Here is a 144,179-nt window from a genome sequence, read left to right on the forward strand (position 1 = left end):
ATATTGTAAATGTAAATGAGAATGGGTTGGGCCAGAGGCTTTGAGGTCTCTGTGGTTGTACTTCCTTTCAATGGAGCACTTTCCAAAATTCACATTGTATTCATTAGTGTAGCAGGAAGTTTGCTAAGGCTCGTTAATCACTTTTGGTTTCAAAGGATGAAGTTGAAAATGAGAGAGAAATTGTGTACTCTGTTTTAATCACTTAAGAATATTACCCAGTTGTTAAGGAAATGAAGAAAAGAAAAGGAAGCAAAAGAAAGAAAGGGCTACACGTTTCTTGATTAGGTGTTTAACTCTAGTGATCCTGGAGAGCTGAAAATTGCTTTGACTAGAGTCACTTCAATGATATGGCCTAAAGGAAATTGTATCTACAACTTAAATCCTGCCAAGAAGTTGTTAATTGAAGAGAAACAAGAAACCTGTATTGTTTCTCTTCCTTTTTCTGGTTCCCTAAGTTTCATGAGCATTTGGTTTGTGCTTTCTAGACTTGTAGTGTTATTAAATTAATCACACCCGAGTCAGACTTTGATCTGTTAGATTGGGAGCTATTTACATGTTAAAATTTAATCCTTCCTAAACTTATGTACATCACAGCATTGACCTTAAACCAAAAGTTTTTATTGACTTTCACACCATGATGGTAACTCTGACAGTCTAACCTAATTATAAGACTTTACTAGAACTAACTCATTTGACAAAAATATGAAACTATTGTTGAAACGCAAAGAAAGTGTTAGAAGAGTACTTACATATATTTAAGGCTAAAAGTGCACTTTACCTCCCCCTTTAAAAAAAAAAAGAGCATTTAGAAGGAGCAGGAATAAAATTTCTTCCTCAACTTCATGTATACTTTTCTTTTTTTATACTTTACCTTTTCATGGCCTATTAGGATAAAAGCTCACTTTCTGAAAGGATACATATGAGAAATACTTCCTTACATGTTAATAAAAAAAAGCCCATGAATTTTCTTGCGATGAAGCATTTGAAATAATTTATTTAGCAAGCCCAAATCTATTTGTTTAATTTGGCAATAATTGTCTTTTGGCTATGTTCAAGTTTCTTTATCCAAGATTTTAGAGGACCCAACTCCATCCATTTTTTTAGATCAGAAATGTTCAATTGCTTTTTCTTTTTTTCTCTGTTTCTTTTTCATCCATATAAAAATGTTTAATGTCAGGTATGACTATGAAGAATTAACTTCTGTTTGAATTGATATTTTGCTGGTAGGATCTTTAAGTAACAGTTTAAATTTCATTGTGAGGAGTAGATAAAATATTATATCATCATCTTTTCACACCCAGGGGATTCTGAACCAGCTACATCTTTCCCAGTTCTTATTTCAATTGTCCATATAATTGAATAAAATAGCTACTCTAATATAATATTAAGGTCACAGATTTAATAATATAGAACTTGGGGAATGCAAAATTTACTTTTCACAAGGTAACATTTTTTTTCTTTGTGTTGGGCATTATGCACACTTAAGTTGTGCTCTCAGCAGTGTAACTAAGCCAGGGATTTCACATAACATAGAGTGTTGTGTTACTCTCAGAATACCAGCATCTTACATTTCATGTGTATTCCAAGAGCCTCTATTTGCAAGTGGAAAGCAAACACTGTGTGTCGGTCTGATGTATGTTACCAATGTGTATATATAATGGGGTTTCTGAAGCCAGCCTGCACTAAGGTCTTTAAAAAAAGAAAATGTGGTGCAATCTATAGTAACTGCTTTAGGGACACAAATCCATTATGCAGTGAGCTAAGTCAGTTAGTTTAAGCCTATCTGGAAAAATTAAAACATAAAATGTATAGCATTTTCTTTTTAGAGTACATGCAGATGTGTAATTATTTTATAGTTTATTACTAAATGTCTGTCTCCCCGTAATTTATAAATTACCTAGGGACAGGGATTGTGTATTAGATTATTCATTCATTGATCTATTTATTTACCCATCAAGCATTTGCTAGCCCTTGTCGGGTTCACTGTTAGTGGCATGGACAGATTAGTAAATAAATAATGTCGATTTGATTCCTATGATAGTGTTCTCAGGTACTGTTAAAGAAAGTGAGCCTGTCAGTGGGAATCAGAAGAGACCTCACAGAAGAGGTGATGTTTGGAGAGTATCTTAAGAGAAGGGTAGGAATTCATAAGACAGAAAATGGAATGGGATAGAGAAGTGGGGTAGGGAGAGGATGTCAATGGTGAAATCACTGGAGGGAGAACCTTAAAACTGTAGACAAGAAAATAATAGTTCAAGAATTAAAAGACGATGCAAATAGAGCCATCCTTCCAGACTCCTGCATCATCTGCCCAATTCAACTGAACTGTGAGTTCTCTAACCCTTGCTGTGAGGGCAGCGCACAGAAATCCACACATTTCCTCACCTTGGGCAGCAGGCAGGAAAGCCTGCATGCTACTGCAGGGCTTACCTGACTGCCAGGTTCTGTTTCCTTCCCCAGTTTTCATCCACCAGCCGTTCTTCATCTTTGTTCTGGCCAGAGTGCCTGAAAGTGCCTTTGTTCTCAAGTATGGACAGAAACTCCTCAGGCTAGATTGCTGAAAATAAATACGAGTAGAAGGGCTCTTCTCTTTGAGGTATTTGTAGTGTAGTTAGGAAGAAAGCTATGAGCCAAGTAAATAATGACTAAAACCAGTGACTTCCAGGCTATTCCTTGTTTTTACATTGGCATGGCCCTAAAAAATGTATATAAAAATGCAGCCCTCCCAAGGGATAAATTTAAATGTCCATGAACTTTTGCACTAAACTGCAGTTACCAGCTTCTCAGAGTAGTTTAAAAAAAAAATGGCCAACTCCAATGTGAGAGACAGAGGGCTGTGACTGGGGAGTTCTAGGGAAGGGAAATTGAAATTATAGTGGAGTAGTATTTCCAGGAAGCAAGCAATGGTATATAGGTATAAGAAATAAACATATAAAATTTAAAGTCTGAATGGTAAGGATGTTTTCAAATGCCGGCTGTAAGTACAAGTTAAAAAAGTATTGAGACCAAAATGGTAGCATAGGTTTATTACGTAACTGTTTATGGGCTGGGGGCTTTTCACTCTTTTGACAACTGTTTAAAGGGAGAAGATCATCATCCAACTTCACAGCCAAGAAACCCGAGGTTTACAGGGAATCAAATAACTAAGCTGAGGCTACTTGGCTGCTAATGGAAAAAATAAGGTAGCAGCCCACTAGAATATTAGCTCCCTAAAACCAGAAGAATCCCGGAAGAATCCCAGGGCCTACAACATTCCTAGCATACAATAGGTGCTCAATAAATATTTTCCTAAGCAATCCAGACGTCAAAGCTTGCATTTACAAAGCAATTGATGTCCAGTCACCAAGACTATAAACGATGGTACCTGCTCTCAGGATAGGTAGGCAAGTGAGTGGACATTCAGTTCGAATACATAACAAACAGTTAAAAATGAACACAGTAAGGAAGATGGAGTTAAGATATGGTGTTACCTAGGTCTTTACTCAAAATATTTTTTTCTTGTGCTAGTAGAGAAATGTTTTCCTTGTCATTAAAAAATAGCTAAGACAAAGTATAGAATATCTGACCCCTAATAACTTCTAAGAATTATATGTATGAGTATATGTGTGCATATGTAATCATAAACATGCAATGATGTAATAACCCATGTAATCATATACACATGCTATCGGAGGTTAAGAACCTGTGAAAATAAATTATGTTGAAAGCCATCTTTAACCCCAACTGTCACATTTGCTAGTGGAAACTGTAATGACTGTTAGGTTTTTGGTGGTGACTGTTCAAGAGTTTTTTCAAGGTTTGACAGCTGCCCTTTTGATATTTATGTGTTTCTTGTTAGGGAGCCCAAGATTCACAACTCTGGGCATGTAATGAGGAAAAGAACACAATACAAATAACATAAAAAGGACTATGAATTGGGTATCGCCAGAGAGACAAATCACATTTTCTATGCTGCTTTAATTGGAAAACAGTTCTTTTGTGGGGTTGCTTTCTCTTCAACTGAGATAATTAAGTCTGGGCTGACACTGGTGACCAGCTACTGATGATATATAGTTAGTTACTAACAATGCAGCAATCAGTAATCAAAATTTATATATCCCAGGTTACCAGGGCATGGTTAAGGAGAAAAGCAGCTTTGATAAGGCTGGGAGATGGGCTTCCTAACACAGAAGTCACGTGGCTGCCAAGCCACAGTATTGTGGGGGGGTTCATTAGGTCTGCTTTATTTCAACCCTGTCATAAAGATAGTGTACCTATTGTTTGAGTTTACATTAGAAATCCTTTGCAAGCCCTGTGCTGAAAAATAAGTTTCTGTATGACTCTAACTTTTAACAGATTAAATTTTATGTGTAAGTGGGTTGGGCACAAAATAAACTTAGAAAATTTTAAAGCTACTCCATTGCAGCTAGCATAATCATAGGTTTTTGAGTCATGATTATTCTTGGCTGTGATTGGAGGCATGGAAATGGGAGTGATTAGGAGTATAGTTTGTATACCATTTGTGTTTGTATCAGAAATTCCCAAACTGGCCCGGCAAAGTGGCAATACATCTGTAATCCCAGAATTTAGGAGCCTGAGACAGGGGTTTGCAGTTTAAGGCTGGCCTTGGCAACTTAGACCCTGTTTCAGAATAAAAAATGCAGTTGATCTGAGGCTGTCGAGTTCAATCCCTAATAGCACCAAAAAAAAAAAAAAAAAAAAAAGCTCCCCAACTCATCTCACTAGAATCACCTGGGGATCTACTAAATTTCCCCACACTCAGGCTCTACCCTCAGTCCAATTAAGTCACCACCTCTGGGTGTAGGACACAGTGTCTTTAATTTATGAAACTTTCCAGGTAGTTCTAATGGGAAGGTGAGTTTGGAAAGCATTGGTTCTTCCTTACCGTGTTTGATATCACCGTACTTGCGTATAGATAAAGCAGCATGTACCAACAAAGGAGGAAGAGGAGACCAGGCATGTTCCTGTGGGCACCAATTTACCCCGGTGTTGGAGTTGAAAATGGAATCAGAAAAGATGGTCTCCTAACCCAGTGGGAGACCTTAAATGCAAGAAGGCCATCAGACAACTCACAGGGGAGAGGGAACAAAGCAACTTCAAAGTGGTTGCAATGCCCAGGATTTGGGAAGCTGAGACAGGAAGATTATACTGGGTAACTTAGTGAGAACCTCAGAAATTTAGTGAGATCCTATTTCAAAATAAAATGGGCCAAGGGTTTAGCTCAGAGGTAGAGCGCCCCAGTACCCTTCCCACACACGACGATTGCAACAGACTGAGCTGTGAAGAGCAGGGGAACCATAGAAAGAAGGAAATAAGCCTTTGCCTCTTTCTTGGCATCTAGCTCTGTATTTCTTGAGTAAATTAGTGAAAAAAAGAAAAAAGAGACGGTCACTTACAGCTCAGTATCCAGATGGGTGCTGGGATAGGCTGAAGGGTGCTCCTAGTTGATCATACCCTACACAGTGGCCACCTCTCCACATTTGCTCTTGCCACTTTCCCTCTTATTTAGTCAGTCTCCCTGTCATTCTGGGATACTCTAAGGGGACCATCCTGGGAGAGAGCATTCATTCCACCTCCAGAACGTCAGGTGTCCTTACAATATGCTTTAAGATGTGGGTTTGATCTTCTTTTGCCATAGTAGGTGAATGGGAAGAAAGGTCAGTAAAGCCAGAGAACATGGGGGCGAGGACCAGAAATGACCATGGCGTGGGATGGTGCAGGGTGATTCTGTTTCTCCTCTGCCAATAGAGAAGAAAGCCAAGTTCCCACAGTGATGCATCTCATTTAGGAAAAATTTTTAAAAGTTTATGAAGGGCATTTGCTTTGAGCTCATCTGATTTATTGCACCTGCCTTTCTGATTTGTTACATTTTATTTGAAAGCTAATAAATTAGGCAACCATTTGCGTGGCACACAGGCAGGTTTATGGGGTTGTATAAATGAAGCTACCATATACCTATATCCATCTGTGTCACAAATAAACTAGAATTATCATTACTGACATCACAATGCTTATAAACTTCTCTCATCTCCATCCTGTATTCCAGAACACTTCCATTGGCTGAATATTCTGGGAAGGGTTGGGATCCGAGGGAAAATTGGAGGAATTGGCAAGTATAAGTGTGCTTGAGTTCCAGGATTGCCTTCAGAGACAAGGATTTAAAAAAAAAATACAGTAATAACTAGTCTTGTTTTGTTCTAAAAAAGAAACACATGCTCAAGAAAAATTTTTCAAAAATACATAAAAGTCTACAACATAAAAAGTTTAATTCCCAACAAGTGACCCCTCGTCTTCCTCCCTCAGAGACACTGTTATTAGATGCTTACATGTTGGAACTGAAATATTTACAACACTCCTAAAAAAATCAGTCAATCTTGGCATGCATTTCAATTTTCATTAACAAGAATAGCCCCTTTTACAATCACTATAGGACTCAATGCACTGAAATGTAAAAACACTCAAAGCTCCTTGAATCAAAATCGACACCTACTTACTAACAAGTACCCTCAATGTACACGATGTTGCCTAAGCAAGCCATTTCTAACGAGGATTTTATACACACATAAGCTCTCTGATGATTAACTGGCGAATCTAAATTTATGTTGCCAGAAGGGCAGTGAGTCTTTGTTTTAGTTTACTCTCTCCAAAGTGAAAATGATCTCTTTTTGCCCACCCTGTTTTTTTAATTCTCAGCCTTCCACGGGCTGTCTAGGTTGAGTTCTGTTTTAAACCCAGACATCTGAGTGGGTGGTATGTTCTGGTCAGAGTCCTGTCTCTCATACTTTCTCAAATGGATTGACTCAAGGACCTGCTATTCCCCAAAGAAATAAGATTTCCCCAATTTGCAGTTGAAGAAGAGCTGCAGCACTCTCGGTTCTAAGCATGTACATGTGTTGAGAAGCAAGAATGGCCACGACACAGGCAACATCCCCACCCACGTCTTGTCTACAGAGGGGAACTCCCACGCACTGTGGTCCTCCCGAGGACTCTGGGCTGACTGTGCAGATGAGAGCGCCTGAGCCCCTCCAACTCCAGCCAGCAGCATCTGCTTATCTTCTCTCCAGCTGGCTGCTCCAGCTGTTCTAGTGTCAGGAGAACTTTATGAGTCACTGGGAGGGGATTTGAGACAAGAGTGAAGTTAAATCATCTCTTGGGATCTCTTTGTCCTTGGTGGTTGAGTCTTTGTAACAAACCAGTAGTTGGCATTCCCAGGAAGGCCACATAACCGGAGCCTAACTTTGTGTTCTGTGCTGTGAGCCCTCCGAGCTTCATAGAGGGAGATGGTTGGGGCTGTGGATCCTGTACATCCTCACCACAAAAGACCACTGTTTATTGCCCATCTTGCCAGTCACTACCACCTCTCTCCTTGCAAAGGCTTTTTTAATCTAGACCTATGTCCTACACAGACTGGTCAAGCTAGGAAGTTGAGTGAGTGAGGCTTACAGAAAGCTTGAGAACACTGTTTGTTCTCTTGATTCCAGGCCCATTATTTTATCAAAAACAAAGCTATGTGAGAGCAGCTGCCAGTAGAGTAGGAGTCCACAGCAGGATTTCACTGGACAGTCTGAGGCTTCCCACTGTAATCATTGCCTCCCCAGTAGGTAGGAGGAAGGACTTGTCAGAGGATCCAAAAACCACGGGCAGTCAGGCTCTCTACTGGGACCCTAAATGTTTTCTGGTCTAGCTGCAAATCCTATGTCTGAGTTGCCTGGACAGTATTTCTTCCTGGACAGTATTTCTTCCGCCCAAGCACTCCTCCAGCCTCCCTGGCCCCTTAGCTAGGCGGGGCCCATGGTTGGATTCCTGGGAATGCTAGAAAAGCCCTCCTCTTTCCTAACAGAAATGATTTCCATATGGTTTCTCCACATTGCTCTTGGTTATATCTCACACTGTCCTTTAGGCTGCTCTTCAGATCTCTGAAGAGGCCTACCATTGCCCTTTGCGTCTCTTCCCCTATTTGTTTTAACACTGCTTTTGTTATTGTTATTGTTGTTGTTTCTTTCTTCAGAAATCATCTGGAGTAACATTAACTTATTATTTAATGAGTACTTGTTTGGAGTTTACTCTGCACTTGGCTTTGTTCTGGAAGGTGGGAATACAGTAATTAATAGGACAGATCCAGCCCTATGGTGCTTACATTCTAGCATAGGGGAGAGATAAATGCAAAAAGGATAAGAATGTGAAAACATGAACTAGAAACAAGTCCATTGAAGGAAGTAAAAATAAAAAGGTGGTTCCAGAAGTAGTGGCACATGTCTGTAATCCTAGTACTTCAGAGGCTGAGAGAGAAGGATCACAAGTTTAAGGCCAGCTTCAACAACTTAGTGAGAGCCTATTTCAAAATAAAAATTTAAAGGGCTGGTATAACACGCCTGGGTTCGATCCTCAATACCAAATTAATTAATTAGATGGTAAAAAGGTAGAAGAAAAAGGGGTGGTGGGCTGTTTTGGAGGCTCAAGGAAGGTCTTTTGAGGAAGCAACATTATAGTTGAATCCAGAATGACAGCGACTGCCTTTGTGAAATTATTCCAAGCAGAGGAGCAGCAAGTCCACAAGGCAGGAATGAGAGCCTGTGCCTTCTCGGAGAGCAAGGCCGAGGGGTCAGAGCAGAGCAGGGAATTGTGGGATAGGACATGACAGTCAGGGAGGTAAGTGATACTTCTGTGCCCAAGAGAGGGAGTTTTAATTTTGTTATTAGTGCAGCAAGAAGCCATTGGTAGGTTTTATGTAGGGTAGGACATGATATCTGTGTTTTTAAAAGGCCATTGGAGCTGGGTGTGGTGGCCCATGCTTGTAATTCTAGTACTTGGGAGGCTCACTAAATTTTGGAGGGCCTAAGTAGCTGTGGCTAGCCTCGAACCTGTTTCAAAATAAAGACTAAAAAGTAGGGATGGAGTTATAGCTTGGAGGTAGAATACCGTGGGCTCCATCCCCAGTACCACTAAATAAGTAGGTAACTAAATAAATAAGTCATCAGTCACTATGTGGGGGTCACTACATCAAAGGATGGGCTTATGGAAGTGGGAAGGCTAATTAGAGAGCTGATGTGGTAATCCAGATAGGTGAAGGTGGGATTGATTAAGAAGATTTAGGTAGATTGTAAGGAAGTGGAAAACTGGGGCATGTGCTTTGGAAGCAGAATCGATATTTGGATGTTATCTTCTGGGCACTCTAATACTCGGAGTATAGCTTCTTATGTACTATCTTTTGTAGTAGTTGGGAGGTGCTAAGGCAGGACCCCAGTGGAGCCCACAGTATTCCCACTGTGTCAGCAGATGCCTTGCCTGCACATATTACAAACTTGGCCGTTTCTGAAGTGCAGAAGCTAGTGAAAGGGGGCCACTAACAAAAGCAGTTCTGTGCCTTGTCAAATATTCAAAATAGTATCTTCCAGCTGCACACAAAGGCCTATAATCCAAAAACTTGGGAGACTGAGACAGGAGAATTGTAGGTTCAAGGCAGGCTTAGCAACTTAGTGAGTCCTTCAGCAGCTTAGTGAGACCCTGTTTCAAAAAAAAAAAAAAAAATTAAAAGGGCTGTGGGTATAGCTTAGAGGTAGAATGTCCCTGGGTTCAATCCCTAGTACCAAAAAAGGAGGAGGGTGATGGGGAGGAGTGGGGGAGGAGGGGGGAGAGGGGAGGAGGAATCTTTCAATGCCTCTACATAGTTGCACAGTATTTTCTCACATCTTATGTTTTTGCTGGTAATTCCCAAACCACCGAAAGAGTAATCCATAAGGTGCAAAGCAATATTCCTTTGGAATCAAACTGCTTTCAAAAAATAGACACATGACTGAGAATAACTCTCCTCAACTCTCAAATGTGCCTCTGTGTGAGGAAGGGAAGGCAGCCTTACACCCTCACTTTTCACATCAGCGGTGCCCCAGTAAAATTGTAAGAAGCTCCATGGAGCACCTCTCTCTCTCCTCATTGACGGTTCTGGAAGACTCAGCTTCCTTCCATGCCTTAGTGCCGTTGGAAAAAGCTGCTTAAATAGATATGTGAAGAACACATCTGCCTATTCTTGCATAACACTTTAGAAAGACTTATTTTTCCTCTTCACTCTTTGGAGAGATAAAGAGTACGTTAGTTGAACATCAAGAATATTGCTGTTTGAGAAGAAATTTATTCTTAGTCTTTTAGTTATTCAGAGCAAACCTGAGGAATCTCCTTTTGGAAAAGATATTCAGGCATTATTTCTCTATGTGTTGCGTAGCGGTGTCTTTCCATCTTGCTGCTTAGACCCTCAAACCTTTACCAGAGAAAGCTGGGATAATATGCAGGTGGACCTCTGCTTCCAAGTAATCAAAGCATCACCAGCTTTCAGAGCCCTTTATCCATTTCCCGAGCCTGTTTCCTCCCAGAAAAAGCTGAGTGCTGCCCGTGGGGATCCGCAGGCCACGCTGGAGTCCCTGTGCTAAGCTGGGTGATGTGCTGTGCTCCTCCAGTGGGGTTCCTCACTCTCACTTTCTCTCAGATTATCACTTCTCTTGTATCTGACCCTCAACACTTTAATTTGGTTTCTGCCCATCTCACTCAACCCTATTGAATAATTTCACTTTTTCTCCTGATTCTAGTTTCTCTGACAGAGATTGTAATTATAGTGAATGTCTGCTGTGCTACTAATTATGAGAATTGTGACTTTTTTTTAAATTTAAGGGTTAATTGGTAATAGCCATGTGCTGTCTTCCATTCTTCTAACTTGGATGCTGTAATTAATGTTGTGTTCAGACTATTTGATATTAACCATTTGCCTCCATTTTATCTTGGAGTTAAAATAGATTACCTTTGTGCCTGATCCCCAATGTCTACTTTGTAAGAAAGGACAAGTGTGAGTGGAAGAGTACCTCAGTGGGGAAGGGAAGGGAGTACCTTTCCATCCCTCCTGCTGTCTGCCCAGAATATGCTGGAAATCCAAATTTCCTTTTGTTTGTTAGTCCATAAACTTTTTTAAATGTCTTTTTTTTTTTTTTTTTTTTTTGGAGGGGGCATGCTGGGGACTGAACCCAAGGAATTCTACCTCTAAGCCACACCCTTAGCTCCTTTTTAAAATTTTTTGAAATAAAGTCTCACTAAGTTGCCTGGAACCTATGATCCTCTGTCTCTGTCTTCCAAGTACTAGGAAAACAGGTGTTTCAGATAGCTCCTAAAGTTTTCCAAAAGAAAGTTGTGGTGTTTGAAAATTAAAGGCAAAAACCCAGAACAGAGCATAGGACAGACCCTGCGGACTGAGGATGGCCCCTTAGATCCTGCCACCACCAGGTTATCCCATAGGGAAGAGGGAGATCACAGGATGCTGATGTCATGGACTTGACGTTGGAGAAGTAACCACTGATTACACGGAACAGGCTGTAAAATGCATCAGTCCATACCGAGGGAAGAGGAGTGTTGAATTACTTGTAGTTGGCTGTCAGACAGGAGTAAAAATGAGGCTAACTTGAGTAGAGGGTGGCCAATCCTGGTGAGGCCATCAATTCTGTTGCTGGATGTCATCGCTTACCACGGGAGGCTTTGAGACTTCATCAAGATCGCATCCACCTTGTGAGCAGCACTCATTTGTCGGAAGCTTTTCCTGCTGGTCCCTTGTAAGGAGAACAGGCCAGAAACTTGTCATTGTAAGCATAGAGCAGGGGAAATAGAGGAAGATCGCGGTTCAAGGACAGCCTCAGCTACTACTTAATGATGCCCTTTGTAACTCAATGAGACTTTGTTCCAAAATAAAAAATAATAAAAAAGGCTGTAGCTGTAGCTTGGATGTACCCCCCACCCCCCAAAAAAGAGTAGGTAACTCAGCAATTTCTAATTCTGAATTATTTTTGCAAAGATAACATGGCATATCTTTTAAAATAGAAAAAAATAGATTACTTAAAAAAATTATCTGAAGATTTCACAGCACATTGTGAGATAATTAGAGAGCTCTTGGACTTAGCAAAACCAGCACTGGGATTCTCATTTTTTAATCTTATTTTTACTACTTTCAGAAACAAAGACGTATAGTCTCACAGTATCCTTCTCTGGAAACCCTTGAAACAGGCATATTTCAGAATTTAAAATTTTTTAGATCTTAGAGAAGTGACAGGGGACACACCCCATTGAGGTCTGCAGGAATATTAATAATCAAACCCACTAATTTTCTTTCTTTCTTTTTTTTTTTTTTTTTTGGTGGTACTGGGATTCCTGGAAGCCCTTCTACCTCCGGACTACACTCCCAGACCTATTTTATATTTTTGAAACAGGGTCTCTTACGCCAGCATGGCTGGCTTCGAACCTGCGCGATCCTCCTGTCTCTGCCTCCCAAGCACGGGGATTACAAGCGTGCGCCTCCACGCCCGGCTCAAACCCACTAATTTTCTAGTGAAATGTGTATATATTAACTCTAGTGAGAATAGCCTTATGCCACTTTAAGTCAAGTTTTTTCTTTAAATGAGTAGGAAAAATCTTTTAATTTTCAAGTGTATTGTTTTATTTGCAATTACAAATAAGGGATTGTTAGCCTGTATTTGCCAAACCATCTTGCCTCAGCTGGATCCAAAGGAATAAGGAAAGGCAAATGTTTTTTTCCTTTAAAGTTAAGGAGTATCAAAACTGATTTAAAAACAGCTGAAATGGCTTGTCGAGATGCAGAGCACCCACGTGTGCCCTGTTGCCTTCCAGTGAACAGGCCTGTGAATCTGTTTGTGACCCTAAAGTCACCCATACAGAACAGCAAGTCGTTAAGGGGTAGAGACATTTAAACAAACCCATAGTTTCCTGGAGCATACTTTCACTGGCCTTAAGAAAGCATATTCCCGGGTGTTTGGGAATAATTATTAATTCTGAGGGTAGGATTTCACATTGAAAATAATAAATGAACATTTTAGAGTGGTATCACTAGATCTGACTCCACTTTGGGCAATGATTGAATGTTGCTCTTTCTGCCCTAATTCAAATGGATAAGTGCCTTGGAAGGCTTCTAGGTTATTTTCCTCTAAATAAATCAAGCCAACTTCATGAGTCACTTTTTACATGTAAAAAGCATGAACACAGCCAATAAAGATGCATTAATTTCAGAAAAACTTGGCAATATCTACCAAATTCAATAATAGCTTTGATTGTGTGGGTTTCCAGTTTTTACCCAGCCCATGGGGACAAAAGCAGACTTTTTTTTTTTAACATAAATAAAATAAATTTCCTAAGGAATGTAAGGCAAATTATGGAAATTCAGGAAATAATGCTTCCATCTCATTTCTACTCAATATGTGTCTAGACACACAGAGAATTCAGGTGTAGGTAGGACTTTACTGAAAATAATGCTCTGTTATGCAGTAGATCCAGAAATGGTATTATATCTTGTTTTGTACAATCAGAAGCTATTAGTCTATTTTAAACTCTATTTTTGGCTTTATGGGGCACAGGAAGAAAGCAACAGAAGTCATTCAAAGAGGTAAGAACTCAATGGAAGACAGTTTGTGAGGGAGCACAGAGCTGATCCTACTCTAATCTTGGAGCTCAGAGAAACATTTTTCCTCTCTTCCTAATCTTGAGACTGTTTTTCAAAATAAAACAAAAAAGAAATCTTACAAAGAAGAAAACAATAATCTAGTTTATAGGGCTCAATCAAAATTTAAATCACCCATGAATGGTGACATTGCTATTTGGGGGCTGTCATTCTGAGCTCAAGGAAAAAGAGACCTGCAAATTGTTTTGGTGGTGTTGTTTTGTGTGTGTGGAGGGGGGTAAAACTGAAGATTGAACCCAGGAGCATTCTACCTCCTGGGTTTTTTGTGGTTTTTGTTTTTTTTTTTTTTTATGTTCTCAGTTGCTGAGAATCACTAAGTTGCTGAGTCTGGCCTCAAACCAGCCATCCTCTTGTCATCTCAGTCTCAAGTACTGGGATTATAGGCATGTGCCACCACACCTGGCTTGCGATTTAGTTTTAGTTTTCTAGGAGTCATGTTTAAAGTTGACTTCCACTCTCAAACTGGGAAGAACACATCCCTGTGGCACTGAAGCCTGTGCAATCCCAGCGTAAGGACGGGGGAGGTCAGAGCTGCGGCTGGATGATTCTGTTTCCTTTTAACTGCACTGAGTGAACAGAGGGGAAATTATTAGGAAGAGTTGGCCTGGTAAAGGATGCTTATTACTTTATTTTGGTTTAAATCCCCCAACCCCTAGGATTTTGACAAAGGTTTATGGAAAACCCAGTCATTAAATATTTCTAAATATCTCCTTTAAAGTTGCTCTGCAGAAGGTATCTTTATATAAGCTAGAAAAAAGTGCCTTGTACTGTGTTCTTTTTGACCTCTGCTTCATTTTAATGAACTTACAAATGTACAGAAAATTCAGTTGGGTAGAGTGAAAATGGTCCACATGTTCAGCACCTCAAACAAATACATACTGACACTTTGAGTTTATACGTCAAAGCTTCCTCTGCCCCTTCTTCTGCCACATCCATACAAGAAAAAAAAAAAAGTCATCATACATGATGTTTACTCTCAGTTACATTACTTTAAACTGACCTTTGGGTGAAATGAAAGAAAAGATCCATCCATTACCTTAGACAATGTTTGAAATTCCCTAAGCACAGAGTCAGATTGTCCAGTTTGAATGTCTGGAAATCCATTTGGCATGGCGTTGTCTATTTTAACACCCTGAGGCCTGGACTTGGTCCTCAGACCCAAAACCCTTATCCTGCAGCTGCCCCTTCACAGTTAGTGGTCCAGCCTCCCAGGGAGGCCTTCCTTCCAAAGGAAGCTTTCGCTGATCTTCCCATCCTAAAGACCTCTGCAACACCTTCACCCCTGCATGTAGTATTCTCTCCAACAGAATTTTAATTTCTTCTGAAAAATTATTGCTACCTATGTGTTCTATTTGGGAACAAGAAGCAGGAGCTGTGGGGCCCCTCCACTAAACAGTGAGGTCCTAGGTGGGAGAAGAGGGGATCCCCTCTCTGTCTAAAGCAGCAAGCCTGGCTGCAGAAGAAAACGGGGAGTCTGCGAGATGGACATCAGTAAATGGAAATCATGAACTTCAGGCAGCAAGCCAGGAACTGGGTGTGTGGATGTGGGGCCCTTGGTGTAAGCATGTGACCTAGGGAAGAGTTCTCCAAGAAGTTGGCGCCCGGACTGCTCCTCAGCTCTGCCACTTTTCAGCAGCACCAAATTTGACAAGTGACCTTGCTTCTCCAGACCTCAGTTTTCTTAACAGTAAAATAGAGTATTTTTTCTGCAGCTGGAGCAGATGTTTGAGTTGGGCAATATTATAAAAAGTTTCAAAAGAAGGGGATAGCAGAAGGCTAAGGCATGCCACAGGTAAACCAGGTCTGGACTGTTTGCTGATTTCCAATCAAGATATCAAGCTATGATCATTTGCTACAGTATTTTTTCAGGCCTGCTAAGATCACAGTTGTAGCAACAGAGGCCTGATGAGTAATTAGACTGTAGCTAAGACATCCAGGAAAAGGGTATGAAATGCACTGGCTTTGGGGGCATTTGTGGTGGGAGTATAGAGAAAGGTGTCTGACCTAACAAAGAATCAGCACAACTTGCCATTTCCCCTCCAAAGGTTCCAGGCATATAACCAATCTTTACTTAAGAAAAAAAATTCTAGAAGTACTTCTGAATTCACAACAGATTTTTTTCTTCACCTTTGTGACAGTGGTTTCAGATCTAAAATGGAACATCTATTATACAAAGTCGATATTTATTATTATCCTCCATTGAATGCCATCATCATTCTCCAAAATGTGTTGAAGTTAGGTCTGTGGCATTTCCTTTCCTCTGAGATGGGTGCTTTTATGTCTCTGTTAATGGCTAAGAAGAGGAGAGAAAAACCAGATGCTTTATTAAGAGGCTAGAGCTATTTTTCTCATTTTTGTGAATCTTACATCTTACTGCAAATACCACTGAACAGGTGGCTCTTGTGGTCTCAGATGACTGCATACATTCAAGGCTTCAACCCAGATCAATGGGCCCCAAATTCATTCTAACTCCATTTAGAGAGTGTTCTTCTGTGACCCGCTTCTGCATCCTGTGGCCAGCAGCACAGGATGCTTCAGTCCTTGAGACAGGGCTGGTGAGGTCCTGAAGGACATCTGCTATTTAGACACCCATAATTCTTTACATTTTCCTCCAGTTCAAGAATAAGCAGCAGTTTTGCCAGGCGTGGTGGCACACGCTTGTAATCCTCGCGCTTGGGAGGCAGAGACAGGAGGATCACGCAGGTTCAAAGCCAGCCGCGCTGGCTTAAGAGACCCTGTTTCCAAAAATAAAAAAAAATAAGTCTGGAAGTGTAGCCTGGAGGTAGAAGGGCTTCCAGGAACCCCAGTACCACCAAAAACAAAAAATAAAAATAAGCAGCAGTTTTGATCTCGGTGAGACAGGTTTCCAGCATCCTGTGAGTTGGATTTCTGTACACACACCTGTGTCACCCCTCTTTTCTGGGCAGAGGTTCCTTCCTCTGATTTGAGAGGTTTCCAATCTGTTATCTTAACAGCCACGGAAGCAGGCAGTTTTGTTCTTACCCTTTACAACTGATACTGTTCTCCATGATGAACTGGTTGAAAACAGGACTGTGAGGACAGACTGAAAACAGGCAAGTGGCTCCACTTAGCACCATGGTGTCATAAGACAATCAATCCTTCCTCCAACTGTGGTGAAACACTTGCATCTTTCTATCACCTTAAGCCTGCAATCACAGACCCATAAAATGGAATGAGCCTTCACATGCCTACTTGTTTGGAAGCAACTGTGTGTTCCTTTTATAAATTTTTATTGCTGAAGACATTAGGAACTTTCAGCCACTCTGTTCACATAAGCATCAATGTATCAACCTATATTCAATTATTATCCTAAGTGCAGTTTCCACTTATGCCAGCATATTTCTCCCTCTCTCTCTCTCTCTCTCTCTCTCTCTCTCTCTCTCTCTCTCTCTCTCTCTCTCTCTCTCTCTCTCTCTCTCTCTCTCTCTCTCTCTCTCTCTCTCTCTCTCTCCCCTTTCTTTTTCCCTTCTTTAATGTTTTGGGAAGGACATAAACTTTAGCATTACCAGGCTGGGTTTGAGTCCTTTCTTTCCCTTTTGACTATAGTACTGCCACTTTTGACTTGTGCTCTAAGTGAGGACTATGTGCCTCCTAGACATATTACATGGCATCCCTGAGCCCCAGTTTTCTTGTGTGTACAGTGGAGATGATAAGGCCCATCTGAGTTGCTGTGATGTTTAAATAAATATCATAGCCAGGTGTAGTGGTACATGCCTGTAATCCCTATACTTGGGAGGCTAAGACAGGAAAATCACAGATTCAAGGCCAGCCTCAGCAATTTAACAAGACCCTGTTTCAAAATAAAAATAAACAAACTAAAAAAGGCCGAGGGTGTCACTCAGAGGTAGCATGACCCTGGGTTCAATCCCCACTACCTAAAATAAAATAAATAAGACACCATGCACATGTGCCACACCCACAGAAGGTTAGGTGATGGATGTGAAGTTCCACTTCAATCCCATCCCTTTTGCACATCATTATTTTCCTTTGCATCAGTGTTGAGTGGCGTGATTTATATATTTTTAAAATTACACCAATGTGAGTGGGATTTTTGAGCCAGTCTCCCTTCCCTTCCCAGGAAGCCACCTCCTGATATAGGAAGCTCAGTGACCTGGAGAACAGGAGGGAAGAGAGGGGACTTGCCCAAACAGTAAGATATGGGGAGTAATCTAGGGCCTGCCTGAGACTTGGAAGTAGAGGAAAAGCAATTTTTAGTATCTCAACTGAGAAACAAACAAATCTTTATTGAGAACTATGCACAACCAGTTTCTGAGACAGTAGAGCTGAAGAAACTGATCTAAAGATGGTGCAAATAAGGCTTAGAAAGCTCAAGAATTCTTCAAAAGGTCACAGCTGTAAGTGCGACAAAGGACTTCAAAGCCGGTTCTACTCTCTGCCCTTTCTGCTCTCCTGTATCATTAACAACAGTTTGGCTTCATGAAATTGGCTTTGTAACCAATTTCAATTCAAAATCTTAGAGATAGCCACACTAAAAGAAAAGATGATGAGTTCAAAGAGTCAGAGTAAGAAAATGAAAATACACTTAGTGTAAAACCCAACCAAACACTATGATCAAAGGGTGACAACAGGGCTCTCTCTGGTCAAAGCTGCTCCTGGGCTGGCATCTGGCCCTAAGCTGAGTCTAGGCAGGAGGATACACTGCTGTCTTTGCTCCAGAGTGAACATCTTGTCACAACTCTCCATGTTTGCCACCTGAAGCCCTACACGTGGACATGCTCACTGTTGTCTAGAAGATGACCAGGAAAGAGTGGTGAGAACAATGAGCCCTCCCTGTTCCTCTGTTTATTTTAGAAAAAGCACTTACCGGGTGCACTGAACTTTTTCTGCCTGCTAGGCTTATTCTACCTCTCCATAGTCTCAGAGTGCCTGGAAGGACAACAAAAGCCTGACTTCTCCCACCACTTTTTAGTACAAGAGGGAAGGGGTGGGGAGCTCAGAACCTCGCTTTGCCTCAGCTCCAGCTCCTGCCCCCAGCCCCCACCTCCAGATGGTGTCCCTGGTCTTGGGAGTGTGTGACGGTGGAGAGCCCAGCTCAGGGTTAGCCACTGTCCTGTCCTCCTTAGTCTCTCTCTCTCTCTCTCATATACACCCTTCTTCATTGGGGCAGAATTGCCTAGAGTAGTGCAATCTCAAAGCCCTGAAGAGTGTTACAGCCCATGACATTTCATGTCCTTTCATGTTACAGGTGAGGAAACCTGGAGTCATTCAGGCTGACCAACCTGCCTTGGGTCATACTTCTAGGATCGCTTCCTTTAATTAATGAGGGTATAAATTACAGATTACCTTTAAAGCCCTCTATGATGTCAGTAGAAACTGTACTTTTTAAAAGAATCACTGGAGCATGATAGTAAATAACTTTCTTTATGGCTAAAAATAAACTCTCCCTGTCATCATTTCCTCTTTATTCAAGGCCACATTTAGAGTTCCCAGAGATATCATTCCTCACATCATTATCACTTATTATTGCAACGTGCATTAGATGCCAACATTCTGGGAGATGCCATCAGGTGTACTGTCAGACACAAGTTGCATATGTGCAGTCAGGTCCAAGATGCAAGTGTATGCACTGTGCTATAGCTGGACATGTAGTAAATGTGTGGGAGCCCAAATGAGTCTTTAAAATAAGTGACACGTATCGATATTAGGTCCCAAGGGATTGACCCACAGCACTTGCAGATGATGGTAAGATGAGCAGAAACCTCGTGCAATGGCAGTGATGTCCTCAGCTTGGGTTGCACATATGTTGCCTTCAAAGCCATCAGGGGCCAGGCAGGAGAGGTTAAGGGTAAAGAAAGCTTCCTAGATAATGAAGTAGTAGGAATGTCTTCAACTGGGGAAGGGGAACCCCTCTGGAGTATTGCCATTTCTTTTTTATTTTCTTTTTTTGTTTGTTTGTTTTTTTGGGTTTTTTTTGTTTTCTTGTTTTAAGAGCCAGAAATCTGGGATTGTGTGTTAAAGCTCCTATTTTTTTCTTATATGTTATAATTCAGTATTTTTCTCTGTGAGCAAGCTCTGGGCCAGTAGGTAGTATTATTTTGTGAGCCCCAGTATAATTTCCCAGGGCAACATATAGGGGTATAATATATACTCAGGGCAAGCCTGAGTAGCACTGAGGTGGGGTAGGCTTGTCATGGAGGCTTTTATTAAATTAACCTGATTGATTAGAACTGAGATGTGGCTGTTATTGACCTCATTTTCTGGCTTTATAATCATTTCCAGTTCCAGTGACATCCCCTGTGCATCATACTTTGCAAACACAATGACCTCTGTATGAAGAGGGCGCAGGAAGGATGTCTGTGTGTGGGTGCCTAGCTGGATGGAAGCTCCAGTTATTAAAAATATTTCATTTTAAAGCATAATTTTCAGCATGAATTCACTTGTAGGATTCTCAGAAGACCTCCATGTAGCACCTTTTGTTGGGTCTTCAATCTAGAATACCTGAAGGCAAGTTTTCTGGGCATATTAGCATTCTGCACGGTTCATTTGGCTCATGGCAGCCAATAGTCACAACACCATTTGTGCATCACAGTTCTAATTATTCAAATGGTCTTAAAAACAGTTGGGAAAAATTCCAGTAAAAAAGAATTTTTGTCTGAGCTCAGAGTGCATAGAAAGTCAACACAAATTAATTTTAGATGAACCTAAATAGACCGAATATATTCACAAAGCAGATGCCTATTAAAATTAAGAATATTCTTAAATTTTCCCATGAATTTTGTAGGTTGAGGCAGAGCAAGATTATGATTTTGTAGTAATGGTGCATTATATAAAGGCCACTTGTTTTCAGGCCTAGAATAGTGGCAGGCAGAGACAATTAGATGAAAAATCCAAGTATAATGAACTTACTTTCAAAGTAAATGTTTTTGTTTAAAGTTCTCTTATTGGCAATCTTTTCTTATCTAATTTTTTGAATAGCTGCCTAAGTTTATGTCATAGTCTATAAGCACAAGTCACATTTAAGGAAATCAATAATTACTTGCAGGTACCTATAATTATGTCATATGTAAGTAACATTTTTTAGTCTTAAACACCTCTTCAATTACAGCAGCCCAGCTAGCTCTAAACTTGTAAACACAGTGGAAAAGCTCTTTTGTTTTTATTCTCTTAGACTGATACAAGTCTACATTGTTGTGACTTTAGTGGGGGACACCTAATCCATGGTCTGTGGGATGGGAAATGACAATGTATTTGAATTGGGACTCTTCCACAAAGTAATCATTTCAACAAAAACAAAAATATATTGTCTACATATTTGAAAAGGGTTTGGGCCTAAAGTTGAACAGAAAGGAAGAAATACATCAAAACTTCAGCTGGAGAACATTTTAAAGTGTTCATATGAAGCCGGGCGTGGTGGTGCATGCTTGTAAACCCAGTATTTGGGAGGCTGAGACAGGAGATTTGCGGTTCATGAACAGCCTCGGCTACTTAGTGAGGCCCTTTACAACTCAGTGAGACCCAGTTTCAAAATAAAGAATAAAAGAATAGGGCTGGTGGTATAGCTCGGAGGTAGAATGCCCCTGCTTTCCATCCCCAGTACCACAAAGATAAATAAATAAATAAATAAATAAATAAATAAATAAAGTGTTCGTGTGGACCAGCGAAGATCAGCCAGTTTTGCCAATACACTTTCACCTCTGTAATGTACATGTTAACTCCATGGTCATGTGCTGATAGAAAGACACATAAAACAACTATTTTTTTTTTTTTTCCTGGCAGAGAGCCCTCCTGTAAACCTGGAGATATTTAAGTGACAAATCTTGGCTGTGACCCTCCCTATATGCAAGGATTAAAAGAAGCCATTGAACTACATAATAGATTTCTTCTGCATGCACCGTTCTTCTTGCCAGCTTTGAGGCTAAGAATTTTGCATCTGATCCATGCAGTCTTGAGACAGAAAGAATTAAAATCAGGGGATATAATAGAGAAGCAGTACTTTGCCTTGTTAGCTTGTAGAACATTTGTACAAAGATGAAGTCAGTCATGGAAGGATAGAGACCCATTTGTCATGTCAAGAAAATTAATCTTTAAAAACATACATGTATTTCCTAAGATTCCTAAAGAAATGAGAATCGGGCTTTTCTGTTTCCTTTATTCTTCATCACGTACTGCAGACTTTCCGAGGCAGTATGCTTTTGGGTAATGCTGTGTAGTTCTGCTCCCGAGCCCTTGGTAAATGTTGTCGCTTCTTCCTCCATATGTTTTCTCACCTAAAATGTAACAGCCGACTGATGTCATGTTTATGTTTTACTTACTCTGTTATTGATTCCTCCCCTTTAATGTTCTACTGAACGGGAGCCAGGAGAGGCAAATGGGCCACCTTGGAAGCTCTCTCCTTGGCATTCACACTTCCAGATCAGGAAGAGCTGGCAAATGAGTGAATAGACTTGCTTTTAACCTGCCTATAAACACATGTTTATGTCTCTGGGTAATGGATGGCCCTTGTGAATCATTTAAAGTTTAATTTTAATCTGCACATCAGAGATGGAGATATGGAATTGTTTAGGCTTTTCTCTCAACTTCTCTCCCTCTTTGATTTTCAAGATAAAGCAAATTAATTAATGTGTACTTTTCAACTGAAGAAATTATTAAGACCCAGCTGTGTCTGTGAAATTATAAGTTATGAGGCAGCACTTGGGACTTATTAATTAATGCTTTTTTCGGCATGAAGAAAAGAGACATAGGTATCTATAATATTAAATGGTGTTCCAAAAGGCATGTTAGCAGTTTGTTTGCCAAATTAACTTTCAAAAACATTTAGGTTACTAAGTTTGACATTTCTACATACAAATCTTAAATGATTGATGGACTACTGTAAAATCTCTTTGTTCAAATAGATAATCTTTGGCAGGCTACCTCAAAGACTACTACTCTGGAAAGATGGAAAAACTCCTTTATAAAGAAGCTGGAAATCTATTTTATATTAATTTCCCTAATAGATCCGTGCCTAAGCACTGAAGCATGCCTAAGACTTCTGAGATATTTGTTGTATTATGAGTCTTTTAATTTTTTATTGTATCTAGTAGCTCCACATGGAATTTTTATTTCTAAGATATAGGAGAGATTTTCTATACGTAAAGAACATCTTTAAGGAAATACAGATGGGTTTACAGTATATCTGGCATTTTGTTTACTACTGTTTCGTTGCAAGGCACTATTTGAGACTAAAATATGTAGTGATAAGATTTTTTAAAATCAGCAATGCTGTTTCAGGCTGTGGTTTCAGACTCTCCTTATAGTGTTCTTCACAAAATCTGAAATGTTCTATTTATTTCTTTTTAGATATAAATCATGTGACTTTATTTATGTCTAAGGTCATTCTAGGATTCTATAAGCTAAGAATAAAAATCTCAACTACAGGAGTTAGCAGATAATGGCAATAAGCAACTGAGGGTGTGTGGTGGGGGGCAGGGAGCATGGTGTCTGGGAAATGCATCATTGAGGTTAATATGACAGATATTCTGATTTTTTTTAAGAAACTGGAAACCTAAATTATTATCAAAAATGCAGTTTTTCAATATTGGCAACTACTTCAAAATATCCTGGGCTGGAAAAACAGAACCTGTTCAGGAGATGGCAGATTCTGTAACCTGCTGAGAAAAAGGAAAGCATTTACCTTAAAAAAATAAAATAAAATAAAAAAGAGTTGGGCGTAGTAGTGCACGCTTGTAATCTCAGCCTCAGCTACTTAGTAAGGCCCTTTGCAACTCAGTGAGACCCTGTTTCAAAATAAAGACTAAAAAATAGGGCTGGGGTGTAGCCCTGAGTTCCATCCTCAGAAGAAGGAGGAGGAGGAGAACGAGGAAGACGAGGAATGCTTCTCAGTAGTCCCCGTGGTTTGGAAAGCAAGTTTCATAATTGTGAAACCACTGCCTATAATGGCCTAAAGATGGATCAGTTAAAGGAACTGAAAGGGTTGTCTTTGTCTTGTGTCAAAAGGGCTCAGATGCTGGGGAAAGGAGGCAGGGCCGGTACAGACGCTGGTTCCTTGGGTGAAACGCTGTTGTTAGGGAATCAAAGCAAAGCTTTTTCCATCTTGACTTGTCTTCACCATCATTTAATCTAATGGAATTGAATAAAGGTGACTTGCAAAGGGAAAAGAAATAATACTAATCCCTTCTTTGCTCTTTGGCAGGGTGAAGTAGAGAAATACAGTCTCCTCGCTGAACTACTATGAGGCCAGAAGCCTTGCTGCTCTATCTCACACTGCTGCACTTCACTGGGGCTGGCTTCCCAGAAGATTCTGAGCCAATCAGTATTTCGCATGGCAACTGTGAGTAATATAAGCACACTCACTTTCTCCTCTTGAAGACACCTTAGCCTGCCTTGACCTGGCAAAAAAAAAAATGGAAATTAAATAGAAAAGGGGACTTAGTCACTTTTGCCTGTGTAGATAGCCTGTGTAGATGGTAGGTAGCAGACATCTATATAAATAGGGGGGATGACTGTTACATGACTATTAGATGCTGTGGGGACACGTGTGAGCATTTGTCCCTCAATAACCTGATGAAGTCTCAACTACTGCATGGAGGTCATGCTCATGTCTTAAACCAATGGTGTGGGGAAGTCACTGTCACTACAGTACTACCTTTATTATGTATTTTCTTTTTTTCTCCTACTTTAATTGGTGCATTATGGTCTAACATTATAATGCAGTTTGTAGTGAAAATGATATATCTGTGCACAGCAATTGGTAGGCTTCATAAGTAATCAACATATAGGTGATATTATAAGATAGTGGAAAAAAGAACTGTTTTGGAGAATTTAAAGAAAAATTAACACTTTTTTAGACTTATAAAATTTCGGAGCCGGGCGTGGTGGCGCACTCTTGTAATCCCAGCATTCGGGAGGCTGAGACCTGGAGGATCCCGGTTCGCGGACAGCCTCAGCTACTTAGTGAGGCCCCCTGCAACTCAGTGAGACCCGGTTTCAAAATAAAGAATAAAAAATAGGGCAGGGGGTGTATCTCAGAGGTCAAATGCCCCTGGGTTCCATCCCCAGACCCGCAAAAAAAAAAAAAAAAAAAAAAATTCGGTTTACAGAGAACCCATTTTAACCATTTATAGTTTTCTTTTGGTATCTGCTTCATTCTCAGGGGTAGATATGTTCATCATTAGAAATTCAGTTGTCTCTTCCAAAGAGGAAATTCCAAACTGTGTGTTAAATGGAATATCCAATTTACTTATTTCCCCCTCCCCTCCAAGAGACTGATTATTTTACCAGTAAAGGTAAAAGAGCACATTTTTCTCAAGTACCTATTTTACCAGTAATTATCACAAAACAGGCACTAAGTGAACAATGCAAAGGATATGTAACATTAATATGGGATACTAATGAGATCCATGAGTACTCAGCTTTTAGCTGGACCCTTCAGGTAGAAAAAAAATTTTTTTACATGAAGACGAGGTGATAAGACCAATACATGAAATAATTACAGAATAAGAGGACATCATAGGGCATAATTAAGGCCTAGATCTCCACTCTAGAAATGGCAGAGCCCCCCACACACTTAGAGATGCCAAATAAACACTCAATTTTCTCTGTTTAAGTTTTCTTTCTTTTTTCTTTTCTTTTCTTTCTTTCTTTTTTTTTTTTTTTTTTTTTGGTGGTACTGGGGTTCCTGGAAACCCTTCTACCTATTTTAGATATTATTTGGAAACAGGGTCTCTTACGCCAGCATGGCTGGCTTCGAACCTGCGCAATTCTCCTGTCTCCGTCTCCCAAGCGCAGGGATTATAAGCATGCGCCACCACGCCCAGCTTGTTTTCTATCTTTGGCATTCCAGTATGGAAGGGACCCCAGCCCAAATGTGCTGCTGTTTTAATGGCCACTCAGATTCATGATAACAGACCTGTGAATAGTTTTTGCAAGCATCTTGGTGAAAGAATAAATGAAATTTTAGAGCAGCAGGAGGAAAAATATAGAATCGTCTTACACCAAGCCTTCTGTGAGTATAATGTGCTGAGGGCTCTCCAGTAATATGTCCACTGTGAGTAATGCCCAGATACTGCAGGAGTTTAAAGTGTAGGAGTCTAAGCAAAGATCTGTGAACGGTTTTTTAGTCCCTATTTACAACCCAAACCCCTTCCTGGAAAATACTACCTTTTAAATGTGACATCTTTCTTTCCTTTTTTTGGAGGATTGCCAGCGCTCTGGGGAGTATAGGCTTAAAGCAGAGAAGTGTTGAGATGTAGGTTTTTCTGAAGGTCGGATATGATTGCAGATTGCCTACTCTAGCCAAAGAGAACTGTAAGAAAGAACAAATGTGCTCCTTGACTCTGAGTCGGGGAAAAATTCCAGATCACCCGACTAGGTACACTCAGTTTGACCCTATCCTGTCAAAGTCCACAGTTCTGTGAGATTAGCCAATTACTTAACTTTGGAATGAACTTCCCACAGTTCCTCGAATACCAACCAATCTAGCAGCACTGCCTTCAATAGTAGATTATTCCAAGCGGACTCCTGTGGAGACTGTATTTTTCTTCTGGCTCCTGGATGAAGGCACTCACCTCCAGACCACGTTGCCTTTGTGGTGATTGATGGGAAAGCTGCTTGGAAATAGTTTTGTCCAGAAACAAGATCTTTGGCAGCTTGCCCCCTTCAGGCTTAGGCTCCACACAGATGAAAAGAAAACCGTGGAAGAAAAGAGCACCTTCATGCAAAGGGTTCCCTAGCAAGTTTAACCCCTACAAATTGTGACACTTGGAAATGTAAGTCCAGGCTGATTGTCATGTGGAAAAGGCCCGTGACTTGATCTTTTTCAAAGCATCCTCCCCTGTCAGAGTATTTCCTAAAATAACAGACATGTATGAGATGGAAAATGGCGGCCAGTCTGAATTAGATTTGGTTTTGTTTGGTGGCCGACCCTCCTCACCCTGCCTGTCCATCTTGGCTTTATCTGCCTTTCCCTCTCTTGCCCCATTTCCACTTTTCACAGATACAAAACAGTATCCGGTGTTTGTGGGCCACAAGCCAGGACGGAACAGCACACAGAGGCACAGACTGGACATCCAGATGATTATGATCATGAACAGGACTCTCTACATTGCTGCTAGGTGAGTGGGCTCTTCCTCCAGCTGCCGTCAGTGGACCTGAACAAACTTCAGAATCCTAAGTTACCAGTTAGGTGTCATTTTTTTAAGAACATGAGTTTCTCTGTGTTACCTAACTTAAAAGTTGCTTTAGTTTGTCAAGCAATCACTCATTCGAGATTTTCTGAATTTGTTGAGCTTTATGTGGATTTACATAGAAATAATTGAATATTTTAGAGCTTAGACTCAAATAATTCACTTTGTATCTTGAACATATATGTGTATAAGCATCTAAGCATCCAGAAGAGTGCTCTACTCCTTGATACTTATTTGTTAAATTAAGTTGGAATATGTAAATATGTAACATACAGTGTGTGCAGGCATGTGTATGAAACCTATTTGTGTTCTTTGCAGCAAATATATACCATTACTCTGAAAGAATAGAAATGGCACCCAAAGAAAGCATAATACCATATATATTTCAGAAGGATTTCTTATTTGGCTATAGTTAAAAAAATATTCATCCTTGGAGAAATGTAATTTACACAGACTAATGTTTTAAGGCTGAGTGGCTTGGTAATAGTCCCTAAATAGGAATCACATGATTAGGGCTTTTGTTCTAATTCTGCCCTTATTTCAGCTAGACCACAGCTTCTCTGGCTGTAAGTGGCCTCTGCCAAATAAGAGGTTAGGTTAATTTAACTTAATGAAGTCTATTGGGATTCTAACAATATATGATCCCTGGTGTTTGGGGTGTATAACTTATTCAGAATAATTCTGAACAGACAGCAGCAGGGAGCACTACCCGGTGGTGTTTCTCTGATCCTCCCTGGATTTGGACAGATGAGTTATTTCACACTGGGAAGAAGAGAGAAAGATGATATTTGAATCTGGCTGTAAGCACAGATAAAGAACAGGTAAATGACAGTGGAGCTTAGTTCTTTGAAAGCACTTAGTTATTGTAATTTGACAAGCTCTGTGACATAAAGTATAAAGCCAGTGACAAGATTAAAGCGTTCTGAGAATAACCCACATTTGGTCACAGGGAAAACACTTTTTCAAAACTTATTTCACAAATACAGCACATACTAGTGTGTTAATATAAGGTACAGATAGACTGGCAAGTTCTTTATAAATGTCAATTTGTTCAACCCTGGAAACAACCCTATGAGAAGGAGCTACTATTTCCTGCATGGCTTAGAGGAGGAATCCAGGGCCCCAGAGGTGAAGTGCGTTGGCCCAGGGATTGAGGCCAGATCTGAACCACAGTGGCCTTGCTCAGGAGACCAGGCTTCCACTCCTGTGGTATGCTGCCCACTGAGGAATAGAGGTGGAACTATTTGTCCTAGCAATTAATTTCTAATAGCTGTTGCTCAAAAGCATAGTCATTGTAGGTATTCATTACAGATTCCAGAGGGGTCTCAGCACCTGACTTTTTGTAGTGAGCCAGCTCCTTCTGAAATAGCATTTTTAATTTCCTAAGTGTAGCAAGTCTTGAAGATTATATTTATACACAATTATCTAATGGCTTATAAAAACAAATTATTAAAAAGTTGGATCTCTGGGAACTGAAATGTATAGCAGACAGCCCTTGTACCCAATTATTTAGCATAGGTGTGGGCTGCAGGCCATCACAAATGTCAGGAGCCAGGTGCCACATAGACTTAAAAGTGCCCATTATTCCAGCTCATTAAAACCCAGACAGTTTCACCTGAACTCCCCACCTCAAGGAAAGGGAAAAGGAGAAAGAAAAAAAAGGAAGAAACGTTCTTTTTAAAAACTATTTAGTAGACTCATCTTTCATTAAATGTCAGTTTGTAACACACTAACACTGGCGTGTTGGTTTTCACTCTGTATTAGCCACTTCCCACCAATGTACACAGTAAATTCCTAAAGGAGTTCTGTGGCTGCCATATTTAGGGCCTCTCCCCATTTCACATTTCCCAACTTTGCTCTGAGAGATCCAGATTCTTAGGCAGTAACATGATTTAAAATTAAATCCTTCCCCTAGGCTCAGACAATGGCAACACAATTCAGGGGTTCTCCATGGAGGGAGAAGAGGAAGTCTTAGGATCAAGTCAGTTTATATTCTAATAACTAAATTCAGGAAGAGCTGCTTAGGAAACCTGGAACGTCCATGTGGGCTGTTGGGAATGACCCTGGCTTTGGACTATGGCTCACCATGAAGTGCCATATCTCTTTGCTGAGGCTGTGTGATCTTTCTGATATTGAAGAAAGCCATTGTCCCAAAGGAGATTTCCTTCACAGAATTTTAATTTTAAAAGACTTCCCAGTTCTTCCAGACAGTTGCTGTCAACAATTGAGAGCTAAGTCCCATCCAGAACCCTAGGGACTGAGTGAGGGTTGGTGGCAAGAACCCCTTTCAGTTCTTTTTTATTATTATCTACTTTGTAAATTCGCCTTTCTTTTTAATCTCTAAACTACTAATTAACATAAACAGGCCATGCCAAAAGGGGGTAATCTGAGAGCTTTCTGAGGAGTTGCCAATGCATATTAATCAGTTGTTAATTTACAATTCATATATTCAGCCCTTGCTTAAGTTTAGAGGGGAGGCAGGGCAAGGAAAGCCTAGAGTCATTGCAAATCCGATACCAAAGTCACAGGCACATTCCAAAAATGTGCCTAACCACAGCACCCATCAAGTCAAACAAGTAATAAGCAAATCCAATAAACTGCCTTGAAATTAAAGGGCAGGGTGATTCTGGCACCCTACCAAAATTTGAAGAAGCTTCCCAGCTCAGCAGTTTACAAAACATGCTCTTCATTCTCCCTTTTAGCCTCTTCTCTTCTCTTCTCTTCTCTTCTCTTCTCTTCTCTTCTCTTCTCTTCTCTTCTCTTCTTCTCTTCTCTTCTCTTCTCTCTCTTCTCTTTACCTCTCCCTCTCCCTCTCCCCTCCCCCCTTCCCCTCCCTCTTCTCCTCTCTCTCTCTCTCTCTCTCTCTCTCTCTCTCACACACACTCACACACACACACACACACACACACAGAGTTCAGGAACAGACAAGGAATTTGTACACCAGTAGCCATGCCCCCTCCTTTTATTTTTGCATGAGAAGCTGATTTTATTTTTATTTTTCTCTAAGTGCTCTCCTTAAAAGCAGAAGCAAACAGATTTCCTAAGAACTGTATATATTCATTATGTATACATATATATATTTAGCCTCACAAATAGTTTCTATCTTTTTTCCCTCTTATCCCCTGCCCTTCCTTTTAAGTAATGAGGAGATTGAAATCTGCATGGGAGCCTTTAGGTTTTGGTTTAAAGCTGTGGATAATTTTCCAGCCCTAGGACTTCCTGCATTTCAGAAAGAGTCAATGTTATTTCAAGGGAAAATGAGCTGTTTGGCTTTCCCTCACTAGCCCCCATATCCTCCGCTGAGTGGAGTTCCTTTCTTCTCTTTCTTCTAAATTCCAGACAAAAACACCCTTGTACTCTGCTCACACAGAAGGGGAGTTTTAAATATAGCCCCACACCTGAGCTGCTGATTTCATTTCTCTCCTTCCAAGGGAAGATTGGCAGCAAACTGTAAAGACAACCATGTTCTCAGCAAAACAGGAAAGCAAGCAAAAGCAAGAAGTGTAAACTTTAACTCCAGTACATTTTAGATTTTAATTGACCATCATCTTGTGAAGAAAAGAGTGGTTTCTAGAAATAATTTTACCTTTATCATCTTTCATCTTTATGGATCAAATCATCAAAGCTACCACTGAAAATATATCTCTCATGGAGAAATGGAGAAAGAGATTAGCTTTTTGTTAGCCCCTGTGATGAGCAAACAGGGCATGTTGAATAACAAACTACTGGTGCATGGTTTTGTGGATCCTGAAAGGGCATGTGAGCTCATTTGTGTTCTACCCTGTGGGATACCCTAGTCTTTGAGTCCCATGCCTCAGGTGTACTCACGAAGATGCCTAGATCTGAAATTTGAGCAAATAGTGATTGTGGAAATTTTTCATTAGTGTTGTCCCATAGAGCTAAATGCCATGATATATTGGGAGATGCTGAATTCGATCCAGAGGTACACTTTATATTCTGTTCTTTCCTGTTTTTATCCTGCGAATGTCATGTTTTTTAAAAACATGATTATGAGTTTATCTGCCCTCAATGAGATATAATTCATTTAGCAGAAAATGAACTGTCTTGACTCTTGTTTGACACTGCATTAATTTTGCTTTGTTTGTAGGGACCATATTTATACTGTTGATATTGACACATCCCACACAGAAGAAATTTACTGTAGCAAAGTAAGTTGTTTTAAAACCATCTTTCTAAAACGGAGGACTTAGGGTAGTTTTTTAAGAGAATATGTGTTTTAAATGCATTGATCAAAATGACATGGCCAATAAAATTTGGAAATGCCAAAACACCTTTTGTGAAATCTTAATTTGGAGGCAACTTAGGCGTTAATGTGTTCAAAAACAGGTACTTCATTCTTTACTCACCATATGCATTTCCTTTTATACATTTTCGAGTTTTAGGTAACTTCTAAAATCTTTTAATAAAATATTCCCATGATTTTCCAGGAAAATATTAATTTTGAAGTAAAATTTTGTCCCACAAATGTATTCCACAAATATTCCTACGTGAATGTTTTCATCTTGTAATATTAAGTTTGATTTGAACTGGGCATGGTGGCACATGTTTGTAATTTGAGTACTTGGGAGGCTGAGACCAGAGGTGAGACCAGAGGATCACAGGTTCATGGCCAGCCTCAGCTACTTAGTGAGGCCCTCTACAACTTAGCAAGACCAACCAAATAAAACAAGGCTGGGGGTGTAGCTTGGAGGTAGAATGCCCTTGGGTTCAATCATACTCAGTACCAAAAAAGAAAAAATTGACTGCTGCAGTTCAGGAATTTGATCATTATCCATTTCAGAAAGACATAAAGTCCAACTCAAGCTTTCCTCTTCACTCCATGTGAAAATATCCCCATTGGCCCATTAACTTTTGTGAAGGGGCAGAACCTGAAGCAAGTCTTTGTCCACCTAAAGTGAATGTCCCCTTTATACTCAAGAAAATGACTTCCATATTTTAAGGAAAAAGCCATTTTTACAAAAATTGATTTATCAGCTAAAAGGGCAAGAATGTGTATTTTATCAAAATGAGCAAGTTACTTGAATATTTTTACGTGCAATTTCCACACTGTTTATTCTTTCCTTTTTCCCTTATCTGTATCTCAATGACTATTTTGTAGTTTAATGAATAGATAAAAGTTAAAAATTAAATGAATGTTCCTATCTCTAATATTTTGTTGTTATGGTGAATTAATCATGGAAAGGGGCGTGAAAGCTTTCAATAAATGTATGTTCAGCATCTAGTCTCCCCAAGGGAACTCTTACTTCTAAAATCAAATGCAACAACCTCTGGGCTTTAATTGATTTCTTTTTTGATCCCTGCAGAAACTGACATGGAAATCTAGACAGGCTGATGTAGACACATGCAGAATGAAGGGAAAACATAAGGTAGGCAATTTTCATTTCTCTTGCAGCTGCCACTCTGGGTTAAGTTTTTGATGGTTATCTCCACCGTAGACTGTGATATAGAATGCATTGTGCTTTCCCTTTTCCCCAGTAATTGCTTTTTCCATCAACTTATGGAAGGCTTTAATTTGCAAAAAAAAAAAGTTTGCTATTAATGTGATGAAACATTATGACAGCTGCTCAGATGGTCCCGTGAACTCTGTAGGCACTTAGGATTATGGACACAGAGCTTGGCTGCCAGGGCCTTCTATGCATTGTGGAACATGCACCTCACAGGCCAGGGCCCACTGGGAGTCTACAGAAGGGCTCATAAAAGGCTGCTGCGGACATGCCGGGTTTTGTGCCTTTGGTCAGATAACAACAGAAGAATACACCCAAAGTTCTGTATATCAAGGGGCCCTCAAGCATCTGGCATTACAATTAATATGATGGGAGGTTAGCCCTTCCAGCTTGCCTTTCTGTGACATAAAATAGACACACTCTCTCATTCTATGTCATGTTTTTATTTAGTGCTGAAAAAATTATTGTAGGCATCACCTTTTGCTTAACATCAGGAGCAACTGGATCCCTTGAGCCATCTTTGCTTTAGTCTTACTGTAGGCAGATCATGGCATATGGTGATAAATGGGTTTCTGTATTGAATGGACCCCACAAAAAACAGTTTGAATTATTTTTTAGGACGAGTGTCACAACTTTATTAAAGTTCTTCTGAAGAAAAGCGAGGATGCGTTGTTTGTCTGCGGAACCAATGCCTTCAACCCTTCCTGCAGAAACTATAAGGTAACAGCCAGGAGGTATTTCATAATTGACTGTGATTGTACCCACAGCAGCCTAAGAGGGTAATTCAACACCACCTGGGCTCTTCTCACTTGTTTGACTTAATGTATTGCTCCACATGAGTGATCCTGAGCAGACTTCTAAGCTTCCTGTTTGTTCAGGATTGATTGACACATCTTTAAAAAGTGTTCCCAGCAAAAGTAGTTTCTGTAAGATCCTATTCTTTATTGTTCAGAAGTCCGACATTCTTGCCACATGGCAATTCCACATGGTTTCCTCTCGCTCTCCCATTCTCTCTCTCCCTCCCACTCCATGGTCTCCCCTCATAGCACAAAAACAGACTCAATTGGAAAGGGATTCCTACTCTAAAAGGTATCTCAAAAGCATGCCATTTAAAAGTGTAAACTTTCTTCTTGGTAAGATTTTCAAGAGCACTGGAGTTTAATTCTATTTAGCCCTCATCTTACTTGACCATGATCTTACTTACTTTGGCCTTAATGCAAGGAGGAAAAAAAACACTCCAAATTCAGTAAATCCGGTTAGCACAGATGCCACTGAGGACGGCGGCTAAGGGAGAGCCAGGGCACACAGCTGCAGAAGCAGAAGTGGAAATAGTCTCACTCCACATCTGTTGGCGTCTTTGTCTCTGAGGTTGTAAAGGCAGATAGGAGGCCTCTATTTTGAGGGAAAACAGGGAAGAAGAAAGGTACAGTTTCTCAGGGTTGCTACTATGGTGACATAATGCAGGAATTAGGGACACATAAGACAAAAATTCTTATCGTTGCCTGAGATGAGGAGTTGGGGAAAGCTGCAAGAAGGAGCTAGGATGGCTCCTTTTCCTCAAAGTTTTTATCTGCCATTCCCATACCTGGAACATGATGAATACCTCCAGCCTATAAGAAGCCCAGAGGCTCTGCAAGAGCAGGAACCGTATCTGTGATAAGCGAGAACTTAACATAGTGCCTCCCAAACAGATGCTTAAATCACAAAGGAGGCAATCCCAACCTTTTTCTTAAATGGTAAGTAAAATTTAGGCAGAAGAAGGAAAAGGACATCCCAGGTAGGGGTCAGCATGAACCTAAAGGTATGGTGTAAGAAATGGGCACCTGACTTGAGGAACTTTATCTGGTTTGGGATTCTGGACTTCAGAGTGGCAAGTGATAACAGAAAATGCCTGGAGAGGTAGGTGGCCCAGAGATAAAGGGAAGAGAATAGACTCAGCAAATTCTGCTGTGACAAAATTCAGCAAGATTTGATAACTGATAAAGGAGCATGGGACAAGGAGAGAAAGAGGAGTCAAGAATGAGTGCTATTGGCTCTTGGTGAGTGGGTGGATGAGGCTGCCACCAGCTTAGGCAAAAATCACAGGAAGTACAGCAAGATGTGGGGTGGGGGGGGGCAAGAACATGGGGTTCTACTCTGCACATGTATGACTGCGCATTGCTCTGTGGAGGTGATGCCTATCCGGCAAGGATAGAGGTAGCCAATGATGGAAGCCTTGAGTGTCAGAAAGATGTGGGATAAATATGATTTGGGTCCAAGCATCATAAAGTGCATCCCTTGGGGTGTTAAGAATGAGGAAAGCAATGGTAGCTGGAACCAGAAATACAGGGCTCCCCAGAAAACAGCCTTCTGCCTCTTCTCAACATGGAGGGAGGCTCCATTTTTCCCTGTTGCTCACCTTGCATCCTGTGCTTAGAAATGGTCCTTCACCAGCAGGACCCAGATTGGTGGAGGCAACCAAGGCCCTCAGCCCAGGTACAAAATATTACAGGGCACCCCAAATGTAGTGATTAATTTAAAATTTTTTGACTTTTCATGTAATACTTTTTAGGGGTCCTGGAGATAAAACCCAGGAGCATTCTACTTCCAACCTACACCTCCAGCCCTACTTTTTATTCTTCAATTTGAAATGGTCTCACTGAGTTGTAAAAGGCCTCACTAAATAGCTGAGACTATCTGGCAACCGTGATCCTCCTGCCTCGGCCTCCCAAATGCTGAGATTACAAGCATGTGCCACTATGTCTGGCTCATGTAATACTTTTAAAACTCAAAATTAAAGCAAAAATGTGTATCATGAACAAAAGATCACATTTGAAACTAAAGACAGAATCTGTCAGTTTATAATAGGGGCAGCCTGTGCAGCCCAACATTTATTCTAACCAGTGACAACATACAGCTGCAGCATCAACTTTACTATTCAATATTCCATCCCTGTTGGTCATTGTTTAGGACTTAATTGAGATTAACGCTCCTAACACATCTCAAGGAATTCTCTAGATGGAAAGCTATCTTTTGTGACAAATTACAAGTTTTCATGGCACTATGGTACGCAAACCACAAGTGGTCCAGCTCATTCTTCCTGTCCATTTCTTTCACTTCATTTTCTTGTCCATTTCTTTCTGTTCCATTTTCCTCTGTGCCTAACCTACAGTGACTACCATCACCTCTCACTTGTTTTAGCTACACCCACGGAGACTCATGCCAGGAGCCTGACCTCTCGGAAGCCCCACATGGGAGTAGCTTATGCTCAACTCTGTCTATATGCCCAGCACTGTAGATGGTAGTAAGTGCCCTTGGTGCTGCTCAGAAGAGTGTTCTTTTAGATTCAGGGCACAGTGTGACTCTGAGTGACAAGTGGCATAACATTTGGCTGCAATGAGAATGGCTGCCTCTCTCTGAAGGTTTTTTTACCCATAGGTCAAGGCCAAAGGCTCAAAGGAAAAATAATGACTGGTCTTTGAACACTCAAGTCTTACCTAGCACAGAACCATCAATTTCATTAGAGTAACTTGTAGCAGAAGAGTGACAATTTTTCAGGCTCCATGCTGTGATTTACACAATTTTATATAAGAAAGTAAGCTAAATATGTTGGAAAGATTATAGCCTTGAATAAGACTATCTGGGGAAGAATTTCAAGGCTACCCACTGTAACTGGAAAGCCATACAGCCTCACCCCCCACATACACCATACGTTTTCATCCTAGTGCTCTTGAACTTTCTGCAAAAGTCAGGCTGGCTCTTCATATTTATCTGTACCCTATGGAGGTTTAATTTACCCAGACCCAGGGCTGCTGTTAAGCCTGGGATTCAATGACTATAATAAGGATTATTCTCAGTACAGATTTTTTTTCTTTCTGGTATTTTATAATAATTTATCTACTATGCTAATAATATTTTTTTTCATACAACTACAGATGGGGAAAATGTTAGTGAATATACAAACCATAAAATTTGTATAGCGGGACTATTACACCTGATGTTTCTGTATGGTTTATTGGCAGACTTATCAGACAAACCGATTGTTTTTTCTCCAATTTAACAAGGTCTGGATGTAAGACGTTTTCCAGTCAGAAATGACAATACAGATGAATAAATCGTACAGAATCAGGGTAGATTTACTTCTTTCACACAGTTCTTGGTAACAAAAGTGAGATTTGTTACAGGCAGAGGGACAGAAGTAACAAGTACACAATGTCAAAAGGCTCACTTTAAAATTATTATAGTTAAATGATTTTCATTTGTTTAAACAAACAAACAAAAACACCATCCCCACCTAAAATATGGGACATACTGAAAAGTCTACCAACACCCAGATAAATGACTGTATCAGGATTTCATCTGCATGTTAGTACACAGAGTTGCCCAGAACCCTAAACTAATTTGTAAGAGAAAATACTGATTATTAGTCATTCTTCATAAGTGTAGCTGTTGATGTTGTGTCCACTTGCTTACTTTTCAAATTTTATTAAAATTGTATAAAATTACATATTTTTCCCCAGGAGAGAAAAAACATCAAACAAAAAAGAAACAAATCATCCTTTCTGTTCTTTTGGTTTTTAACCACTTTTGGGTTTTCCCTTTGTAGAAACCACATAAATATTCCCTTAGAATAAAATAGTATATTTGTATTTGAAAAACAAAGGATTAGTTCTTACTTCACCATGGCATTGTTTTATCCCTGGGCCTTTCCAAAGTCACAAACCAATACATTAATTCTTCACATCTTCCTGGCTTTGACTATCTATGACCACTTTTTTAGAAGTAGATACAGTAACGGGCTAATTGAATGATGTGTGCATTTATGCCTCCACCATCTTGTACCCCTTTAAGATGTATGAATTCAATGCACCAATACAAAATTTTAAAAAATAATTTGATGCTGGGCATGGTGGCTCACGCTTGTAATACCCGTGCTTGGGAGGCAGAGACAGGAGGATTGCGCTGGTTCAAAGCCAGTCTTGCAGGCTTAAGAGACCCTGTTTCCAAATTTTAAAAAAAAATATAAAATAGGTCTGGGAGTATAGCCCGGAGATAGAATGGTATCTAGGAACCCCAGTACCACCAAAAAAAAAACGACCCTGTTTCCAAATAAAAATATAAAATAGGGCTGGGAGTGTAGCCTGGAGGTAGAAGGGCTTCCAGGAACCCCAGTACCACAATAATAATAATAATAATAATAATAATAATAATAATAATAATTGATTATTAAAAAAGAAGATACAGTAAAATAAAAAACAAAAAAACCCCCCACAATTCTCATTGCACATTGTTTCCCCATTGCTAGGATTAAAACAAGCACTGCTGGGGATAAGGCATCTCCATTGGTTCTTGTGTGCTGAGCATCTTTTCTGAACATGTGCCAGGTCCACAGACCACAGTCTGTCACTCAACAGAAAGCTCTTGTGTGATAAAATATCTGAAAAAGACTTTCATAAAGAATGTGCTAGGTCAAGGGTACACTGCTTTAAAGGCTTAACTGTCTTTTCCCCAAAACTTTATTTATTTATTTAAATATTATCTATGGTACTGGGAATTTAATTTAGGACCATTCTACCTGAGGAACACCTACAACCTTTTTAACATTTTTTATTTTGAATCAAGGTATTGTTAAGTTGCTAACAGACTCACTAAGTAGCTGAGGCTGGCCTCAAACCTGCAATTCTCCTGTCTCAACTTCCAAAGTACTAGGATCGCAGGCCTTTGCTGTCGTGCCTGCTCTAAAAACATGTTTTAGCTGAGCATGGTGGTGCATGCCTATAATCCCAGTACTTTGAAGGTTGAGACCAGAGGATCACAGGTTCAACAAGAGCCTCAGGAAGTAGTGAGACTCTCATTAACATAGTGAAATGAGACCCTGTTTCAAAAATAAAAATAGGACTGAAGGTGTAGCTTGGAGGGATAATGTCCCTGGATTCAATCCATAGTAACACACACACACACACACACACACACACACACACACACACAAATACATCTATATTTTCTGTATATATGTTAAATACATCTATTTTATATGATTCTCAACTCAGTTAAAAAACATGTGGTGGCTTCAACAAGGGCCATCTCAAAGGGGTTACTGATAAGAAAGGCTGGTCACATCCTTGACAAGAGCTTCAGAACAGAAGACACAATCAGAACACTAATGGCTGCATGAGAACCTCTCTTACTCTTCCTGCCAGTGGCCTGAAGCACCTTGCCTTGGGGCAGTGGATGCACTACAGATGGCTTTTCCATGGGCCATAGATCCTCCCTCAGTACCAAATACCAATACTCCTCTTCTTCCTTCATCCTCTTTTGTAATTCTAATGATTGAAATCAGGGTGTTCTACCTCTGAGCTACACCCCCCCAGTACTTTTTATTTTTTGTATGTATGTATGTATGTGTGTATGTAGGTAGATAGGTAGGTATATATGTATTTGTGGTGCCGAGGATTGAACCCAGGAACATTCTTCCTCCAAACTACACCCCCATCCCTATTTTATTGTTTAAGTTTGAAACAGGATCTTAGTAAGTTGCTGAGAGTCTCGCTAAATTCCCAAGGCTGGACTCAAATCTGTGATCCTCCTGTCTCAGCCTCCCAAAAAACTGGGATTATAGGCATGTACCATCATGCCCAGCTTAGGTTTGTCTTTATCTGTTTTCAAATTTGTGCTCAAACTATGCAACTCCTGGATGCTAAACAAAATGGGATTAAACTATTGAATCACAAATGGGGGTAAAAACATTAATAATATGGAGATTGTTCGATAGACTCAGAGGTGCTGAGATTGAACATGTTGATAAAGCCTTTGGTCACTGAGGGCTGATTCTGACTAGTGGGCAGGAGAGCTTTACCTCACATCACCATCCAGTGTAGGTCAGTGAGCCCGGGGGCTCCACACAGTGTTCAGGAGGTCAGGCTGCACCCTGCTCAGACTTCCTCCATATCTGGAGTGAGTAAAGAACTGGAAGGATCATGGTTGGGACTGGGAGTTGCAGGCCCAAGGCAGAGGCAAAATGCAGCCCCAGTCATGTTCAGTTGGCCAGAGTGTCAAGTAGGACTGCAAAAGAGGATGGAGAATGCACTCTAGTGTGACCTGCAGAACAGGAAATGAAATTTTGTGCATAGCTAGAGGGGCTTTGCCATACCTATAGATGCCTAAGGGTCAAGCATTTGTATTACCTGTAGAGTAATACTGGTGAGTAAAAACCACTTGGTAAAGAAGGGCCTGAATTGACATTTCAAATGAAGAAATTTAGATTTTTTATTGAAAATTTGAGATTAGCACTCAGTCTTCTCTGTCTGTCCCTTCCTCTCTTTCTCTTTCCCTCTTTCAATAATTCTTGAACTGGTCCATCATAACCCCTCCCATAAAAGAACTAGGAATGGGGCTGCTGCTCACTGCCCTGGGCCTGGTGTGCCCCTCCAGGGACATGTGGCCAGGCCAGCCACTCAGCTAAATTGCCTTTGAGCTGTCACCCGTGAGTCGGAGGCAGGGATAAGGCCACCTGTGTTTGGCCTGTATCCATTGTTTTGCTCCTTTGCTGACACCATGCTACATTGGTAGCTAACCTGAGGAAAAATTCCAGTGTCTTCTACTGGGATTTAACCCACAAAGGTAGTACTACTGGTCAGGCAAAGCAAAACCAGAAACTAAGGTCATTCTGTATAGAGTTCATGACTCAACAGGTAATTGGGCGGGTAGATTTTCCTAGGAATTGCCTCAGAAATTCCTTGGTTTAGAATGCTTACTTCTAGACCATTCCATTAAGATATGAAAACCTTAATGATATTGAGTGGCAAGCATAAATAAATCAAATAACAACAAATGCAGAGGGGCAAGCATAAATAAGTCAAATAACAAATGTTGGCAAGGATGTAGGGAAAGAGGAACTCTTCTACAATGTTGGTGGGAGTGCAAACTACTTCAGCCACTATGGAGATCAGTGTGAAGATTCCTTAGAAAACTGGGAATGGATCCACCATATGATCCGTCTATACCAGTACTGGGTATCTTTCCAAAGGGGTTGAAATCAGAGAACTACCATAGTAGCACAATTTGTAATAGCCAAAATATTGAGCCAAATGAGGTCTTCATTAACAGATGAATGGATTAAAAATTATGGAAAATACACACAATGGAATTCTACTCAGCAAAAAAGAACAAAATCATATCATTCGTAAGAAGATGGAAAGACCATGAGAACATTATGTTAAGTGAGATTAGCCAAGCACAGAAAGAGAAGGAATAGGTGTTTGCTTTGATATGCCCAAACTAAGGAGTATTAGGGATACCAAAGGGACTCCAGATAATGGAGGGGAAACCTCAGTGAAGCCAGAAAGGAAGGGTATGTGGAGAAAAAAGGCTGAGGTTTATTAATGGAAAACTACATGCATCTATGTGTATACATGTGAATCATTGTTAACCTGGACATTTAGTATCTGGACAGAGGGAAAAGGGGAAGGGGTACTGTGTGAATATATGGCATTGTCAACATGATCCTTATTATGATGTGGAGACTATAGTGCACCAATAAAAATAAAGAAATAAATTTGAATGCAATAAAAAAGGATATCAAAACCTATTTGTTATAATGGTGAAGAATGAAACAGAAATTACTGGATGTGAGGGAGGAGGAGAGGGAAGTGGGAGGTACTAGGGAGGGAAATTGACCAAATTAGTTATGTGCTTGTATAAATGTGTCAGAATGAATCCCACTATTATTCATAATTATAATATACCAATAGAACCTTGAAATAAAATTTTTTAAAATGACCAATTTTCAGACTCTCCTAGCTACATGTAGAACCTTGGTCAAATGACAAAATCTCTATAATCCTGTTTCTTCATTTGAAGCCAAAACATTTACCTCAGAGAGTATTGATAAGGAATGTCTGCAAGCATGCAGGTGAATCGCTGTACACATGAAATGCTTTATAAAGCCGGACGTGGTGGCGCACCCTTGTAATCCCAGCATTTGGGAGGCTGAGACCTGGAGGATCGCGGTTCGCGGACAGCCCCAGCTACTTAGTGAGGCCCTCTGCAACTCAATGAGACCTGGTTTCAAAATAAAGAATAAAAAATAGGACAGGGGGTGTCACTTGGAGGTCAAATGCCCCTGGGTTCCATCCCCAAACCCGCCAAAAAATTAAAAAAAAATTTTTTTTAATTTAAAAAATGCTTTATAAATATAGGTTGCTATGCCGGGTGTGGTGGCACACACTTGTAATCCCAGTGCTTGGGAGGCTGAGACAGGAGGATTGTACAGGTACGAAGCCAGCCTCAGCTACTTAGTGAGGCTCTCAGCAACTTAGTGAGACCCTGTTTTGAAATAAAGTATAAAATAGATCTGGGAGTATAGCGTAGAGGTAGAAAAAGCTCCTGGGTTCCACCTCCAGTACCACAAAAAAACAAAATAAAGAATAAATATGGGTTGCTATTACTACTGTTGGTGATAGGTGTTGGTAATTAAGTCCTATTGTTTTATTGTTTTATTTAGATCGATACTTTGGAACCTTTGGGGGATGAATTTAGCGGTATGGCCAGATGCCCTTATGATGCCAAACATGCCAACGTCGCACTGTTTGCAGGTAAATGACCTGATCTCTGCTCATTGCCTTTGCTGTGTGTGCTCCAGCCTGTCACTGAGAATCTGCTCTGGAGGGTTTCTGGAATCACAGTTGTACTTTGATTCTCTGGTGAATACTGTAATTAAGAATGCTTCGTCCATTTGAAATTAGTATGGAAACGGTACTTTTGCTTCTCAGAAGAAGTCTTTGACACACATACCCATGCTTTTGTGCCTTAAAAAAGGATAACAGCCCAGCCCTGAGCATGTGATGGCATGCTGGGCTCAAATCATCGGTGTGAGCTTAATGTTTGAGGTAGGATAGACTTTAGGGTTGGTTTGATCAAAGATAATATTAGCCAATTATTATCCTTGTCATTTCCCTGTTCTGCATCAATTCCATTATGAGACTGGCTGCCAGACCCAATTAAAACTATGTGCCTTCCAGAAGGGAGAGGAAAGAAACAAAAGGGAAATTCTCAAAGCGTACTGAGAGCAGTGAGGCCGCATACCCACAGACTCCTAGCAGATTTCTCAAATGCCATTGACCTGATGAGGCTGCGTGTCTGCCTCTGACCAGAAGGTCCAGGTAGCTGAAGAGGGGGTGCTGGTTGATGAGAGGACCCACTCTGCCCACTCCCACTACAAAGGATAAAGAAGTAGATATAACCCATCCTTTTCAGATTTGGTGGGATTTTTGTGTATGAGTGGGTTTTTTTGTTTGTTTGTTTTGTTTTGTTTTTAGGTCTAGGGATGGAACCCAGGGGCATTTGACCTTCGAGCTATACCCCCTGCTCTATTTTTAGTCTTTAATTTTGAAACAAGATCTCACTAAGTTGCGGAGGGCCTCAATGAGTGGCTCAGGCTGCCTGCGAACCACAATCCTCCCATCTCAGCTTCCCAAATGCTGGGATTACAAGCATGCGCCACCATGCCTGGCTTATTCTTTATTTTGAAACAGGGATCTCGTTGGGTTGCAGAGGGCCTCACTAAGTAGCTGAGGCTGTCTGTGAACTGCGATCTTCCTGTCTCAGCCTCCCAAATGCTGGGGTAACAAGTGTGCGCCACCACGCCTGGCAATGAGTGTGTTTTAATTAGGAGTTTATTTAAGAATTCATAGCTAGATGTGGAGGTGGGTGTAGAGAGAAGTATTGGTATAATAGTTGTTATTTTCATCACAACAGCTAAAAACTGGCACACCCTAACTAGATAAGGGACTTGAGGGCTTGGATTATGAAATTAGATTAGTTCCTGGCTCCTTAAACTTCATCTTCAGAGTCAACCATTTGTAGGCCCAAATAGACAATGACGGATTGTGGAGACAGAAAGGTTCCAGGCTTCTCCTTCTGAGTGAGGGCTCACACTGCTGGAAAGCACTACTGCACGGCCAGGAACACAGTCTTGTGGACTTATTTGCAGGCATGGACAGGAGAAGGTCAGGCACATAAGGATTTGAGCATGTTCCCAATGCATGACTCCACAGCACCTGTCTGACACTTGGAACCTGCATTCATTGGGAATATGGAGGATATGGGCTACAGGGGAGGATTTATATTCAGCTATAAACTAAAAAAAAAACTTATAGCCAGAGGCAGAAAGAATGTGCCGAGTGTTTACTAAGGCCAACAAGCTCCTGAGAGCTATCAAGATCAAGCACATGAGATAATACTGTGATTTTCCCCACCCCAAGTGGCACATTTGAGTAGTTTTTCATTGGAATTTTTGAACTCTCATAAGAAGTTCAGCCTTTATTAACACACAGTCCCTGATGCAGCTGAACAGTTCATTTTTAGCAAGAGTGACAGGATAGCATTCTGTTTGCCTGTAAAGTTCTGATGAGATACCAGTGTTGAGTGTAAAGCAGAGGCCCAGAGGATTGCTAGAAGGAATAACCATCACAGTCCACTCGATTTCCAGTGCTCCCACTGACCCTGGCTACCTAAGTATGTCAGTATGACTTGGAGCTATAAAAATATAGAATATGTATTCCATGAGAAAAGTTGTGCTTGTCAGTGGGAAGGTTTGTGGTCTGCACTTCAATCCACCAAAACAGCACTTTTTATACATAGTTATTAACAATGCAGATATCAAGATGGCCCTTGAATCTGAGCAAATTTCAGTTACTTTAACATCAAAGACCTTTGCTTAGGTATCTGTTGATAATCTTCTCATTTTAAAAGACCTACATATGGAAGAATTTATCTATTTATTTATTTATTCATTTATTTATTTATTCATTTTGGTGGTACTGGGGGTGGAACCCAGAGGCTTTCTACCTCCGGGCTATACTCCCAAACCTTTTTTATATTTTATTTGGAAACAGGGTCTCGCTAAGTTGCTAAAAGCCTCACTAGGTAACTGAGGCTGGCCTCAAACACGTGCAATCCTCCTGTCTCAGCCTCCCAAGTGTGGGGATTGCAAGCGTGCGCCACCACGCCCGGCAGGAAGAATTTAAAATGTATTATATTGTATGTTAAATCACTTTGACATATAATTAATAAAGGTTTAAAAACTATTAAAATTAATCAATGAAGTAAATTTTTATTTTGGATATAACTATTGTTTCCATTTAATGTACATACATTTTGCTACTGTAGGATATCTCAATTGGTTATTTATTTTGCATAGTATTTGCTAATCCAGGAAAGAAACCAAAAGTTTTAGGGACTAATCTTTTCCTTCTCTTTTGCCTTGGATATACCCTCAAGCATATTTTCCTCAAAGCATGAATTCTTTATTTTCAATCTTTCAAAAATATTTTACGTTAATGTATTATAATTGTGCATGATAGTGAGATTCATAGTGATGTGTTCATATATTCACATAACTTTATAAGGAACATGAATTTTTAAAGAAAACCCCATTGAACTCAGCTTTACCTCTCCCCTTTCTTCTTTGTTTTGTCATCTTGTTTATGAGAATATTTCCATTTTGTGACTTTAGAAAACTTGAAGCAAATATTTGTTAGTTGTGCTAGATTGGCAGGGCTTAATGAAGTCTCATGACCTAAGTAAGTAAAGAGATGCGGTGATTCTCAGGGTAGAAAGAATAATTTCATCAGCTGTTTTGTGCTTATAAGCCCTCTATCTTCAAACCCCCCCTCCCCTCAAGTGGAAGACTCTTATTTCTGAATGGACTTAATATTTTTAGTGATAAAATCAGCTTCTATCTTTCCTTGGGCTCCCACCTAATACAGTTCACCCCAGTGTGGTGACAGTCGCAGCATCCAAGGGCCCTTGACCTTGAGATTTCAGTCAAGGTCCATCTAATCAAGTGTAGCAAACAACATTTTTCATTTACTCTGTTCCATGAGCTGCTGATACTTAGAAAAATTGCCATGCAATTTAAAAATGAAAAATGTTTCATCTCTCATGATCCCAATTTAAAATGGTTAAGAATGTGGGCCAAGTATTTTCCTAGCGACTCTTGGATTTTTCCCAGTTGTCCTATCTCATTTTCCTGATGTAGGAAAGCAATCTGAGAGATGTCTTTTTATTATTCTGCATCCCCCCATCTTGCTTGCACCCTATTCACCTCTTTTCTTTTTCTTCTAAGATGGAAAATTATACTCGGCCACAGTGACTGACTTCCTTGCCATCGATGCAGTCATTTACCGGAGTCTTGGAGACAGCCCTACCCTAAGGACCGTCAAGCATGATTCAAAATGGTTGAAAGGTGAACAATTAAAAACAGAGAGGTGGGGGCAATACATATCTTGTGGGAGATTTAAAATCTGGTGTGTAGATTCATTTTAGTAATGGTTTCTGACAGAAAAAAACATGTAAATTGTATCTTTTGCCTCAATTGATTTATTTACCTCCCTTTTTCCCTTCCCATGAGTTTCTAGAGTATTAACAAAACTACCAGAGCTATGACAATAGAATACATTACATCCATCTTTCTCTGCCTCAAACTCTCATTTTAGAGTCCCACCTGGAGAGAACTGAACAATTCATTCATGGAAAAGAGCAGGGGATTGGAAGTGGTAGGGAACAGAAAAAAGCTGTTCACAGCCCTGCGTGAGTCAAGGTGATGAGGCAATGTGTACAAAGTCCTCTGTGATATGGGGATTCCATTGTGGAAAATAAAATTATAGAGATCTGCAAAACCCATTTATCCTGCAGTTGATTGTAAAGCTCCTGAAAGATACAATTTGTCGGCCTTGAATGCCTTCTGAAATCAGCAGCACTTGCAAATGCGAGGTCATTAGGAAAAGTCAGTGTTCACCAAATGTCTGCTAGTCCTATACCTCTAATTAATGACATGCCTTTGGTTACACTTGATTAAAATTCTGTGACATATATCCAACTAAAGTGCCCATTTGTCAACAGAACCATACTTCGTCCAAGCAGTGGATTATGGAGACTATATCTACTTCTTCTTCAGGGAAATAGCAGTGGAGTACAACACCATGGGAAAGGTAAGAGGAGACATCCCTGTATGCCCTCGTGACATTTTCAGAAACTGATCTTTGCGTAAATATCATTATAAATGACCTTGAAATGAATACTGTACGTCTAATGAAAACATCATGACTTTAAGAAGATGCAGCCAAGCATTGGCAGAGGGAAAAGCTGTGTTGTCTAGTATAGTAGTTCAGAACAGTAACGAAGTACAGGACACCTTTTAAATGTTTCCACCGAAAATCTAACCAACAAATGTTTGGAAAGCAATATCAAATCTCAAATATCCTGAGATGTGCTTTCTAAGTATAGTCTTCCTTTTTAATTGAGTTTCTCTATAGAGAGAAATTGCCCCTCACCTTTAAGCAAACTCTTGATTTTTGCCCTCATTGCAAAAAGCTGTAGAGCAGCTAGGGGACATCACATTGAGTTATTTTTACCAGAGGGCAGGTCAAGGTCAGTGAGCTGGGCGGGACAGACACAGTGCTGGGCTGGCTAGTATGGCTAGAGCAACTCAACTGCAAGGGTGAGATTCAGGCCCCAAAGGCAGCCAGGGAGGATGGCAAAGATGGTGCATACAAAGTGTGCTTTTGTTAGAGGAAATAAAAAGCTAAGCAGTCTGTATGGAAATGAGTTTATGTGGCTGGGAGCTGATCCCCTGAAGGATTTATGGCTCTGTATTAAATGCCACAGCCTTATCTTTTAAAACATGCTGTTCCAGTGCTGAATTTTCCTCCATTTATTTATTTATTTATTTATTTATTTATTTATTTATTTTTTGCTACCGATTTTAGAAATACAATATTAAGTTAAGCACCGTGTTTTTCTGTTTCTGTTGTCAAGAGAAGGCAAATTCTGTTCAGATCTTCCCCTGGGTGACTGCATTTCACTTTCCCAGTGTATCTTTCCTCTACAGGTCGTTTTCCCTAGAGTGGCTCAGGTCTGTAAGAACGACGTGGGAGGCTCGCAGAGAGTCCTGGAAAAACAGTGGACATCTTTCCTAAAGGCTCGCCTGAACTGCTCTGTTCCAGGAGACGCTCATTTTTATTTCAACATCCTCCAGGCAGTTACGGATGTGATTCGTATTAATGGTCGTGATGTTGTCCTGGCAACCTTTTCCACACCTTATAACAGGTAACCATACCCGGCTGTGTTGACCTAAGCAGTTCTTCCTGGCTCCCTTTTCCCAGGGGGAGTCTCTTCTAATACACAAGATTCCTAACTGTCAGAAAATTTCTGTTCCCTGTTTGTAGCGAAAAAGCATGTAGCACCTAGTTTTCATCAATGAATCAATCAGAATTTATAGGCACTATTTAATTAGGGTTTTAGGGGATATGAATAAAATATAACAATATCTTCTATTTATATAACTAGCATATAAACACTGTTCATGTGTTCATGTGTTATTCTTAAATCCCTCCAAATATCCTAGAAATCCAATGCCATTGTACTCTTCTTACTCTTGAGGAAATTGAGCCTAAAATATTGCATTACCAGCCAGTCATGATGTCACATGCCTGTGATCCCAGTACTTGGGAGGCTGAGACAGTAGGATCACAGGTTAAAGACAAATATCAACAATTTAGTGAGACCCTGTTTCAAAATAAAAAAAAATTAAAAAGAGTTGGAAATTTAGCTCAGAGGTAGGATGGCCCTGGGTCCAATCTCCAGTACCATGATAATGATAATGATAATAATAATAATAATAATAATTATTATTATTATTATTATTACCTGGTCCAGGTAGTCAGTAATAGAGGCAGAAGATTTGGAACTGAGGGATGTTTCTTCTATCTCTTTAGGGCAAATAGCAATTCCATTTGAATTCTAATGTTTTTTGTGACTGGATTAGTATCTACTAAAGTAAAAACACTGGAAATTTATTAGATTCAACAGTATAAAATTTAGGATTGAGATGAGTTATCAAGCATCCCACCCAGGAATCTGGTTATTATCCTATTGAGTAAGTCATCCTTGAGTGATCTCACTTAACAAATTGGTTCTTGGCCCAGATGCCAACTCCTACAATAGTGAGGAATCCTGTAATTCATTCAACACTATACCTAAAGATATTGAGTGCCCGCCTATCCACTCTTATTTTTCTGTTAGTTAAGCTAAGACGTTGAAGAATGGCACAGAATTGACCCTCAAGCAATGAAAACTGTATAAATATTACTGAATGGAAGGAAATAAGTGTCAGTATCCCTCCCAGGTACTCACCCCTCTGTTGAGCCAATGAGATTTCAGAGTCCTAGCACAACTGTGTGAAAATTGATCATAACTCTGGACATGGTCACATAATCTACATATATATTAGCAAGTTCTCATTTCTACGGTCAGTTTTGAGTATTCTATATGAAATAGCTTCCTCTAGGAATACACTGTTTTGCTTTGGAATACTAATTTGTATGAAGACTTTTAAGAACTTGGTTAGTGCCCAGATGGCAGATGCAAAAATGCTAGACTGGGAGGATAGCATCTAGAAAGAAATGTTTAGGAGCTGAGTAGAGCAGAAAACACTGTGAGAGGACGGGTGAAATTATGTTCTTCAATACATGGAGGGCAAGAGCCTAGGGTTTCCCACTGACAAGAAATGAAAATATGAGTTTATATTGCAACAAGAACCATTCTATTAGATTAAGGTAAGCTTTACCCATCTGTAGGGATTTTTAGACTTGAGGATAAAAAAGATCTAAAAAATGCAGGGTTCGATTGTTCATATATCAGAACCCATCTACATAGGATTTTGTAAAAGCATACTGTCTTAGTACAGGGGAATGCAAGGGCCAGTGGAATTTAAAGCACATTTCTAGTTTGGGGTTGTTTTGATTTTTGAAAGTGTAGGTTAATTTGTAATTAAAATACCAGAGTGGGTTCCTGTATATTATAGATGCTCCATCTAAGCTGTTTTCTCTAGTGGTCCCTAAGAAATATCCACTTAGTGTTTCTGAGATGCATATGCAATCTCAGAAGTCATATATGTTCAGTAAAATCAGAGAATGGCAATCCAACATCCCAGTTTAAAAATATACATAATCATTTTCCTCTATACATTATGGTCCTTCTCTGGCTTTGGCTCCTTCTTAATTCATCCACACATGCAGATTTGGTTGTCAGATTATTTTTAATCCCTGAGGGTCTCCCTTTGCCCTAAGAGAAAAAACAGCCCCTGGCATGGCACGCTGTCCCCTTCGTGGTCAGGCTCCCTGCCCTCATCAACTTGTTCCCTTTCACCCTCTCTACACAGGCTCTACCACGGGCCTGCCAGAGCTAGGGCTGAGTCTAGAATGTCCATGTTCTGCAAGTGGGTGGCCCTCTGCTAGGTCTGCCTGCCCAAGTGATGTCTGCCCACTGAAACTTTGTGGATGCTCCACCTCTCAGCTAAGTCACCTCCATGAAACCTTATGCATATCTTTTGTACATACTGCTCCTAACATTGCTTTGGAGTTGTTGTTGTTGTTACATTTGCTTCTGCACTGACCTGTGAGCCAACTGAAGGGAGGATTCCATTATCTATGAAGTACTTACTGCTCTAGACTAAAAATTTCATGAATATATGTTGAAACAAACAGCAGGAGATGGAAAGGAAGGAATGAAGGGAAGATGAAAGGAAGGAAAGGAAGTAGAAAGGAAAGGAGAGAGAATGAAAAAACACTTTACAAATGATTTTACCCTTGAAAAGAACATAAAACCCTATGGTAGCTCTAGGTAATATGAGGTGTGTCATAAAGTCTCTCAAGCAATATTTGTCTGATTTTTCTTGATATATAAGGTAAATATGTAAATTTGTTACAATTAGGAAGGGAAGATGTGAGGAGAATATTACAAGATTAAATAAATAGTTCTGTATTCTGAAATACCAAGGAAAACAGAGATCACTGTGTTATATTCTTAGTTCTGTGAATGATACATACACAAATATACTATAGACTTTAATACTAATCCTGTAAACAATATACACACGTATATACTGCATACTTTAAATTCTTCCTGCTGCCTTTTTTGAAAAAGCTTTTTAATCATCTCCCTATTTCTTGCTTTATTAGTAATACTTCAATAATTGTGTTATGAAATTAAGGATGGCATAAAATTCTCTTAATCACTTACTTATGAAGTGATTTCCATATCCTTTCAGCTTCTGCAAAGTTAAGACTAAATCTTTCTCCCACCCTAGATGATGCTCCCAGACTGCAAAGCACCATGTCTCTTGCCCTGGATGCTACTGCTACGTAATGGCTCACTACCTCAAAGCCTGATTAAAACTCTTGGTCAGCTGGTGCTTACAATTTATTTGGCCAAATTTAAGGAGCAACCATAGTTAAAAAAAAAAAAAACCATGAGTTCAAATTAAACAGTATACCCGGAGGAATAAATTATTCATGCCTTCCCACCATTGATGAAAAGAGAGAGAGAGAGAGAGAGAGAGAGAGAAAGCCTAAGTCCTTCCAAGAGTACCAGGCAAGGATGTAATTATAAGTTCAGACTACTGTCATTATTATTATAATATGGAACTTTATAGAGTATTTACAAAGTGCTAGTGATTTAGAGACTTAAATTGTTTAATTGTAAGCAAATAAATAGAAAATAAAAATTTAAAGAGACAGTAATGAGTACAAAATATGTTTGTCCTCACATACATGCACACACCCAATTTTTCCACTGATGTGTGTGTGTGTGTGTGTGTGTGTGTGTGTGTGTGTGTGTGTGTGTGTGTTCTCAGCCCTTGGCTTGAAGAAGCAAATTCAAACAAGGAATATATGGGTAATGGAAGAACACTTTAAAATTTTTCAGCAACATTAGAGATAAAGAATGTTCTTCAGAGACTTTTATTTTTTTATCTCTAGAAATATTTTATCACCAGTTCAATGATCTTTTCTTTTCAGAGATAATGAAAGATAAAGGGTGTTTTTTTTCTGTGTGAGTTTGTGATAACTAGCCTCTTCTTTAACACTATTGATTCAAATTTGATTGAGAGAAACATTAATATCTCGTGAGTTTGTGGTCTTCAGGGTATGAACTTTAAATTCCAACTGCCTGTAATAGGAAAATGTCTTCAAAGTATGTTTTCCATACTATATGTACAACATTTGGGAAACACTTTGTGTGGAACATCATGTTGCAGCATCCCGGGGTCTGCAGTATGTGCCTACGACATGCTTGACATTGCCAGTGTTTTTACTGGGAGATTCAAGGAACAGAAGTCTCCTGATTCCACCTGGACACCAGTTCCTGATGAACGAGTCCCTAAGCCCAGGTACATGCAAATATGTCTTTGTCTGTTTTAAACTTCTTGAATGAGGGAGCGTGCTCCTTTGACAGTGAACATCCTCTGTCCTGCATACTGTGTCTTCTGTGCTAGCAGTAAATGCAAATGCCAGAAGAAGAGAAAGGCTTTGGAAATCATCTGCCCTCATCCCCTTAGCCAAAATCCAGAGTAAGCTTTAAGTCATACCAAGCATAACTCTGTAGCTTCTATAAATGTGGATTCATGCAACACAATATTAAGGAGATGTGAACCATCTACTACAGCCAGCCCCATTGGTCTATACTTGGGGAACCTGAGACTTAAGAAGGTGAAATGTATTGTACATTTCACATACCTAGAGGAATCATATCTGCTAATCCCTTTTGCTTCCCTCAGTTTTAATCATGTCTCTAAACCCTAATAAAATGTGAAATAGAAATAGTGTTTCCTGAATTTTGTGACCAACATGAATCAGAGCTGAGTCTAGGACTCCAGGCCAAAAGGCAAAAAGAGTCTGGAGTACAGTAGACCATAAGGGTATCTCTGGTGTGCTATGTTCTGGCCTTTTGAGTTCTGATGAAGTGTAGCATCATCTATCCACAAATTATGCCCTAGGCTTGTTCAAATGAAAGCCTATGGCTTAGAAACAACCCAGAATGGTCCTATATAAGCTCCTTCAGATCCTCCCACTAACACAGCTAATTCTAACTAGAATGGGATCTCCAACCACACTCTCCATTATCCAAGTTATATGGAAACATTACCATCAAATTTGTGTGCCTCTGGAAGAAAGCGATGTCTTATATTTTGTTTTCTAAATCACTTTCTCAACACCCCCACACACACTGATACACATACATACACTCAGTACCTATAAGTGCATTTAATTAGACATTATGAACCACCATATTCTGAGAAAGTCTTGTGGACACCCATCTTCATCTTCATGAGCTAGCGTGTTCATACTCTATTGCTCAGGGAGAGCAGATTTGGTGGGAAAAGCACACTCCAGCAACCTCAGGCCGATTCTACAAGTCATTGCCTGAGACCAACTTCTTTTTGATTAAGCAGAGGGGAGCTAAGGCAGTTATGGGTTTGGAGGAGCACTCATGCAATACTCTCTCTTTATTGTGCAAAGGAGATGCATTCACTCTCAATCACCAGCACATGTACTTCAAGTGAGTCCCTACCCACAGCAGTGGGTTTCCCCACAAGCTTCTGCATGTCTGCTGTGTCCCTCTTGCAGACATCAGGATGCTTTCATGGGGCTGGCAGGGTGAGCACCAAAACAAAGGAGATAGGTGGTGGGGAGATAGAATTTGCTGATGTTGTTAGGGCCCAAACTCCTCTCCTGCACCTGAAGGAAAACCAGATATGTGGAAGCTTTAGTGCTTCCCTGATTTGACTTTGCTGGGAAGTTCCTTGACTCTTGAAACCATACAGTCTTTCAGAAGCAACTTTTTTGCTGTCATAGTTCAGTTATGAGAAAACAACATTTCAGAAAAGGATCTTTGGTATAATTGCCTTTTTGTACCTGTCCAAATCACATAAAAATAAAAGCAATGGTTAAAAGCAAAAACAAATATTATCAGTCCCAGATAATCAAAGACACTTCCATTGAGTCTTGTTTGGTACATACCCTGGTGACTTTTTGAACATCTTTCATTTGTACATTTGTGGAAAAGTCAATTTAATTCCTCCCTTGGTGGAGCAAATGCCTCAAGAACCTCCAGCAGGGTTTTTGAATAAATAGAGCCATCCCCGAGATATGTGCAAAGCACATACTTATTTCAAGCGCCATCACTACTTTATTGGGGTTTAATTTGTGTTTTTGAAAGAAAGCCACGCTTCCTCCAAGATGAAGCTGAACTGAACTGGCCAAGTCTCCTTTCTGAAATGCGGAGGCAGCCCAGAGGAATTCTCAGCATATTGTATGTGGTGGCATTCTGCAGTGTTCAACTTCCTCTCTTAGCCTGCGGTACATTCTCCCTCATGCCAGATGCTTAGAGAAGCAGCTCATTCAAAGAATTTGCCACAAGGCATGAAATAAACTCCCTCCTTCCCACACTTTGTTTCATTTTAGGCCAGGTTGCTGTGCAGGCTCATCCTCCTTACAGAAATATACAACCTCCAATGAGTTTCCTGATGACACTTTGAACTTCATTAAGACACACCCCCTCATGGATGAGGCAGTGCCTTCCATCATCAACAGACCATGGTTCCTGAGAACAATGGTCAGGTGGGTGCCAAGTAAACCATTCCTAAATGAATTTCTTTGCTTTTGTTTTGTGCTCATAGAATTTATCAGTGGATCATGCTTTGAAATGCCACAAACATCTTCTGCTATCCTGGGCATTGGTTCAGTTATGAAATGCTGGCAAGTTGGGTGGGTGCCATCCAAATCCCCACAGCCATATTTCTAGCGAGAAGAGTTCCAATATTTTAAGCTAGTTGTATATATGCCAGCAATTAAAGGAACGTATGATATTTTCTTCCGGGTTTGTTCATTAATCTAATCTGTGTAAAACTGGAAAAGTGGTGAAAGAGAACCAAAGAATGGATGTGGATACCTGTTTGGTTGGATTTAATTGCAAAACATGCTACAGATTCTGTCTGAGATGGTCCATGGATTCTTAACTGTCAAGCAGCATGGACTCCACATTTGTAAAACATGCAATCATGGAAGGTTCAACCTGGCCTAAATACATAGAGTATTCATTATCTGAAGTGGTGGCCAACAGAATCTTTGATAACATAAAATATTCTTTCCTGTGCTTATTGAGAGCTTATTTTCAAATAGTATTTCCCAAGTACCATATGATTATGGCAGTCTTCAAACAAAATGTTAATTTACTTTATAAAATTTTTATACCTTATGTTTACTGAAAGATATTAAAGTACTATGATAGCTCTTGACCATAGCATAGGAACCATGGTATATAATTGCAGGAGGGCTCATGGTTTCTGCCGTGTGCTTAGGAGGAATAGGTGTGTGTGAAAGGTTGAAGGACTGGGGGGCTTCAGAGGAAGAGGGTGCCCAGGAGGATTTATTATCTGGACACCCTCTATCTTAGGCTTTATGTGAATCTTGTTTGGCTTGCATATCCTTGTGTATATTCTTACTATGATCCCTACACCTTCTGAACTCTCTTAGCCCCTCTACATAGAATCAGAAAGCTTTTCAATCTAATATTTGGTTGACAAATGCTTGCACCTCAGAGGCGGGGTATGGAGGTTGGTAGCAATTTTTCTTTTTCAATGTTAAAAGAAATGTTTGATTATTTCACTTATTTTTTTAACCCTCTCAGCAGGCATCAGTCTTTCTTTATTGCTCATGAAAAGGATCATTGCTGAATAGTTTCAGATGGTTATGGCTCTCTATTTATTATGGAACTTGGCCTGCACACACACATACCTCTTTCCTCCCCTTTGGAGCCATACTAATGCTCTGCATATGGAAATAAAGAACCAGAACAGCTTGAGAGCATTATATATATGCATATATTTTCTCAAGATTATTACTAGAAAGCTATGTCACAATTGTTTGAAGTAGAAAAGGGGACACTTTTTGATAGACTAACCAAACGGTAAAAAATGTGATCCTATCATTTTAGATACCGTCTGACCAAAATTGCAGTGGACACCGCTGCTGGGCCATATCAGAATCACACTGTGGTTTTCCTGGGCTCAGAAAAAGGAATCATCCTGAAGTTCTTGGCCAGGATAGGAAACAGTGGTTTCCTAAATGACAGCCTTTTCCTGGAGGAGATGAGCGTTTACAACCCAGAAAAGTGAGTGGAATGTGTGGTCCTTTCTTGTAATTAGTTTTTTGTTTAGTTTTTTGTTGTTGTGGTTTTTTATTTATTTATTTTTTTGCTTTATGACCCCCTTTTATTCAGAGAAAATAATGGCAGGCGTGTGTTTTATGTATTGTTAAATGATCTTTTCATGCTATTTAAAAATCCTTTTTAGCACATAAAAAGTATTATTTTTCTTTGCCAGTATAGTGTTTATATAGATGCATGATTGTATCTGATTATATGTATCTGTGTGCATGTGTAACATGGGATCTGTTTCACCTTCAGTTAGATCAGAATAAGAGATGACCCCGTGGACTGGGGAGTGGGCTGTATGGGTGGTGCAGCACAAAGGAAACTGACCCAGAGAATCCATTAATGATATCCTGCCTCACAAAACCAGGTGCAGCTATGATGGAGTGGAAGACAAAAGGATTGTGGGCATGCAGCTGGACAGAGGAAGCAGTTCTCTTTATGTTGCCTTCTCCACCTGTGTGATAAAGGTTCCCCTTGGTCGTTGTGAACGGCATGGGAAATGTAAAAAGTATGTATTTTGCCACATAATAATGAGAAAGTCCTCTGTGGTTTGAAAAGAGTCAGGTAAATCATGGTCATCCTCTTCTGCAGAACCTGTATCGCTTCCAGAGACCCATACTGTGGGTGGGCAAAGGAAGGAGGTTCCTGTGTGCATCTGTCACCCAACAGCAGGTGAGGAGCCCAGGAGTGGGGGAGGGTAAAGCGACCTTTGGTTGTTATACATTCTGCATGTAGGATTCTCCGGGCCCACTCACACTGCCACCACTCTGCCACTGTGCACAGGCCTCAGCTGCCGCTGTTGTCCTTCCTTTTCTCATTGCATAAAATGCCTCATCATATGTGGCAGATTTCCTACTGGATAATCACCCTCAGACCAATTAAAAACACAGAGAAAGGAAAACCATGGGCTTCAAAGTATTCCCTGGAGAGAAGGGCAAGAAAGTGCCTGCGTGATCATCACAGTGTGAGGACAGCAGAGAAGGAGCAATGGGATACCAATTAGATTAGTGAGTGGTTTGTCCAGCCATAGCAGAACCAACTCTTCTAATTGACTGTACCAGGCTGAGAAGAAATTGCAGAGCATTTGTTTAGCCATACATTTATGTTGCAAGCATGGCATACACATCCAATAAAGCTTTCTCCTCTGCTGAAGAACAGTTGACCCTTTTACCTATTAGGCAGTCATTCAATTCTTGGCAGTTCTCCAGTAGGTCAGCTAGATCAAGCTGGTGTACGAAGACTGTGAATTGGGCTTTAAAATTGTTACCTTAGCTTTAAATGCCTAGATGGCATTGGCTAAGAGCTTTCTTTGTATGATTTTTCTTCTGTGGATGTGAAATACAAGATAATGTTTGGGGAAATCGTCAATGCATGTCTTTGATAGGCTACAGCAATTCAAGTAAGGTACCATATGGCTTTCCTTTAACCAAGCCATCCCTTGAGCCTCCCCAGATCCAAAGGGTGAACAGAACCATTTTCACATCACTCTGAGCCTCCTTTCTTATGTTAGAATAGCTAGACAAATAGCTAGAAGGGCATATCCAATGATGGCTACCTGCATAATTTGAGGACAAGTTGTCCCATAAACACAGCAAATGATAACTATAAATTCTGACCTAGAAACTTGACCAATTCAAAGAGTTGACACATTGCATATTATTAGAATATCTTTTCAAGTAGCAATGTTGACATACCATAGAGTGAAGATTATCTTTTCATGGTAATCCTTGGGATCAAAGAGAAAGGATCACTAAACATGAGGGAGATAGCCAAGAAATGACTTATCTTTTTTCTATGTTAAATGTGTAACCAAAGGTAACAATATTTTTATGAACTATTTTTAAATCAACACCAAAGCTCTAAAATAGTTCCTTTAAGGCTTACATACATATTTCAATGCCTGGCATTGCTTAAAGCATGTGAGACTCTGTTGACATACCATAGAGTGAAGATTATCTTTTCATGGTAATCCTTGGGATCAAAAAGAAAGGATCACTAAACATGAGGGAGATAGCCAAGAAATGACTTATCTTTTTTCTATGTTAAATGTATAACCAAAGGTAACAATATTTTTATAAACTATTTTTAAATCAACACCAAAGCTCTAAAATAGTTCCTTTAAGGCTTACATACATATTTCAATGCCTGGCATTGCTTAAAGCATGTGAGACTCTGCTTGGAGACTCGGCTGCAGGGCTTGGTGAATACTGGCTTTCATTACCACTAGAAATCTTTATCCTTTGAAGATGAATTTGATTTTTAATGCAGCAAAAGACATTGTGATGGATTATTAGATCAAGGTGTAGTTTCCAAAACAATTTTCTGAAATGGCTCACAAACTCTGAAAGCAGTAACAAAAATAGGAAATTTCAAATAAACTATGGAAATAAGCACACAATTTTCCCAAAGGACAATATTCTTTGGGGTGATTCCAGTGTGCTTTTTTAAAAAACGAATATAGGTGTTATTAAAACTGATTTTGCTAATGTTATGTAGCTTGTACAGCCCACTATTGACCTAATGGACTTGAAAGAAAAATGTGCATGGGGAAGAGTAAGTAATACTACTGGGGGTGGGACCAGGTCTGGCCGTGAGCTCTCAGAAAAACCCATCATCACTGCTTATCTCCTCACGGGCCCTGCATATCCACCTGCCATCTATATTTTCTGGACAAAGAAATAGAAGAGGTCTGAAAGGGCAAGAGAAGGAGTGAAAGACAAAGTAGAGAGGGAAAGACTTTTAATGTATAGGCCTCTCTATTGCTTGTATTAGCTTAAGCATTTAAACTTTTAAATGCTTAAAAATGCTCAGGGAATCAGTTAAAATGGATATAAATAATCCACAAACTAATTAACTCCTTGAATGAGAGCTGAATTAACTGCTTAAACCATGGACTCTCTTTGGAGACTCTCATAGGACTCATTTCTATAAACTTCAGAGATAAATTTTCAAGCTATTCTGTTTCTTTTTGCACCTGCCACTCAATTTATCAAACTGTATTACTTTCTTTAGTGAACCTTAAGACTCATTTCTGAGTAATGGCTCACATTTTTATTTGTTTCTGTCTTTCCCTGTCCTCTTGTTTTTTAAAGACTGACTTTTGAGCAGGACATAGAGCGTGGCAACACAGATGGCTTGGGAGACTGTCACAGTAAGTAGAGCTTTATATCCATGTTTGTCTTTAAGTAAAGGACAGTGCTTTTATCAACTAGCCTAGTAACATTACCCCACATGTGGAGCTGAGAATAAGTGACACTAAACTCACATAAACAGAAGTCATCTCCCAAAGAGCAAGTCAAAAAAGCGGCGTATGTGAAAGCCAGCATTGTCGATGTGGCTGCTGTCAAGGCTGCACCTCTTTCATAACTCTGATGCTGTGGAATCTGTGGGAGTGATTCACTCTAGAGGCTATTAATTATAGCAAAGCAGTAAGTTATATCAGCATTTCCATTACAAAATGATAGTTTCGTTGTTTTTAAATGTGCTTTTACACTGTAATTTTTACACAAATAATAAAAAGATTGATCATTGTGCTCTAGATTTTAATTGAGTGAGGCTGTTTTATTCTTCTTGAACATATTGACTAACAAAAGTAATTATTTTTTAAAATTGAATTTATGTATATTACTTTTTTTTTTGTGGGTCTGGGGATGGAACCCAGGGGCATTTGACCTCCAAGCTACACCTCCTGCCCTATTTTTTATTCTTTATTTTGAAACCGGGTCTCACTGAGTTGCAGAGGGCCTCACTAAGTAGCTGAGGCTGTCCTCGAACCGTGATCCTCCAGGTCTCAGCCTCCATAATGCTGGGATTACAAGCGTGCGCCACCACGCCCAGCTTGTATATTACCTTTTGTGGAAGAAAAAGTTACATAAATAACCCCAAAACACAAAGTGATTCAAAATAACCTGTTCATAGAAATTGGCCTATCATACTAATCTCAGAGTTAAAATGTTATTAAATGATAATATTTTAATTAGAACTTTTAAAGGATCCTGATAAAAATGTTGTCCCATTGTCCTAAAAATGCTTTATTAATGCTAAATTAAAGAATAATACCATGCTCTTAGAAAATATGTTTATGTTTTTTTAAATGTTAAAGATGCCAAATTTCAAAAACTTGCATTCAAAATGTAGTTTCTATGGAAATTAAACTATCACTTTTGATAATTGATTCAACAATGCAAATCATAGAAATTATTCTAAAGCCTTTTAGTCATGAGTACTAAAATTTCAGACTGAAGTAGCATCTAAGTTTCTATCTTACGTGTTTTTAGAGGTCAGATATAATCAAGTACTGGGTAGTAGGCAGCCTTATCTCCATATTCTTTGTTCTACATATTTTTCATTTACAAATATCGTATATTACAAATATAATCTTATTTATTATGTTTTCACATGAATAATTTACAAATTAAAAAATTACTACAAGAAACAGTATTATCACAAATACCTCTGTCACACACATATGAACTCCTATCTATGTCAAGAAGACAATCTGACATTTGATCATTGCCGGTAGTTGTCTTGTTGCTTTATAGCTTCATGTTGGGAGAAACAAGTTTTGGAGTGTGTGCATGTGTATTCAGAATTACTTAATTAGATCACTGTAGTAAGCCATTTTCATCATATTTTTATGATCTGGTGGTTTGAGCATCTGTAGAAAGATGGGTGTGGCTTTGGATTGAATTAGGAAATATATGAAGAATGTGAAGATGGTTATTACTTTGTCTAAGAAATGTCTACAGTATCAACAGGCTCACCCATATCTGTGTCTTCAGGCAAAAGAAACTAAGGTAGTCTAGCATAGGGGAAATCTTCAGGTCCCACTCCAGGGATTTACTCTTTCTTCCCAGCACAGTCTCAGCAGCCAGCCATGCCTCTAAACTTGCCTTGCATTTTCTAGGGTGTCGCTGCCTAACCCCATTCCTACAGATGCTCTCTGGACAGGAGAGAAGGCTGCTCCGCTGCCTCCCTGCCTTTCCTGAGGCCTCTCCTCTCCCCATTCTCCTGCTGGAGCAGGAACCTCTTCTATCAGACCTACCTATCCACACACGTATTTAGAGAGGACAGTTAATTGGCACACAATGACTCTAACAGGACTCTAAGAAGAAATGAGGAAATGATAAAGAGCCGGTGTTAGAACCTGTAATAACAGGTGGAGTGAACCAGTGACCGGGCCCAGACACACAAACACACCTACATATGTTGCCTAATAAGTGCATGGGCTTGGTTGTTTATTTTGATTTCCAAACCAAAACACCTGTTGGTTACAGAACATCATGATCCTGAACAGGGCCTTCCAGCATGAGCATGAGAATGAAAAGAGAAAGAGAATACAAAGAAAAGTTCTTTCTTTGGATGTGTGGTCTGTTACCTATTTCATTCACATGCATGGCTTAAATTCTCAGAATCACATATAATTGCAGTGATCATTTCCTCTGCTAACTCTTGGTTTTACCTCTGCCTCTTGGCAGTGATTTTGAGGAAACTCACATGAAGGAAGAGACATGGAGGTGGAAAGTTGGACAGAGTAGAGAGCATCTTAGGTTATAGGCAGGAATTTAGAAACATTTACTCCGAATTGGGGATCTTATGTTGGCATAGTTCTGATCAGCTCATCCCCACTTATGTAAGTCACACCGAGCAGAGTGGGGAACACTAAGTAACCTCCTCCTCCCTTTTGTCTTTCAGATTCCTTCGTGGCACTGAATGGTAAGAAAGATATTACTGTCATAATTTAATATCAGTAGAAATCTAGCTGAGAAATCCTATTTCACTAATCCTCTCGAGCATTTTCAAACCTTGGGTTTCTTTTTAATTAATTTTTATCCCCATTATATTTTATAGACATTTCAACTCCTCTACCAGATCATGAAATGTCTTACAGCAGAGTATATGGTCAGTTTATTGATATATTTTTTTAATTATTAAAATCACTCATCCTGTGGTAGTTTATAATTTTCATTCCTAAACATCATGAATTAGATTCTCTATTACTTCAGGACCCCAATTCACTAAAATTATTTATAGATTTTACTATGCTTCAAAAATCACTCTGCTTATATGAGACCACTTATGTGGGAGACTGAGTCCTAAATATTTAATCAATACAACATGAAATATGCCAACTTTTGGGAATTTGGTGAATATTTTAGTTAGTTCTTGAGGGAAAAGAAACTACTTTAGGACATATGTATATCCAAGATAAAAGAACAGTGCTTATAGCTGATGTAGATTGGAGCTCCTCAGCTGATACAAAGCCCCACCCCACCCAGTACTAACTCTCAGGACAGTGCCTTTTGCAGGGACAATCTCCGGAGCTCAGACACTGGGTTCTTATTAGGTAAAACTTGCTAATATAGCATGAAATTGGCCATCAAAATTTAATCTCACAAAGAACATGAATATTTAAACATTTTCAGTGAGATTTCTTCAGAATGTTTACTAAGAAGAGTGATGCAGTGGAAATGATGTGCAAATAGGATTCGCCCCATTGTTCTCAGTCCAAATCACGGCAGCACTAAAATAAGCAAAGCTACTAAATCCATAATCAGAATATTCTGAACTTTATGAAAAAAATTGAGATATAGTTGCTCCCTTATGTTTCCCAAAGTACCACCAAATACTTAGTAAGGTGAACAATCCATATGTTTTTTAAATGCAATATGAAAAAAAATCTATGTGGTGGCAACTTTAAGCTCTGACATTTTAATGTGGACTCAAGTTCAGCCATTGATAATTTGTATGTTTAAGATATGCAGCTAAGTAATAGCTATGGGACAGAATTTAAGTATGAGGGGAGGTAAAAAGTAAGGGAAAAAGAAGAGAGGGGGAAGGAGAAGCAAAGAAAGCAAGCTGAGGGGAGTCGGGGTCCATGGAGATAGTTCAGGGGATGCAGGTGTGCTCAGTGGCTCCATGATGACTCTCACTCCCTTGTGTCTGATTAACATAAATAAAAAGTCTCCTCAGAGGTTTAAAGAGCGTCTTATAAACTGGAGCTGCGTGGTATGGAAAATGGCACCTGTCCCGTTCTGCCCCAACTGTGCCTCACTGGGTCAGTGAGGTGGGCAGGGTAGATGCGCCCTTACATTCGCCAACTTCCACATTCTCTGGTCCACAATTCAGACCAAAGTATTGAACACCAAGGACTGGAAGAAAATTACTCTGGAAGCACAGCACCTAGCTTAGCCTTGGCCTTCAGAAAGAACCCACTTAGCATCTGATCTTTTCCAATATCATAATTTGCAATCATTTTCTATAATTGAATAGTCTTTATCAGATATTAAGAAATTCAGACCTGGAAACTAATTGAACCAGCAACCTCCCCAGCACTCATCAGTTGTACTAAGAACAATTTTAACTCCCAGGTAATTTCTCATTTAGATAAAATAATTAAGCCATGGGATGCTCTTCAAGAACAAAAACCACTCCCCAAGATATAGATGTCTCTCTGATGTCCTTTTCAAAGGAAAGATACTTATTAATTCTTCCATATTAACACTTTAAAAGACAATGTTCAATTGTCCTCAGCTCTCGATCCATGCTTTTTGTAATGAAACTAAAGAGGACTTGCAAGTTTCCTTCCATCCAACAGACTGTCCATTTTAGGCAGACTCTACTCAGTGCAAATATTTAGGTGATGATTGACTATCAAAATAAGTGATGGTCCAGACAGTACTTACAAAATATAAGTATGCCTCCTCCACTGCGTACTCCATTAAGATGTATGACTGCAATGCACCAATAAAAATTTTAAGGATATAAGAGACTCTTAAAACATATAAACTATTACAAGAGATACCTATTTTGAAGTCAGTAAACCTAGAGGAAATTAAAATTCTGTATTTGTAGCATCAAAGGACCAGATTGCTACTTTTATGAACAAAAAAATATAGATATAGACAATCCCAAAGTCCTAGCTGCACCTGCACTGCTATTAGCAGTATCCTTTCCTATCCTGCACTCTGTGGCTAAGTGTAGACCATAGAGCAAACCACAAACCCAGAACTGCCCATCTCAGGAAAAGGGACCATTTCAATACAACACGTTGTTGGCAAAAGCTCCATGCAGTAGTTACACATGCAAGAACCCCATTTAGTGAATTGGGCCCTGATTGCTTTCTTTCTCTCTTCTTTTCTGTATTGATTTAGTGTCTCTTTTTATGTCTAATTGGCTTCCAAAGGGTCTTTAACCTCTAGAATCACAAGGACTTGTAAATATAGAGAAACAATGGGATGCACTGAAGTTACCTTTCTTAATATATCTATTTGTTCGTATTTTTGAAGAATTATATAGCATAAATTTTATTCACTAAATTTAACCTTTCTTATTAGACTAACAAGACAAAATTACACATTGTAAATCTATTGATATACAACATAATATCTACATATGATTGCCTATTTTGTAGCAATGTTTTGGTTACAAAATCTCTTTGGCCATTTATAAAAATGCTATAGCCTCTAAATGAAATTATAAGAAGGAATGTAAGTGGTTTCCTTCTAATAATTTTTAAGCTTGGAGAAGTAACAATAATACACATTTTGACTTCAAACTAAGCACTACTGCTTAGTGTCACTTTTATGTAATGGTTCTGAAATCAGATTTGATAATCAGCTATTGCTATTTCTGATTGTTTCATTGACCACTGGCACGTGTTCTGTATCTTCAAACACGGATTTAAAAAATTACAAACCTCATGCCTCTCTCTCTCTCTCTCTCTCTCTCTCTCTCTCTCTCTCTCTCTCTCTCACTTTTCTTTTGAGTAAATCAGATGCATGGTTTCTCTAGATTTACATATAGAAAATTGAAATGTGGTGGGTATTAGACTAACACTTCAGCAATAGGAAGAAGAGGCTGATTTCTCACATTTGTGTAAAGCGTTTTCCTACCTAACAACCATCTGGTCCACATTAATTTCCTTGCGTAGCCATAGCTTTCCATTACCAATGAGTTTTCCATGTATTTGCAACATATGGTCCAGGAAATCTTTCTACAGAGAATGTGTCCCTTAGGCATATATTTCCCCTAGATTACCATATTAAGAAATGTTCTCCTTAAACCATACTTATGGCATTACTATAAAATTGCCCCTTGAACACAGTTAAATCGAAAGAGCTCAAAAGGCCTATCAATTCAGGTAAAAGAAATTTTTGCTACTTGGAGGAGAGATTTCTTCTTTCCTCCCTTTCTCTTTTTAAGTCCTTATAAAGCTATTTCTAATTGTTTGCTTATACTGGGGGCCAAATTTTCTCTTTGGCTGGTCATAGGTTTTATTAGAACAATCTTGGAACTCAGTAGTGGAAAGATAAGGTTCTATGTTCGACCCCAATGTAAGCAAAAAGGAGTAGGGGAATTCTGTACCTCCATTTCTCAGACTGATTTTCCTGCCCCTGTTCTCTTGTCAGTATTATGAGATGAGATGTGAAACTCAGAAACCCAAAAACAAAACAAAACAAATCTAGAATTAAGAATTCTTTAAGTCTTAAGTGAACATATTTTTAGCAGTGGGATATGAAGCAGACTATTTTCAACAGAGCGGATGTTTGAAGCTGTATGGGAGCCATGCAAGATCTGCATAGAAAGTGACTTTTTAAACATTACCAAAGCTCCAGAGAAATCATCTTAGCTTAGGTGAACCACTTGGCTTGCTTTTTCCTTCTAAGCAAAAATTTAAGATTAAAAAGCTATTTTTAAAATATATTGTTTGTAATTTGTAATCAATTTTCAGTAATAATTGTACAAAAAAGAGAAATATAGTGCATTTATCCATATTATCTATCTTCCTGGCAGCCAGTATTTATTAATCATGTACATGGTGATCATATCCTAAGGCTGGAATTTGGGGAGTTATTGTGAACCTGTCTTGCTTTCTACAAAAGCACCAATTACACATGCACAGTAGTTTCCTGATGTTTTTTAAAAAATTGTTCAGAAGGTTGCTATAGGTAAGATAGTTTAACAAGCCAGAGACTCCTCTTGAAAATCACAGACAGGTTATATTTTATTTCTACCAGACAAAGAGTCCGGCCTCTTTAAATCATTGTGACAGCTTATATCAAATCATCTGATATGATCTGCATTTAATCTTGCAAAATGATGATGGAAAAGCTTGCAAATGTACCTATAGGATATGTCCAGAGTATCTGCCATAACTCCCAACCTACCCATTTTTCTGGCGTTATCTATGGTAGGCTATTCTGAATCTCAAAAATAATTTTTTTCTCTAGTTTGACATGTCAGTCAATGAGATCTCAAAAACAACATATCATAAATTATGTCATAAAACTGTGAATCGAGCATTAGTATAAGAACACTCAAAAGGCACAACCGTAATAACACAATTGAGACCTCTCTTCCAGTGAAAAAGAGGTGGGAGCAGGTCTTTTTGGAAAGTAGAAATTCCTCTCAGAATGGAATGGCCTGTGAGGCTGAGACTGAAGAGTGAGCATCCTTGTAAGCCTCCATGGGAAGGGCTCAGTACAGCTGGGTTATTTTTGATGGGAGACGTTCATCCTCTACCATGAACCTGCCCCGTCAGCTATAGCGTCCCAGAGAGGACATGCTCTTTCTTTCATGCTGCATGGAACCAACAGAGAAGGACAACTAATATTTTTTAATCAGCTGCTATGGTTCAGACACTAGATACTTTCACCCTTTTGTCACTTTATCCTCCCAGCATTGGGAGGCACCATGATCTTCACTGCGTGCAGAGTAGAGCAAGGGGCTGGGATAGGATCTGGCCCCTCTACCTGTAACGATGAGGTTCATGTAATCTTCTCCTGAGTACACACCCCACGCCAACACCAGCGTGCCTGGTCATTTCTAGGACCATCTCTTCACAGTCTCACAGCCAGCATGTGTGTTCTACCTCCTGGCCACTGAGCAGAGGAAATGTGCGGGTCTCTCTGGTGATGCTTTCCCTAACTGTATTTGTGATGAAAACAGGGCACACCAGTTCCCTCTTGCCCAGCACCACCACATCAGATTCGGCGGCTCAAGAGGGGTATGAGTCTAGGGGAGGATTGCTGGACTGGACGGACCTGCTCGATTCACCGGATGGCACAGACCCTTTGGGGGCAGTGTCTTCCCATAATCACCAAGACAAGAAGGGTAAGGCCTTGGAAATGCCTCTTCCTCTGGGGGAGAGGGAGGGAGAGTGCGGAGGACTGTGTAACTGCTTCCAGCTGAACCCCCTCCTCAGCAGCAATGAGGGAACCTCCAATGCACCACCACTGAAAGCTTCTCTGAAGAGACTGCAACCCAACCCTCCTGTGAGGCTCAATCCCAAATTATTACCCAACTAAAGCGAGACCACACAAAACACATAACAAATCCTCTGAGCTTCTTCCGCATTGTCGAGGTGAGGCTTGGCTCAAGTTGATGTAGATCCTGAGATCCCTTCCCATGCCTTCTCAGGCTGGGAGTTTTTGGACTTTCTCCTCCTACTATAATGTGACGGAATGCCATGTGGGCTTTGGCAAGTGAATGCAATCCAAGTAAAAGCCCATTAATCAGTGAATTGCAAAATAGCAGGGCAAAATCTTTTCTTGCCAACAGCATCTTTCCCTCTCACGCTCTCACGTGGTGCTGAATTTGAATAGAGCCATGGTCCTCAGACTACTGTAATTGCCCTTAGAGGACAACAGCTGAAACAAAAATATGTCATTTAATTAAGCAGAATTGCTATGCATTTAAAATGGAAAGGAAGCCACACAAAATGAAAGGGGCTCTACTGTGAACTGTCCTAAATTCTCCTTTGCTTTCTTTGCTTGACTGCAGACAGGAAATGTCATCTCTTTTCTTGCCATTTGCTGCTTCTGGTAACACATCCTACTTCAGTCGCAGCTGCAACCAAAGAGGCCTTTACTTGTCCAAAAAACAGTCTTGTAAATCAGAGCCTCAAAAGCCCAGTTATGTTGCTGAGCTGTTTCCCCCCATTCAGAATTGTTTACTTCTATATGTTTTCAAGAGTTCCTTCCAAGTTGGAGTTTGCATTTCGAGGGCAGAACAGCCACAGTGACGATCAGAACAGTCTCTGTCAAGTCCTCTCCTGGAGTTTTCTGCATACATATTTCCATTCTACCTTCAATGGAAAAATTTTTGGAAAAACCCTCTCGCTCAATTTTATCCTCTCTTTTGCTTCTCTTCTCTTGAGATTGCCAGGCACTCTGCTGCCCAACTTCCCTGGCCTAAATGTAGACATTAGCCCCTTTTATCTTATTCTTGAGCATGTCCCCTTTCTCAGTTTTATTACTCTTTATGAAATTCTTTATGTAAGACTTCTATTTTTAATTTACACTTAAGGGGGTAAAAAGCAGGTTTTGTCTCATGAGCCTCTTTAAGTTGGAAGGATCTCTGTTCTTACCACCCCTTGCAAGAAAGCACCTGATGAAGGAGAAACTGCCAGACAGGCCAAAGCCCAACATGTATCATTATATGTGATGTGTGGCTCCAGTCCTCGAATATTTTGTTCTGGACTATGTTCAAGAAGAAATTATTTATTTTGAAAATCACTCTGTTTTTGGCCACTACAGTTTTCTAGGGAAAAAAGTCTTTCCAGTAAAGTCCTAACTATATCAGCCCAATAGCTAGCTGTTGGCTGGTGTCATTTTCTGTTCACTGCAGGGATGGGTAAGGTGGATTTTCTCGAGTCAACTCCCCTAAGGAAAGGAGGTTCTCAAAGAGTCCAGTTAACACTTTGACAGATTGTTTTACAATTCGGCATTGTTCATTCTCTTGGGCCTTATTATGAATATTGACAAAGCTGGAAGCAGTCTACACATCGTCAAACAATGGTGGCAGAGGTGATTGCATGGGTGTTTAACATGATCACTGTTCCTGTGCTACTAACTCCTTGCATTGCCCTGTCAAACTTGAGTTTGATTTTTGACAATCAGTTATGTGTTTAATGGGGCAATACCAATGAGTTGTTATGTAAAATTTTTAAAAAGATATAGCTTAATGTTCCTTTTGCCATGATTTTTATGATTTAATTTCCATTTTGCTCTGAATTATTTTTCTGTTTACTGTTCATGATTTATTTTAAATGTTTGTGTTGCCAAGCGCTGTATGGTATGACTTAGTGGTGGCGTGATTCTGTTGGAAAAGTCTTGTTTTTTTTTTTTTTTTTCTGATCCATTAAGATGTTCCTTAACTTGGACCAAACTGTGATGCCTTCGCTTCTTTTCATTCCCTGACACTGTGCTTTACCAATGTCACATCCCTGTGTGCAGCATCCCTGTGATGCGCGCGTCCCTAGGTTTCAGAAGGCCTCTGATGCTGCTCTTTTCACTGGGCCGATTGTCTCATGAGAATGTGACATTTTTGTGCTCCAGCTTTGGGAGCTAAATATACTCTGGAATTGCTTCTGAAATACCTCACATTTTCCTGCTAAGCAGAAAGTGTGTCCGCTGACCAGCCAGCCGAGGAGGAGTCAAGTGTCCAGTACCCTTTTTATTTTGGCCACTGCAAAAGAGCCAGTGAGCAAAAGGAGCCTAGCAGCTCTGCAGAGCTGCTGACTGCCCCGCGGCCAGTCCCATTCTTTGCCACATTTCAGGCTCCAAATGATTGTACATTTCCAGAGTATGTTTGCTTCCCTTTTCTTTCCTTTCCTTTCACATCCTTTGTCTTGATTTAATCCTGTGCATCCCTCACATTCTGTCAAAGCACCATTCTCAACTTGCAGTCTAACCCCCTTCTGCTACCATTGTTCTTAGCCTCCCCCTTTCTAAGTAATAGACCCAAGCCTCTGCCCCTCTGTGGAATGTTCCAAGGCTCTTTCCTTCTACATTGTGAATAGCATCCGGATGCTGTATGTATATATAGTTTGTACTAACAAAGTATGAGAAGAGACCTGCACAGCCTGCAGAAGCATTATCATAGGAAATGAAGCAATTTTCTCTCTCAGTAACTGGCCTTGCCCTTCATTACCCTGCTGGCCTTATCTAATGTCTCTTGCCCTCACTGCTTTTCTTTAAAATTGCCTGATATCTTTCAAGCCCTGGATTCATTAGCAAAAACACAGTCAACCTCTCTGTTTTATCTCTGGGTCTCTAGATGTCTGGAGCCTCTAGGGCCAGCCCTTTAATCACCAAGTTGATAAATTAGTTGCAGCCCTGACTACTTCTTTCTTGGCTTTGCCACATCTAAAAATGTATATTATTCATTCATCCAATAACTATAGAGATGGTAATGGGTAGTTACAAAAGGGCTCTAATTATGTATAAATAAGAAAGAAAATCCAGTTTATTTTTAGATCTGGCTTATCCCCCACTACCCTTCACCACAGCTAAAGAAATAAGAGCTTTCTTTTTTCGATTAAACAATCCTGAGAGTGAATAGCCACTCTTGTGCCTCTTGTTTCTAACCAAAAGTTACAATACCATAAAACCTGACTTCCAAGAGGCCTGTAAGACATGTGGAGGGAGTTAGCCCTGCACAAAACTGCCAGGACCACGATGTAGCATAAATATAAAATGTAAATGCTAACTGCTGCCATTAGGACACAAGTATAAATACTCAATGGAAGAAAATTCCTTATTTCACACTTTGTTATAGAGTTCTTGTGAGCTCTCAAAATAGTTGAAATATTAAATATAAAGAGATGTTCTCATTTGATGAGAAATGCCATTTTTCCAGTGTGCTTATATATTTGGGGAAATCTGTAAAGTGAGATATTATCTCATGATCATTATAGGCAAGGGAAAGATGTAGAGACAGTATTGAAATGAGCGGTTAAAAATAATTTAAATTAGTTTACAGCAAATGTTGAATATGTGTTAATTAATATACAAGCTATTTGTGTAAGGAGTTTTCAGCTGGGAAATAATATTCTAATAAGATTATCAGGGTCTATGTAGGATAATGAGTGTGTTGTCTATCTTTATAGCAATCCAGAGTGGATCACAGACTTTATCACCAATTCTCTTTTTAGCCAATTACACATTCCTTTCATGCACTGGAGCCTACCACAGTATTGACTACAAGTGGGGTGGACTCCAAGGTGGCTCAGGACATCAAGGCTTTCAGGAATATTGAATCATGTGATTGATGTGTTTGCCCTTTTTATTTCTCTTTCAGTCAAGGAATAAGTCTCAGTTTGGAATTTTGTCATTAACAACACCTTGAAATTGGTACCATTCCTGATTGAAGAAGAGAGAGCAGACTTTAGACTGGTGCTTTAAAGACCCTACAGCTGGATTCAGCTAGAATTAACATGGTTTTGCTTTCATTCAGTTGTAGTTTTTGTGGTTACCTTTTATCTATGAAAAGTGACACATTTCCATTGATAACAATGATAATGAGGTTTCCATTTGAAATATATCTTAAAGGCAAGTTAATAAAATAGTCAATAAAGAGCAGTGCAGGGACATAAAAATACTAAGTAAATATTGCTGTAGGTGAGATTCATTTGTGTGACTGAACTTGTAGTGTTGGTATTTGACCAGCTAAAGTTTGGTTAAATGCTGGTGTAGAGCATTTAAAGAAGCCCACTCAGGGTTAAAGTGCAACCAAGAACTTTGCTTCTGGCACTTGGAGAAATGCGTTTGGTTGATCCAAAGCCCTCTGTCCACAGCACTGCAAAGCAAGTGTATGCATGCCGAGTGTTGCCCTGAGGCCATCTAGTGCTCTTTGGGTTGTCTGTCCAGCTCCCAAGTATTGCATATGATGTTGTTGGTGGATTGATGAAATTAAGTCTCTCATCTCTCACAATTAGAATAATTTGGAAGTGTAGGGCAGTTGGAGAGGGAAGCAAAGTTTTCTCCTTTCACAAGCAACTTTCTTTTATTGATGGTTTTAACCAAAACATTTTTTTTTTTTTTTTTTTTTGGTGGTACTGGCATTCCTGGAAACCCTTCTACCTCCGGGCTACACTCCCAGACCTATTTTATATTTTTATTGGAAACAGGGTCTCTTTAGCCAGCAAGGCTGGCTTCGAACCTGTGTGATCCTCCTGTTTCCTCCTCCCAAGCATGGGGATTACAAGCATGTGCCACCATGCCTGGCTAACCAAAACTTTTTTTTTTTTTTTTTGGTGGTACTGGGGTTCCTGGAAGCCCTTCTACCTCCGGGCTACACTCCCAGACCTATTTTAACATTTTTATTTGGAAACAGGGTCTCCTAAGCGAGCACGCGCGGCTGGCTTCGAACCTGCCCGATCCTCCTGTCTCTGCCTCCCAAGCGCGGGGATTACAAGCGTGCGCCACCACGCCCAGCTAACCAAAACATTTTTAAAAGACGATTAATCACATGAGGCAGCAAAGTGATCATGGGATGAGTCAGAAAGAAACATCAAGGTGGCCACAGATGAATCAAGGAAGGAAAGGGTAAATAAGGCAATTGTTAAGGTCCCTTCTTATCTTCGGAGTCCTGGTTTTTTATCCCATTTGGTCCTTGTGTGGGCAGTTTGTGCCTATCCCACACACTGGACCAATGTGACCATAGAGTTGGTGACTAAGAAGGCCCCAAATACCTGAGCTTTGTGGTTGGAGGTGGGAAGCTGGGTCAAGTAGAAATTTAAAAATTGATTTAGACTAAAAAGAAATGAGCTGCTCGAGGCTTGGAGAGCACAGGGCAAGTATGTTGTTGTTGTTGTTGTCGGGCGAGTATGTTGTTGTTGTTGTTGTTGTTGTTGTTGTTGTTGTTTTTAGTTTTGTTTTTTTCCACACCAGCGTCAAGCACCTTAGTGTAGATTGCAGCTAGTTATTACCCAAATTATAGCTGAGGGAAAGCTTGCCTGCTGCTTCCCATCCACTTCGCCGGTATCCACAAGGACTCTAGCACCAGAGCAAATCCATCTTGGTGTACCCTACACTTGACCCTCCTTTGCCTTCCGCCCAGTCATTCTTTACCAATTCTGAGTCAGTCTCAAGCCATGGGAGCCAGGTTTTGTGTATGGAGAGACCATATGTAATCATAAGAGAGAACCCAGCTCTGAAAACTCCTGCATTTAACATTCTCCAGGGCTTAAAATCTAACTGAATTGGGATTTTCAATTATCTCACTTATCCCAATCAGGAAGGTACTTTCTTGCCTCCTGTTGAGTTATATGTCAGTAATTTTATGTACAGAGAAAATGATTCTGATGACAAGAACATAGAAATTAAAACCAGCTTCTCTTTTTTTTCTGATTCCTAAACTTGGGATGAATTTTTTCTGCCATTTCACCAGTAACATTCATTACTGTAAAGAGGAGTTGGGGCTACACTAGAGATAGACATAGTTCTTGTCCAAGAAGTAGCAAACTGCCAGACAGGCAGAGTGAAAGTAGACGTGAGAGCCACGCAAATGCCTATACAACCAGCATTGTCTCCATGTGCAAGGCAAAGCCACGCACAGCCAACTTCAGGAAACCTTCCTGGGCAGTGAACACAGCAAGCACATAACACTTGGAGACAGCTTCTCAACTCCTTCCCTTCGGTACCAGTGTTAGAGCAGTAATATACCACTAGGCAGGGGAGACGAGGAAACTGAGGGACATTGGGTCTAGGAATCTTACTTATTTAAAGAAAAGAACTAAGTGCATACTGATTCGCCTACCTCTTACTAGTGACAGTATCTCAGCCATTTTTAGATTTTAGGGTGGAGCAAAACAGTCTTCAGGAGACTTCAAGGAACAGGGCTCTGTCCACAGGAGTCCTGGAGTGGGGGGCAAGGTTCCCTCATTTAGACCTCACAGTGGAAACTAACTGAACCCAGGTATGGTCAGAGACCAGAACATCGAGAGGCAGGTTGAGTGTTGTTTCAAGAAGCCCTTTGAATTAGAGTTTGTTTATTCTGTTTTTGAGGATTAGAGGAAAGGTATCCTGCAAAGTTCATCAGAAACCTAGCATACAAGCTGCTATTGCTACTGTTGGTAATGAAATTTTAAAAAATTCTTAAAATTTAGTCTTTTTTTAGTTTCTTAATTTATAAAATGTGCTATATCTGTTCGCATATAGATTTTAATATCATTTTTATAACTCTGTTAAATTGTTTTAACCAACACGAGTTTCAAGTGCACACAAAGAATGTTTCTGGGAGTTATCAGAAACACCCTGTTTGAGAGTGGAAGAGTAGAGTGACTATATAAGTTGCTGAGGTTGGCCATGAACCTATGATTCTCCTGTCTCAGCCTCCCAAGTATTGGGATTACAGAAGTGCACACCACATCCAGCTAGGTTAACAATGTACAATACAATATGCCCGATAAATTTGACCTTTGAATATGAATTTGAATTCACATGCACCTGAATCCTATTTTTAAATATTTAGATAAAATTGGATAATTTTAGTATATGCACATGTCAAATATTGCATGGGGCATATTTTTCTGAAGTTTAAATTTAGACAAATATTCTACATTTTTCTCTACCTGAATCCTGTTGAGGAGGTGCTAATAACCTATTTAGACTAGACAGAATCTAGTTCTTTCTCCATTATATTTGCCCTTTAACTCTTGGAAATCTAGAATAACCCATATCAGAGAGTTTTAAATGCTTATTTTATAAAAAATATTAATGTAATTTCAAAAATGATCACTAAAATCATAAATGTGTCTGAAATGAAATAAATTTAAAAGATTATCATTGAAAGCAGGCTTTCAAATGCCACTTTTAAGTGTGAAAGGCTTAGAAAATCAATTGATCTTGAGCAGAAACACTGTTACAATTATTTGGTTTTTAATTTTTTTTCTTTACCCTTAAGTTTTTATCAACTATTGTGTTAACCATGTGTAATGTTGGTCTCATTTTCATGGCTTTGGGAAGAACTGAAATCCAAAAACACTAGACAATAATACTTTAATAATGGTGGTGATAAACCTAATTTCAAAGAAAGGCCAGACAGCAAGGTTTCCCTTGGTTTCTTTCTTTCTCTGTTCAACAAACATTCCACAGACATGGGCTATTTGTAAACTTTGTCGTGAGTATTACAGAAGATAGCAGTTTGAAGTCAACACAAGCTTATAGTTGAACAAGGAGGTTCACTGGTACTCTATCTGACTGGGGCAGCATGAATTCTGAGAGTCAAGGGAAAACAGACAGGCAGAGCACAGAGGATTAAAAGGGAGTGTAGCTGGTTCCAAGTCGGAGGCTAGGGAATGGCTGAGCAAAGCAATGAAGGAAAAGCTGGATTTGGGGGCAGAGAAGGGAAGGCCATTCCAAGCTGAATTCACTGCATGATCAAGACACAAAGCAGTTAAAGTACAGAGATGATAAAGAGGCAGGCAGTGCAGCTGACTAAAACAATCAACTCTTGGGAGGCCTGGAATGGGAATTGAGATTGGAGTCTGAAGCCCTGTCAGTCTGAGAGGTGTGGGCTGTAGCTGCAGGTAGTGGAGGAAAGCACAACAGACAGCAGGAAAATGGGATCGAAGGAGGGTGGAAGAAGAGCAAGACCAAGTAGACAGATTGAGAAATAATATAGCAAACTGATTCATCATATGAAGTTATTAATTATACAAACACACTCGCAATAGGCTTGGAAAGTAGAACTGTTTTGCATCAATTTTGAGCCTAGAGTATCTATTATCACTGATACTCTTCTGGTAGGTGGATGTTCCTAGCCAAACTAAGAAGCTTTAACCCAGGTGAAACTCCACAGTGGAGGTTCTCTGTCACTTTAGTAAAAACACTGGGGTGCGTGGCTTATGACAGATGCTTCATCCTGAATGGATTTTTAAATAAGGGGAGGTTGAGAACGGAATAACAGTGTGGTCCAGGGTGCTATGCTCTACTTTTGCTATATTATTTCTTGGTCAGTTTAAAAACAAAAAAGAATCTAATTGTGCTATCTTGTTTTTCTTTTAAGGACTGGGAAAATGGTATTGTGCAAAGACGGGTGCTGGGCATCTGAAAGCCCACATGACTGTTTGCCCGTGTGAGCCGAGTGTGCAGGGAGGGGAGAACAAGCGCTGGGGAGCATGTGTGGAAGGCTGTAATCATTCTTTCAGTAGTGCAGGCATGGATGGAGATTTGATCTAATTAATTTTGTATCCTCTTGACAACTTGCTGAATTTATCTAAGGTCTTGATGAGATTATTGTGGAAAGGGTAGGAAAAAAAAAAGTTAAATGTCAGCCATGTAGAAAGCTGTTTCATCTCCCTGCCTGCTTGAATCTGCACACCAATATTTAAATTTTTCACTAAACCTCTTTTTTTAATCCACCATCCATTTTCTAAAAAAATAAAGGACTTAAATTACAATTATGGAGACTTGAACTTTTGCTTTTAACAGCAACTTAAATCTTAGGTATTAAGAAAATAAATTCAGCTTCTTGAGGTGCTTTTTACCTTTCACCTATAGCTGCTTTTGGAAGCCATGTCATTCCTGACCTAACATTTTGCACCACCCTTTTCCTTGGTCTTTTTTCTCCACTTTTTCCCATCTTTAGTTCAAAAATGCAGAATAAAAAAGTTTTCTGATAGTTTAATGGAACTTTCAAGAAGCACAGAGACTGGGTTGGGCATAACCTTATTACGCGTCACCTAGAGTACTTCCACACTTCCCCTTCAATTGACTTGACTGCATCATGTCCGTCCAGGCAGCTTAGTCCTAACAATAAAACTAAATAGTTGATTTATAGTTTGGATGCAGGGCAACTAGAAAAATAATATTATCTTGGTTTTGAAACTTGATAATATCCTAATTTCATGAAGATTGTTTTAAGGCTTGATTAGAAGGTTTACTTTGCAAATCACCATGCTTCATAGACTAACCTACAGATGGAAAAATAGTGGAAACCAGGTAATTTCCTTTTCTTAACATTATTTATAAGCTTTTCTTAACATTATATATAAGAATGTCGTTGTACTCTGTAAGGCTTGCCCAGAATACAAAATCATGTCATCACACTAGAAAGAACTGGGATGCAAAAGCTATGTTCCCTAGAGAGATACAGGCTATGCATGTAATCTTTAAAGCAGTGCAAAGGGCCTAAAGGGCTGCTGGAGGAACTGAAAGGAGCCACATGAACCTCACTGTATAGGAATCTAAGAAGGGCCCTGAAGTAAACTAGTGTGATGTAGTTGAACATACTCAAATATTCAGGGTGCACAGTGGATGGAATTTTAATCCGTGTCCAAAAGCCAATTACAGAAAATGTGAAGGTTTGTCATCTTCAATTAATATTTCTTAAGCTCTTGTAAGTTTACAGCTTGGAAACTATCTTCGTAAAGTGATTTGTTTTTAATAGGTAATAAGAATTCTCCCTCTACAATTATTTTTAAATTTCATAGTTTTAAAAAGGAGGCTTTCCTTTTTAAATATATCTCTGTACTTACATTTTCTTCACCAAAGTCATTCATTATGAACTATGTAGAAGTAACGGAGTTCAGTGTAAACAGCCATAGGCAGTGCTTTATTAGGAGGGAAAATAGTGTTGAGAAATTTATGGGGCTGCAAACTGCATTATGCCTAACCTTTTGGACATATTAAAGGATGTCATTTTCAGTCCTGTAGCCTCTTGTTATTCATAAATAATAGATAGCACTGGACACAATCATCTGACATTTGTGAAGGTAATAAATATACCCTAAGTGCTGATGGGTCCTGCACTCTAGGATTTAAAAGCACACACCAGAAATTTTATGTAATTTAAAATGCCTTATGTAATTCTATAGATTTGCACTTTCAGTTCAACACAGCAGATCCAGAAGTGCTGGGCTCCGTGGAGCGCACCAATGTGCTAGGCGTTTATTATTGAAGCAGAACCATAACATAGGGAATGAAACATCAGCTCAGGTCCCTGCGTTCAGTCCAGGAAAATGAAGGATTTTTTTTTATTATTATTATTATTTTTTGGTGGTACTGGGGTTCCTGGAAGCCCGCCTATCTCCGGGCTACACTCCCAGACCTATTTTATTTTTGGAAACAGGGTCTCCTAAGCCAGTGCGGCTGGCTTCGAACCTGCGCGATCCTCCTGTCTCTGCCTCCCAAGCGCCGGGATTACAAGCGTGCGCCACCACGCCCAGCCTTCTTCATATTCTTTTCTCTCATCTGGTTATGCAGAGGTTGGCAAAAGAGTTTTCACATCATCTGAACCATTCTCAGTGTCACTTACTGGCTATGAGTGGAGTTAAAGGGGCTGGTTTTGAGGTGACATTCTATGTGAGACTTTAAAGAGCTATTCTACCCAATGGGCCCCATCAAGCATTCTGCCCCTTCTGCCTCTGGAACCCATGTAACTGGGCCATCTAAGCTCTGTGATTCTAACCACTGCCTGATGGCCACTGTTAACAAAGACGGGAACATCAAATGTTCCCCTTCATGTCTTCACATCAGGGCAGATAGAGACCATAAGATAAGGTATGGTAGTGTGAGCTTGTAATCCCAGCGACTCAGCAGGCCAAGGCGGGAAAATCACAAGTTCCAGGCCAACCTGGGCAACTTAGTTAGACTATGTCTCAAAATGAAAAAAATATAAACACCTGGAAATGTAGCTCAGTTGTAGCATGTAAACGCTCTGGGTTCAGTCCCCAAGTTGTAGCATGTATAAACTCTGGTTTCAATCCCTAGTACCTAGTACTATAAAAAGAAAAAGGGGGAGAGAGAGAGAGGTCCCACAGGCCTATGCCCAGAAGCCATGGTGCTGGCAAATTAGGTTGGTTTTTGCTACTATGAGAGCAATAGCATATCTTTAGACACATATAATGATTTCATCTGGTATTATGGTAGAGTGTGAGGTATTTGTCTTACCAACAAAATAACACCAAGTTTGCATTCTTTATCAGAGATTGTAACCAGAGTAAAGAAATGATACATGTAACACCCCCAAAATTTATACCTTGAGCACCAAGAAAGGTTTGGTACATTTATTTTTTTGTTTATTCTACCAACCTTTTTTTTTTTTTTTTGTGGTACTGGGGAAGGAACCCAGGGGCATTCTACCTCCGAGCTACACCCCCAGCCTTATTTTTTATTCTTTATTTTGAAACAGGGTCTTACTGAGCTGCAAAGGGCTCACTAAGTAGCTGAAGCTGTCTGCAAACAATGATCCTCCTGTCTCAGCCTCCCGAATGCTGGTGTGCCACCACGCCCGGCTTCCTAACAACCATTTTGGAAGTCTGGCTAGCCACTGCCTCACTGGTATTGAAGTTGGACTTAAGGGCTAAACACCTGGATGTATTTTCTAGAATGTTATCAATGTCATTTAGGGCAGTGATTCTCAAACTTTAGTGAACATAAGAATCATCTGGAAGCCTTGTTAAACACTGATTTCTGGACCCAGCCCAGAGATACTGAGACAGGAGGTCTGGGTACAACTCAAGTATTTGTGTTTCTATCGAGGTCCAGGTGAGGCACTGACTCAAGACATATTCCCTGTTGCTAATGCTCACAAGCCAAGATTTTGCTGTATTTTAAATCCTTATTTTTCTACTCTTGCCTAACACAATTGAGTCCTACCAAAGTGCTGCCTTAAAGTAGTCTACCTTGGACCCTATGCAAGGCAGGCAACTGATCAGAAGTTCTCTTAATGCTATTAATTGAGCATTAACATGTTTCCTGCACAATGCCAACTGCTTTGTTTTTGTTTTGTTTTTTACCCAGGTTTATCCTCCCATGAACATTATAGCCAGCATTGCTTGAGCTTAAAGATTGGGTGACATGCCTATGGTCACACAGCTAGTTATTTGTAAAATCAAAACTCAAGTCCAGGTCCTTATGACCTCGTAGATTGTATTCTTAACCAGTCATACCCAGTCTCATCTTTGACCCAGATCCCAGTATCTATGTTCGTAGTAAGTTTGAGCTGGAGTATTAAAACAGACCTGTTTCCTCATATTTGTTTTATTTTTGCTTCATAGAGGAAAAAGTGAAAGCACTGCAAATAATCCAAAGAATTATCCACATTTCCCAATTTTGTAAGAACCACTTCCACATTTTATAGCTTTGATGCCATGTGAAAGAGCATAGGAAGAAGATGGGACTAGGAAGTTAAAAAATAGAAATGCTTTGTCTGGTTTCAGAAAGCTAATGGATGTTGGGTCTCCAGACATATTTAGAAGGAAAACCTCAGAGTAGGAAAATAAACCTTGAAAATTCTGCAAAACCTTTGTCAATCGAAAATAATCATTACCCTTCCAAGGACAGGAGCAGTTTTAAAACACAGAACCACAGACCAACATTTTAGAACATAGCTTTTAAAAATGATTCTGTTAAAGCCGGGCGTGGTGGTGCATGCTTGTAATCCCCGTGCTTGGGAGGCTGAGACAGGAGGATTGTACAGGTTCAAAGCCAGCCTCAGCTACTTAGTGAGGCTCTCAGCAACTTAGTGAGACCCTGTTTCCAAATAAAGTATTTTAAAAAATAGGTCTGGGGGTATATCCCAGAGATAGAAAAGCCCCTGAGTTCTACCCTCAGTGCCACAAAAAACAAACAAACAAACAAAAAACGACTCTGTTAGACTCTCAGCCTAGCTATCAGCCCGTGATCTAGGGAGACATCCACAGCACCAGTTCTGAAGCAGTGGAGCCACGGGCTCCGTGAACTGAGCTCTGAGCAGGAATGAAGTTGTTTGTTAAAAAAATGAAGGCCAGTGAGTTTTTTCAGACTCATTTCCCTTCTCTTTCTGTGATGATGTCCCAAACCAAGTTGCACCAATTTCAGAGGTGATAGACCAGGAGTGGGTTCCTCTGCATCAACCACAGCAAACATTATTTCAACATGTGACTATTAAAATAGCTTCTGGAATAAGGATATTAAACAGGCCAAGAAGTTGCCTCCACTTGGGCACAGTCACTATCTTATCACATCTTAAAGACTAGGCCCCTTGTAATGCCTAATCTTCAGCCAGCCAGGAAATCACAAAAAGAAATAAAAAAGGAAAAGGAAAAGGAAAGTTTGAGTTATAAACTCTGAAATCTCCATGGCTGCTGGCGGTTCTGTTTATGCCTAAGCCATCTGGTTCCCATTATGCCGTAAGACAAGAAGGCTGGCCTGAAAGCTGCCTCCTACCAAGATAACCACAGAGAGCTCCCATTCGCTCCAGCGGGTCACCCTCACTGGCCGAGGTGTGGCGTGGCTTCGAGGATAACTGTCCGCAGCTGGGGATTTCCCTGATTGTTTTCTGCTCTCCTTGTGAGGGTCAACAGCAGGCTCTTTGTGGTGAGCTGGGATGCTTGGCTCATCTTTACTTCATTCATTCACATTGCCTTGCAGAACTGTGAGCTGGGCATTTTGTAGCAATAAAATTTTTAAACAAGAAAAATTGGGTTGTTGAATTCCATTCACCCCATGTTGTTATAAGGATTTCCAGGAAATTGCAGGCTGTCTTACTCTCAAGCAGAATCAAAAGTCTATTTTAGGGGATCCTACTCCAGGGCTTTTCTTGGTGTTTTGCCATCTTTCCTCTCTCTCAGACCCAACACAAACCCTCTCTGCCTTGGGATGGAGGGAACGTCCATCTTATCCTTGTTTTTGCCTTTGCATATTTCTCCAAAGGACACAGAGAGGCATTGTTGTCTTTGTGGTCACCGGGTCCACTTGACACAGATGCCTATTAATCACTTCACCATGGAGACAGACACATCCATCCTATCACAGCAGCTCAGAAACAGGCAGAGCAGTGAGCGGGAGGGACAGGGAAGTGCATGCTTCAAGTTCCTGGCTGCCTGAGTCGTATGCATTTAGAGAGGTAATTGGGATGGGGGGGGGGTAGGGCTCTTCCTTGGCATTTAGCCTATTAGGTACAATCAATTTTTTTGTATTTTTGTCTGTTTTGCTTCATATTTTGACTGGGATAAGTATACATGAAGATGGAGAGTTTTAATTTTAAAAGCAGAATAATAATGGACTAGCAGCACTCTCAATGCAAAGATATTGACTCTCTGAAACCAGTAGTTTTTTAATAAAAGATTACATGTGGAAGAGAGAAAGCTGAAAGAGCTTCCTCAGGCAAGATGACCCTGAAAATTGCATGTTAAATTAGCAAAGAACTCTCCTCCTAAAAATGATAGGTCTCTTAAACATCTTTTTTGGTCATTCAAGGCTATTCATTGCCTTCTTCCAAATGCTGTTTTTTTTACCTCTTAATATTTATTATTTTCTCTCTATAGGTGCTCATTCATTCATGCCTTTATTTACTATGGGTTTAACAGGTATTTCCTTAGTCAGTGGTGAATTCCTGTCTCTTAGAGCAGTCTAGGTGAGAGAAACAAACAGAAGGCTGATGATTCTAGAATAGAAGAGTAGAGCTCTGGAGACACTTGTAAATGAAAGAGCTCGTCTAGTCTATGGAGGCAAAGACGGCTTCTGCATTGAAGCTGAGCCACCGAAGGCTGGAGTTCCTGTGTGGGAAGGTGGGCTGGGGAGAAAGCCTGGACACAGGCAGCGCCCAGCAGGTGGCTGATGCCGGAGTGTAAGGAACCAGGAGGGGTCAGACCATTCACTCAGCACAGCTCTCCCTTGCCTTGCCTCTGCTCCTTGGCTGGTTTGGGGGTGTTTTATTTTTTATGTGGGGTACTGGGGATTGAACCTAGGAGCACTCTACCTCCAAGCTACTCCCAGCCCTTTTTATTTTATCTTTTTAAATTTTGAAATAGGATCTCTCTAAATTGCTGAGGCTGACCTTGAGCCTGCAATTCTCCTGTCTCAGCCTCCCAAATACTAGGATTACATGTGCATGTTACCATGCCTGGCTTATTCCTTAGTTTTCTGGGTCTCTCAGCTTCACTTGAAATCTTATGAGTCTATAAGGTTTGGCCTAAATACCATTTCATAGTAAAAAAAAAAAAAAAAAAAAAAAAAAAAATGGCTTTGCCCACTATGGAGGTAGACAGGCTGTATCTCAGGTCTGCTCTCTGTGTAAGGTACAGGAGTAACGACACACACATTCACAATTTGGGTGGAGCCCTGTGAAAATGCCTGCCTGCTCCTTACTTCTCATGCCCCATTCATTGTGCCCAACATTAGCACAATGCTTTAGTGTGTTTGGAAAATGTTTGCTAAAGGCAGCCACAAAAATGCTTGGAACTGAAGCCTTCTTATACCAGGAGAATAATAAAGGCACAAGGAGACTCACAATGCCATCCTGAGCTAGAAGACAGCATCATCTCCAAAGCAGATGTCTCAGGGCCCGGTGCTGCCTCCTCCACCCCTACAGACCAGGCAGTCATAGAGAACTTGGGGAACCGGGATGCCAGAAAGCCATTTCTTAAAATAATCAGGTACTGATATTTCAGAATTCATTAACAAGGTTGCCCTAGGAGAAGTCAGAACTGTATTGGGCTTCGTCTTATTTTACAGTTTCTGATTGTTCTTAATTTAGAATTACATGTTGCAGGGCCTGGTGGGCAGCATGCTTTAAAGCTTTTCATTGCTTTGGCCTCTATAAAGAGCTTTGGACAGCCTCACTGAGGCCTCCCTGTGGCATCAGAAAACTCTCGCCTCAGGGAGGGGGAAAGTGCAGATTCTATTCTTTTTCAGTTCTGCCAGTTTAAGGCATGATCTCAGAGAAATCTCTAAGCCTTTGTGTGCTTTGCTTCCTGCGATCGGAAGGCGGAAAGAATAACCATTTAGCACCCCACGACTGGTGAGAAATAGCTGGTGGTTAATGAATCAATGCAAAGGATGTTTCAAATACTGTTTTCATTACCAATGCCCCATTTTCAAGTGTTTGAAAGCAGGAAGCCCAGAGGTTGGTAGAGGAAGGCATTCCAACACTGAGGGTGGAGAGGCCTACCCTGATTGCCTCCCTATAGTGAGGGGACTCCTGGGCAGGGAGTGTGTTGCCCCACAAAGGCCCTTCCACTTCTCCAGGCTTCCAAGCAGCTGCTGAAGCTCCATGGCCCTTCGCAGAGGTGCACTTGTTTTGAATTATTTAATTCCACTGAAGCACTCAGTTGTTGCAAATAACCCCTCTATCCTCATTGGCGCTTTAGGAGTTATCCCAGAGCCAATGTCTTTTCATTTTGAAAATAGTTTCTCTTCTTATTGTTTATATAATTTCTTTCTGTGACTTCAAAAGCAAAGTTATAGTCATTCCAAGATGGCCCACCAAATTTAGAGGTGTGTTGAGTAATGTCTCTACAATGTATTGAAAACTCATGTGTTCAGCAGTCATTTTTTAGCTCTACTATGGGCTAATTGTAGGACCATTACTGGGAATCTATAATTGCTTTGCTTTGCTCTGCATTTTTTTAGTTGTGTTATTTCTGTAATTATTTTAAAATTCAGGACCTACAGATAATTCCAAAACAGAAGTGTTTCCTCCTGCTGTCTCAGTATCACCTCTTATTTGGAGAGTGAAAAGTTTGATCAGGGAAAAACATGCCTGCACCTTTCCCCTTGGAAGATCCATAACTAACGAAATCCACAGGAGCAGCTGTGATTGCCTTCCTGAAGCCCTCTACCAGCCACTAACCCACCACATGCCTTCAGTGGCTTCTTTTGGCCTTTAGATTTGTCTGGCAAACTACAACATTTAAGCTCTTTTCTATTATTTCATTTGATTTTTCTAACACTAAGGCAGTAAGATTGTGTGAATCCCCATTACAGATGAAAAAACTGAGGCAGACATGTTGTCACTTGTCAAAAAGCTGTCCAGCCTGTAGGTGGGAGCCCAGGCAAGATTTCAGGCCCTTTACATATTCTCATTTTGCTTGTATCTCCCTCACTGGGCCTCTCAAACAAACCTGCTATCTCCTACCTTCACGATGGCCAGGGTATAATTGTTTTTATCTTCCAGAGTGCTAGGAATCAAATTCAGGGCCTTGTGCACACTGGGCACTAAGTGCTCTGCTGCAGAGCCACATCCCCAGTCCACAGAGCTGATTGATCATTTTCAGGAGTCGCCTTTGTTCTTCTCATCATATAAGCAGAAAGCTCTAACTTTGGAAGGCATTTCAAAAAATACCCACTTAATTTTATCTTCTTCAACTGCATTTTCAATTTAATCTCTGATGGTTTCTACCTTGGGACACAGGGTTTCTGAATTTGCACAAGCAGATGAGGGGAGCCCTTTTCCTGCTTCAAGATCTGAAAGATGAAATGATTCCAGAAAGGTCTCTAAGGACACTATTTACATAGCAAAATGAGATGGGGAAAGAACTGTCAGGGACACCATTTTCCTCAAAGGTCAGAGCCAACTTGACTGGTTAACAACCCAAAACACCTGAACTCAAATGTCATCCACTAAAAAAGCCTTTCCTAGGGAAAGAGCCAGTGATTTCATGAGTCCAAGAGAGCCAAAGACATTCAGATGTGAAAGAATGGTACTTAAGAGCTAAAAGTAAGGTTAAAAAGCAATGGATAAACTGGGAGAGGTGGCACATGCCTATAATCCTAGAACTTGGGAGACTGAGACAGGAGAATCACAGCTTCCAGACCATGCTCAGCAACTTAGCAAGACTCTGTTTCAAAAGTGAAAATTAAAAGGCAGATGAGGGTACAGCTCAGAGGTAGAATACCCTGGGTTTAATCCCTAGTAACAAAAACAGAAAATTTGAAAATTGTGCAGTTTTCCTAGTGAAATACATCAATTGTTCTAGCCTTGTTTTGGCACACAAGTCTTGCCCTGCTCACTCACACGCCAGAAGCCAGTAGAGAGACAGGTGGTGCTAGACGGAGAACTTGATGACAGCAAGCCAGCTGATCAGAAGGTGAAGGCCTATCTTGTGGGAACAGACCATCGCCCCGGGAGGCCAAGTGAGGAGGGGTTTGTGTAGGAGATGGGTGATTACAGAGTGGTTGACGCCTTCACACAGGTGGAGGTTTGTGACCCAGTGCTGCACAGCTGGCACTAAACGCTTAGTCACAGATACTTTTCAAGATTGCACATCTCAAGAAAGATTGCTATTTTTTGGGCTATTTTTGTCACTGATTCATTTGCCCATGTGCAGTTTTCAACCTGTTACACAAGGTACAGGAAGAGGGAGCGGCTGCCCTGAGGCCTCCTTGCTGTATTTCACCTGTTTGTAGAAGACGGGTTAAGTGATGTAACCAGGGAGCCTGCCTGAGAGCGGCTCTGCGCTCAGCGCCCGCTTCGCTCTTGCCTTGTTCTTAAGCCAAGAGGGCAATTTAAAGTTTACACTGCCAAAGTCAATTTTAGATAGCTTCTTGTTATAACTCCACATTTTTGCCTACCTAAATATGATTGCCTGAAAAGGCTTCAGGAAATAAACATTTATTTTCATGAGAAATTTTTCTTACTACCTGTCATTGGTAGGGGTCTAGCCCACTGAACTCACCAAGAGCATTAAAACCATTTTATTAACAGGGTACCTTTCTGTACAATTATGTGTAGGTGGTTAAAAGCAATGTTCCATAGAGCCCTATACACAATCGGAAAATCAGTTGCTACTTTTGACTAACAAGGAAATACAAATTTTAGGAAGAAATTTTCATCAGCACACTTTCCTGGTTAACTAGGTATTAAAACATTTTTTAATTCAAGATACTCATTTTGAGGCATGCTCAATGCATAAAAAATGTGAGTTATAGTCAAATATCTCTAATCCCTGCTGGGTTTGGGTTATTTTGTTTGTTTTTATTTTGTTTATTTGTTTTGTTTCTTGATTTCTACCCCTTGAAAGTTTGTGAAGCTAAATCTGGAAATACTTGACAAGTGTCACATTTGGAAATTATTCAATATTTTATCATCTCAAACACATTTTCCTTAGGGCAACTACTCTTTATCGCAAAGGGTATTTGTATAATCACAGAATCTTTTTTCTCAAGAAATAGTTGCTGCTTCTGTTTATTCCCACCTGAAGTCACAATCCTTTGTCATAGGTAGTCATTTCCACAGCAACCAAATGCGATGTCACAAGTGAGAAGGAAAGGGCCTTTTAGAAAGGAAAGAGCGTCATCTTCAGGCTAAAGTGTCTGCATTTTAAAATCGTCATTGCAGTAGCCAAATACTTGAGCAAGAAAAAGCACCATGACCAGGAGGCTGCATTTCTTCATGGTATTGGTTATGACAAAACATTTCTTTTTAAAAAAAAAAAATTTTATTGAACATAAATGGTATACATTTAAACTATATTTGGTGCCCTCTCCCTCCCGCCCCCATTTTCCCTTCCCCCCTCCCACCAGTGGTTGTCCAGGGTAACCATGTCATATTCATAATTTTACACATATTCGGATGTAGACCCTCATTAATCAAGATCAGCCTTCCTCCTCTCCTATCTTTCCATTCAAACTTATGACAAAACATTTCAGTAGAAGTTAAGGGTTGCCTATTGTGGGCTTAGAAAGGGGTAGAGATTTTTATTTCATTTAATTCTAATTCTGTGCCACTGATAACTGCCAGTAAAATACATTAAACATATTCCAGAAAGAGTTGATTTAGTAGATGAAAAATGTATCTCTGGAGACCAGAGAAGAGACATTTTCTGTCTATGGTTTCCATAATAGGAACAATGTTTACATTTCCTCAGCCCTTGCAATGCCTCTAATGTATTCATGCTCTTTCACTCTCCAGAGGCAGGAACTGAGGTTTTTGAGATTCTATTTTTTAACTACTGCATCAAGCACTTAAGATCTGACAATTGTGACGTATATTCTCACTTGGTATTAAAAAATAAAAGCTCCGGTGTTTGCATTTGATTAGAGTCGCTCAGCTTGGTGGCTGATTAAGCAGGAACAGGGAAAGCAACTTTCTGCAGAAATCCAACATCTTGGTTAATGTAGTGTAAGATTATAGACAGGGGTAGTCACATAATTTTTATGAAAGTGAACTCTGCAGCAAAATCTCGCCGTGACAGCAAACTCTAAGCATAATAATGAGACCTGACTGCTCAGATCTACTACAGGGCCCAGCTGGCCTTTTTTCTACTCTTTCAGTTCCAGGAAGGAGAGAGCTTTCTTCAAATATTAAACAAATTTCTCTGAAATTGTGGATTTTTTAATGCAAAATAAGCTCAAACATTCTAATCAGTGATCTTTAGCTCTTTTCAATGTTCCCCTGTTGCATTAGGATAACTAAGATATTCTGAGTATGGAGGAAGAGGGAGCAATTCTGCTCATGCTAAATGAAAAGGATAAAGGCTTCCAGCTGGGGTCTTTCCTCAGGACTTCCTGTGTGCTTTTCAAGCAAGTAGAGGATAGTTGGTGTATGTCATTTCTGGCCAAAGAAAAGAGCTAAAGCTCAGCACCTTTTTTCACATGTCTGATTGGATTATTTGTTTTGGTTTTCTTTTTTTTTTTTTTTTTTTTTTAGTGTTAAGCTTTATTAGTCCTCTATCAGAGGAGTAGCTGGCAAAGATTTTCTCCCATTCTGGAGGCTCTTTCTTCAGACTCATGATTGTTTCCTTTGCTGCACAGAAGCTTTTTAAGTTGATACCATTTCGTTAATTGATTCTCAGTATTGTAGCACAATTCACCATAGCCAAATTATGGAACCAGTCTAGGTGTCTGTCAGCAGATGAATGGATAAAGGAATGTGGTACATATGCACAGTGGAATTTTACTTAGTTGTAAGAAGAACACAATATGTCATTTACAGGAAAATGCATGCAGCTACTAGAGATTCTGCTACGTGAGGTCAGCCAGGTTCAGAAAAACGTCTTCTGTCATATGTGGAAACTAGAGAGAAATAGGAAATAAAATGGATTTGAGAGAAATGAGCAGAGAGCAGTAGAATAGTGAAGTGGGAGAAGAGGTTGAAAGGGGGAAAAAAGGATCGAGGAAGGAAACATCTCACATAAAGCTCTGTCCCTACATGAAGGTGTCTCCCAGCCTGGCCTACGTGTGTGGGTGGGAGAGCGGGGTCTGAAAAGAAACACACAGCCTACATATGCTTGTGTCTGTTTACACTCACTCTGATGTAGAATTTCAATGCACCAATAACAAGAAAATAAATTAAGAGGGAAAGAGATAAATAAGTTTGAAAGCCAAAACTCGCCATATTCTATGGAATGAAGCTAACTAGGAAAAGCTTGTGCTGGAGAGAATGAAAACAAAGGAGGCAACCAATGAAGCTGCAGCCTTTACCCGCAGGGCTGGGCGGGGCGGGAGGAGTAATTGGTTAAAGTTCGGCAAGCTGCTCGCTGAAGACAAGTTTTGTGGAGGTGCTGTTGTCACTTGTTACTGTTATTAACTGACGGCGCAAATGCCATGCTTCCGAGTCTTAACGCCTGTGCGATGTTTGTTGCAGGAGTGATTCGGGAGAGCTACCTCAAAGGCCATGACCAGCTGGTTCCCATCACCCTCTTGGCCATTGCAGTCATTCTGGCCTTTGTCATGGGGGCTGTCTTCTCCGGCATCATCGTTTACTGTGTCTGCGATCACCGGCGCAAAGACGTGGCAGTGGTGCAGCGCAAAGACAAGGAGCTCAGCCACTCCCGCCGCGGGTCCATGAGCAGCGTTACCAAGCTCAGCGGCCTCTTTGGGGATAGCCAATCCAAAGACCCCAAGCCCGAGGCCATCCTCACGCCACTCATGCACAACGGCAAGCTCGCCACCCCCAGCAGCACAGCCAAGATGCTCATTAAGGCTGAGCAGCACCACCTGGACCTCACAGCCTTGCCCACCCCAGAGTCCACCCCCACTCTCCAGCAGAAGCGGAAGCCCAGCCGCGGCAGCCGTGAGTGGGAGAGGAGCCAGAACCTCATCAACGCCTGCACAAAGGACATGCCTCCCATGGGCGCCCCTGTGATTCCCACGGACCTGCCCCTGCGGGCCTCCCCAAGCCACATCCCCAGCGTGGTGGTGCTGCCCATCACACAGCAGGGCTACCAGCATGAGTACGTGGACCAGCCCAAACTGAGTGAGGTGGCCCACATGGCGCTGGAGGACCAGGCCGCCACCCTGGAGTACAAGACCATCAAGGAACATCTCAGTGGCAAGAGTCCCAGCCACGGGGTGAGCCTCGTGGAGGACCCGGATGGCCTGCCCCCCAAGGTCCCGCAGCGAGAGGCCTCCCTGGTCCCTCCAGGAGCCTCCCTATCTCAAAATAGCCTGAGCAAGCGGCTGGAAGGGCACCATTCCTCCTCCTACGGGGCTGACTATAAGAGGAGCTATCCCACGAACTCACTTACGAGAAGCCACCAGGCCACCACCCTCAAAAGAAACAATACTAACTCCTCCAACTCCTCTCACCTCTCCCGAAACCAGAGCTTTGGCCGGGGAGACAACCCGCCTCCTGCCCCACAGAGGGTGGACTCTATCCAGGTGCACAGCTCACACCCATCTGGTCAGGCTGTGACTGTGGTGAGGCAGCCCAGCTTCAACACCTACAACTCACTGACGAGGTCAGGGCTAAAGCGTACTCCTTCGTTAAAGCCAGATGTACCCCCCAAACCTTCCTTTGCTCCCCTCTCCACATCCATGAAGCCCAATGATGCATGTACATAATCCCAGGGGGGAGGCATCAGGAGTTGAACCAGCAGGCAAGGCCAGTGCCCACTCAGCTCAGCAAGGTCCTCAACCACCTGGAGCATCCACCAGACCAAGATGGCCCGTGGCAGAGCTGAGGATGCTGCGTCCTCCTCTCTGGGACACAGGGGTACTCTGGAGAATTGGGCCACGTGGTTTGGTGAAGGTTTGCAACAGTGGGACTCACCTCTATTTTCTTCCTTCACTCTTACCCACACCCTAGAGCAGGTCAGACCCACTAAAGACTTGAGTCTTCATCACAAACATGAGCCAAAAGCACATACCTACCGCATCCCTTCATGTACACATGCACATGCGCACAACACATCCATACACACACACACAAATAGCTACTGCGGCAAGAGTCCATGACTACAGGATGTTGCCAAATCAGGCTAGCGTTCCATAATACAAAACACAAACATGTTTTAAAAAAAATCATGAAAATTTTAAAAATAAAAATAAAGAATCCATTGACAATTCTAACTCAGATTTTAACAATGGCAGAAGTTTACTATGCGCAGATACTGTGAAATGCCCACCAGTGTTACAGCCTTCTGTTATAGCAGATATATGCCGTGTTGGGCAACCATGTCGTAGATTTCTGCTCCTCCTCTCTTTTAATGAAATAACATAACCATTAATGCAAGTAACTCTTTATTTATTGTTCACTCTTTTTTTCTTTTTTCTTTTTTTCTTAAGGACAGGACTCTTTCATATGTCATCTTATGAACAGCTCTTCTGAAGCCCATTGAAAGTTAAACTATTTAACGTGAAATCCATTAACTGGAATAATTGAGTTTCTTTATTTTTACAATAAATTCACTGAGTAAATAAGTTGAAGCTGAATTCTGAGCTTTGTGTTTGGACTGTCTGGTCTGTAGTTAAAGGAAAGCATTAAGAGGGGTTTATTTATTTAAATCTACCAGTTTGTTTGCTAGTCTGGCCTCTGGCCTACAACATGCAAAAAATTAGTTTAAAAGTCCTTCCAGATCCTAACTTCTAAAGCAACCAGGAGAGAAACTTCTAAAATGGCACACCGTGCCCCATTGCTACCAACAAGGCTTTGTCAGTGGTTCCCACTTTCTGAGAAGGCACCAGCTTGCGATATACCACCTCATTTCACCTTGCATGTAAGACAGCAAACAGAATTCATAAATGTGTGAACTAATTAATATGCTGGCTGCTACTTTGCATAAATTAATGGTTTGATCACACAGGTTTTTTGTGAGGTTACATCTGTGAATAGCCTGTTTTCCACATGTAAATTTGTGCCTTACACCCTGAGTTGTATACACTTGTAAACTGTCATTATGATCAATTTTTGCTTTCTTTTGAAATAAATGCAGATATTTATTTAGCTCCCCACCCACGAACATGCGCACACATACACAGACACACACACACACACACACACACAACACACACACACACCAGCCCTCTGGAAGATTGGAGTCATACAGATGAAAGAAGAATACAGTGGCAGTGGTCGTGACACCGCAGCCTGACTCACACAGCTTCACTGTGCCAACTTGAGCCACCGTTTGGCTGTGCCACCCATCATGGACCCAGTGCTGTGGGAGGCAGGGCCCCTAGAGCCCCCTGCTCCCCGCACAGTCTCAGATCATTTCAGTGTGGTGGCATCTTCATTAGCCAGCAGACAGGGATGAGCATCCCAGTCCCCATTCCCTCAGTGTCCACTGGCTGGAGAGCGCGCGTTATGTGCTGGACAGTCATCAGGAGTCCCCATGTCAAGCAGGCAGCACACACATCACGTGCTCACAAAAACACAATGCTGAACTAAATGCAGGCAGGCTGGTACCTGCTGTGACGAAGGAGTAACTTGAAGGACAAGGCGAACCAGGATGGATGCTGCAAAATCGTCAACAGGGGCAGAGGATTTTTATTTTTATTTTTTATTTCTATCTCCTTTTGTTATTGTTTGCAGAGGGTTGGAGGAGATGGTCTCTGTTTCTTTCTCCTTGGTTTTCATTTGCTCAAGCAAGCACACAGAAGGGACTTTTGTTTACTCTATCTCAAACAAAAAGTTGTCAACATACTGTAAAGTACAAGCATTGTTGAGTATGGTCAGATGTTAGTGGGGTTTTTTAAAACCGTTAAACAGTATATTTGATGGTCTCTTTGTCTTTTTTATTTCCAGTTTGATCTTCTGGGTTTAGTTTTGTATTAAAAATTTTTTTAAACTTTCAGAAAAAGACTGAGTTGGCTTGGGACAAAGTGGTACCCCGTTATCATAGTGTGCAGAGAAGGGTGCACATGGCCCTTTGCTCTAGAGGTCCGTGCAGTTTGGTTGGGTAGGCTTTTGTTATATTTTTCACCTTTTTTTTTAAGTGGAGTCATTATTCACATCCTGTGAACTCTGTACCCTAAAACCACAAAGTCTTTTCTAAAAATCAAGATACTGTTTTCTCACTTTTCTTCACAAATGCAGTCGTTAGGAAGGGGAAGGGTATCACCCCACTACCTTCTCCCCATGCTGGACCCCCAAGAGTATTGAGGGTGTAGCACTTGCCACCTGTTGACTTGAGTGCAGTCTGATGCCCCTGTGTGGGGCATCATTGCCTCTGTGTTAAGGAGAACTGTGTCAGAACTTAATGTTCCGCGTCCTTGCATCCCAAGACCCATCACCTGCGGTGTTAACCCTACGATGCCCACATGTATTGAGCTGGTCTTCTGCATTTAAGTGTTTCTCCCTCTCTGTTCCCCACTGTGTGTGGGGGGAGGGTCCATAAACCTGAGTGTGCCTTTGCTTTCCACCCTTGCTAGACACTGTAGATGCAACAAACTCAGATTTATATTTGTTGTAAAACTGTAAAAATATTGTGATGTCACCAGTTTTGCTTCCATCTCCACATCCCCTAACATCTGATTCATGACTTAATGTATGTTGTAAAAAAAAAAAGAAAAAAGAAAGAAAAGAAAAAAGGAAAAAAGCAAGAAAAAGGCTCTTTATTACTTAAAAGTAATAAAACCAGACTGTTCTACATTACCTTTTGTGTTCCAAATGCTTTTTCTTTTTTAATATCTTAATTTTTTTATTTTATTTTTTACCTCTTCTCACCACCGCCTGCCCATTTGGATATGATTCTTCTCTTTTATCCATCTCTATGTAGTTTCCAAAGCATAAAGAACTATGTAGTTAGACACATTTGTTTGTAATATCCACACCCTGCTACCCCCACCCAAATTATTGCTGTGTTTTCTATACCTGCACCCAGCCTGAAACAAGATTTTAGCAGAAGCCACCGGTAATTAAAAGGCAGAGCACGCATTTGCTCCCTCTATTCATTTTATGCATTTTCTTTTTATGGGCTTGTTCATCATCAAACATTTATGGTAGGTTTGATAGTTTAAGAGATCAAGGCTAGGATTTTTAGTATGGAGGGTCCACTAAAAATAGATCCTTGCACAGATGTGACTTCAGCCTTTTTACATATTAATAAGGTGAAGGTGCTGGATTTTACTCCTTGTTAGCATTTCTCTCTTGTAACTCAGAAGAGACATGGTTAGAGGTATATCGGGATACAGCACTTGGGTTGTATTTTGCAGAACAGCATTATGAAATGCCTGGATCAGGTTTTCCCCTTTGGGGTATTTTTTAAAGTTATTTGAGTAACTCCTCGGCTAAGGTATTTTGCTTTGACCTTCTGAAATCATTTTTAAATGTGTTAGGTCAGTTTGAGTGTGGAGAGCTTCAGCTGAGCCCCGTTGGCACCTAGAGCGATCTCTCAGCCAGGCCCAGTCATTTCTTCATAAGTCATTTCCACTTGTGTCTCTTGAATTACATCCACAGTGCCAGGTACTGTCAGGCACAGGATTGATTAGGTGTAGTTTCTGCCCCCTTCATTTACAAAGAGAGATTGACATGACCCCTGTAATTACAATCTGCATAAAGCAAAAAATGCTAAGAACACTCCCCAGAGGACAGGGTCACATGGTCACTTTGGAGCTGGTGCTTATAGGAGTCCTCTGCACAGAGTACCCAGACTCACTAGGAGAAAGCTTGTGCAAAGAGGCTAGCATGCTGCTTGGAGCTTGAGCGGGGACTGCGGGAGAGCCTGGCAGGCAAAGCTAGGGAGGGGGTGAGGGGACCGGCCTGGAGGGTTCTGCTTCCCATGGGCTGAGGTCTCAGCTGGGGGGCAGCACAGTGCCACCTGCCTGGGGTGCACGAAGGACAAGCTTCAGAAAGCTACCAGGCAGTACCATGGAAAATGGCTTGGTCCAGGGAGAGGCCTCAGGCCTCTCAGCCAGTGTGCCAGATGCCACGCCAAGTGGTCCAGAGCACCACACGTGAAAAGCACACAGCCACTCCCACGTTCTCTAGGAAACACAGAATCTGCCCTTGAGTATCCCCTCTTTGCCAGATGGAAAGCTTCCTTCTGTGTGACTGACAGATTTGGCCTGCGCAGTTATACCCACAAGTTTCATTGGAGAACTCAAAGGATGCCCAGCAGCTAGTTTTTGTTTTTTTTTTTAAAGGAAGTTGAGGCCCACTGAGCAAAGGACTTGCCTGTGATCCCAAAGCTGGTGGAGGGCTGCTGAGCAAAAGCCTGGATGCCCCCAGGCTCAGACAGCATCCCCTTCTCAGTCGTCCTTTCTCACAGACAGCCCTCCCTCCTCAGCCCACCCTTCCCCAGCTGGGCTCGCCAGGGTCCTTATCTGGGCTGAGGGGAGGGGGCAGGTGGAGGCTCAGATAACAGGGTCTGAAGCAAACAATCCCAGCATTGCAACCTAATACTGTCTGGTGGCTTTTGCTGCAGTCAGCTTTGTTCTGGTCTGGTGAAGAAGAGACAGAGGCAGAACAGGTGTAGCTAGTATTTTATTTGGGGCCCAAGGATGTTTCCATGCAGACAGGAAAGAATGCCTCAGACAACTCAGACATTCATTGCTGTGCTTGCTTGCGAATGTGGTTGTTAGCAGGGCTGGAGGCTTCTGCAGTGTGTCTTCAGGCTGTTATCCCTAAGAAGCTGCTGTGACAATAGAGCCACCAGCCCAGGTGTTTCCTTGCTCCAGAGCTGGCATCTCGGACCCGACTGCTTTGCTCAAGTGTTGTGCCACTTAAACATAAACTGGTCTCCTTGTTCAGTCTTGCAATTTGGCATAAAACAAGCCCCAGAACCACGGTGTCTAGGTTTTATTGCCTTGAACAAAAGCCCTTTCAAAAAAAAAAAAAAAGTCATTCAGCAAATGAGTGTCAGAACGGCACCTCCAAATTCAGACACTGGTACATTTCTCTTGAGGGAAAGGGGGAAGGGGAATTTAAAAGAACCCTTTAGTAACAGAATCATAAGTTTAAGAGCATAATCCTTTTCCTGGCTCAGCCCTGCGACAGCTGGGTGTTTGGAATCAGTAACCTTTAGAAACCCACATCTCATGCTTGTCTTAAGTCTAGGTGGTGACGAGTCTTTCATACAGACCTGGGACAGAGGGCTCATGTTTATTGATCAAGACTGCCAGACAGATGGGGAGCTTCAATATTCCACTTAGAATATTCTGTGTCCTTAATTCTTACCCCCTTCTCCTCTGGGATTCCAGGAGGTGGAAGTTGACCTCAACAGAGGGTTAGAGCTGAATTGATGTGCATTAAATGTGGCTGGGCAGAAAAATGTGCAGATGTCCCTGTAGTAAATGGAAATGAAATTTGAGCAAATCAAGGGAGGCAGCTGAGTGGCTAGGGCGTGGGGCATCCCTCTCTGCAAACACATGCATGCACACACTTGCACACACAAATGCTGTCACGGGACTTTCTTCTCTTGGTGCCTCATACCAGAAATGTTACAGAGGTCAGAACCCACTGATCTTAAGAGGCATTTTTCTCCCTTTTCCTGGTAAAATGTGGGCCTGACCCAAGCACTGTCTGGTCAAAAGCAAACTGTGATAAATGAAGTTTCAGAAAAGGGAGCCAAGGTATTTGCAGAGGAGCCTGGACCCTTGCAGCCCAATGAAGCTGGCTGAGGTGGCTAATGACTTTTCTATTCTTTCTAATCACCTGCAAACAGAAGACTCTCTTGAGAACCATTAGCCCCATCCCCAGAGCAAGTCATTGGCCCTGCTCACAGCTGCAACCATGGTCCAACTAAGGGAAGCTAATGAGAAGGGATAGCAGGTAACCATGACATCAGCAGGTAACCATGACATCAGAAGCATTTTTCACTGATGGGTTTCAGCAAAAAAAAAAAAAAAAGATAAAAGTGATATTGAATACAATATCAGTGTCAAGATAGCAACACAAAAGAAACTGGATCAGGATACCCAGGGTTTTCAAGAATGGGAAAATTGATGAAAACAGTCTGGGAGCCAATTAACTTTGTTTCTTGGGTATCATGACAACTGTCCTGCCCATATTAAGGAAAGGTGAAAAGGCGGATCTATCTCAGCAAATTAAGCTCTCTAATGTGGACACTGAACATTTTGCACATCAGATCCCATGTCAGGAGGCGGGCATGGTGGCTCACGCTTGTAATCCCAGCATTTAGAAGGCTGAGACAGGAGAATTGCAGTTCGCAGACAACCTCAACTACTTAGTGAGGCCCTTTGAAACTCAGGGGGACTCTGTTTCAAAATAAAGAATAATAATAATAAAATAGGGCTGTAGCTCAGAGGTAAATGCCCCTGGGTTCCATCCCCAGTAAAAGAAAAAAAAATCCCATAGCAATGCAAAAGTATGAATTTCAATAAGGGGACTGAGGTTTATTTTATAGAAGAAGAAGAAGGAAGAGGAGGAGGAGGAGGAGGAGGAGGAGGAGGAGGAGGAAGAGGAGGAAGAGGAGGAGAAGAAGGAGAAGAAGAAACAAAAAGTGGAAAGATACCACCACCCAGAGAGGGGCAGGCAGGGCTCCCAACTGTCAGTAATAGTGATGTTCAGCGACATTTGCATTTGTAGCATTTAATAGTTTACAAACCTCATCTTTTCCTTTATTCCTCTTGATCCTTAAAACCACCTTGTGGATGGGCAGCATATGCAGGATCATTCCCACTGTACAGAAATTGGAGTTCCTTGAGGAGGGGAACTTTTGGAGCACCAATCATTGTTAAAATGTAGTCACGTTTCAACAGCCTGCATGTTGACATCCTCCCCATGGCTCTCTGGGGACATTTCAGGTTACACAATTACTCTACTTCGCTGAAGGGGAAGAGCCTCCTGCAGCATTTCCCCAGGAGAGATGGTCACAACAATAAAGTCCTCAAAATAAAGGCGAGGCACACACGGTCTATTTTAAGGGCATTGTGCTCTAATATTTTTCCATCATTAAAGAAACATCGCTTCCTTCCTGTCTGCAGAGCCTGCTGCTGGCAGTGTTGTGTCAGGAGGGGCTGGAGCTGCGCTCAGTGGCCTCCCTTCTCAGGATACACCCTCCCTTTCGGGGCAGCCACATTCTACTCCCATGGAAGAAAAAGGATGCAAGCCTCAGCTCTGCTGCTTCTCCCCACCTCACGCCACACACATCACACAAGAATCGAACAGCTTACAAGATCTGGAAATGAATGGGGTGCAAAGGAGAAACACTGACCCAGAAGAGGGAGGAATTTGCCCAACCTTCCCTTCACAGAGGAGGAAAGCTGTGGGAAAGGCAGAGGCATGGACAAAATGTCCACTGTTGTCTTTTCAGGACAGCCCCACCAGCCACTCAGGCACCAGGGACACCAGTGAAGGGACCCGGCCTCACAGCAGATGTCAGTAGCTTAATGATTGGGTGGGATGCCCAGAAAGATCTTTCAGGAGACAGAGGCAAAGGTGGCCTCCGTCTACTTACAGAATCTTGTCCTCATCATTCCGCCCCTTGTCCCATTTTGCTACAGCCATAGACTCACCCTCCTCCAAATGAGGAGGCACAGATGTGGAGAGGCGTGGACCAGATGTGGAGAGACGTGGACCCTCCTGCCCCCCTGGGCAGTGTACCCTGCTAGTCACAGGCACCATAAAAGCCAGCATCTCCCATCATCCCCAAAAGGTGACCTCAAATCCCTCTCGGAGAGAGAGAGGAAAACAGCCATTCTTCATTGAATTCACTGTCCTCACCGTGCTTGGTTGGTTAATAGCTGTTTGTTAGAAAACTTGTTCCTAGTCCACAATGCCCTTTTGAAGTGCATACACAAAGGTGCTTTTTTAGTAAGTAGGGAGGCTTAGTTGTAATCAACGGTGGTGGCTCTGGTATAAAATATATATGTAATCTCAACTGCCCAGCAATGCTATTTACCTAATTATGTACTCAATAAAGGTAACAACTTTGAAACAATTAACTTTCCTTGATCTAAAGGGCCAAAGTCAATAGCCCATTAACTTTGAAAAGGAAGTTATATATTCCAAAGTATGAGTTGCAAATGCTATAGTTGTTCTGAAGACCTTTCTGGGAGGGGGGGTGGAATTTTCTGTTGAAGATTGATATAGGTGCTGACTGATTTGAATTCTTATGGTTGTTTAATTTTATTTAAGAACTAAAGATTTGTTCCCCTCTGTTTCCAGGGTGAAAAGAGGGCCTGTGATCACATTTCTTGCTTGGGGAGAAAAGATAATGTGTTAGACTTATGTGTATGAATAGAAACAGGTAAATAGTCATATTTCCTTTTGACTTTGTAATTTAAACAGTGTAAGTCAGTAGGGAAGGGCTGTAATTGGAGCTAAAGTAAGTGAGGTGAAAATTACTAGGTGTTAGAGCATCTGCATCCCATTTTAATTAGGTGACTTTAATAGCAAGCTCAAAAACTTTTCCTTATGTTGGGCTTTCTAATTGAGAAGCCAAATGGATCAGTTTTTGTCCTCAGGAAGAGTGGGCCCAAACAATCCTCTGTAATGACCTGGACAGAACAGCAGGCAGATCTGAGGCAAAGGGCAGAGCTCAGTGTGGGGGGCAGATCTTAGTGTTGGGGGGCAGATCTCAGTGTGTGGGGCAGAGCTCAGTATTTGGGGCAGAGCTTAGTGTGGTGGTCAGATCTCTTTGTGGGGGCAGATCTCAGTGTGGGGGCAGAGCTCACTATTGGGGGACAGAGCTCAGTGTCGGGGTAGAGCTCAGTGTGGGGGCAGAGCTCAGTGTTGGGGGCAAATCTCAGTGTGGGGGGTCAGATATCTGTGTGGGGATAGAGCTCAGTGTTGGGGGGTCCTGTGAAGGAAAAGGGCTCCCTCTGAGACCAGGACCCCTAAAGGCATTTAAGGGACAGAAATCTTTAATAAGGCAGCTTGGAATTTTCACCTTCTACAATCAAAAGAAGCTTGGAAGGAAATGTCCCACCTGGTTAGTGAGGGGTGGGGCTGGGATCTAGTTAGCACAGGCCCTGCTCTTTGTGGATCACCAGTTAGGACCATCATTCAAACTTGTGGTACCTTGTTTTCCCTAGGTGTAAAACAGATTTACTGATGCCTGACCTGCCTGCCTCAGATGAGGAGAATGTTTTGCTAATGCTTGTAGAACTCAAAACCCCACTGTGTCTCTCTCCTCCAACATGGCACACAAAATGTGATCCTAGCCCTCTAAGTCATCAAAGTAAAAGACCCCGAGTCCCCATCCTGCTGATAATGAAAATGTCTCTTTTTTGTCTCCCCTAACTACTCCTTATCTTTCAACAAAAGCAGCTGGTTACGCCTGGTTAAACACAGCCCTGCTTGGCCTGATAAAGAGTCCTAGCTCTCTTTCACCGGTGCCCTTCTCTAAGGCATGATGCTCACTTTGAGGCCTAGGGGCCAGAAACACTGTAACGCTGTCTTTCTGGTTCACTCCCAGATGGATGGTCTGGGGAGAACTGGTCGCTGAACTCTGCTCCCCTGCCTCCTTCTGAAGTGCTTCCTGAGTGCTTGGCCCAAACTGCTGCCTCACACCTGTTAGAGTGGCTACTAGGAAAGAGATGACAAGCCTCCATGAAAATAGAGAAAAAGGAACATTTGTATACTGATGGTAATATTGTAAATTGGAAAGCCCTCAGAGAAAACAATGTGGAGGCTCCTTGAGAAATTAAGAACTACTGAGGTAACTCATTGGCAGAATGTTTGCCTGTCATGTAGAAGGCTCTGGATTCCTAGCACCACAAAACAAATAGGTAGATAGATGATAGATAGATAGATAATAGATAGGTAATAGATAGATAAATAGGATAGATGATAAGCAAATAAATAACAGAGGCTGGATATGGTCATACATGACTGTAATCCCTGTACTTGGGGGGAGGCTGAGACAGGAGAAGCATAGGTTTGAGGCCAGCCTCGGCAACTTAGCAAGACCTTCAGCAACCTAGTAAGACCCTAGTTCAGAATAAAAAAATAATATAGGGCTGGGGCATAGCTCAGAGGTAGAATGTTCCTGAGTATAAATCCAAGACAAATGAAATCAATATGATGAAGGTAAAACTGCATCTCTGTGTTTTTTCCTAGATTTTCCACAAAGTGCCTGTCAAAGATAAAATGGAGAAAGTGTAGTTTATACACATACTATTCAGCCATAAAAAGAAGGAAATCTGACTACTTTAAACAGCATGAATAAACCTGAAGTACATTATATTAAGTGAAATACACCAGACAGAAAGACAACATGATTTCACTTGTATGTGGAGTATGAGAAAAAATGGAACTCACAGGGACAGAAAGCAGAGGGTGGTCACTGGGAGATGGGAGAGAAAAAACTCAAAGATGTTGGTTGGGGCGCAGACTTTCACAGGTAAGATAACCACATTCAGGGGGCCAAGGTGATAGATGGTGAACACATTTTGTCATGGTAATCATTAAACACTGTGTATGTATCACAAGTAATCACATTGTACACAAGAAATAATATTTAATCTTTGCTCATCAAAGAAGTTAAATGCAATTTTTTCCTTCTGAAAAATTAAGGGAGAATGTGTATTATAGGAGTCAGCAGTTTGTCACACTCTCTGCACATAAGATCATACAATTCTTTTTTTTTTTTCTTTTTTTTATGGTACTAGGGGTGGAACCCAGAGGCTTTCTACCTCCGGGCTAGACTCCCAGACCCATTTTATATTTTATTTGGAAACAGGGTCTCACTAAGTTGCTGAGAGCCTCACTAAGTAGCTGAGGCTGGCTCGAACCTACGCGATCCTCCTGTCTCAGCCTCCCAAGCGCGGGGATTACAAGCGTGCGCCACCATGCCCGGCAAGATTATACAATTCTTGCACAGTGCTATCACCCATGCCGTGGCAGTGCCCGGGTTAGACCTCCTTCCTCCACAGAGGCTCCCTTCATCCCCCGGCCCAGCTGAGTTCTTCTCTCCTCTCCCAAAGCACCCTGGGCGTAAAGGTTTCTAACACCTGCCACACAGCTTTATTCCCACAGTAAACTGTAAGCAAAGCAAAGGCAGCAACTTTATCTTTTTCACATTTATAAGTCCATAGTCTACACTGAGCCTAGTAAAAGATAGGTGCACAATAAATCATGTGCTGAGTAGAGCTAGCATTACCAGACGCCACCTGTAAGGGCTGAGTCTTCACGTACCACAGAAAGAAAATGACTGTTGAATCATATATTGCATGTTCACAACAGGCGAGGTGGCACTGGCTTGTAATCTCAGCTACTCAGGAGCTAAGGCAGGAAGATCCCAGGTTTAAGGCTAGCCTGGGCAATGTAGTGAGACTGTGTCTCAAAATAGAGTAAAAAGGGCTGGGGATGTAGTTCAGCGGTAGAGTACCCCTGGGTTCCATCCCCAGTACCACAAAAAATTAACTAATTAATAATTAATTAAATTGAAAACCATACCTTTCTCAGCTGTTAGGCACTGGGCTAGGTGTTTCCAAGACAATAGGCAATTTAATCCTCAAAAGTCCTAACAGATAGCTGAGCATGGTGGCGCACTCTTGTAATCCCTGCACTTGGGAGGCTGTGACAGGAGGATCGCACAGGTTCTAGCCAGCCTCAGCTACTTAGTGAGGCTCTCAGCAACTTAGTGAGACCCTGTTTCCAAATAAAATATAAAATAGGCCTGGGAGTATAGCCCGAAGGTAGAAAGGCCCTGGGTTCCAGCCCCAGTACCACCACCAAAAAAAAAAATCTAACATATAGATGCCCTTTGTTTACATTGGACAGATAAGCAACTGGAGTTACAGAAAATTAAACAACGTCCCCAAACTTGCCTAGCTAGTAACTGGTGGACCTAGAGCATACATTTGGTGACCCCACAGTCAGTGCTTTCAATCACCTTGTCTTAAAAGGTGAGGTGAGATGGTGACCCTTTTTTAAAGTGACCAAGAGTGCCTATCAGAAACCAAGAGATATCCAACAACACTGTAGGAATCTAGGTGATAAAGGGCATGAGGGATGGAAGTCACAGACTAATCCCTCAGCTGCATTCCTTCAACAACACGAGGTGGCAACAGGCAGCCAATCCCTAGATGCAGAGGTGCTCATCCTACCTCCCAAAGGGCTTTTACATAGCAAAGAGAGTCAATAGCTGAGATTTCAAGTATCAAACCAAAAATTTTAGCCGGGCATAGTGGTGCATGCTTGTAATCCCAGCATTTGGGAGGCTGAGACAGGAGGATTGTGGTTCGTGGACAGCCTCAGCTACTATTTAGTGAGGCCCCTTGCAACTCAGTGAGACCTTGTTTCAAAATAAAGAATAAAAAATAGTTGCAGGAGGTGTAGTTCAGAGGTAGAATGCCCCTGGGTTTCATCCCCAGTACTGCAAAAAATATATATATATATATCCAACACCTTCACCCCTTTATCCTCCCCACATCCCCAGTTCAGTGCACATTTTGGTACCTCTGTCATTCTCCAAATCACAGTAGCAACTGAGCATGCAGTGACAGCAGACTATAAGTCACAGATGACCTAAGAGAGCAGAGTGGGCATCAGGGGACTCTCACCTAAGTGGTACTGGGGACATGTACACGTACACATCAGCTCTAAGGACTCAGTACATGCGTGCATAACCTGAGAGAGGAGGAGAGAGAGGAGAGAGAGAGAAGAATTTCTCCATTAATGCACTGTTGTGTAAGTGCTGATAAGAATCTTCTAAAACTATTTTAGGAGATTTTTCAAAATGCAACTTGGATGTATTGAGGGGAAAAGACTCGTGATTTGGAAAGGAAAAAGACAACAAGATTTGATTTCACAGACGCTTCAGAAATAATGGCATAATCTTAACCATTTTCAACAAATACAATCTGAAGCACTCAACCTCAGATAAAGGTGTATCACCTTTAGTGTGGCAAACTGCAGATTAAGCTTTTTTTTAATGCTGTTCAAATTGCCTGTGAAGCAACCTTTTATGAGATATGATGGTTCAAACAATTTTGCAAAGAACAGAAGACAAAGAATACATTTTTACACTGAACTGGTTTCCTAGGAAACATTGGAAAAATGTAATATGATATATCTTAGACATAGTTCAAGGGCCAGGGCTCCTTTGTACTTATTTAATATTTTTTGGGGGGCAGTGTTTAATATCTGCCTCTTCCTCTTCCTGCAGTGGGATCCTGGGAGGGCTGAGTGAACTCTTTTGTACAGAGGAGCTTGAGTGTTCTCATGTTAATTGACTGCCTGCTCTACACAAAGGAAAAATATTGGAGCCAAGTTGAGCCTTCATTACCCTCTGGAGCAATTTGAAGTAAGAAATTAAAGAAATGGAATTTGAACCTTTTGCTCTCCCATTTTAAAAACTCCCCAAATTCCAACTTAAAGAAATTAATAAAAATAAACCAACCCACTCTTTTCCAAATCACATCTAAATTAATCTGTTCCAGGGTCTTCAAATACCATTTATTTTAGCTTTATTTTCACTTTGGCTCTTCAGCCGTCTCTGTGATGCGCAGCATATGTGGGCTGACAGAATGGGGCCCGAATTAGCAGGTTTTCCCAAGTTCCTGCATAAGCTCATCAGAGGCTGGAAGTGGCAGAGAAACTCAGAATGAGGGTTGAGAAAAATTTCCAGGGCAGGGACAGTTCAAGGAACAGGAGGTTGTTGGTAGTGACCCCCTCTACTGGCCCCAGTTTCCACCATTCGTTGTCGATGTCAAAAGGAAATCAAAATAGGAAACTCAAAGGAACATCTGGGCTGTGTGGGAAGAAGTTAAATTGGATTTTAAAATAAATAAGCCATCAAAGCTTCCAGCATCACTTATTAACAAATTGGAGATAAAAAGCAAATTTTGGCTTGGAGAAGTTTGGAACCTTTGGCTGGTAGGTGAGGGAGGGATGTTAACATAGCCTCATAGGAAGCTCCTGGTTCTGTGGTCCCATCACCCCACCTCTCCTGAGAGACCCTAAGACTGGCAGGCTGTGAGGGTGGCTGCTGACAGTGCAGGCCTCCAGTGGCCAGCTCACTGCTCCTTCCTCCCTGTCTTCACAACCATGACATCTGGGCAAACACGACATTCTGGGAAGAAAGCTCTTCCCGTGAAAATAGCACCATTGTTTCTTATTTGGGATCTTTGAGGAAGAGAGTTGACGTGAGAGTCTTTAGGGTCATCACGTACAATATATTACAGAGTATTTGGGCCATTATGTGATACACTGCCCAGAAAGGGGGAGGAACCCAGAATATTAAGCTCTTCACAAGGATTGGAATTATGAAATACTAAGCCAATAAAAGCATGCTGACATGCACAATGGTTATCCTTAAAGCTTCCTGGGATCTAGGCTTGTGCCAAATGATAGAGCAGGTACTGGAGGAACCCCCGACTCCTTCCTACACATTTTTAATGCAGGTTGACTTGGACTTGGGTAAATGTAAAGGATTTAATCTTTCCATACTTTGTGGGGTTGTTTTTTTTGGGGGGGGGTTGGGTACTGGGGATTGAACTCAGGGGCATTCTATCTCTAAACTATACCGCCAGCCTTTTTATTTTGAAACAGAGTCTTACTAAATTGCTGAGGCTGGCCTTAAACCTGAGATTCTCCTGTCTCAGTTTTATAAGTACTGAGATAAAATCCAGTTTTAAAAGCATCCTGTGGAGTCTGGAGAAGGAAGAGGCCATCCTCGGCATCCGCCTTACTATCTCAGGAGTGCCTGGGTAGTGGTAGATCCTGGGTGCCGCGCTTCCTTGCAGCTGCTTCTTCTTTAGAACATTCTATCTTCCTTCTAGAGAGTCAGTGCCCCTTTGTTATGGTCTTGATGGGACTCACCATCCTTCCAAGTTGCTTTCCCTCCCCTCACCAAGAGGTGGGCAGGTGACTGGCACCAGATCAATCCAAGTCTTTTTCTCAAAATCTTAGGAGGAGGAAATTCCAGTGGTTGGCAGCCATGCTCGATACTCACAGGTTTAGCCTGCAAAAGCCCAGGCCCAGGCTTCACAGCAAGAGGGTGTTGTGGAGATGAGGATAATAAAATACTTGTATCTAGTCCTCACTAGATACTGGGGTAAGCACTGTTTGAGGGAGAAAGCACGTACTGCTGCCTCAGGAGGTGAAACCGAAAGAAGTTATTTCATAAGCCCTCCGCTTAAAACAGGTGAGGACACAGCAGCACCTTTTTGTGTGTGTGTGGTACTGGGGTTCTTGGAAGCCCTTCTACCTCCAGGCTATGCTCCCAGACCTTTTTTTATATTTTTATTTGGAAACAGGGTCCCTTAAGCGAGCGCGACTAGCTTCGAACCTGCACAATCCTCCTGTCTCCGCCTCCCAAGCCCGGGGATTACAAATGTGCGCCACCACGCCTGGCAACAGCAGCGCCATTTAGCTGGGACATCGGGGTCCTTCTGGAAGGCAGGATGTGGTGGTCTGCACCCAGTCTAGGTGAATCACGGGACACTGGGACTTCCAGAAACAATGTGAGGACCAAACTAACATGATGTATAGTCAAGATGTGTTTGGTTACAAATTCACAAATAGTTAATTATTAAGTATGAGTAAATTATTAAATAAGAGGGAATTTATTGTCAGGATATGGGGAGATCTCTAAGAGATGATTCAAAAGTTCACCGGGCTCCATGCGCGACTGTAACCTATAACTAGAAAGTCAAGCAGCAGGGTACTGTCTGTGGCCTCCTGCAGCCATTAGAACTCTGGTGTCCTGGAGTTTAGCCCAGTGACTGCTACTCTCGGATTCTCTATATGTGGACCTAAAGTGGCCACTCTGGAAGGCACTCCAAAAAGCATCTCTCCCACTTACGCACCTGGCAGAGACTGGCCAGTGTCTCCTTGTGTCCACCGTGGGGGTGGAACTGGAGCCCAGGATATGGGCTGCAGCTACCGAGGCCTCTGTCACGAAGGCAGCCACTGCCCACGCAGACCACTGCTTACCCAGGCTCGCCGGAGCCCCTGTGTGCACACAGGCGCTGCCAGCCCTGTGCGAACTTCTCAGGTGCCATCAAAGGGCAAAGGGGGGATCTAAGTCTGACTCTGGAGCTGAATAATGACCACGTATAAGTTGGGCAGCTTGGAGAAGGTCCTTCATATTTCTCATTTGAAAAGTGGCCTTTTTTTGAAACCTCATTTAGAGAGCTTAAGGAGAGCCCTCAGAACAGGCTGGCCCTGACCCAGCACCCTCCTTGCCGCCTTGCCAGGGCGACTGGAGGACAAGTATGCTTCCTGTCCTGCCCTGCCATGAGGTCCCAAGGATTCAAGCACATTCAGGCAGTACTGGCTTTTTATTCGTTTTTCTGAAGGTTCTAGATGTAAACAAATTCACTGAGCTTGCTTTAACGTCCCGACTCGGCATATAAAACCATTAGTCTGAGTGACAGTGCAGTTAGCGGTCTCCTAGCCTAGAATGCATTTAAACAAACATGACTAACGCGACTCAATAGGAGCTCAATGTATTTTTATGTTTTAATGGTAAAATTTAAATATATTTTCCCCAGAATATCAGAGTACCAGCTGTCAGGGAGGAGGAAAACAACCTCAATATGCAAATCGTATTCACAGATAAGAGAATGTGGGACACTTGAGCGCACTGGATAGGGAACACAGATTTATTTATTTATTTATTTATTTATTTATTTTATTTGGGTACTAGGGATTGAACCCAGGTGCATTCTGCTTCAAAGTTATACCCCTACACCTTTTGTAAAATGTTTTATTTTGAAACAGGGTATTGCTAAGTTGCTGAGGCTAGCCTCTAACCTGCAATCCTCCTGTCTCAGCCTCCCAAGTACTGGGATATAGGTGTATGCTGTTAGGTTTGCACGGTAAAAAAGACAAGAGACCAGGTGTACGGAAAGAATTTTTTTTTTTTTTTGGTGGTCCTGGGGGTAGAACCCAGAGGCTTTCTACCTCTGGGCTATACTCCCAGACCTTTTTTATATTTTATTTGGAAACAGGGTCTCACTAAGTTGCTGAAAGCCTCACTAAGTAGCTGAGGCTGGCTTCAAACCTGGGCAATCCTTCTATCTCAGCCTCCCAAGCGTGGGGATTATAAGCATGCGCCACCACGCCCGGCTCCGGAAAGAATTTTAATGTGGTTCTCTCTCCCATATAGGGGTTGGACCGCCCCTGGAGACCTGTGAACCCCTCCACAGCTGGAGAGGAAATGCCTCTCTTTTTAAGGCTTTTGTCTTAAAAAAAGCAGTCTTCTCCCCCTTTTCTAGGGTTCCGCCCCTGCAGGGAGGGACCCAACTTGTCATATGCCACCTTCTTTATTTAATATTATGTAATATTAGAGTCTCCTCCCTTAGCTAAGCCTAGCTCTTATTGTTTTCAGTGCTAGATTGACCAGAATTGTGTCATAATTCTAATGGCCACAAAAAGACAAATGTATTTTCCCAAAATGTCTGTGGGAAAATCTGAAGTTGATTTGTTTATTCCGTGAACATTCTTCAAACATCATGCCTGATGTGCTCTCTGGGGGCTTGGAAATGAGCAAGTTGAAAGATAAATACCACTCAGCAGGCCATGTGGCCCTGGTGAGGCCGGACTGTGGGCGGGGCTTTGAGAAGGCTTCCTGGATGAAATGCCTCAAGTGTGTCCTAAGCCGCTAGTGGAATTAGCTAAAGGAGTGGAGCTAATGGTTGGCTTGGAGCTGGGGTGGCACAGAGGGGTCATTCCATGAGAAATCAAGAATGCACGTATGTTACCGAAGGCCCCATAAATGTGCAGGTGCTCAAAGCCTTCAAATCTAAGACGGACACATTTCTTCAGATGTTAAGGTCTCCAACGTCAGCACATAATTAACCAGTATCTACCCACGTTGTTGCTTTTTCCTGGCTGGCTTCTTCGCACACAGGGCCATAGCCACAGTGTGACCACTACTGCCAGTGCAACATGTGCCCTTGCAGACTTGGTCTTCTGCAAGCTTTTCTTCAAATAGAAGATCTATTTATATTCCTACTAGCCATTTATGGTAAATCACATCATTTCCACGAGTCATTTAGTTGTTCCCATATCAATAAGCCTATAGTACAGAAATCTGAACCGGTGTCTTTAATGTTTTGAAGGGGATTGAACCCAGGGTCATTCTACCTCTGAGCTGTACCCCTAGGTGTGTGTGTGTGTGTGTGTGTGTGTGTGTGTGTGTGTGTGTGTTTAAATAGAGTCTTGCTGAGTTACCACACACCGGCCTTGAAACTCAGATCCTCCTCTCCCAGTCTTCCAAGTACGAGATGACAGGTGTGTGGCACCATGCCTGGCTGAACCAATATCTTTAAAAACTTACATACTTATTTACTAAATTCCCATTAATTGAGTTACTGTGACAAAGGATTTATGTATTTCAATATTAATAGTTATTTCTGAAATCTGCTAAAAATGCTTATATCATTCACAGTAATATCAATAACAAATGAGATTAGTCTTCTGCTCATATCCTGATCACCATGGAGGGCCTCCACATTTTTTAAGTTTGGCCAGTCTTGTGGGTAAAAAGGCTTGTTGTTTTATACTTTCCATATCTGTCTTTTTCCATAATAAAGTTGAGCAACTTTGCATTTGTTTAAGAAAACAAAAAGAGAATGCTTCCTCTATTTTTCATGGGCTTTCTCCATTTTCTTAACTTATTTTTATATGTACACAAGACAAGCTTTAATCTTCCTGTCTTTCGAGCAGAAACAAGTTGCTTTGACCCTCTTTATTGAGTGAGGCCTGCCTCCCCAGCTCAGCTGAGCTGCCACTCTGTTCTCGAGAATTCTTTTCATGAGGAACTCTATTCCTCAGAATTCAGGTTTCAAGTTAAGGATGGTATAAGAAAAATCTGGAAGGTGGAGCTTGTAATCCCAGCCACTCCGGAATCTGACACAAGAGGATCACAAGTTCAAGGCCAACCTCAGAAATCTAGTGGGACCCTGTCTCAAAAATAAAATAAAGGTCTGGAAGTGTAGCTCAGTGTAAGAGTACTTTCCTAGCATGCTTGAGGCCCTGGGTTCAATTCCCAATACTAGAAAATTTGTTTTAAAAAGATACTGCAAGCCTTGAAGGTCACCAGGGGGGCGGGGGGGGGGGGGGACAAAGTGCTGCTGCTGGAGCTTGCTTCTCCTTTGGCTTCCCAGGATGTATATGCAACTCTGTAGCACAGTACCTCCTGCAGTTCACCCATGGGAGTGAGGTAAGAAAGGGTGAAGTCAGAAGCAGATTTCAGTTGATCCTCATGGAGTCCAGTTTGTCCTCTCTGGCTCTCCTGAGATTGCTTTTTCTTTTCCTAATCATGTTCAGCTTTCCTTCCTGACTACTGGCCAGACTGACCTATGGTCAGTCTTGCATAGGCTTTGCCATTAGTGTAAAGTCCTACAGAAAATGAGTTCTGGGCCCCACAGTAAATTCTTGACCTCAGGGCTTCTCAGCCCCAGCACTCCGACCATCTAGGATGGTTGATTCTTTGTGATGAGGGCCATCTTGTGCATTGCAAGATGTTTAACAGAATCCCTGTTTCTACACATTAGATGTTATCTGCATCTGCCCTAGCTATTGCTACCAAAAAAAAAAATATATGCCTGCATGTTTCCAGATGTCCCCTGAGGACAAAATTATACCCATCAAAAACTACTGCTCTATATTTTGACAGGGGTCTTGAACCCTGAAGGTTGCCATCACCTTTATTATATATTGTTTCCAGATTTACGTGGATACTTTTCTTTATTCTAATCTAATCAACTTGTATATTTGTACTAGTATTAGGCTTTTATAAGTTATGGTAGTTTTAAAGCAAGTAAAGCAAAACTGATATCCTGTTCTTTTGTTAAAACATTCCCTTGGTATTCATCATGCATTTGTCTGCCCACAGAACAATATTTTATTGGAGCCATTCTGTAAAGATTAGGGGCGAAGGGGGCACTGGAATCGAACCCAGGGCCAGTCTACTGCTGAGATACACCCCAGCCCTGTTTTATTTTATTTTATATTTTGAAACGGGGTCTCACTGAGTTGTAAAGGGCATTGCTAAATTGCCAAGGCTGGAAATGAGCCTATGATCCTCCTGTCTCAGTCTCCCAAGTACTGGCATAACAAGGGTGTGTCAACATGCCCGGCTAAGAATAGGTTTTAAACTGGAATCTTTGACCCCTGTGGGATTTTATGTAAAGTTATGTGTGTCTAGAGATGGTATGCGAGATATTCACTCTGAGTTTCAACATCTTTCTGAATATTTTATCTTTCAGAATGAATCTCCTTCTGTTAGTCAGCTTTCCATCACTGTGACAAAATTTCTGAGAAAATTATTCGTAAAGAAGAAGGGTTATTTCCGGTTCATGGTTGAGAAGTTTGTGGTTTTCTCTTTGGGGGCCTGTGGTGAGACAGTACATCATAGCAGGGAGTACGTGGTAGAGTGAATCTGCTCACCTCATGGTAGCTCAAGAAGCAAAAGGAGAGAGAAGGGGATAGGATACCCAAACATCCTGCAAGGCTATGCCTCCAGTGACCTCACTTCTCACCAGACCCCACCTCGACAGGTTCCACTGTCCCCCATCCCCACAGGACATGGATCAAGCCTTCAACAGATGAGCCTTTGGGGGACATTTAAGATCCAAATCATAACACCTGCCTAGGGGTCTCAGCACCTGGCAGGCAAATTAGGATGGTGATGTACCCTGTAGATGGACTTACAGCATTTACAGAACCGTTCATCGTAAAGAGCAACAGATTGTTAACTCTGGAATGTGACCCAGAGCCCAGGGTGTGTACCTGGCAATGGGACAGGAGCACAAACCCACATGCAGAGGGGAGAGTTCTTCTTCAGCAGGAAGGGAAGTGTCATAAGAGCTCATGTCATATGTTCAGCTCTCATTTATTATTCATTCCCCACCTGCCTCCAAAAGGATGTGGCACAGCTTTCATTGAAAAGCACAGATATGAAAGAACTATGCCAGCTTTGAAACTAATGTCAGAAAGCAAGAGCTGAGAAGGAAAAGAGGCAATAAAGGGAAGGAGTCTGCAGAATAAGTCTTTCACAAAGTGTTGGCTTACCTTTGAACTTCCTGTCCTTTAAGAGAAAAAGAGAGAGAGGAGAACACACAGTGGCATGTGGTTGTCTTTCGCTGGAGACCGGAAGCAGTTATCAGAAGAACCATAACAACCTCCAAGGAACTTTGGCCTCTTTGGTCAGCAGAGTCAGGCAAGGAGAGGAGATTAGATGTGAGGCCTCTCCGATATCTGACTTCTGCAGAAATCTGTTCCTATTTATTTATTTTTAATTTTTTATTGGTGCATTGTAGTCATACATCTTAATGGGATAAAATGGGAGAGACATACATGCACACATCACCCAATTAGCCCTTACCCAATTCCCACTCCATTCCTTCCCCTTCCATCTTTCCCATGCGTGGCTTAGTGACTGACTTTGACATGTTTGTTTAAGTACATCATGTGCTTTAGGGAATTTCCCTCTTCTCCCCTCTCATCCCCTCAGTTAAGTCGCCTTATTTGCTCATCTATAGAATCTCCTTCTTCATCTAGAGTTCCTCCTGTTACCCATTTCTCCCTAGCTTTTGCATATTGGGGAAAGCATTCAATTTCTTATTTTTTGTGACTGACTAATCTCACTTAGCATAATGTCCTCCAGTTCCATCCATTTCCCTGTAAATGATGTAATTGTGTTTTTCTTTATGGCTGAGTAAAATTCTATTGTGTACATATTCCAGTTTGTAATCCATTCATCTGTTGATGGACATCTTGGCTGGTTCCATAGTTTGGCAATGGTGAATTGTGCAGTTATGAACATAGATACGCATGCATTAGTTTGGTAGTTTGGTTTTCTTTCTTTTGGGTAGATACCCAGGAGTGGTATTGCTGGATCAAACGGTAAGTTCACTCCCATTCTTCTGAGGATCCTTCATAATGTTTTCCAAAGTGGCTGCACTAATTTTCAATCCCACCAACAATGTTTTAGAGTTCCCACTTCATATCCTCGCCAGCAGTTGTTATTTGTGTTTTGAATGATTGCCTTTCTAGTTGGAGTTAGGTGATATCTCAAAGTAGTTTTGATTTGCATCTCTCTGATTGCTAATGATGTTCCTATTTAAAAACTGATAATTTTCTGGTGTTCAAGGGAAAATTTCCCTTGCAGAACTGCTCATTTTATTCATCAAATATTTAGAGGGCATCAGCTTCAGCTAAACTTGGTGCTGAGGATTTAAACCTCAGAATAAGGCCAGGCATGGTAGTATATGTCTGTAATCCAAATACTTGGAAGGCTGATACAGGAGGATCACAGGTTCAAGGCCAGAATCAGCAACTTAGAGAGACTCTGAGCAATTTAGCAAGACTCTGTTCTAAAAGAAAAATAATTTTCAAAAAGGGATGGGCATACCTGGGCATGGTGGTGCACACTTGTAATCTTAGTACTTGGGAGGATGTAGGTTCATTGACAGCCTTAGCTACTTTGTAAGGCCCTCCCTGTTTCCAAATAAATAGGGCTGGGGATGTAGTGTGAAGGTAGAATGCCCCTGGATTCAATCCTCAGTAGCCCTCCCCCATAAAAAGAGAATAAAAAAATTAATATCTTCTTTCTGGGAATATAGTCAAGTGAAGAAGGAAGACATGAGCAAGTAATTAAAATTAACCTTGATAAGGTCCCAGGAGAGGTATGAACTTTGAACATTAGAGTACAGAAAGGAGCCAGCACCTTGACTTGGGAGAGACACCAGTGCATAGGAAGACAAGAGGGTGGGGTAGAAGCACTGTCCCAACCCTACTGAAGACTCCATTTGTGAAAATAAAGCAAAGGAGAACTGGTGTTTCCTTCAGCATTTTCATCACCTGCTGTGACCCAGATACCTGACATGCAAAACTTAGAGGAGGAGGAAGTTTATCTGTTTGCAGCAATGGAGGTCTCACTCCATATTTAGTTTGGCTTCCAAGCAGGAGCCTGGTTTACAGGTCCTCAGGACATTGTGAGAAAAACACTGTCTCTATCCATACCCCATGAACCCTTTCCCAAGTCCCACCTCCAACATGGCTGTCTTGTATACCACATGAGATCTTGGGGACATTTTAAATCCAAACCATGAGAACTGGGTAGCCAGTTTGTGGGGAAAGGAGCAGGTGACATGCGTGGGGTATGGAGTGCATGGTCATGGCGGAATGGGTGGATACCTCAACACTTGGCAACAGTTAAATCATGAAGGGCCTTTTATGTAAGGCTAAAGAATCTGGGCTTTGGCATGGAAGCCAATCAAGATTTCCAAGTAGGAAATGACAGAATCAGATCCTGGGTTTTGTTAATTTGTTTAAGATCTTCAAATCCATATCCATACCCAGAAGGCCTACACAAAGGCAAACCATCAACGATCCTCCCTCAGAGCGACCCAGAGCTGAAACAAGGGCATTGCATACAAGTTCAGTGTTCCTTTGCAAAAACAGAACTGTGTGTCCTTCCTCGTCTTAAACAGATAATGAGGGAGTCTGCACAGCGATCCTCCTTAGACACAGCCAAGAAGAGAAGTCAGCAGCAGGGGGCTGCTTCCAAGAATAAATCTAGGAGTTTGGGGAAGAAAAAAAAACATAAGAAAAGACACATTTGTGAGTCATCTAAAAATACATTCAGTGGTGAAGGACACACAGGTACATTCTGCTTCTCTGTGTATTTAAAAGAACAAAACTGTCCTGTTCCCATTAGTGCAAATGATGAAAGTGGGTTTCTAGAGGCATAAAAAGCCCAGGACAGCACAGATGAAGGAGGGGTAGGATCTCGCTCAGACTGTATTGGGGCCAATGACAGCAGTTCCAGTTAGGGCCCAATGTCATGGGGGATTTGGCTAAAAAAAAAAAAAAAAAAAAAAAAAAAAAAAAAAAAAATAGGCCTATTCTAAATGTAGGAGGGGATAGCACAGCTGGGAAGGGTCAGAAAGCTACAGCTCTGCTCTCCAGCTCTGCAGGAAGAAAGATAGGGCCATGTCTTTGCTCAGTCTCTGACAATAACCCAATGTCCTCCTCATGGTCCAGCCTCTGTGGGCTCTTGATCAAACCCACAGGCTTCCACTGGGCCTGCCACTAGAAAAGCTTGCTCGTTCCATGCGTTTTAAGCCTGAGGAATTCAGTAGAAAAGGAACTATTTCCATAGTTTAAGCACAAGAGTGACTTACAATGCCAGAATCCCCAAAGTAGGAGTGGGCCGGAAGCCAGCCAAGACACTTCAATTCTCTGCCGCAGCTTTACTGTGGAGAGCCTGAGCATTAAGTGTGACCTGCTGTTTAATATAGGAAGTCTTTCTACAGGGCTGCATGATGTCATCAGCTTGTTTGCATTTTTAAAAGCCAGAAGTGATTTATTTTTTCTACTTTTTATGAGAACCCATCTTTTATCGTTTCCCATGGCTTGTATGACTTCTCTACAAATATCTCTCAGGCCATTGTCACCTATGGCCAGTACCACTCAGACTCCCAGAATCCTTTGGGGAGATATTCCTTGGAGCTTTAAATTCAGCCTGTAGATCCCAAATCATTCTTTCTTTGGAGCTTGACTCCTTTACTCTTTAACCTCATTTGGACTGGCATGCCTACAGGAGTCTATTTCCATCCCTTACCTGGTCCCCTTCATGTCCTTAATGAGGCCTGTAACCATTCAATAAAGAGCCCACCTTTTTATTCTCTCTCATACTGATTAGCAGAGCAAAACCTCAAATAATGATATACTGTGGACATCCTAAGAAAACGAAGCCATAGAAGAGGCTGCTTCTGACAAGGTGGCCTGTGGGGTGGTCTAAGCATGCTCCTGGAGAAACGAAAACATGAGTAGATGCCTTGGGCAAATCCCAAGGTCTCCCTGCAGTTCAACCCACAGGCTCTGCTGAGCCTGTAACAACATGGTGCCAAGGCTAACACCCAATGCGGGAGCACCCCGCTCATTCATGGTCAGAAAGGTGTGTCCATGAGCTCTGACCACGCCCTCCCACGCCCTTCTTCATGCTGCAGAGTGGAGCTGGCCACTGCGTCCACAGGGCCACACACCTTGCCTGCACACAGCAAAACATGAACAAGAGGACCCAGGAAGAAGGCGTCTCCCTCTCCTGCTGGGGGAAGGATCTGGCTCCTGGCTATTCTTCCCCTAGACAGAAGAGAGAAACTAGCTAATATGATCAGAAGCAGTACAATGAAGGTAGTAAAGTTCACACTTCAAATCCAACACTTCCACTCCACACTACATTCGCTTCTGTACCTAATTCCATATTGCCATTTTATTTTGTTTTGGTTTTGTTTTCAATACTAAGGATTGAACCCAGGGCCATTCTAATCCAAGCTATACCCCCAGCCCTATTTTATTATTTATTTTGAAACAGATCTCAGTAAGTTGAGGAGGACCTAAGTAGCCCAGGCTGGTGGCGAACCTGTGATCCTCCTGTCTTAGCCTCCCAAGTACTGGGATGCCACCACGCCTAGCCATATTGTCATTTTATATGTTTTTCATAAAGCAGGCCCTCCAAAACCTTAGATCAAAGTCCCACAAAACCTTAGATCTATGCCAGAAGTGTAATACAGAGGAAAGAGAAATAAAACTAGGAAACTCAGAGATGGGAGTTTTCCAAACAAAATGAAAAAACTGAAAATGATTTTTACTTTCAAGTAAAAGAGATTTGTAAGTGGGGTATGCCAGGACAACCCTTCTTCTTTCTGTCCCACAGGGGCTGTCCCTCACTACCTGATGGGGGCCTGAGACAGGAAGATGCCTCGTTGTTCCTGCCTTGGGGAACTGTCCAAGGGTCTGTAATGGACTTCTCCTGGCAGCCTGACGGGAAAGGGTGCTATGACCAGGTGATCAGGAAACAGATGCTTCCTTTCTGAGAGAACCACCGCCCTGTCTGCCCCAGAAGGAGCCCACTCTGAACTCAGCAGGAAGGTGTACCTGAGGATCAAGGAGGACTATGAAGGCAGACACAGTAGATTAGCCGGAAGACTGGGCTTTACTTAAGTAACAGTGTTCCTCCACTAGTTGAGACTGGGGTGGGAGAACAAAGCCTATGGGACTGCAGGGAAAGTCCCACCTGTGCAGAGCTTTGTTCTCACTCAGAGCAGCTGCTAGTTTATGTTGCAACTGGAAGAATTAGAAAAACACAGAGACCTGCCATGGTTCCAGCTCTTCCTTTTAGCAGGCATTCACTGCCCTGCTTGAGACAGGGCCCCGAGGTCTCCTGTCCTCACACCCTCTTCCCACAACTCCCCTCTGCGCTCTGCTCTTTCCAGTTTCTTACTCACATTTGTATATTTAGATATATCCCTTTGTGGAGGGGATGAAGTGGCAGGACCAATAGGAATGGAGTCTCCTCAATGGGGGAAGATGAAGGCCCAGTCCTGTGCTTTCCTTTGCTGGCTGCAAAGTGGAAAGATGTGAGCTCTGTTTCACAATGGTGCATGCCACATGGCGGGGCCCACTTTAATTTCTCCACCACTGATGGCTCAGGCAACTATATGATTACTTAAGAGCAGCAACCTCATCCAACAACAATTCATTTTCTTTTGAAGTCCATACAATCTGATTTTGCACAAAGCATGCTTATTTTTTCTACTAACAATAGTTTGGCTCTACTCTTAGAAAAACAATAACATTGGCATTATTATCTTAAAGGAAAGAGTGTCATCTCCAAACAGTTTCATTCTGATATGAAATCCTCCTTACCCAAATAAGGATGGCATGAAAGTTTCAGTAGAAGGTGCCACAGAATGTTTTCAGGGCTCTACAGAAGAGTGACGCTCTCACCCCTTCTGTGTGGCAGCCATTTACTGCTGACCAGTGCCGGCATGTCAAGCAGAGCAGAGATGAATGCCTGCTAAATGCAGCCATCTACTGCTTCCTGAGAACAGCTACTTTTGCTACTATTTAGTACATGCAGCACTTACTATGGCGTTGCTATGGTGCGTGGAAGCTATAAGGTAGTTATCAGTTAGCTATTGCTACAGTAATGCTACATAAATTTAGACACACACAACAGCAAGCAGTTGACTTCTCTTCCTGCATCTGGGGCTCAGCTGGGCTCACCATGTTTCCATGGTGAAGAGTGGGAGCACAAGATAGTAAGCTCAACTGTAAAAATACACTCCCTGCCTCTGCTGTGTCTTTGCTAATATCCCAATGGCTGGAGTAAGCCATGTGGCCAAGCCCAAAGCAAATCAAGTCAGCAAGCCCAATATCAGTGAGACAGATAAAAATATTCCAAGTTGGGATTGGTGATTACGCATGCCTGTAATCCTAGTACAAAGGAGGCTGAGACAGGAGGATCACTAGCTCAAGGCCATCCTCGGCTACTTAGTGGGGCCCTGATTCAAAATAAAAAAGGGCTGGGGTATAGCTCACAGTTGGAATGCCCTGGATTCAATCCCCAATACAAAAAGAGAGAGAGAGAGAAATATTCCACTTCTAGTGGAACAAACTTCAAAATTACATGGCAAATGCTGTGTAGAGGAAGATAAAGAATTGAAAATAATAATGCTATCTACCATGGAAGGGAGGCAAGAGAAACCATTTTAGGTAACTGCTTCATACCAGATAATGTGCTATGTGCTTCCAGCTCAAAATTTTGCTGAAAACTCACAAGAGCCCAATATTGTAAGTAGAAAACTTACATCCAGATGAAACGCAACTAAGCCGGGATTCATACATGAGTCTTAACAGACTCCAGACTGGGCCTTTAGATTTAGAGGCTAGGAAAGCTAGCTACCTCTGGAGCTGGTCTTCGATTTCAGAGCTACAGATGGCTATTTGGACAGGAAAAAGTTAAATACACAGTATTCTTTCCAAATGCAGGCTTCTTCAAAGGACCTGAAATAGGGACATTATTCTTGAAGTAATAATTGGAGTCTAATGACCTGAGTTCTTCATCATTAGGCTGCAGATTCACTGCTTACTTATTCCCTGTGCTCTTTCAGGCATTTAAACCAGTGTTGGATGGTATGACTCATACTGTCCTAACCTAAAGTGTATGTTATAATAGAACATGGAGTCATTTTCCAGGCTTCAGGTTTGTATACTTTTTAATTGCTTTCCTGCATTTGACTTACTATGTATTAATGTAGAAAGTGAGCATGGGAAAAAGAAGATAATACTGCCAGACAGTGCAGTTGTAAATCCTGTAGCATTACGTTTAGATTGACAAGGATACTCTTAAAAAGAAGAAGATGGGACACAAATGATGGATTAGATATATAGTTGGTAAATAGATATTTGTCAAAAGCATGCATTCACCAGCAAGGATTTTTCACCTTGCTGAAAACTGGCCTCTGCACTGTACCAGGAATGTTTGAGCCTAGAGGATAACCTGGTTCTTCTAAGCCACTAATAGGCCTTCCTTCGGAGAAAAGCACAAATCTCAGGTTTATGCCAAGCTGATCTTTCTCACTTCTTTTAGACCTTCCTGTGACTCCCTTTACAACCCTTCCCTGGCATACTATTCCTGCCATTACCCCAGGGAACGGGGCAGCCCTCAGATGGTCATGTGACATTACAGCCTTGCAGGTCTCAACACCCTCCCCTACACAGCTGAAGCCTTCACACACTCACCCACCCTGTGATCCAGGCTTCACCCTAGGCCCTCACCTCAGGCCCCATCTTCAAACTGTAGGACAGATTCACCAGTGAGTTCTGGAGCTAATTTAGCCAACTGCAGTCATTTTACAACAGAAAATCAAAAGAAAATATCCCAGATCATTAGAATATTTGATGGGTATACAGAGCTGTGATGTCAAATTGCTTTTTTTCTTGAGTTATGACCAAAAAAGTTTGAAAAACTGGGCATGGTGGCACATTTCTGTAATCCCAATACTTGGCAGGCTGAGACAGCAGGATCACAGATTTGAGAACAACCTTAGCCAATAGTGAGACTCACCAACCTAGTGAGACCCTGTTTCAAAAATTAAAATTAAAATTAAATCAAGCTGGGGGGTGTAACTCAGAGGCAGAAAATAATTGAAAAATTTTCCCATGACTTTTTCTTTTGTAAAATATTCTGGGATTTTTTAAAAGCATAATTCCTCAGAGCCACCTATTTTCACATCTAGTTACTCTCTACTGTTTGTAAACACTCTCGGTGGTAACTCTTTAGGTTCCATGAGCAGGTAAAGGAACAGGGATATTGGTACATTATAGATCCCCTCCTCTATCTCAACTCCAACCCTCCCACCCGCATACACCCTGCTGTATTGCACACACACAATTTGTCTAATGTGGATGGCATGTGTGCATACACCAAGAAGAACCAATATATTCACACTTAAATGAGAATGGAGTCAGGTGAGTTTCAGGTCTGAAATGCAATGGGATAAAACAGAGACATCATGTGTGATAGAGTGCACTGATCAGATACTTAAACATAAAACTATACAAAATATTGGTCAAATGGGTATGAACTTAGAAATTTGAATTAATCTCATGAACTTAACCCAAGATGTAGGAAGATTTCCGTATTTAAAAATTTATAGCCCAGAAAGGAAAACCTAGTATTAAAAATGCAAGCCATCATCTAAACTTTATTCAGTGCAGACTCCCAGGTTCAAAATCACTCTTTGGGCATTAAGATATAGCCAGAGTTCTCACTTCTAGCCCTATTAATACTTTGAGTTGGACCATTCTTTACTGGGGTCTGTACCAAATGTTAGATGTTTGTGGCATCCTTAGCCTCTACCCAATACATGCTAGTAGCATCTCCAAACACTTGGGAAAAGCAAAACTGTCTCCAGACATTGCTGATTGTCTTCTGGGGACAAATTCAAGTCAGTTGAGAACCACTGGTATTTGCAATGATACCAAAGAAGTGTCATCAGTGTCTCATGACTGATAAGTTCCTTTCTAGGTAGGCTTTCTTTCACCCACACAGCAGCTCTGTGAGGCCCTGCGGGTGTATTCATTGCCTGGGGATATCAGTGCTTGGTAAAGAACTTGTGGCTTTATGTTGTTGACTCAATCACAAATATCCATGCTTATAGCAGCATTACTTACAATAGCTAAATATGGAATCAGTCTAAGTATCTGTCAACAGATAAATGAATTACAAAACTGTGGTATATACATACAATGGAATTTTACTCAGCCATAAAGAAGAACAAAATTATGCCATTTCCTGCAAATTATGCCATTTGCAGGAAAAGATTTGTAACTAGAGAATGTTACACTAATTGAGATTGGCCAGTTTCAGAATGTCAAGGGTTGTATGTATTCTCTCATATGTGAAAGTTGGAGAGAAATTTGGAAACAAGAGACTTCAAATGAATGAGGAGCGATACTAGCAGAATAGTGGGAGGTAAATAGGGGAGGGAAGTGGGAAGGACACTTACTGAAGAAAATAGTTCAAATAATTCTTGGTACATATACAAAGTTTTCAATCCTAATTTCAATAACATGTACAGGGAGGGGAAGGAAGTGGGGTGAGATCCAGAGTGAAACACTGTGTGCATGTGTGCATCTATCACTCTGAAGCTCATTATGATGTATAATTACAACACACCAATAAAATTATATTTTAAAAAAGAGCCACCTCTTACCTCATCCTCAGTTCTCATTAGGGAGAACTTAAAATACCAAGACACAAAATGTCAAAATGCTTTAGGAGACCAAGCTTGTACATTCCAGCCTGCATTGAATTATGAGAACACAGACTATTGACATCAATTGTCCTCCTCATTTGTAGGAAACTAAGACTCAGGAAAAAAGAAATCATGTCCTCTTCTCTACACAGCAACATCAATGCCCCCTGCTCAGTCCTCTGACTCTGTGATGGTGTTCAAGAAATATAAACTCTAGCCAATTACTGTGCTAGTCTGTTCACCAGTCAAATTCCTAGGAACTAGCACTGCTAAGCTCTCAGGATAGTAGAATTGCATAATGCCAGGGGTCACTACTGAGATGGAACATGGAAACTCCATGCATGGTGCCCAGCTCCAGAATATGAACTAGGCTCCGGGATAAAGAGCAACCCCCAGAAAAAGTGGTAATAATTGGACAGGCACTTCCACAGGTGTTTGCCGAACTGATTGCAAGCAAGCTGCTACACTTGGGAGTTTCAGACTAGCTCCATCTGGTCATTGTGAAACATGGCTGTGACATTTTAGACACTCCTCCCTTTGGAAAGCACACATTTTTGTGCCTTCCCTTTGAATCTGGGCTTGCTGGCAGCATGTCCAGTAGACTTTGGTACAAATGTTGCTACCCTGGAGTCCAGACCCAGGTCTTATTAAACTGAACATTTTTTCACTCTTTGTCTCTTGGGATGCTAATTTTACTACCAGGCTCCGAGGAAAACCAAGTTGCTCCTGGAGAAGCCCCTATATACAGCCAGCATCAACTGAACAGTCAGGTAAATGAGCCATCTTGGAAGTTTATTTCCCAGTCACATTGCTTCAGTTTGTCCTTGTGCAGCAGACAAGAGCTTTTTTCCCCACAGAGCTCCTTCCTATCGCAAACCCATGAAGTAAATAAAGGAGTGTTGGTGGTTTTAAGCACTCTGTTAGAGGGCCAGCTGTTAGGCCACAGTCACAGTATTACAGCAGTGCATAGAGCGAGGAAAAGGGAAAGCTCTTGGTATACCAAAGGGAGTCAAATCAGCTTTACTTTGTATTATTCCAAGGTAAACAGGCAGCAAAGCCATGAGTCCCAAACCAAATCAGAAGCTGGCTGGCGGCAGGTTCGGGAGACAGGCAGTGGTTGCTAAGGCAGAGATTGGAAGAGCTTGACTAGAGGAGGGGAGTGCAAAAGAGGAACTCAGGGATAAAGACTGCAGTTTGTCAAGTCTCAGGGCAAAAGGTGACCCTGTGAGGTTGTCTGAGACCCTTCTTCCAGACAGATACAAGAAGAATATTGATTTTATTTTAAAGGTCTCATAAGGAAACAAATATTAGTGTCTAGAAGTACATTCTCTGTCAAGAAATTCTAAACCGGCCATCTTCCCTTGCAGCACCAGGCTCCAGAGGGGGGTGGGACTCAGAACGGAGCTCAGAGCCACAGAGGAGATACGCTGGCCTCACGCCCAAGGACGCGGCAGCAGTGCCTTACTGCCGGCAGCAGCGGTGAATTCACTGGACAGCACCAAACCAACGCAATCAACAGCCCACCAGGCTCCAGAGAGGAGCGGCGAACAGCGAGCCAAGGTGAGCCGCTGTGGATCAGCCAGGCGGAATTCAGCAGATTTTTCAGCATAGGGAGCATCTAAAGTTCCCAGGGGCTGGGCTCAACACACCCTACAGGGACACAGAGCGGAGCGCAAAACCAGAGAAGAAATATGCCAGCCTTATGGCCGAGGGCATGGCAGTGGTACCATATTGCCACCGACGGCAGCAGCAGCGAATTCACCGAGTCCACTAGAGCTCCATCAGCGCACTCAACAACCATGAGTCAAATTGCGGCCCCTAGAGGAGAAATCCCAGTACTGCACTCCCAGGGACTTGACCCAGTGGGGGAGTGGCGGTGGCAGAGATATCACACCATAGTCACAACTTCCCGCAGGAGAACGCCCAACCTGGCACCCCCCATGGTCTAAAGCAGACTCTATCGACTCCCTGGGTCTGAGACTTTGTGATACAACCCAGTAAAGGAGTAGTGGGGACTGAGATACCACAGACTCGAGATCCAGAGCACCTTAAGTGAAGTCATAGTGACCCAGAGAAGAACCCAGAGAAGGCACAAACATCCAAAATCATGGGAAAGAGGAATAACACTGGAGCAATGAATGCCCACAACTCCACAACTTCAGACCCTGATAAAACAGATATTCAGAGATTTCTAGAAGATCAAATCAGGATAATAACTGTAGAAATAATAGAGGTGTTTCGAAAAGAATTCAGAGAGAACCAAAAAGAGATAAAGGATGCAATTAATGAAGTAAGGGCCTCAATTCAAAGTACAAACAACTGATTAGACCACATGGAGAATAGAATCTCGCTCTTGAAGATGATCACTCCAAAAACGAATGCATAGTTTCTAATTTAGAAAAAAAAAATCTGACAGCAGGAATCTGACATTGAAGAAATATGGGCCCATTTTAAGAGAGCTAACCTAAGAATAATTGGAATAGAGGAGGGAAAAGAAGGTGAAACCAAAGGGATCAACAATCTCTTTAAGGAAGTGATAGAAGAAAATTTTCCAAACATAGAGCAAGAGGTTGATACACAGGTCCAGGAAACTTATAGAACCCCCCTTTAGACAGGATCGGAGAAGAGGATCCCCACGCCACATAATTGTCAAAATGACCAATGTGGAAGCCAAGCAGAGAATCTTAAAGGCAACAAAAACAAAGGGCCAAATGACATTCAGAGGCAAACCAATTAGAATCACTCCAGACTTCCCAAACCAAATCATGAGAGCCAGATTCCAAACTCTGAAAGAAAACAACTTCCAGCCAAAAATTTTCTACCCAGCAAGACTTTCTATCAAATTAGATGGGGAAATAAGAAGCTTCCATGACAAACAGAAACTGAAGGAATTTATGTCTTCAAAACCAGCGCTAGAGAAAATACTCAAAGAGATTAACTACAAAGAAGAAATAGGTAACACACACCAGAACCAGAGAAACAAGATTTTCTATCCAACAGACAACTAAGATTGGTTATCCTTGGAGATTCATTATTTATGTTAGTCTTTTACCTATTTCTAAATTGTATTGTATGCTTTTATTGTTGTTAATTTTTAGGATTTCTAGTTGGAATATTAATATACCTTCAGATATAGCATTTGGAAATATTTTATCCCATTCTATCAGTAACTTTTAACTCTGTTTACATTGTCTTTGGATATACAATTTTTTAGGGAGTTTGTATACTCTTCTGTTGCCTGTGCCATTGAAATCATATCCAAGAAATCACTGCCAATTTCAGTGTTGTGAGGTTTTATGACCCAGATTTTCTTCTAAAAGTTTATAGTCTTAAGATTTATATTAAGGTCTTTTATCTATTTTGAGTTAATGTTTGTATATGGTGTTAGGTAAGGGTCTAAGTTTATTCTTTTTCATGTAATTATTATTTTTTCAACAATATTCAGTTATAAGATTATTATTTCCTCCACCAAATGTTCGTGGAAACCTTGTCAAAAATAACTTGACAATATATGGAAGAATTTATCTCTAGGCTTTTATTTAACTCCAATGGTTTATATATCTGCCTTTATAACAGTACTATACCGTTTCAATTATTGTAGCTTTATAAGGTTTGAAATCAGAAAATATACATCTTCTAGCTTTGTTCTTTTTCGAGATTGTTTTGGGTATCTAGAGTCCATATTCCATATTAGGATAGATTTTTTCTAAAAAAATAAATAAATAAATGCATGATAGTTTCACCTAAAAAAAAAAGAAAAAAAATATTCTCTGGTAAGAAAGAAAGCAAAAAGAAATATTGAAATGTTATCTTTAAGTCATCAAAAGCTTGGTATCAGACAAATTAAACTGTTATGTGATATTATCATTGTTAATTTTGGATAAATTGGTATAATACTAGATGTCAACCACTAAGCCAGGCATGGGAAGAAGGGATGGGGATGGGGATCGGGGTGGGGATTGGGTAGGGGCTAACTGGGCGATGTGTGCATGTATGTCTACAAAAGTTTTTTTTTTATCCCATTATGATGTATGAATACAGTGCACCAATAAAAAATAATAATAAAAAATAAATTCTAAACCGAGTCTCACTCTGATTTTCTATGTGGCCATTATTTTTGGGTTATATCATTAGATAAATTAGGAGCAAAAGAGAAAATCTAAAGGGAAAGCAATTTCTGGGAGTTGGCTAGAGAAGAAGAGACAGCTGGAAGAAAGATCAGGAGCCAGAGGAGATGGGCAGACAATTCACCAGCACCTGAATGTGCCAGTACACCCTTGACCATATAGTACATCTGCCCCAGAGAGTGTTTGCAAAAACCTCAATTTCTGTAAAAGTCTGCTTTGTTGTCTTCTTAAAAATATCTTTCCCATCTTTTTAATATACATTTTATAAACTGAGTAGATATCTGATAACCTCAGTTCTGAAATGGTGATAGAAATGCATAAATTACTTTGCACATCAAGGTGCCAACACCCCAAAAGTGATCTTTCTGAGCCAAGTTCAGTGTTGGTTGCTGCCCCAGGAATTCTATTCCTTTGCAAGAATGTAGAGCATCCTGAACTTGGTGGAAATGACCTTCTACTTTTCCGCTACACTGGATCTGCCAAAGAGCTGAAGAGAGGCTGAATAATTGTGGAAACCAAAGACAGTACAGGTGCTGATCCGTGATCCTATCCTCTGATCAAGCCATGTATCCTGCAAATGTAAAATACACACACACACACACACACACATATATATGTATATATATAGGATATATATATATATGTTTTTGCAATACTTGGGATTAAACCCAGGGGCATCTACCTTCGAGCGACACCCCAGCCCTATTTTTTTTTTTTTATTCTTTATTTTGAAACAAGTTCTCACTAAGTTGTGGCGGGCCTTTATAGGTAGCTGAAGCTACCTGTGATCCTCCTGTTTCAGCCTCCCAAGTACTGGGTAATCCAGCGTGTGCCACCATGCCAGGCCCTTAAAGCCTAATAACTATTGGTCAGAGCCAAGCTGTCTTTTGTCCTTAGAAAACACAGCTCACATCACCGAGGGCCGCAGGTGCTCAGGTGTGATTAAGGCTTGTCTGCACCATCCTTCCCCCACAGCAGGGTGGAGTGGCAGCCTTCAAGCCCTGAGGACTGAGTGCCCTAGGCCTGCGAGGTAGGAGGAAGAGCTCTTGGCTAAGCAGTGAGTACCAAGTGTAGCACTGATGGCCATTATGTAGTGCTGCAGAAGCATTTTGCATTTCAGTCATCATGTCCTAATGTAAGGCTATTTTAGAAAAGCGCTTGCTCCTCTGAACTATAGTTCTCCACTTCCAGTTTTGCTTTCTTTGCTTTTGCCCTTCACCCCTTTACCCCATAGATCACTGAGTGAACCCAGAAATGTCAGTCAGCTTTGTAAAAATAGCAACTGAGCCAGAGAGTCCCAAACTTATTGGCTTACTGCCCCCTTTCAAAAAAAAAAATAATAATAAAGTATTCAGTGCCTCCCTGTTCTTCCACTACCTCTTTAGTTTTAGTCAGTGTTCCCAATTGAACCTGAAATGACTACTGCTCCCATCTTTCCAGTGCCCTCTTACCCCCACCCAGGGAATGTATTGCCAGCTTTGGGAATATGTAGACTAGGTGGTGGAGCTTACAATAACTTCCTAAATGATGCTAAAAAGAACAATGTGTTATGAGAGATGGTGAGCCGTGCGTTCCGTTTTTATCTACAATTTGCCAGCCCCGGTTTGAACATCTTTTAGGTACTCTTGCATGGTAATGCTTTCAGAGACTACATGCCTTTGTCTCTTTATGTCATTTCAGAGCCAGGCAAAAGAGCCTCTCTGACCATAGAAGTAATAGAAAAATAACAGTCTTGGGATTTTAGAGTTGTAACCCTGAAGGATGGACCAGAAGTGAAGCATGAGCCTTAAATGGAAAGTCAGAAAACCTGGATTCTAATTTGAGCTGCCCACTTTTTGGCTGCGTGACACTAGGAGGGTTACTTCTTCCATCATTAGCTTTTATTTCCTTGTTTTTAACAGTAGATTACCACACCAATCTGTCAGAGTTTTTGTGACGATTCAGACAGATAATTTTATGTAGAGCACTTGGCTCACGGTTGACATGCTGACTGTTCATTCTCTTGTTCTGTCTCCCTCCTTCATACACAAGCTGGCAGCAGCCAGGAAGGGCTGGGTGGGGGTGAAGGTTGGCAAGAGGCTTAGCTGGAGTTTTGTATGCAAAGCTGCAGCCACACTCTGTCACGCTTGCCCACACTGTAGACACAGGAACACTTTGCAGTACCCTTGGGGAAACCTACTTCTTCCATGTCCTCTGGCTGCAAGGACTGGATATCACAGAAGGACATAAGGTCAGGCCAGGGTAGAGACATTCAGGACAAAACAGGTGGCCAAGGCTTCTCTTCCCAGCCTGCTTGCTCAGGGGCTTCTCCCTTGCCAGAGGATGCATTTTGAATTTTCCCTCCTGGGCATGATTGCTACAACTCACAGTCCTGTCTGGCAAGCAGACTTTTAGTGATGGGCTTTGAGCTGCTGGCAGTCACAGGGCTTGGAAGCCATCCTGGACTGTGTGCAATTCAGATGGTCAACTTTAGCCACAGTTCAGGACATGAATTCTCGTACAGAAGGGAAACATTTATATGCCTCATCTTTTATTTTTCAAACAAAATGAATTTATGCTGATACCAAGGAAGGGGCAGAAAACTAAAATGTTTCCAGTGATCTCACCTCCCAGAGATAACCATTACAAATGAATCTTAGCTGTATACATCTCAATTCTCCCCCATTAAAACCAGATTTTTTTCTATCTTCATTATTTCTAATTGCCCAGCTTTCTTTAAATATAATACATCTGGCTGGTGTTTTCTCTAAGGAACGTTCCAAGCTGACCCATGACTGTGTTCTGAATGAGCCCTAGGTCACAAAGGTGAAGGTGTGGCTCTCTGTATGGGGCTGGGCACACCCACATCTGTTTAATGCCCAGGAGTGTCCTTTGCAGCCAGCCATGCTGGTGACAGATGCCCCAACCTGTGTATGGCCAAACCTGCTGGCCCTTCCTTGCACTCAAAAACAGCAAAGAGGACATATGAGAGGATTTTCTGCATCCAGATTTCTATAGTCACAGAACAAAGAAAGGTACAGAAAAACTCAAAAGCCCAAGCATAGCCAGGCCTGGTGGCACACATCTGTAATCCCGGCACTTGGGAGGTTGAGATAGGTACACTGCAGATTTGAGGCCAGTCTCAGTCATTTAGTGAGACCCCGGCAACAATAAATAGTAAAATAGGGATGGGGGTGTAGCCTAAAGGTAAATACCCCTGGATGTAATTCCCAATAACACACACACACACACACACACACACAGGCAGAGCATTCTTTACTTCTTCAGTGCCTCCTTCCTGCACACTCTGGGAGCTCATCCTGAACACAAAGCCTCTCTTGGGCTCACTCACCTCTGCACTTTGAAAGGGGATAAGGTTGAGGTTTGCAATGACTCCATACTGTACTAGTATGAATTAAAGTAATATTCAATTAGTGCAGTGTGCATTTACATGGCTTATTTATGATGCATACTTGATAAAGGTTTGTGTACAAGGCTCTGTGCTAAATCACTTTCAAAGTTACAAGGCCTCAGATGACAGCAAATCTTCTCCTGGCACTTGGCTTCCTTGCCACTTACTCTCTGGTAGTATACTTTGCCAAAAGGTGGCTGTCCTTGCAACTCCCAGGCTTGTGATTTCAAGGCCAGAATGACTGCCTCTCAATGGCTGAGAAGCTGACAGTAAACTGCAGGTGTGGGAACTGGAGCTCGTCCTCCAGGAGCCAACAGAGCAGAAAGCAGCCGTGGCTGCAGCACCACTAGAGCAAGGGCGGGCTCCGCACCACCATATAGACCTAGTGGGTTTCAGAGAGGGCTGCACACCTGGGTGGTCTGCCACCTGGTTTCCTGTCATGAAAGCTCAATGGCTGCCTATCTGGTCACAAGCTCACAGCCCAGCAACTGGTGAGGTGGTGCATGCTTGAATCCCTGTACTTGGGAGGCTGAGACAGGAGGATCTGGGTTCGTGGCCAGCCTCAGCTACTTAGTGAGACCCTGTTTCAAAATAAAGAATAAAATATAGGCTGGACTTCCGGGAAGATGGCGACGGAGGAAAGCGGCACTTACAAGTCCCGCTAACAATCCAACTCTACTACCTCAAAACCAGCGCCTTTCAGAGCCAGAAAACACCACAGCAAAGAAATAAAAACGGTAAATACAAGGGACAGAGAAAAAGGGCTGGAAAAACAAGTCACCGGAAAAAAACCAGCCCAAAGTGCCGCGCCCGCGCGGCGCGGAGTGGCCGGAGCAGCCGGAGCGGCCAGAGCCGCAGCGCGGATTGGGGGGAGCCGCTGAGCGGAGCGGCCTGAGCAGCCGGAGCAGCCAGAGCCGCGGTGCGGAACGGCCGGAGCGGCCAGAGTGGCCAGACCCGCGGTACAGAGCAGCTGGAGTCGCGGTTCCGAGCAGCTGAGCAGAGCAGCCAGAGCAGCCGAGCGGAGCGGCCAGAACAGCTGGAGCAGTCAGAGCTGCAGCGCGGATTGGCTGGAGCGGCGGCGCGAAGTGGCCGGAGCCGCGGAGTGGAGCGGCCGGAGCAGCCGGAGCAGAGTGCCCAGAACAGCTGAGCGGAGCTGCCAGAGCAGCCGGAGCAGAGCGGCCAGAACAGCCGGAGCAGCCAGAGCCACGTCGCGGAACGGCCGGAGCGGCCGGAGTGGCCAGACCCACGGTGCAGAGCAGCCAGAGCCGCGGTGCAGAGCGGCCGGAGCAGCCGGAGCGGCCAGAACCGTGGTGCGGAGCAGCCAGAGCCGCGGCGCAGAGCGGCCGGAGCGGCGCGGCCTACATCTCCCCTAGCAACACCAGGCTCCAGAGAGGAGGGAGACTCAAAACAGAGCTCAAATCCAGAGAGGAGGTACTCTGGCCTCGCGGCCTAGGATGCAGAAGCAGCGTCGTACTGCTGGCGGCAGCGGCGAGTTCACCGGACAGCCCTAGACCAACCCACTCAACCAGCCACCAGTCGCCTGAGAGGAGGGGTGGACAGCGAGCCGAGGTGAGCAGGTGCTGAACAGCCGGGCGGCAGTCAGCAGTTTTGTTGGTGCAGGGAACATCTAAAGCTCCCAAGGCTGGGCGCAGCACAACTGGCAAGGACTCAGAGCAGAGATCAAAACCAGAGAAGAAATACGCCGCATCACGGCCGAGGGTGTGGCAGTGGTGCCATATTGCCAGTGGCGGCAGCAGCGAATCCACCGAGTTCACTACAGCTCCATCAGCGCACTCAACAACCGTGAGTCAAATTGCGGCCCGTAGGGGAGAAATCCCAGTACTGCACTCCCAGGGACTTGCGCAGATAGTCTCCCTGGGTCGGAGATTTTAGCAGTGCAGCCCAGTGGGGGAGTGGCAGTGGCAGAGATATCATACCATAGTCACAACTCCCCACTGGAGAACGCCCAACTTGGCACCCCCCACGGTCTAAGCAGCCTTGATTGACTCCCTGGGTCTGAGACTTTGTGATACAACACAGTAAAGGAGTAGTGGTGACTGAGATACCATAGACTAGAGATCCAGAGCATCTTAAGTGAACTTGTAGTGACTCAGGGAAGAACCCAGAGAAGGCACAAACTTCCAAAATCATGGGAAAGAGAAATAACAATGGAGCAGTGAATGCCAACAACACCACAACATCAGAATCTGATAACACAGAAACCCAAAGATCTCTAGAAGATCAAATTAGGAAAATAACTTTAGAAATAATAGAGGACTTTCGAAAAGAATTTAGAGAGAGTCAAAAAGAGATAAAGGATGCAATTAATGAAGTAAAGGCCTCAATTCAAAGTATAAACAACAGATTAGACCACATGGAGAATAGAATCTCGCTTCTTGAAGATGATCATTCTAAAAATGAACGCATAGTTTCTAATTTAGAAAAAAAAACCCGACAGCAGGAATCTGACATTGAAGAAATATGGGCCCATTTCAAGAGAGCTAACCTAAGAATAATTGGAATAGAGGAGGGAAAAGAAGGTGAAACCAAAGGGATCAACAATCTCTTCAGGGAAGTAATAGCAGAAAATTTTCCAAACATAGACCAAGAGGTCGATACACAGGTCCAGGAAACTTATAGAACTCCCTTTAGACAGGATCAGAGAAGAGGATCCCCACGCCACATAATTGTCAAAATGACTAATGTGGAAGCCAAGGAGAGAATCTTAAAGGCAACAAAAACAAAAGGCCATGTGACATACAGAGGCAAACCAATTAGAATCACTCCAGACTTCCCAAACCAAGTTATGAAAGCCAGAAGGGCTTGGAGTAACATATTCCAAACTCTGAAAGAAAACAACTTCCAGCCAAAAATTTCCTACCCAGCAAAACTATCCATCAAATTAGATGGGGAAATAAGAAGCTTCCATGACAAACAGCAACTGAAGGAATTTATGTCTTCAAAACCAGCGCTAGAGAAAATACTCAAGGAGATTAACTGCAAAGAGGAAATGGGTAATTCACGCCAGAACCAAAGAAACAAGAACTCCCATCCAGCAGACAACTAAGCAAAGAAGAATAAACAGTATCTCAAACAGAAATAAGATCTTAACATGTTGGGAATTAAAAATTATCTCTCTATAATCACACTGAATGTAAACGGCCTCAACTCCCCAATAAAAAGACATAAAGTGGCAAAATGGATTAAAAGCCAGAATCCATCCATCTGCTGCTTACAAGAAACACACCTCACAAGTAAAGATAGGAACAAACTCAAGGTAAAGGGCTGGAGCAAGGTAATCCATGCTAATGGTACTCGAAGACAAGCAGGAGTAGCAACTATGATATCAGACAAGTTAGACTTCAAACCCAAACTTATTAGAAGAGACAAAGAAGGTCACATTTTACTGGTAAAAGGAATAGTCCAGCAAGAGGAAATAACAATAATCAACATCTATGCCCCAAACATAGGGGCAGCTACTTTCATAAATCAAACTCTTTGTGACATGAAGCCACACATAAATCCCAACACAATAATACTGGGAGACTTCAACACACCACTCACAATACTAGACCGATCTTCCAGACAAAGGGTCAGTAAAGATGTCTCAGAACTAAAGAACACCATTAACCAAATGGACCTCTTGGACACATATAGAATATTTCACCCAACTACAGCAGAGTTTACATTTTTCTCAGCTGCTCATGGAACCTTCTCCAAAATAGATCACATCCTGGGACACAAAATGAGCACTAGCAAATTTAAAAAATGTTACATACTTCCCTGTGTCATTTCAGACCATAATGGAATGAAACTAGAAATCAACTATAAGAAGACCCAGAGAAACAACATAAACATGTGGAGACTGAACACCACACTTCTGAATGAAGAATGGGTCATAGAAGATGTAAGAGGTGAAATCAAGAAATTTCTAGAAACAAATGAAAATAAAGAAACAACATATCAAAACCTCTGGGACACTTTGAAGGCAGTATTAAGAGGAAAATTTATAGCACTGAGTGCTCACATAAGAAAAACAGAAAATCTTCAAATAAATAGCCTTATGACACACCTCAAAGCCCTTGAAAAGCAGGAACAATTGAACCCCAAAGCCAGCAGAAGACGGGAAATTATTAAAATTAGAGCAGAAATTAATGAAATAGAGAATAAAAAAACAATACAGAAAATCAACAAAACCAAAAGCTGGTTTCTTGAAAAAATTAACAAGATTGATAAACCACTAGCCAACCTAACTAAAAAAAAGAGAGAATCAACCCAAATTATGAAGATAAGGGATGAAAAAGGAGACATTACTACTGACAGCGTAGAAATCCAGAGGATTATCAGAAACTACTTTGAAAAACTATACTCCAACAAAATGGAAAATGTGGAGGAAATCGACAACTTCCTAGATAAATACAACTTTCCTAAACTGAGTCAAGAAGATATAGAACACTTAAACCAACCAATAACAATCAAAGAGATTGAAACATCAATAAAGAGCTTACCATCAAAGAAAAGCCCAGGACCAGATGGTTTCCCAAGTGAATTCTATAAAACCTTTATAGGAGAACTAATCCCAATACTACTCAAACTATTTCGGGAAATAGAAAAAACCGGGACTCTCCCAAATACATTCTATGAAGCCAACATCACACTAATACCCAAACCGAATAAAGACAGTTCAAGGAAGGAAAACTACAGGCCTATATCTCTGATGAACTTGGATGCAAAACTATTAAACAAAATACTAGCAACACGCATTCAAAACCACATCAAGAAAATCATTCACCATGACCAGGTAGGGTTCATCCCAGGGATGCAAGGCTGGTTCAATATACGAAAAACAATCCATGTAATTCATCATATAAACAGAATCAAAGACAAAAACCACATGATCATCTCAATAGATGCTGAAAAAGCATTTGATAAAATTCAACATCCATTTATGATAAAAACACTGCAGAGAATTGGAATAGAAGGAACATATCTCAACATTATTAAGGCAATCTACAATAAGCCCACTGCCAACATCATATTAAATGGGGAAAAACTTCAAGAATTTCCCCTAAAAACTGGAACGAGACAAGGATGTCCACTATCACCACTTCTCTTCAATATAGTACTAGAGACTCTAGCCAGAGCAATAAGGCAAGAAAAGGAAATCAAAGGAGTACAAATAGGAAAAGAAGAACTTAAGCTTTCACTATTTGCAGATGACATGATACTATATTTAGAAAACCCAACAAACTCAACCAAAAGGCTTATAGAACTGATCAACAAATTCAGCAAGGTATCTGGATACAAAATCAATCTTAAAAAGTCAGAAGCTTTCCTGTACACCAACCATAAATCCAATGAAAAAGAAATTCAGAAAACACTTCCACTCAGGATCTCCCACAAAAAAATAAAATACCTAGGAATAAACCTGACCAAGGAAGTAAAAGATCTCTACAAAGAAAATTATAAAACACTGAAAAAAGAAATCGAAGAAGATCTTAGAAGATGGAAAGACCTTCCATGTTCATGGATTGGCAGAATTAATATCATTAAAATGGCCATCCTCCCAAAAGTGATCTACAGATTTAATGCAATGCCCATTAAGCTACCAAGATCATTCCTCACAGACATAGAAAAATCAGTCCTTAAATTTATCTGGAATAACAAAAAGCCCAGAATAGCCAAGGTAGTTCTCAGCAACAAAAACCACGCAGGAGGAATCACAATACCTGACTTTAAACTATACTACAAAGCCATTGTAATAAAAACAGCATGGTACTGGCAAAAGAACAGATATATAGACCAATGGAGCAGAATAGAAGACCCAGAAACAAGTCCACACACTTTCAGCCAATTGATTTTTGACAAAGGGGCCAAAAACATACACTGGAAAAAAGATAGCCTCTTCAACAAATGGTGTTGGCAAAACTGGTTAACCATATGCAGAAAATTGGATGTTAATCCCACTTTTTCACCCTGTACAAAAGTCAACTCACGATGGATCAAAGACTTGGAAATTAAACCAGAGACCTTGAAGCTCCTTGAAGAGGGCATAGGTCCAACACTACAACACATAGGCACAGACAAACATTTCCTCAACAAGACCCCAAAGGCACAACAAATTAAAAGGAGAATCAATACATGGGATTGCATGAAACTGAAGAGCTTCTGTTCAGCAAAGGAAACTATCAAGAACCTCAATCGAGAGCCAACAGAATGGGAGAAGATTTTTGCCACCTACACCACTGATAGAGGACTAATATCTAGAATATACAGAGAACTCAAGAAACTCAACACTAAGAAAACAAAGCATCCAATAACAAAATGGGCAAATGAACTAAATAGACACTTCACAAAAGAAGAAATTCAAATGGCCAATAAATGCATGAAAAAATGCTCAACATCACTGGCAATCAGAGAGATGCAAATCAAAACCACCCTGAGATATCACCTAACTCCAACTAGAATGGCCATCATTCAAAACACAAACAACAACAGATGCTGGCGAGGATGTGGAGAAGTGGGAACTCTAAGACATTGTTGGTGGGATTGCAAATTAGTGCAACCACTTTGGAAAACAGTATGGAGAATCCTCAGAAGAATGGGAACAAATCTTCCATTTGATCCAGCAATACCACTGTTGGGTATCTACCCAAAAGAAAAGAAACCAAACTACCAAACTAATGCATGTGTATCTATGTTCATAGCTGCACAATTCACCATAGCCAAACTATGGAACCAGCCAAGATGTCCATCAACAGATGAATGGATTACAAAACTGTGGGATATGTACACAATGGAATTTTACTCAGCCATCAAAAAAAACTCAATTACATCATTTTCAGGGAAATGGACGGAACTGGAGGACATTATGCTAAGTGAGATTAGTCAGGCACAAAAAATAAGAAATCAGATGCTTTCCCTAATATGTGAGAGTTAGGGAGAAATGGGTCATAGGAGGAACTCTTGGAAGAGGATCAGTAACTTTTAACTCTGTTTACATTGTCTTTGGATATACAATATTTTTTTTTTATTTTTTAGGGAGTTTATTTACTCTTTTGTTGCCTGTGCCATTGAAATCATATCCAAGAAATCACTTCCAATTTCAATGTTGTGAGGTTTTATGACCCAGATTTTCTTCTAAAAGCTTATAGTATTAAGATTTATATTTAGGTCTTTTATCTATTTTGAGTTAATATTTGTATATGTGTTAGATAAGGGTCCAATTTTATTCTTTTTCATTTATTATTATTTTTCAACAATATTTAGTTAAAAGACTAGTATTTCCTCCACCAAAAGTTCATGGAAACCTTGTCAAAAATAACTTGACAATGTATGGAAGAATTTATCTCTAGGCTTTTATTTAGCTCCAATGGTTTATATATCTGCCTTTAGAACAGTACTACACTGTTTCAATTATTGTAGCTTTATATGGTTTGAAATCAGAAAACATACATCTTCTAGCTTTGTTCTCCTTTGAGACTGTTTTGGGTATCTAGAGTCCATATTCCATATCAGGATAGATTTTTTCTGAAAAATAAATAAATAAATGTATGATAGTTTCACCTAAAAAAAAAAAAAAGAAAAAATATTCTCTGGTAAGAAAGAAAGCAAAAAGAAATATTGAAATGTTATCTTTAAGTCATCAAAAGTTTGGTACCAGACAAATGAAACTGTTATGTGAGATTATCAATGTTAATATTGTATAAATTGTTATAATACTAGATGTCAACCAGTAAGCCAAGCGTGGGAAGGAGGGATGGGGAGGGAATGGGGTGGGGATCGTGGTAGGGGCTAACTGGGCGAGATGTGCATGTATGTCTACAAAAGTATTTTCTTTATACCACTATGATGTGTAAATACATTGCACCAATAAAAAATAAATTAAAAAAAAAAAAAAAAAAAAAAAAAAAAAAAAAAGAATAAAATATAGGGTTGGATATGTAGCTCAAAGGTAGAATGTCCCTGGCTTTGAGCCCCATTACCACAATAAATAAATAAATAAACAAACAAATAAATAAATACAAGTTCACAGCCCAGGAGTCTGAACAGACAGAAAAATTGTATCTGGGCAAGTTCATCATTGGGGGCTGTTTTCATTCGCCTGGGCCACCATAACAAGTACCACATTCTAGGTGGTTGAAACAATAGAAATTTCCCTCCCAATTCTGGAGGCTAGAAGCTTGGGTGTCTACAGGTTTCTTCTAAGGCTTCTTCCCTTGGTTACTGGAGCATCCTTATTTCCTTGTGTCTTCATGTGGCCTTCCCCTGTGTGTGTCTGTCTTAATCTCCTGCTCCTAGGAGGACACCAGTCACATTAGATTAGGGTCCATCCTCAAGCCTTCATTCTAACTTATTCATCTTACTAAAGGCCCTGTCTCCAAATACAGTCACATTCTGAAATACTGGGTGTTAGAACTTCAACATATGAATTTTATAAAGATACAAGTCAGCCTATTAACAAGGGCCTTGTCTTCATAATAATGTGATACCTGCTCATTCTGTAAATGTCTCACGTTGGCTTCTCACTGTACATTATCCAGAATCTAAACAACAGTTATACAAAAATGGAAAACAGAGCTAAGAGAAGATCAGATTAAGCTTCATGGTCATCAGTGGATCACTATTTCCTCACTCCCTAATCAGACCTTGAAAATGATCTTACTTCATGGTTTAATTTAGCAAATATTTTTAAGCACCAACTATATTGGACATGGCAATCATGAATCTCATGCATCTCACAGCCCCTGAAAAGGGAAGCAGTCTAGGCTATCCTTTGATCAGAGGTGACTGATCTGATCTTTATGAAGGACCTTCCTGCATAGCTTATTGGGTCAGAGACTCTCACCTGACCACAGACAGCCAATCAACAATTGGCTTCGTGGGCAAGTTCTTCCCAAGTATGAATGATGACGTTAGCTAGGTCAATCTGATATTCATTCTCATTCTCTCTCTCTCTCTCTCTCTCTCTCTCTCTCTCTCTCTCTCTCTCTCTCCCTTCCTCCCTCTCCCTCTTCCTCTTCCTCTCCAATATAAACAAAAATATGGAAAAAAGATGCCCATTAATAGTGAGGGGAGAGTGAGGGGAGAGAGAGAGAGAAAGAGAGAGAGAGAGAGAGAGAGAGAGAGAGAGAGAGAGAGAGAGAGAGAGAAAAGACCCAGGAACAAGAGTTTCTGATTGAAGGCTCTTTCTGACCCCACTGTCTAAGGCTTTTGAATCAGTGTGGATACAGGGACACGTTCCGGATCCAGTCACCTTGAACTGCACCCACAACTGGAGCTAGAATTCTGAGGTTTCTGACAGATTACTCATGGATCTAAATCTTAAAACCCCTTGTTTGAGCAGATCCAGATGTGTATTTGAGCAGATCCATCTTGTAACGGAAACAAAGGATACTTCTGGGGTAGCACTGTCTAATATAATATAATGCAAGTCATATATGTCATTTGTGTGTATATGGTACTTAGGATTGAATTCAGGGGAATTCTCACCTCTGAGTTATACCCTATCCTAATTTTTTTTTTTATTTTGAAACACTGTCTCACTAAGTTGCAGAAGGCCTTGTAAATTTGCTGAGACTGGTCTCAAAATGAGATCCTCCTGTCTCAGTCTCCCAGATGTGTGCCACTACATTCAGCTTATATATGTAATTTTTAATTTTCTAGTAGCCATAGTATATAATTTAAAAGGAGGCATATTATTTTGATAATATGTTTAATCCACCTTTTAAAATATTATATTCAACATACAGTCAGTATGAAAATGTCTAATGAGATATTTTTAAAACTACAATAATTTGATATATATCCCTTACAAACATCTCAGTTTGAACTACTCATATTTCAAGTGCTCAGTAGCCTAGCAGCTACCATATTGAACTATACAATTCTAAGGATCATCTTAGGGATGGCCTCCAGTGCCACCAACCCACCTTTAAAGTCCTGTCTAGATTATTTTGCTCCAAAACTTAACTTATTTCCTTCCTTCCTTCCTTCCTTCCTTCCTTCCTTCCTTCCTTCCTTCCTTCCTTTTGTGCTGAGGACTGAACCCAGGAGCATCCTGCCTCTGAGCTACACCCCAGCTCTTTTTAATTTTTATTTAGAAGCAGGATCTCATTAAGTTGCTGAGGGTCTTGGTAAGTTGTTGAGTCGGACCTTAATCCTGTGATTCTTCTGTCCTAGCCTCCGAACTACAGGCATGTGCCACTATGCCTGGCTTTATCTTTTTATTTATTGTTTATATTAAAGAATTTATTCCTCCAGAATCCTTTTTGTTTATCTTAGAGTACAAGGATGTATTTACCTGGCTGCTTATGGAGCAACCTTCACTTTTAGACACTAGAAGAAGAACAATTTGTCACCCTGAAAGAATTGCCAAGTGATTCAACATCATGTAAAATTACCCAGATTGTGACCTGGAGGTAACATGACCCTGAAAACACAATAGTACCCAGCCCTGTGCCAGGCAGAGTCACTAATGTTATCTTGTTTAATTATTAATACAGCTAGTACAGAATGGGCATCGTTATCTGCCTCGTCCAGATCCTGAAGCCAATGGGTGATGTGATGTGCTGGAGGCCACTCACTCAGTGGGTGATAGAGATAGGATTCAAATCAGAAACCCCCCGGCTCTGAATTTTCTGCTTTTCGTGGCAGCCCAAGGTTTCAACAACTTGGATTTAAACATGACTGGTCTAGAAAATATAATCTAAGGGGACATGGAAAGTTATTGTTGGTATTATTTTAGCAGATTATTCAGGTCCAGCCTCAGGGGCACAGAAGACTCCCTCAGCTGAGCAAACATGACCCCAGCAGTGGAAAAAAACTGGTTCCTTTGCCTTTATCTTCGAGAAGCTGGAAGGCAAGCCACTCTGAAACTCGTTGAGCAGTGTCAAATTAGAAGCAACAGTCTCCCTCCATGACAGTTGGCGAAAGATGAAAAAGATGGCAACTGGTAAGGGCATCCTGGAATAATGGCTGTGTCATGTTTTGCCCTTAGTTTTCCCTGCTGCCTCCAGGACAATCCTTCTCTCCCTCCAATCTCACATACCTAGTCCAGGCCTCCTGATCCCCATGATGTACTAAAAGAACTCACCTCTGTAGGTTGGAGTTTAATTATACTCGTCAGGCAAGGGATTTGGGGAGCTTTAATTTAAGGCTGGCATCGAAGGCTTTTAAATTATTTTAAATTTTCTGAAGCACCCAGGTGCAACACACATCTTTTATAAATTACAGAGTAAATGCTGTGGAGGTTGGGTGCACAGAAGGGCCAAGGATCAGAACAGATCCCTAAAGGATGAAATATATTCCAGGCAACGGGAAAGAGATTAGTGCATACCTATCATCATTGTTAATGGGACTGGGGTGTGCAGTGGGCTCCAGAGGCAAAGTACAATGCAAATCTGGCTCTTGGAATTCAGCTCCTCATTGCTCCTTGCCCACTCAGTAGCACTGAGCCCTGGTGAAATGTGTGTCAAGTTTTTCAAAACAATTATTGCTGCTGGAGGAAAAATGATCAGCAAAATACTCAGAATTTAACACCTCCTCAGAGGTGGAAATGAAAATGGAAATGAATTCTAGAAATGTTTTCATTCTGTCTAATACAAACCCACCGACATCTCGGCTGCTGTGTGCAAAATGGGAGAATGGATTTTTAACAGATGATAAAGACTTTAGAGAGATGCTTGCAAGGTCTAGAAGCCAGAGTCATGGACTGCCAGCCACCCTCCAGGTTCTTACATGGTTGGAGTACATGACCTTGACCTCCACTCTTGGGGCCCAGTTTGTGACTTTGACCAACAAAGGTGTTAGGACCAATAATTTATATTAGACTCTAAATCATGAAACAAGATTCCAGTGAGAATGGCTAGAAGTCTTATCAGATGGAATTGAAATCTTCCCACTGAGGAAAAGGTATCTGAAGGAATACTCATACAGAGGGTAAGTGACTTTTATTTCTAGAATCACTCTGGCCCTGACCCTGTTGGTTCCTGGACAAAAAGCTGTTTCTGGGAAAAGCCCAAATATGGTATGAAAGATGCCTCCACCACCAACATTCCACTTAAAATTAGAGGTAGAACCAGAAAATTATTATTTTATTTTATTGGTGCACTTAAACACTATAATAAAATTCAAAGTGACTATATATATATATATATATATATATATATATATACACACACACACACACACACACACACACACACATACACATACACATACACACACACACACACAACCTCTCTTGGTGTCTTTCTGTCTCCACATCACCCTTCCTGCACACACTAATGTGACTGGTAGTGATATGTTCAAATATAAGCAGAACATTTTTTGGTCTGTTTCGTCTTGAGGAAGCCAAGCCTGCTTTCCCCTCTCCTCCTCCCCTGATGCCCTTCCATTATTCTACTGTCTCTCTCCTCATTTTCATAAGGTCCCTTTATTCTTTTATTTTTTTCTATTTTCTGCATGCGGACAAAGAGCATGTGGCCCTTGATTTCTGAGTCTCATTTAGCATGGTGTTGTTTAGTTTCATCCATTTTTTCCTGCAAATGACACAATGTTACTCTTCTTTATGGCTGAGTAAAAATTATGTGTACATACCATATTTTTTGGTGATACTGGGTATGGAACCCAGGGGCTTTTCTACTTCCAGGCTATACTCCAAGATCTATTTTATACTTTATTTGGAAACAGGGTCTCACTAAGTTGCTGAAAGCCTCATTAAGTAGCTGAGGCTGGCTTTGAACTTGTGTGATCCTCCTGTCTCAGTCTCCCAAGCGCTGGAATTACAAGCATGTGTCACCATGCCCAGCTTATACCACATTTTTAATCCATTTATCTGTTGACAGACACCTAGGTTGATCCCATAATTCAGAGATTGTGAGTTGTGCTGCTATAAACATGGGTATGCATGTATCACTATAGTATTCTGACTTTAATTCTTTTGGGTCACGTGGCAATGCCATTTCTAGTCTTTTGAGAAACCTCCAATTCTGATCTCCACTGTGGTTGAAGTAATTTAGAATAACACCAACAGTGTATGAATAAAATCAGAAAATTCTGATATGAACCATATACTTGGATCAAATTGTCAAAATGGGATTTGCTGTGTTTCAGTTTGGGCAGGGCAGCAGGAAGGCGGCTGAGAAGTAATCAGTAAGAATTAGGAACCAAGAAAGCCCCAGTATAGTGTAAAGTGCTTGACCACTATTCCAAACATTTGCTCCCCTAACTATAATCTGCTCATGGGATACAAGAGTTGGTGTTAAGCAAGCTGCTACATTTTCTCTGGAGAGGGTTGAGGATACTCTGAGGCTTGAGAGCACCCGCTGTCTGCATTGGGTTGAGAAGGAGGTAGCTTCTCTCTTTTCAATCCAACTGAGAAGGGCCTCAAAAGAATGACTTAAAGAGTTTGACCTACAATGCATGGAGTATGTGGGGTCAGAATCTATCTGACATCCACAGACAGGAGCTCTGCAGTTGTCATCCGAGTGGCAGAGGAAAGAGTTTGTGGAGGGCTGATTACACTTGTACAATGGCAGCTTCCCAAGGATTGGAGGCAGGACCCCAGGAAGGGAACTGACTTGGTGAAACCTTAGACCCAACCCATATGGACACCTGGAGGGACAATGTGATCCAACAGAGGCCAGTGGCATGCTGACTGTGCATGGCTGGAGGAGAAAAGGTGAGGTTCATTGTGGTTAGAGTTTCCCAAGAAGAGAATGTCCCTCAAAGAGACCAACATAAAGGTCTCCATTGGAAATATGTCCAACCAGGAGGTAACATAGACTTTGCCAGTCAATTATGATGTTTCCCATACTTTCCCTCTCCTTACTCCACCATCTCTAGTCCCTGAAGGAGCTGGATGCAGCCTGGTGAAATAAAGAAGAGAAGTATGCAGGAGGCTGAGATTAAAGAAGATGACCATTTTCCTTTCCCTCTGCTCAGGCCCAAAATAGAAGAAAGGAGATTTGATTATTGACTTGTTTTTAGTTGTAATTATTATGGCAGACTGGGTATTTTAATTATTTAAATGAAACTATTTTATGACTTAAAGTGACTGGAGAACTTTCTATTATCTAAATGACTAGAAAAGCAATGAAATTTGCCAGGGCATTTATCCCACAGGTGGGAGAAAATGGTCCACAGTGAGAAAGAATAGAATTGTTTGCCTGCATCCTACTGAGTTCAGTGACTCAGTGTGCCAGTTACACACCCTTCATGGGATGCAGACTTCTGGCAATGATCAAGTCGTGCCCTTTGGAAAAGGCATGATAAGAGTAGCAGGTCCTCTCACCAACACAGCCAGGGGGAGATGCACATGGCTGCGAGGCCACTGCTCCCAGCACTGAGCTCAGGACCGTATGCAGATATGTGGCTTCCTTCCAGTTTCTGAAAGTTACTTTGTGTCCAGGAATTAATACACTTCCCAAAGTGTTTCATTGCCTCTGGAATGTGCAATTGATGCATAAATATTCTGACAGAAGAACCTCGTTTTATTTCATCAGATATATAACTAAAGCCCAGGAAGGTTAAGGTATTTGCTAAGGTCACTGTTTTTTGTTTGTTTTTGGTTGCAAATGATAACAAACAAGGCAGAAACAGAAGGAAGGAAAGAAAGAGAGGGAGAGGGAAAATTCAGAGGGAGAATACCGATTAATTTCTGTATTTTAAAAGTGCTTACTTTTTTTGGTATAACTGCAAGTAGTGCTCAGATTATGTAGTCCTACAAGTATCTTTCTCCATTTCTTGGCAATGCATTCATCTATCTAAGCGGTGGCAAAAATGAGACTCCAACCTTGTCAACTGGGCAATCCCAGTGAAAATTAAGACTCTTCTCAGTAGTTCTATTAAAAGTCACAGACTGAATTTCATTGACCTGGTTTAAATTGTGTTGTCCAGTGTGGACCTACCTGACTTTCCAGATCCCTAGGACTGGAGAAATGGATGGGCTGCAGGAAAAACATGGAGTCTGAATGGGAAGAGCTAAGTTACTTGAAGACAGGAAGCAGGGTGATGGATAGGTAAAAATGACAGATGTCCACTCTGGACAAACAGCCAGTAAGTAAACAGAAAAGCCAGGATTATAATTTGTGTCTTTTGATTTCTAAACAAAAGATTTGTACAGACCCAAAGTCATTTCATTGATGTGCCCCTCCTTTTAAAATTTTATTAGCCAGTATTAATATGGTGAATTTTGAGTTCAAACATGAATTTATCCTGCATTCCTGGATAAATGACTAGCTAAAAATAAACCCATGTAAACAATATAATTTTACATACAAGACAGAACAGGGAACCATCAGCCTTTTCTTATTAGTATTGCTTGATAAAATCATTTCTGTTCTAATTTACTATGACAGTAGAACAGTCTCTAATTTGATAAACTCATGATTTAGGATTACAAAGTGCCATTGCCTTAGTATGAGTGAGACAAATTTAGAGTAAGCTGGCAATAGGGTCAAATGTATTCTTTAATATTCTCTGGAGTTCTGTCAACCTATCATGATTAATTCCAAAAGTACAGAGAGTTTAATATGGCTTGTTTAAATGACAGAGTTGTTAATTTGTCAGACATGAGATCACAAGCATAAACAGAATGACTAATATGAAGTTGGTATAGGGGATTCTTTTGGTTATTTACTTCTACAAAAGAAACAGAAACTTTTTTCCAAAGAAATGACAACTAGACTTTAAAAAATCTGTATCCCTGATCCTTAAGACTTTGAAGTATCAACAAGTAAGAGATGATTCCCTGGGGCTTGGCCAGCGCCCAGTCTGAGGATGCCTTGCCTTGTAGAAAAGAGAGGCTCTAGCATGGGAGAGAGGTAGGCTCTGATGTTCAGTGTTGTTTCCATAATCTCCCTCTACTTTGCTTTGTTGATATTAAACTTGGAATTGGAATCCAGACTCTGCCCTGTGTGGCCTGGGCTTAAGTGAGATAGAAGAGGGAGTTGGAGGGCCTGCATGGCCGCATTGCCTCCGAGTCCCCAAAGGAGAGGTTTAGTACCTGAAGCAGACATATTGAAGGTGGCGTGTGCGTTCTCAGAGTGTAGGGATCTATGGATATAATTTCCAAGGGGTTTTCACACAAAACATTGTGTCCACACAAACTTCCTGAAAAAATTAGCTCTTTTTAACTTTTCCAATGAGAAGCCCATGCCTTGGGCAGTAAGTGATTACACAGACTTACTACTTTAATGACAGGGCTAGGATTAGATCCAAGTTTATCAATTACCAGCCATTATAGTGGTCTGGCCTGGGGCCAACCATTCAATGATGGGCTATTTAAAGCTTAATAAATTTCTTTCCATCCTTCTACCTATCCATCTGTGCATCCATCCATCCATTCACCCAACAAATCCCCCCAAGT

At 41.3% G+C, this 144,179-nt stretch overlaps 1 protein-coding gene across 3 annotated transcripts; it reads left to right on the plus strand.

The window, feature by feature from the left end:
* Positions 1-23,710: 23,710 nt before the first annotated feature.
* SEMA6A (semaphorin 6A) lies at positions 23,711-89,437 on the plus strand (the record flags this gene model as incomplete). Of its 3 annotated transcripts, XM_080698929.1 has the most annotated exons (19): positions 23,711-23,810; positions 26,475-26,592; positions 30,773-30,833; positions 31,989-32,051; positions 32,748-32,849; positions 41,611-41,701; positions 45,235-45,354; positions 46,011-46,099; positions 46,999-47,216; positions 51,205-51,336; positions 53,411-53,566; positions 54,942-55,118; positions 55,528-55,668; positions 55,752-55,832; positions 58,253-58,311; positions 60,855-60,875; positions 61,011-61,061; positions 66,111-66,275; positions 88,239-89,437. In XM_080698929.1, 19 exons carry the CDS (start codon positions 23,711-23,713, stop codon positions 89,435-89,437), a joined length of 3,144 nt encoding a protein of 1,047 aa, XP_080555055.1. The 3 variants fall into 3 exon arrangements, with proteins under 3 accessions (XP_080555055.1, XP_080555056.1, XP_080555057.1); XM_080698930.1 differs by lacking the exon at positions 61,011-61,061; XM_080698931.1 differs by lacking the exons at positions 61,011-61,061; positions 66,111-66,275.
* Between the last annotated feature and the right edge of the window lie 54,742 nt (positions 89,438-144,179).

The sequence above is a fragment of the Muscardinus avellanarius genome, assembly GCF_963383645.1.
Source record: "Muscardinus avellanarius genome assembly, chromosome: 7".
Lineage (NCBI taxonomy): Eukaryota > Metazoa > Chordata > Mammalia > Rodentia > Gliridae > Muscardinus > Muscardinus avellanarius.